At 47.2% G+C, this 133,283-nt stretch overlaps 2 protein-coding genes across 2 annotated transcripts; one reads left to right on the top strand and one right to left on the bottom strand.

Annotated features, from left to right (window-relative positions):
* Positions 1 to 31,945: 31,945 nt before the first annotated feature.
* On the top strand, positions 31,946 to 129,274 carry LOC142258985 (uncharacterized). The gene is made up of 18 exons (XM_075331526.1): positions 31,946 to 32,374; positions 32,458 to 32,555; positions 42,843 to 42,992; positions 43,685 to 43,864; positions 43,946 to 44,069; positions 44,153 to 44,266; positions 48,548 to 49,969; positions 54,919 to 55,548; positions 55,954 to 56,215; positions 65,464 to 65,519; positions 73,540 to 73,562; positions 74,900 to 74,917; positions 93,671 to 93,778; positions 102,064 to 102,285; positions 102,367 to 102,490; positions 102,574 to 102,671; positions 102,869 to 102,959; positions 127,400 to 129,274. The coding sequence occupies exons 1-18, from the start codon at positions 32,242 to 32,244 to the stop codon at positions 128,431 to 128,433; spliced, it is 4,887 nt and encodes a 1,628-aa protein (XP_075187641.1). The 5' UTR covers positions 31,946 to 32,241; the 3' UTR covers positions 128,434 to 129,274.
* LOC142258980 (uncharacterized) lies at positions 72,283 to 82,409 on the bottom strand. Its single transcript, XM_075331522.1, is given in 6 exon segments — positions 72,283 to 75,082; positions 78,536 to 78,626; positions 81,756 to 81,853; positions 81,937 to 82,060; positions 82,142 to 82,372; positions 82,374 to 82,409. Coding segments are annotated over 6 exon segments (2,049 nt in total). The 3' UTR covers positions 72,283 to 73,613.
* Positions 129,275 to 133,283: the final 4,009 nt, after the last annotated feature.

Genomic DNA, 133,283 nt, shown 5'->3' with positions numbered 1-133,283 from the left:
CTAGTAGAGTGAGCCTGTACAGGGGAAGGCAGAGGATCTTGCTTCACTGTATATGCCATGGAAATAGCATCTCTCATCTATCGGGCTAAAGTATGCTTCGTCACCTGGCGACCTCGCCTGGAACCCTGAAAGGCAATAAACAAAGCCCTATCCTGTCTCCAAGGGGCTGTCCTAGCGATATAGGTGAGAACGGTTTTCCTGACGTCTAGGGTGTGAAAACGACTTTCTTCCGGTGTGGCAGGGGCCGGAAAGAAGGAAGGGAGGATGATCTCTTGACTGCGGTGAAACTGGGACGCCACCTTAGGTAAATAAGCCGGGTCTGTCTTGAGAACGATCCGATCCGGAAATATTCTAAGGAAGGGAGGATCTACAGACAGGGCCTGAAGGTCGCTAACACGCCGGGCAGAAGTAAGGGCGACAAAGAGGCAGGTCTTTAGGGATAGGAATTTATCGGACGCTGAGGAGAGGGGCTCGAAGGCTGCAAGGGTCAGGGCATCCAGAACCAGAGTAAGATCCCAGGGAGGTGTGCTGGTTATATGGACTGGCCGGTTGCGGTCACATGCTTTAATGAAACGTATGACCCACCGATAACCTGCAATATTGGAATTGTAGAGGGCGCCCAGGGCAGAAACATGAACCTTGAGGGTACTGACCGAGAGACCCATATCTCGTCCAGACTGGAGAAACTCCACAATAGAGGAGATCGGGACCACAGCAGGCGAGGAACCAGGAAAGGAGGCAAGGAAGAGTTTCCATATCCGACCATACTGTCGGGTGTTACCCGGTTTTCTACTCTGCAGCAGGGTAACGATAAGACAGCTGGAAAAAACGTGGGATGCTAGTAACACCCTTTCAAATTCCATGCAGTCTAGTGGAGTCCCTTGACATGGGGATGAAGGAAAGGACCCTGCGACAGGAGGTCTGGCCGGGACGGGAGAACCCAGGGGTCTGTGACGACATGTGACTCAGGAAGGAGAACCAGGGACGTCTGGGCCAGAAGGGAGTTATAAGGATTATCCGAGCCCGTTCCTCCCTGATCTTCCGGAGGACCGCAGGCAGGAGAATCAGAGGAGGAAAGGCATAGGCTAGACTGTACTGCCAAGGGACCTGAAGGGCATCGAGGACCGTCGGCCGATCTGTCCTGTTCAGGGACCCAAATTGTTTCAACTGCCTGTTGTCTCTGGTAGCAAATAAGTCTATAACCAGTAGGCCCCAGCACTGGACTATCTGAGTGAAAACCTCCAGATGTAAAACCCATTCCCCTTGACGGGAGAGTGTGACGGCTGAGAAAGTCTGCCTTCACATTGTCCACCCCCCGGATGTGCACGGCAGAGAGGGACAAAATGCGTTTCGGCGAGTTCCAGGACTTGAACCGCCGTCTTCATGAGGGAACATGACCGCGTCCCCCCCTGGTGGTTGATGTAGGCGACCACTGTCCGATTGTCCGTACAGAGCCGTACATCGGTGCCCCTGAGGAGGGGAAGGAAGGACATCAGGGCTCGACTGACCGCCATGAGTTCTTTCAGGTTGGAGGAGGCTTTCGTCTCCTGACCGGACCAGAGATCTTGGGCCATAGAGTCCCTCAGGTGAGCCCCCCACCCCCAGGGGCTGGCGTTGGTCGTGATGAGACTGGTGGGGTGAACATGCCACTCCTTCCCACAGGTCAGGTTCGTATCTGACAGCCACTAGTTGAGGGAAGCACGGGTGGCGTTTGTCAAGGTCAGAGGACAATCGAGCGACCCGTGATGGGACCTCGCAGCCGCCAGGACCTCCTACTGTAGTTGTCTGGTGTGAAGCTGGGCCCACTGTACAGTGGGGATACAGGAAGTCAGTGACCCTAGCAGAGACATGGCAGTCCGGAGAGAAAGTGAGCTGTGACTTTGCACGTGACGTATGACCATCTGAATCTTCGCCACTTTGTCTGGCGGAAGAAAACAACACTGTCGTTGGGAATCCAGGAGCATGCCTAGGAAAGACTGAAAGGTGGAAGGCGTGAGTCTAGACTTCTGCAGATACAATAGCCACCCAAGACGTCCCAGGTTCGATACAGCATGACTGAGGCGGAGTGAACATTGCGCTGCCGTGCTACCCACAACCAGGAGGTCATCTAAATATGGGACGATGAAGGTCTGGTGTTCACGAAGGTGAGCCGTGACCTCAGCCATGATCTTGGTGAAAACACGCGTGGTGAGGGAAACGCCGAAGGGCATGGCCGTGAATTGAAAATGGTGAACGGAGTTGTGAATCACAAGTGCCACACGGAGGTATTGCTGATAATGTCGGTGGACCAGGATGTGGTAATACGCATCTTTCAGATCGAGGACCGCCATGTAACAATCGGGAAAGAGCAGTTTCATAGTGGACAGGAGGGATTCCATTTTGAACGGCCGGTATTTCAGGAAGTGGTTTAGTTTCTTCAGATTAATAATGGTCCTGAAGGACCCATCCGGTTTGGGGACCAAGGAAAGGGGGGAGTAGAACCCTTGGCCTCTCTGATGTAACAGAACTGGCATCAGGACCTGCTTATCCACGAGAGTGAGAACTTCTGACACCAATGCGTGATGTTGTGCCGCCGATCTCCTGGTGGGTGTAACGCAAAAAAATGGAGGAGGGAGGGACGTGAATTCCAGTCAGAGACCCTGCGAGAGCAGGTCCAGAATAAAAGAGCTAGAAGTGATGGACTGCCATACATCCCCGAAAAAACGGAGTCTGCCTCCAACTGGAAAAACCTCATTACTGTTTGGGGTACTTCCGACGGAAGGAAGGGTTGCCAAACAGGGCTCCCTTGGACCCCGAAGCGGGATTGTCAGACCTGTCCCTGCGGTCTGGCCTGGTGGGCTAGAAGCGGCGTTTTGTAAAATGGGTGCCAAGAGGGAGGAGGAAACGCGTTAGGGGACCCTTTTTTACTATTTCCAGCCTTGGTGAGGATGTCATCCAGCTGGGGCTCAAACAGGAACTCACCCTGACAGGGAAGTGCACACAGCCTAGATTTTGAGGAAGTGTCCCCCTTCCACGATTTTAGCCAGAGGGCTCTCCGGGCCGCATTAAAGGACCCTGCTGACCGGGCTGCCAGACGGACAGAATCGGCTGACGCGTCCGCCAGGTAATTACCCGCATCCTTGAGCAGAGGAAGAGATTAAATGATTTTATCCCGAGAGGTACCGGACTTAAGCTGTTTCTCCAGGTGGTCTAGCCAGACTGAAAGGGACCTGGCTGTGCATGTGGCAGAAATGGCCAGTTTCAGTGCCCCTGCAGAGGCTTCCCAGGTTTTCTGCAGGAAGGCATCTGATTTGCGGTCCAGAGGATCTCTCAGGAATTCCGCATCCTCAAAGGGGAGTGCAGACTTCTTTGAAGATTTCGCCATGGCTACATCCACCTTCGGTACTTTGCACCATTGTGAGAGGTCCTCGTCATCAAAGGGATATTGCCGTTTTGAAGAAGATGGAAGGAACCCATGGTGATCTTGCTTCTGCCATTCCTTACGCACAAGGGATTTAAGGGCCTCATTCATAGGGAAGGATTTCCGCTTCTTCTGAGTGAGACCAGCGAACAGGGTATGATCCGCAGACTTGGGGGTTTTCTCTTCTGCTATTCCCATGGTCGAGCGAACGGCTTTTACTAAGCCGTCCATTCTGTCCAAGGAAAAGCATGCTTTCCCCGCCTCGTCAGAAGAAGACGACGAAGAAGAAGCTGAAGAGGAGTCACTGTGGCAACAGTCCGACTCAGACAACAGGGGAGAATCAGGCTGTTGACGAGCTTTCTTGTGCTTCTTAGACCCCTGAAGGGACTTAAGAGAGGCCTGAATCTCCGAGCGGAACAGTTCCCATAGATCCGGAGGGGGGGTAGTTGAAGCCGGAGCTTCCCCTCGAATAGCCTGGATGCAGGGCCCACAAAGGCGTTGTTTGTAATCTTTTGAGAGGGGACAGGCGCACAGGGGGCATTCTTTATTATTCAATTTAGCAGCGCATTTCCAAGGGGCCTAGAACAGAACCGGAAGGGAACATCAGTATGGGGGGACATTCACGTAGTTCACTCACCCATACCAGGAAAAGAAGGATACCGGCTTTGGAGGTGGAGACGAGGGCTTCGTCAGGCGACCCTTAGAGGATGCAGAGTCGGTGCGGTCCTCCTTCCTCTTGCGAGCTGCAGAACCTCTGTAGTCGCTGGAGTCCTTGTGTCCAGTATCCCTGGACAGAGAAGGGTCCCGGGATGGAGAGGTGTGGGGGCTTCCCATTATGGAGAGGGCTGGAGCACGCTCCTGCAGGCTCTGCTCTACGTTTTGTAGTGTCCATGCTCCAGTCACCTCCTCCTCCTCTCCTCCCCGGAAGGGCTCCTGTGCACTTCCGGGTACCGCAGCGGGGACGAGCTCTGATGCGGAAGGCCCCTGACATGCCCCCTCCTACGCGCACACGCCATGCGACCCGGAAGTCGCAGGCACATGGCACAGAGAGGGCCTCCGGCCCCACCACGCGCAGCGGCTCCTGCCAGAGCCCGCATTCTCAGTCAGGAGGGAGGGGTCCACGGGCTTCTCCAGGGCACGTTCCCCGGTCCGTTACCCCCGGCAGTGTTCCTCTGCACTTCCGGGTCACTGCAGTGCAGAGCGTGCGCTGATGCGGCAGGCCCCGGACACGCCCCCCCGCGTGCACACACCATGCAACCCGGAAGAAGCAGGCACATGGCACAGGGAGAGCCTCCGGCCCCACCGCGTACAGCATACTCACCAGCGCTTTCCTGCAGGCGTCATTTCCCTGGCGGCAAGCCGGACCAAGGGAAAGAGGACGAGTTGCACCAGGAGGATGGAGTCCACGAGGGGAGCTCCACCGACCATGCTTCTGGATCCTGAGCTCCGCTGTTCTCCCGGAACCCGCACGGACGCTACTGGACCCAGGTACTGTAGGTTCCGATCCGTTCAGGACAGGAAACCAACTGATGGGGGAGGGGGACCGCCCCTTTTTATCTGTAGGTTTCCTGTCCTGAAGGGGGCGGATCCCTCTCTCTCGTGGGTGCTGTCGTGGCGAAAGGAAAAAATGGTTTTGTAAATTTTGTTGAAAAAATGGGAAATTGCTGATGAACTTTGAACCCTTTTAACTTCCTAACCCCAAAAAAATTTGTTTCAAACATTGCGCTGAAGTAAAGTAACATGTGGAAAATGTAAACTATTAACTATTATTCGAGATAATTATTAACTATTTTGTGTGACATAACTCTCTGGTTTAAGGGCATAAAAATTAAAAGTTTGAAAATTGCTAAATTTTCGTAAAATTTTCAATTTTTTTCACAAATAAACACAAAATATATCATCACCAATTTATAATTGTCTTGAACTACAATATGTCACAAAAAACAGTCTCAGAATCACCGGGATCTGCTGAAGCATTCCAGAGTTATAACCTGTGAAAGTAACACTGGTCAGAATTGCAAAAAATGGCCTGGGGATTAAGTACAAAATTGGCTTCGTCCTTAAGAGGTTAATGCAATATCTACATAGGTGTATAGAGGACCATTTCCAACAACCACTACTCCAGTGTTCTAATGGTACATTGTGTTTGCTAACTGTGTTAGAAGGCTAATTGACGTTTAGAAATCCCTTGAAACCCTTGTGCAAGTATGTTAGCACAGCTGAAAACAGTTTTGCTGATTAGAGAAGCTATAAAACTGACCTTTCTTTGAGCTAGTTGAGAATCTGTGTTTCAATAATTTTTATTATTCGCTAGGCAAAGTAAAGTATGGAACAATAGTTGTGAGAATTTCTGAATAAGAATTTGTTAATCCATATAGTATAACATTTGAACTAAGCATGAAGATTAACAATACCTTGGAGGGGGGAGGAAAGATAGGGTGGAAAAATTAAGGAAAAGGTTTTTTATTTGGGGAACAAGGGAACAGGGAAGGAGAAGTGGGAAGGAGAAAGGATAAGGAAGAACAATCACCTACTAATTACAGTGCATAGGTTTCTCAAATAAGTATCTAATTAATATTGGTGATTTAACCTTATTATAAATAACAGGAAATAACTGTAAACTAATCTAGGTATAATATTGAAAGAAAAGAGAGAAAGAAATAGAACAAAAAAAGAGAGAAGAAGGAAATAAAAAAAAGAACACAAGGGGAGGGGGGGAGGAATGGATGTATGTAAGGGGTGGGAGGGAGGTATGTCTGGAGAGGAGGTAGAGCTGGTACATAATCAATATTTTCTAGGGATTATTGCTTTTTATAAAGAGAATCCAGCTATTCCACCTTCTATGGTATGAAGGGAACAAGTTATTGATTATCGCATGCCGTTTTTCATAATCATGATGGATAGATACCAGATAAATTACATCAGAGATGTTGGGAACATGTTCTGTTTTCCATTTGGACAAAATAAGTTCCTTAGTTGTTAGAAAGATGTGAATCACAACTGAGATATGAGAGGAGTTTATATCTTGTAGGTCTAGTGATAACAAAGCCATAAGAGGTAAGAGTTTTGTTTTAGAGTGTGTGATCTCATTTATTAGTTTTGAAACTTCTTCCCAGAGAGATTTAACCTTCGGGCATTCCCATAGGATATGGAGTAGGGTGCATTTTTTATTACAATTCCGCCAACACAAAGCTGATTGTCCTGCATTTATTCTGTTTAGTTTAGAGGGAGTAAAGTACCATTTTGTTAGTACTTTATAATAGGATTCATGCAAGACAGCAGAGAAGTTTGAGGAGTATGTAATTTTTAGGCTTGACTGACAGTTTTCTACTGAGAAACTCTTTTGGAGGTCTTTTCCCCACGACAACATATAGCTTTGGGTAACTGGTTCCATATCATCATTTATGGCATCATACAGTGCTGGCCAAAAGTATTGGCATCCCTGCAATTCTGTCAGATAATACTCAGTTTCTTCTTTAAAATGATTGCAATCACAAATTCTTTGGTATTATTATCTTCATTTCATTTGTCTTCAATGAAAAGAAAAAAAAATTGTCATAAAGCCAAATTGGATATAATTCCACACCAAACATAAAAAGGGGGTGGACAAAAGTATTGGCACTGTTTGAAAAATCATGTGATGCTTCTCTAATTTGTGTAATTAACAGCACCTGTAACTTACCTGTGGCACCTAACAGGTGTTGGCAATAACTAAATCACACTTGCAGCCAGTTGACATGGATTAAAGTTGACTCAACCTCTGTCCTGTGTCCTTGTGTGTACCACATTGAACATGGAGAAAAGAAAGAAGACCAAAGATCTGTTTGAGGACTTGAGAATCCAAATTGTGAGGAAGCATGAGCAATTTCAAGGCTACAAGTCCATCTCCAAAGACCTGACAGTTCTTGTGTCTACGGTGCGCAGTGTCATCAAGAAGTTTAAAGCCCATGGCACTGTGGCTAACCTCCCTAGATGTGGAAGGAAAAGAAAAATTGACGAGAGATTTCAACACAAGATTGTGCGGATGGTGGATAAAGAACCTCGACTAACATCCAAACAAGTTCAAGCTGCCCTGCAGTCCGAGGGTAAAACCGTGTCAACCCGTACTATCCGTCGGCGTCTGAATGAAAAAAGACTGTATGGTAGGATACCCAGGAAGACCCCACTTCTTACCCTGAGACATAAAAAAGCCAGGCTGGAGTTTGCCAAAACTTACCTGAGAAAGCCTAAAACGTTTTGGAAGAATGTTCTCTGGTCAGATGAGACAAAAGTAGAGCTTTTTGGGAAAAGCCATCAACATAGAGTTTACAGGAAAAAAAAGAGGCATTCAAAGAAAAGAACACGGTCCCTACAGTCAAACATGGCGGAGGTTCCCTGATGTTTTGGGGTTGCTTTGCTGCCTCTGGCAATGGACTGCTTGACCGTGTGCATGGTATTATGAAGTCTGAGGACTACCAACAAATTTTGCAGCATAATGTAGGGCCCAGTGTGTGAAAGCTAGGTCTTCCTCAGAGTTCATGGGTCTTCCAGCAGGACAATAACCCAAAACACACTTCAAAAAGCACTAGAAAATGGTTTGATAGAAAGCATTGGAGACCACTAAAGTGGCCAGCAATGAGTCCAGACCTGAATATCATAGAACACCTGTGGAGAGATCTCAAAATGGCAGGTTGGAGAAGGCACCCTTCAAATCTCAGGGACCTGGAGCAGTTTGCCAAAAAGAATGGTCTAAAATTCCAGCAGAGCATTGTAAGAAACTCATTGATGGTTACTGGAAGCGGTTATTCGCAGTTATGTTGGCTAAAGGTTGTGCAACCAAGTATTAAGCTAAGGGTGCTGTCACGCTCCCCGGGTCCTCGGCTCCCCTCCCCGGGTCCTCAGCTCCGCTCCCCGGCTCACCTGCCACGCTCCCCTCGTCCCAGCCTCCGGTGCCCGTCCTCCATAGGTCCTCTGGTCGCCGATCCCGGCGTCCGACATCTTCCCAGGCCCTGGCCGGCTCTCCTGCGTCCTCCTCGCAGCCTCCTTCCCTGGCTTCTGGCACCCGGGCCGCGCGCATGCGCATTAGGGCACGCGCGCGGTCACTGACCCTTTCTTAAAGGGCCAGCGTCCAGTAACAGGAAATGAGGTTAGTCAGGTTCAGGGTATAAAGGGGGTCCTTGTCCAAGGGGGCGGGGCCTGATCTTCGTGTTCCCTGAGCTAGGAGTCAGGTCTCCTGGTGTTTATGTGCCTGTACTCACCTATCTCTCTTTGTAGAGCCGTACCTGCCTCGCCATCCAGTCTGCCGTATCCCGAACCCCGCACGCTGTCCGTCTGCCATCCGACAGCACCTGCCATCTCGGATCCCTGCGGTGACCCGTCATCTTGCTCCAGAGGTTCCGGACTCCGCCTGATATCATCTCGGCCTCCGAACCTGAGCTACGTCACCAAGACTACCTTCTGTGACTCCGTGGTCCCAGGGACTCCTCCGCTGTCTTCACTTGCACAGACTATCCTGCTGCCCTTCAGTGCTTCAGCTGCCGGACTCCCTACCTCCATCTTAGAGTTCGGTCCAGTGGATCCACCTCCTGGGTCTGCCCGACCGCCCGGCCGTGACAGTAAGATCAGGCCATGGATCCCGCTGCTGCACTAATGGCCCTGCAAGAGGAACTCCAACGCCAGCGTGAAGTCCAGACCCGCATGCTGCAATTCATGACCTCCGTGGACACCCGCCTGTACACATTACAAGCATCAATGACGCCTGCGGCACCCAGGTCCCCCGCCAGGCAAGCCATGGCTCCCGTACCAGTGGCAGCCTCTTCAGATGCTTCCCGACTCCGTTTGGCGTCACCTCCTCGGTATGCTGGAGATCCCAAGACCTGCAGGGGCTTCATAAACCAATGTTCCCTTCACTTCACGCAGCTGCCACATCTGTTCGCCTCCGACCAAGCCAAGGTCGCCTTTATAATGTCCCACCTAGAGGGCGAGGCGCTGGCGTGGATGAACCCCTTGTGGGAGAAGGAGGACCCCATGACCAAGGATCTCCAACAGTTCCTACAGGCCTTCCGCAGTACCTTTGACGAGCCAGGACGCGCCTCTGCCTCTGCTTCATCACTCCTCCGCCTACGTCAAGGGACACTGTCGGTGGGTCAATACGCCATCCGTTTCCGCACTTTGGCTTCAGAACTCGGGTGGAATAATGAGGCCCTAACAGCCGCCTTCTGGGAAGGACTCTCGAGTCGCATCAAGGATGAGTTGGCGGGTCGGGACGTGCCCTCCACCCTAGATGCACTGATCGCCCTAGCAACTCGTGTGGACATACGTTTTCAGGAGCGCTCCAAAGAGCTATCTCGGGAGAGACGCCCGGTACGGCATTCTCCTCCTCCGCAGAAGTCCTCCGTTCCTCAGTCATCAACAGCTGGGATTCCCGTCCACGAGCCCATGCAGATCGACCGAGTGCGGCAGTCTGAACGACGTCGAGCAGAGCGGCTCGCCCAGGGCCTCTGCTTTTACTGTGGTGAGGACACCCACCTGCTACGCTCCTGTCCAGAGAGGCCGGGAAACTCCAAAGCCTAGGGTTGGTAGGAGAGGCCACCCTAGGTGCTGGGACCCTCTCTGACCCAGTTACATGGACAGTGCAAGTGACCACGGGAGAGACGCGGTTCACGGCTGATGCCTACCTCGATTCCGGGGCAGCAGGCAATTTCATCCAGCAGGCCACGGTGGATAAGTACCGGGTGCCTGTCATGCCACTCGACAAACCCCTAGTGATTGCCTCGGTGGATGGGAGGCCTCTCTCTGATACCATCTCCTTGATCACCAGGCCTGTCGAACTACGCATCGGTGCTCTTCACACCGAGAACATCGCTCTCTACGTTCTCCCACACATGTCCCACCAGATCCTGTTGGGACTCCCATGGTTGCGGACACATGAACCATCGGTTAGCTGGGGTACTGGCGAAGTCACCCGTTGGGGCTCTTCGTGTCATGAGAGGTGCCTAAAGTCCATACCACCCCTCCGACGACCTCCGGTTCCTGAGACCCTAACGGGGCTGCCTTCGGCCTATTGGTCCTTTGCCGATGTCTTTGACAAAAAGGAATCCGAGGTACTGCCGCCACATCGTCCATACGATTGTGCCATTGACCTGCTTCCAGGGACAACCCCACCTAGAGGACGGATATATCCATTATCTCCAGCCGAAACCAGGGCCATGTCAGATTACATCTCAGAGAGCCTAGCAAGAGGGTTCATTCGGAGATCCTCCTCTCCTGCTGGAGCAGGTTTCTTCTTTGTCAAGAAGAAAGAGGGAGACTTACGCCCATGCATAGACTACCGGGGTCTCAATCAAATCACCGTGAAAAACAAATACCCCCTGCCGCTCATTCCCGAATTATTTGACCGGCTTAGAGGAGCTCGTGTGTTCACCAAGCTGGATCTTCGGGGTGCTTACAATCTGGTACGCATCCGCTCCGGTGACGAATGGAAAACCGCGTTTAATACGCGCGATGGACATTATGAGTACTGCGTGATGCCCTTCGGTCTGTGTAACGCTCCTGCCGTCTTCCAAGAACTGGTGAACGACGTGTTTCGGGACCTTCTCTACATCTGTGTGGTTGTTTATCTAGATGACATCCTTGTCTTCTCTCCGGACCTCCAAACCCACAGAGAAAACGTACAGCTGGTCTTACAAAGACTGAGAGAGAATCGCCTGTACGCAAAGTATGAGAAGTGTGTCTTTGAGCAGTCTTCCCTCCCCTTTCTGGGGTACATCATCTCTGATACTGGACTGCAGATGGACCCCAAGAAGGTCTCCGCCATCATCAACTGGCCTCCGCCTTCTGGACTGAAGGCAATCCAACGCTTCCTGGGATTCGCCAACTACTACCGCCAGTTTATCCCGCACTTCTCTGCCTTGACCGCTCCTCTCTCCGCTTTGACCAAAAAGGAGGCTAATCCTAAGGACTGGTCACCTGCGGCAGACGCCGCATTTTGTTCTTTGAAGCGAGCATTCGCCTCCGCCCCTGTACTCCACCGACCGGAGTTAAACCGCCAGTTCACCTTGGAGGTGGATGCCTCCTCCTCAGGAGCCGGAGCAGTGCTCATGCAAAAATCCTCCTCCGGGAAGATGGTGACCTGCGGTTTCTTCTCTAAGAGCTTCTCAGCACCCGAACGTAATTACACCATCGGTGACCGAGAACTACTGGCGGTCAAACTGGCTCTGGAGGAGTGGCGCTACCTCCTGGAAGGAGCGGTGTACCCCGTGATTATCTACACGGACCACAAAAACCTGGAATACCTGCGGTCCGCTCAGCGACTGAACCCACGGCAAGCCAGGTGGTCCTTATTCTTTGCCAGGTTTGACTTCCAGCTCCACTTCCGACCAGCGGACAAGAATGTACGCGCTGATGCCTTGTCTAGGTCTCTCATGCCCATGGAACAGGAGGAAGAGACTATCCAGCCTATCATCTCTCCTAGCAAGATTGTTCCGGTGGCTCCTGTCACTCTGGCCCAGATACCACCTGGGAAGACCTATGTCTCGGAGACCGACAGGCTAACGGTCTTACACTGGGGTCATACCTCAAAAACAGCCGGCCATGCAGGCCAGAAGAGAACATGGGGTGCGATTGTACGCCATTACTGGTGGCCATCTCTTCGCACGGACGTCGCCGCCTTTGTCTCTGCCTGCTCCTCTTGTGCCAGAAACAAGACGCCCAAACACCTCCCACATGGCCGCCTTCTGCCTCTACCGATACCTTCGATTCCGTGGCAACACATAGCAATGGACTTTATTACGGACTTGCCATTGTCATCCGGGCACACAGTCATATGGGTCGTGGTGGACCGGTTCTCAAAAATGGCCCATTTCATTCCTATGGCTGGACTGCCTTCTGCTCAGGAACTCGCGGACGCTTTTATACAACACATCTTCCGCTTGCATGGCTTTCCATTACACATCGTATCAGACAGAGGAACTCAGTTCACCTCCCGCTTCTGGAGGGCTCTCTGTAACCATCTGGGAGTGACTCTGGACTTTTCATCTGCATACCATCCTCAGTCTAATGGCCAAGTAGAGAGGGTCAATCAAATCTTGACCTCATTTCTACGTCACTATGTTAACGCCCATCACGACGACTGGTCCGCTCTTCTACCTTGGGCTGAATTCTCCCACAACCACCACATCAGTGAGTCGTCCTCCAGCTCTCCCTTCCATGTTGTCTACGGACTTCAGCCTTCCATCCCATTGCCTGTATCCCCCTCTTCGGATGTCCCTGCTGCAGATACAGTAGCCCGTGACTTTGCCACCATTTGGGACTCTGTCAAGGTGTCTCTAGGACGTGCTTCCCTGCGGATGAAGAGACACGCAGACAAGAAACGCCTGGATCCTCCGTGTTTCTCTCCTGGAGACCTCGTCTGGCTTTCTTCCCAGTACGTCCGCCTGAAGATACCTTCATACAAGCTGGGTCCTCGCTACATTGGGCCGTTTAAAGTCCTCACCAGGATCAATGAGGTCTCCTACAAGCTGCAGCTCCCGGCCACGATGAGGATACCCAACTCGTTCCACGTCTCCCTGCTCAAGCCGGTGGTCCTTGGTCCCTTCTCCGCTGCTGCCAGTCCAGCTCCTCCACCTATTGCCGATGATGACATCTATGCGGTAAGGGATATCGTGGCCATGAAGACCGTACGAGGTCGGCAGTTCTTCCTGGTGGACTGGGCAGGGTATGGTCCTGAGGATAGGTCCTGGGAGCCCAGGGAGAACGTAGGCACTCCTCTTATCCGTGCCTTCATGTCCCGGTTGCGGGGAGGGGGGCGTGGGGGGGGGGGGTACTGTCACGCTCCCCGGGTCCTCGGCTCCCCTCCCCGGGTCCTCAGCTCCGCTCCCCGGCTCACCTGCCACGCTCCCCTCGTCCCAGCCTCCGGTGCCCGTCCTCCATAGGTCCTCTGGTCGCCGATCCCGGCGTCCGACATCTTCCCAGGCCCTGGCCGGCTCTCCTGCGTCCTCCTCGCAGCCTCCTTCCCTGGCTTCTGGCACCCGGGCCGCGCGCATGCGCATTAGGGCACGCGCGCGGTCACTGACCCTTTCTTAAAGGGCCAGCGTCCAGTAACAGGAAATGAGGTTAGTCAGGTTCAGGGTATAAAGGGGGTCCTTGTCCAAGGGGGCGGGGCCTGATCTTCGTGTTCCCTGAGCTAGGAGTCAGGTCTCCTGGTGTTTATGTGCCTGTACTCACCTATCTCTCTTTGTAGAGCCGTACCTGCCTCGCCATCCAGTCTGCCGTATCCCGAACCCCGCACGCTGTCCGTCTGCCATCCGACAGCACCTGCCATCTCGGATCCCTGCGGTGACCCGTCATCTTGCTCCAGAGGTTCCGGACTCCGCCTGATATCATCTCGGCCTCCGAACCTGAGCTACGTCACCAAGACTACCTTCTGTGACTCCGTGGTCCCAGGGACTCCTCCGCTGTCTTCACTTGCACGGACTATCCTGCTGCCCTTCAGTGCTTCAGCTGCCGGACTCCCTACCTCCATCTTAGAGTTCGGTCCAGTGGATCCACCTCCTGGGTCTGCCCGACCGCCCGGCCGCGACAGGTGCCAATACTTTTGTATGGCCCATTTTTGGAGTTTTTTGTGAAATGATCAATGATTTGATTTTTGTTTCATTCTCTTTTGTGTTTTTTCATTGCAAGCAAAATAAATGAAGATAATACCAAAGAATTTGTGATTGCAATCATTTTCAAGAAGAAACTGAGTATTATCTGACAGAATTGCAGGGGTGCCAATGCTTTTGGCCAGCATTGTAAATGTTTTTAGTTTTCCAGATGGTGTTCTTGTTGGTATTGCAGATAAGAAGGCATACGGTTTCAGGGATAGAGATATTGTTGGCTAAAAATTTGTGAAGGGAAGTTCTTAGGGAAATGAGTAGCGTAAAATCCGAGTCATTAATTTTATGTCTTATCTTTAAATCTAAGAAAGGGATGTAATCGTGCCCAGTATGTATATCACCTATACATCTGAGGCCTAAGTCATGCCAATTGGAGGGAATGTTTTCTTTACTAATATGTGCGACACAAAGCTTCTCATAGCCAGATCAGACACCCCATACTTTGCACTGACGAGGGGCAAGCACCCCGAAACACCGTGTCTGCAAATTGGGATTATGATCTGGCATATATATCCTAAGTTATATTGAAAGGATTGTTAAAAATCCACATTTAACTTTTAGGATCGCTACTTCCAATAGGTGGCGCTGCGCTAGAGTTTGTCTCCTGTCCTGGAGAGAAAATTTGAAATATGTGGAGTAATTTTAGTGGATAATTTTTAATTTGTTGGAATGTCGGGGTTTTTGTTTTTTTTCTGCACACATTTTTCCATTCCAATATGGTAGAAGCCAAAGTGGAGGACTTAGGTAGGGGTAGTTTAGGATTGAGAATATAAAGTAAAATGAGTGATTTGAGGGAAGAATAATTGTTTGCTGCAAGTTCAAGATCTACCCAAGGTAAATAATGGTTGTTCTGTAGCCAATTAAGGCTCTGTTTAATGATAGTAGTCTTGTAAGAGCATTCTAAATTCGGCAGACTATACCCTCCACTCGTTTTTCGCTTCATTAGGATGGATTTGGAGACTAGGCCTCTTGTGATCCCAGACAAAGCCATTTAGAATGTTTTGGAGTTTGTTTCGATATAGCGGGGATATAGTGAGCTGAATAGCTCTAAAAAATAGAGAATCTTAGGTAGAATGATCATTTTATAGGATAGTAATCTGCCAAGCCATGTAATATCCTTTTTGAACAGGGAGGCTGTTTCTTTACTTGTAGTTTCTAGGAGGTTTTCCATATTTAACTTCACTAAAGTATGCAGGTTGTTTGTTATTTTAATTCCCAGATATATTATTGAGTTCTCTGCCCAGGAAAAAGATGACAATTTTTTTATGGTTTGGATGGTTAAGTGATCAAGGAAAAATAGGAGAATTTTTGATTTATCCATGTTTAGTTTGTAATAGGGAGCAATGGAGAATTCATGGAGTATAGATTGAGTGTTTTGGATGGAGTTTACAGGATCAGACAATGAGAGAATTACATCATCCGCAAAAAGGCCTATCTTATGGTGATAATTCTTTGTTTTAATGCCCTGAATGTCCGAATTTTCTCTGATTAAAACCGCCATGGGTTCGATGGCTAATACAAAAAGAAGCGGTGACAAGGGGCAACCCTGCCTTGTACCATTTGTAATTCCAAATGGTTGTGATAAGTGATTATTTGCGAATACCCTGGCTGAGGGACATGTATAGAGGGCCATGATGGATTTTATAATTTGGTTTGTGAAGCTGAATCTAGATAGGGTGGATTCAAGGTATTGCCAGCTTACCCTATCAAAGGCCTTTTCCGCATTGAGTGCAATCAGTAAAAAGGGTTTTTCTTAGTATTAATATGTGAGATGAGGTTTAACACTCTCCTAACACCATCTGAGGTTTGACGTCCTTCGATGAAGCCCATCTCATCAAAATTGATAAGTTTTGGAAGGATTGCTTTAAGCCTAGTGGCAATTGCTTTAGCATAATTTTTTATGTCAGTATTTATGAGTGATATAGGTCTATAGTTCTTGACCAGATCAGTATCTTTTGTTTTAGGGATTACTATGATAACCGCTTCAAGCATCTTTTTCGGGAAGGAACCCATCAGAGATGCGTTAATGAAGACCTCAACCAGATGAGGTGTCAAGATTGAGGAAAAAGCCTTATAATATTCACCACTGAAGCCATCTGGGCCTGGGGTTTTTCCATTTTTTAGACCAGAAATAATTTTTAATATCTCTGGTTCTCAAAAGGGTACGCTTAGTGTTTCCAATTGGTAATGGGACAATTGCAGGAGGTTGACTTTGTTTAAAAATCCTTTAATTATGGCTTCAGTGGGTTGAGGGGTCAGAGGATCATTTTTCAAATTATAAATGTTTGTGTAAAACTCGGCAAATGAGTCAACTATGTCTCTCTGGTGTATGGCTAGGGAACCATCTGTCTTTTTTATTTGGTGAATACGTTTTTTGATTCTCATTTGTTTGATTCTTTTGGCCATGAGGGAGGTAGGTTTATTAATTAGGGAGTAGAAATTAGCATTCATGTTGTTGGTGAATTGTTCATACTCTTTAAGAATGTGGGCTTTTAAATCTAATCTAAGTCATAGGATTTCCTTATTGAGTTCAGGGGATGGAGTTGGTAATTGTTGTTGTATTATTTCTTTTCCTCTAATGTCTGAATGTATCTTTTCAAGTTTTTTCTTTTGTAGTTTTTTATGGGTCACTGCTGCATTATGTGCATTCCAAAGAATAAACGGTGAGATATCTTCAGTGATATTTTCCTTAAAATAGATTTCAATTGTCTTTTGGAATTGTTTTTATATTTATGGGAGTTGATTAAATAGGAATTATTTTTCCATAAGGGTCTGCTCTGAGTTGGGAAGCCTAATGCCAATTCGCAGAGGATAGGGCAATGGTCTGACAATGTTCGTTGGTTTATTTCGATCTTTTTAAATTTCGATATTGATAGTGAATTGGTTAGTGCCAGATTGATACGTGAATAGGTGTGGTAGATGTCTGAATAGTAAGAATATTCCTGTGAGGAGGTATTTATTCATCTAAATATGTCAAAATATTCCTGATTATTCAGCCATTGTTTCAGGGTATGTCTATAAGTTCTAATAGGAGCCGTTGTGTCCAGGAATTTGTCAGGAATCAAATTGAAATTCCCCAGGATGATTAGGTCTCCACTTTCATTTTCATGGATATCACGACATACCATGTTTAGAAATCCAATCTGGCCCCAATTGGGGGCATGCAGATTAACGATTGTACAAGGACAATTGTTTATAAGGCATGATATGATGATATAGCGCCCTTTGTTGTCCTTTGTTTCTGATACTAGTTCAATAGACATCGAGTTTCTAAACATTATAATCACACCAGCTTTTTTCCTTTCATTGAGAGCGCTAAAAATATGGGGAACGTTTTTGTGATGATTTTTACTAGCCAATTTGGTTTCCTGTAGGCAAACAACATCTGCATTGAAGTTTCTTACCTCTCTCCAGAGTTGGAACCTCCTTCCAGGTGAGTTCAGACCTCTCACATTGTATGATAAGAATTTGACGGACATATTGATTGATTGATTAATAAAAGGGTCACGGGCGAGTATTTAAACGTTTAGTAGAAGAAGGAAATTTTTGAAGGCAAAATAAAGTAGAGGGAGAGAGTGGGGGTTAGGATGGGATGTAAAGAAGAAGAAAGAGAGAAAAGAGAGAGAGGAGAACCCCTCCCCCCCCCAAAAAAAAACCTTACTAATTTCCTTATTATTAATTCTAACTAATTCCTAATTAATTAATCAACAAACTAAGTAACTAATAAACTAACTAAGATATTATAGGTTAAACTTTAAAGCAATCTGTACCAGTGAATACAAGTTATTAAACACTATATTACTAGTATTCAAATGTATAGCAGAAAAAATAAAGAGATAATCTGAAACCAAATTAAACAAAATATAAATGTTATACTGAAAGAAAACGGTTAGTTCTCCTGGAGGAATTATTGTCCCAGGTTACCAACTTGGGAAACAATGTATTCTTCCTTTTGACGCAAAAGTTCGGGAAAGTTCCTGACGTGGTCCTCCGTATCTAGCTGAAGATTCCGAAGAGTACAGCAGAAGTCAATTGTTGGTCCAACTCTCATCCTGAATAAGTAATGTAAGGCAATGAAAAAGTTTTAAAGTCTGTAAGTAATTTATCCTGAAACGGCAAAAAAACTTTTAGTTGGTATTTATAATCCAATGGAGACATAGTTGTGCCATTATCTTGGGTGAAGTCTGATGACATAAATTCATGTTTTAGTTTTTGAGTCCTGTCCCAGATCAAGATTTCTATTTAATAAAGAAACATATCTTAAGCCATCCTCCGGAGTTGCCAGGGGAATCAATTTATCTTTGTTCCATACCAATAATTTGGTGGGGAAGCCCCAACGGTAATTGATCCCCCAGTCTTGTAGTTGTTTTATCGTTTGTGAAAAAGTCTTCCTTGCTGAAACAGTCTCTTTTGAAAGGTCTATGAAGACCTTGATGTTTTTATATGGGTCCGGTAATGTTCTATTATTTCTCATGATTTCAAGAGGAGTTCTTTGGTGCCATAGAAGTGGAACTTTAGAATGGTATCTCTCGGTAAATCTGTTGTCAGGTTTCTGGGATGTGGTAGTCGATGTGTCCGATCTATGGTAATGTCAAGATCTGTTAGAGAAGGCAATGCCTTTGTGAGAATATTTTTGACAAAAATAGCAAAAAGGGGTGTATGACAAAAGAGTGACTGAATAGGATGCTGGTCTTTTCTCTCCGAGCGCTCGATCTGGATTAAGGTCTGAAGAGGCCTAATCCAGAGGACCTCACTGGTGATCCCATAAGCTGACTTGTGACAAAACAGAACAGCTACAACAGCACTAATATATATATTATGAGTGCAAGCCAAAAAATACATACTATACAAAGGATAAGGCTGCACATCAAACATAGATAATGGTATAATGCCTCAAGCATATGGAAAAATATTGGAATATACAATGAAAAATGCTACTTGCTAATTTGAACATGTGAATAATGAATTGCATACTTGCCATGAATATTAGGAAAAAGGAGATATTTAGCAATCGCATTGATCAATGTAACTGAGCCCCAAGACCTCGTCAAGGTATATCTCTATATTGGGGTCCCTAGCTCTGTGACCCTAACTGTGTGTCATCTCATTGCAATTAAAAACTGCTATGGGTGGAGAGGGGTAACTAAGGACTTTCTTATATAGGAGATGGAAAAAACATGGCCGAAAGGGGCGGAGCTGTGTTCACATTCAGAAAAAAAACTACATATAACTGAATAGGATAACTGAAGTGAGCACTAATATATATATTATGAGTGCAAGCCAAAAAATACATACTATACAAAGGATAAGGCTGCACATCAAACATAGATAATGGTATAATGCCTCAAGCATATGGAAAAATATTGGAATATACAATGAAAAATGCTACTTGCTAAGGACTTTCTTATATAGGAGATGGAAAAAACATCCATTTCCATCTCCTATATAAGAAAGTCCTTAGTTACCCCTCTCCACCCATAGCAGTTTTTAATTGCAATGAGATGACACACAGTTAGGGTCACAGAGCTAGGGACCCCAATATAGAGATACCTTGACGAGGTCTTGGGGCTCAGTTACATTGATCAATGCGATTGCTAAATATCTCCTTTTTCCCAATATTCATGGCAAGTATGCAATTCATTATTCACATGTTCAAATTAGCAAGTAGCATTTTTCATTGTATATTCCAATATTTTTCCATATGCTTGAGGCATTATACCATTATCTAAGTTTGATGTGCAGCCTTATCCTTGTATAGTATGTATTTTTTGGCTTGCACTCATAATATATATATATTAGTGCTCACTTCAGTTATCCTATTCAGTTATATGTAGCTTTTTTTCTGAATGTGAACACAGCTCCGCCCCTTTCGGCCATGTTTTTTTCCATCTCCTATATAAGAAAGTCCTTAGTTACCCCTCTCCACCCACAGCAGTTTTTAATTGCAATGAGATGACACACAGTTAGGGTCACAGAGCTAGGGACCCCAATATAGAGATATACCTTGACGAGGTTTTGGGGCTCAGTTACATTGATCAATGCGATTGCTAAATATCTCCTTTTTCCTAATATTCATGGCAGATATGCAATTCATTATTCACATGTTCAAATTAGCAAGTAGCATTTTTCATTGTATATTCCAATATTTTTCCATATGCTTGAGGCATTATACCATTATCTATGTTTGATGTGCAGCCTTATCCTTTGTAAAGTATGACAAAAGAGGACTAGACACCGCGGCACATTTCGTTTGGCGTCTGTCTTTTCTGGACATCTGTGTCCATATGGGGAAATCTATTTTCTGATGGTCAGTTTCTCTGATACTGACGGGACGCGGAGCATCTTTTGTGAAGACTCCCCTGATGATTAATATATATGAAACGTGTTGGGAGGATGCGATTTCTACAACCATTCATTACACCGGTTCCTGAGTTGTATCTGGTATTTCCTATGTCCACTTGATGGTCACCAGTTTTTTTGCTCTGGACCTGTATGGTATTGATATGCCCATTGAGTCACGGTAAGACCATTCCTTTTCTTAAACGGGATCCATTATTGCTATGGAAGGGTGGTAAAAATCACATTTTATGCAGTGAGTCATCACTTATTAATGAACACATTATTAAAAGTTATGTTTTAAGTGTCTAGTCCTCTTTAGATCCAGGAAAGGGTTAAGGAGTAAGGGATGGGGGGTTTTTACCTAAGGAATGTGGTGGTGGGGGTGAGCGAGCAGGAGGAGAGATGGGGGCAGGGGCCATATAAGAAATAGGTCCCATGTTAAGGTGTCATTCCTTTGTCCTGGACTTAAAGACTGAACAAGCAGTATGGATGTCTTGCTGAAGAGCGTTCAGGCCGTGGCTTTGACATGTAGGCCCGAATGGATTCAGGCCCAGCTAGACGAATTGCTAAAGAGTGCCCGGGATACAGCATCTGTCCCTTCTGAACTTTCTGAACATCAAACTCTAAGAAGATCAAGACCTCCTGAGAGACTAACTTCTGAAATGGCCAATAGGACTCACAATAGGATCATAAGTCCTTCCGTTACTTCTAGGAAAAGAGCAAAGCGCAGCACGGCCTCTGATCCATCTTACAAACCAGGAAGGAAACTACAGTACAAGAATAACAAAGGACAGAGAAAAGAGCCCGACCATCTAACCAGAGAGACACCAAGAAGTGCAAGGAGAAAGTCCAGCTCTGCTGAGGTGCCAGCCAGAGAAGCAGCCACACAAGCTACAACTGACGTGACCACAGCCCACCATGAATCCTTAGAACTTCCTCAACAAACTTTGCATCATTCTAGAGGACATCATACGGCCTCACCCCAGGAAATAAACCAACACGGGGGGATGGGCTTAGGACACACAACATTTCCGGATCCGGGTTCTCATTACACGAGGAGTGGTAGGAATCCAAAAGACAACTGCGCAAAAGTACTTTAACCAGACAAAGACTTCTTCGGCCGGCTCAGGATATGAGTCCGGCAAGAAATCTACAGCTACAAGACTCAGAAGAGATTCCAGACAATGACTATGACACAGATAACGACTGCCCACTAGAGGGCAGCAGCACGCAGCACTTCAATAATGGAGGGGCTGTAGAGACTATAACTAATACGTCACGAACGGCTGGTCAACCTAGGACGCAGCCAGGTATTGGTGAGAACACTTTTTCTTGTCCTATATCTAGTGTAACAACACCTGTAATGAGTCCAGTGGGCGCAGTTGGGGGTACAGTTCCCGGCAATGTAGGATGGGATCTTAATTCAGTAGTACAGCAATTAGTGTCCGGGGTTAAGGAGGCTTTGAGTCAGTCTAGCTTACCCATAACTTCTTCTCCTATTGCTGCATGGTGCGGGAATGGTCCCCGGACACCGGAGGTGGTAAGTCAGTCGTGTGCTGATCCAGACACACAGGAGGACGCAGTCATTTCACAAGGGGTTACATTATCTGATGCAGCAAAAGGAGAATTATATGTATGTTTGGAGGGTCCTCTAGGAATTCATTTGAAACAGGAGGTTAGGGAGAAGATTTGGGCCGACGAATATGTGGAAATATTTTCATTATTGCCCCTTAGGGCTATGTCGGCAGATCATCAGCAAGCGGATTGTCGGCAGCAAACAGAAAAGGTTGCTGCTGGCAGTTCAATGATAGCCAGTGCAGATTCGGAAACACATGCAGGTACAAACATGAATGCACCTTCTGTAGTGGAAACCATAGCCTATCAAAATGCTTTAAACGAAATAAAACCCCAACAGCAGAGATTAACCAAAAAAGGGGAAACCCCAATTAGACTCGGGGAGATGGTGGGCTATCTAAGCAGGTACCCAGATAGAAAAGCAGCACAATTGCTGGGGGAGGGCTTCTCAGAAGGTTTTAAGATCCCATCTACTTCAGGCCCATTAACCTGTTCTCGTAACCTTGCTTCAGCTTATACATATTCTCACATTGTCTCCACAAAACTAAACAAAGAAATTGACCTGGGCCGCATGGCAGGCCCATTCCCCAAATGCCAATAGAAAACTTAAGGGTCTCTCCATTGGGGGTGGTCCCAAAGAAGGAACCCAATAAGTTTAGGCTGATCCATCATCTGTCCTTCCCTCATGGAAGCTCAGTTAATGATGGAATCGATCAGGAACTTTGCACAGTCTCGTATACTTCATTTGATACAGCGATTGCATGGGTTCAGAAGTACGGCAGAGGAGCTTTAATGGCAAAAACAGACATTGAAGCTGCCTTTAGACTCTTACCAGTCCATCCAGAAAGCTTCCATCTCTTGGGTTGTCAGTGGCAGGTTTTATGTAGACTTGTGTTTACCGATGGGCTGCTCCATCTCATGCTCCTTGTTTGAATCATTTAGCACATTTTTGGAGTGGGTAGTAAAGAAGGAAGCCGGCGTGCGTTCTGTCCTGCATTATCTAGATGATTTCCTATGTATTGGTCCACCAAAGTCATTTGTTTGTGCTTCATTATTGGCAGCGATTCAGTCGGTTTTTAAGTGTTTTGGAGTACCGTTAGCATCAGATAAAACAGAAGGCCCGTCTACACTTATCAAGTTTTTAGGAATTTTGATTGACAGTGAAGCAATGGAGTGCAGATTACCGGATGACAAGGTCAGTGATCTGCTGGAGGCAGTCAGAGAAGCTAGATCTCACCGTAAGATCAGATTAAAGGATCTACAATCGCTGTTAGGAAAAATGAACTTTGCGTGTCGCATTATTCCAATGGGTAGAGTTTTTTGTAGGCGCCTAGCTGCAGCTACCTCAGGCATAACCTTTCCACATCACTTTGTGCGGCTGGCTAGAACATTAAAGGACGATCATGGCGATATGGGAACAGTTCTTAATGGAGTTAATGGGAGGTCATTGTGGATCAGACAACCGGTTTCAAATTTTGATCTAGACATCCACACTGATGCAGCGGGGTCAACTGGTTTTGGTGCATATTGTTCTGGACAGTGGTGTGCAGATAGGTGGCCAGAGAGTTGGAGAAACAATGGGTTAACACGAAACTTAGTACTCCTTGAATTGTTCCCCATAGTGGTTGCTTGTGAAATTTGGTGCAATATTTTCCAAAACCGAAAAGTGAGATTTCATTGTGATAACTTGGGAGTTGTAGAAGTCATCAACAAACAATCAGCGTCTTCCCTGCCTGTTGTTACGTTGCTGCGTCATCTAGTGCTGCGCTGTTTAAAGTCAAATTGTCAGATTACAGCTGTGCATGTCCCCGGTGTTTGCAATTCTGTGGCTGATGCTCTGTCTCGTTTTCAGTGGGACAGATTCCGTTCGTTAGCCCCGATGGCAGAGGTACAAGGCAAGAAGTGTCCGGATTTTCTGTGGTCACGGCCAGTGACACCGCATACGCTCTGATAGAACGGTCTGTGGGTGTAAGCACATGGCAGAGGTACCAGTCAGCATGGAGGGAATGGGAAGACTTGTGTGCTCTAGTGGGACATGATGCCAGTGACACTGCATATGCTCTGATAGAACGGTCTGTGGGTGTAAGCACATGGCAGAGGTACCAGTCAGCATGGAGGGAATGGGAAGACTTGTGTGCTCTAGTGGCACATGATGCCAGGTTACATGACAATGTTTCCTTGTTGTTATTTTACATTAGCAGGGCCTTTGTGGACGGTACTTCATTGTCCACTATTGATAGTAAAATGTCTGGATTAGCCTTTTGGTTTAAGTTGCACGACTTCACTGATTACACAAAGCAATTTTTAGTTAAGCAGGCCCTAAAGGGTTACAGGAAAAGTTGTAAGAAGACCAGAGATAAACGGCGTCCGATTTCTTTCCAGTTATTGCAGCAGATGCTGAGTGTACTAGGCCGAGTCTGGAGCAGTCCGTTTGAAGTGTTTCTCTTTAGTTGTGCATTCACACTGGCCTTTTTTTGGCGCTTTTGAGAATCAGCGAGTTGGTGTCGAGTAGCTCCACCAGAAGTGGGGGTCTACAAGACGAAGACGTGCATCAGTACACAGACAGATTAGAATGTTTTCTGGCAAAGTCAAAAACTGATCAACAGGGTAGAGGAAAATGGATCACATTGTTTCCTTTAAGCAATTCATGAGGATTGTAAGTCATTGTCACAATTTCAATTCACAGCAGTTCTTAAAAAATGCCTGACAATATTGGGAGAGTCTCCAAATGCATTCACTTCACACTCATTTAGGATAGGAGCAGCCACAGAAGCTGCTAGATGGGGCTTAGAGCCTGACATAGTTAAAAAAATCGGGAGATGGGAATCGAGCAGATTTAAGAGTTACATTAGATTACATTTATTATAAATGGCGTACATGTATATATATGTGTACATTGTGGTAACCTTATAGTAGTTGTGTCTTCATTTAGACAATTGTGTGATAATTGTGTTTTTGTCTTTTGTTTTAGCTGAACAGCAATGCCTGGTTTGGATCATGGGACATTCAATTGTTTTTTGGGGGGCCTTACGTGCAGCAGTCAGGCCTAATGGCAAACAGTTGGGGTTGCCCAGTTCCTTGGCACGGGTGACATGGATAGGAAAGAGGGGAATGCAGTGGCATCAGCTGTTAAAAGAAATCCAGTATCATGTGGAGTTCTACCGCCCCCCGGACGTCTTACTTATCCATTTAGGTGGTAATGATTTAGCAATAAGAACATCAAGACATTTAGTTAGGAACATAAAGCTTGATATGTTGAATTTATGGAGGTCTTACCCAGAAACAGTGGTGGTCTGGTCGGATATAGTAGCTAGACAAATGTGGAGAACAGCGCGATCAGTGGCTCGCATCAATAATACAAGGATAAAGGTTAATAAAAAAATAACAAAATTTGTGTTGGAAAACGGAGGGGTGGCCATACGTCACCAGATGCTGGAAAATACAAAGGAACATTTTTGGAGAGATGATAAGGTACATCTTAATGACATTGGCATTGATATATGGATGTTGGGAATACAAGAAGGAGTAGAACGAGCCATTAAGTTGTGGAGGAACTCACTCTTGTAAGGTGTCACAAGAGCGAGTCTTGGCGGGATGTGGTTGTTTAAACCCCCTCTTTGTTGGTTGGAGAATTATGTTTTTAATGGGGTCCCTGGGCCAGAGCTCAGCGGACAGTGGAATATGGGTCCCTGGGGAGGAGCTCAGTGGACAGTGGAATAGATGGGTCCCTGGGGAGGAGCTCAGCGGACACAAGGAAAATGATCAAGGGGTATACCCAGAATCCCCCTTGAGCTAGGTGTACACGGCGGAGGGGGATATGGGGCTGGGATTTATAACAACCACATCTCTGGGCCGATAATCTTGTTTTTTCTTGTTGATGTTTTTTCTTATTAAAAATAAAGGGCTGCTGTGGCCAAAATTTTAATCCATGTCACGCAGTGTGTGGTGTCTTATTTATTAGGTTTCCAGGAGCGCAATTCACTAGTCCATCAGTCATGCCTGATGAAGAGACCTGAGTAGTCTCGAAAGCTTGCAATTATTACCATCTTTTCAGTTAGCCATTAAAAGGTATCAACCACTGAGGACTCTCTGTTCTTTTAAACAATTTTTTTATCTCTACTGGCTAACACGGTACAAAGATATATTTTACTAGTCCTCTTTTGTCATACACCCCTTCTTGCTATTTTTGACTATTACTCCTGTTGGGGTCTATTGGGTCTATTAGGTATTATTGCTACTTTGAGAATATTTTTGACATATTTTTCCAAGTCTCTAGCAGGTACGGATTCTGTGATGCCTCTTAGCTTCACATTGTTCCTGCGATTTATGTCCTCAAGATCCGCTAATTTTCTCTTTAAAGCAGTTGGTCTTGTTGATCATTATGTTCTCTAACAAGGGTGATGGTTGTTTCTTCAATTTTAATAATCTTCCTCTCATTGGTCTCCATTTTTTTGTTCAAGGAGTCAAAATTTTCCTGGATTTTTATCATTTGCTTTTCAAAGACCTCATTAATATTTAGATTTATGCTTTTGACGAGGTTATTTAGAAACAATTCCAAATCAAATTTGTTGGAGCTTTGCCAATTTTCCTTAACCATGAGAACTTTCGGATCGATGGATGGCATATCAGCAACAGTATGATCAAATCTAGGTCTGTGTCTATCTGGACTTGAGAGATCTGAATCCTCACTGACTCCATCAATAGGACTTGAAGGGGTGGATTGAAATATATCTCGATTATCCTGTTTGTTTAGACTTTTACGTTTATTGGTGCCTTGACTTGTGTCCATATCAGAAAATTCCGGCAGGCCATCCTGTCCATAGTTAAATGGGTTTAAAATTGCAGGTTTGATATATGATGTTTCCTTACTGTCGCTAAGGTATGAATTGTCGTGGAAGCCTGACAGCTTTGGTGGTGAGAGTCTAAGCATTGTTTTGCAGGTATTTCACTTGTATTGTGCTTAGCGAAAGCGACATCTTTTGCCAAAACAGCTTTGTCAGTTTTGAGGGTTAGTTTGTTGGTTTCAGTTTTCCCCACTTTATTTCCTTGTAATTTGTCTTTATTTTGGTTTATCCGGCTGGATGAGTTGGAGGTTGATGTATTATATATTTATATCTGGCGCCTTTCTCCATGTTGTGGGTATATATGATTTATAACAGGGTACTGACTACTTAAGCTAGCAATATGCTCCGTATGTGTTTATAACAACGTCGCCAAGTCAGTGGCAGCTTGCAGCGCCTCTTCTTAATAACCGGGTGTGCTGTTTAGTAGTTAATAAAGTAGCAAACAGGCTAGGAAGACCCAGGTCTTAAGCTGGGTTCACACTAAAAGACAGCGACAACGACGTCGCTGTTACGTCACCATTTTCTGTGATGTAGCAGCGACCTTGTAAGTCGCTGTTATGATCGCTGCTTAGCTGTCAAACACAGCGACGAAGCAGCGATCATAACGTCGCTGTGCTACATGTGCAGAGAGCAGGGAGCCGCGCTTAGCGCTGGCTCCTTGCTCTCCTAGGTACAGTACACATCGGGTTAATTAACCCGATGTGTACTGCAGCTACATGTCACAGTGCAGAGAGCAGGGAGCCGCGCACACTGCTTAGCGCTGGCTCCTTGCTCTCCTTGCTACAGTATACATCGGGTTAATTACCCGATGTGTACTGCAGCCACATGTGCACAGAGCAGGAGTCGGCACTGGCAGCAAGGGCGGAGGCTGGTAACGAAGGTAAATATCGGGTAACCAGGGAAAGGCCTTCCCTTGGTTACCCGATGTTTACGCTGGTTACAGCTTACCGCAGCTGCCAGACGCCGGCTCCTGCTCCTTCTCGCTTCATTTCGTCGCTCTCTCGCTGTCACACACAGCGATGTGTGTGTCACAGCGGGAGAGTGACGACCAAAAAATGAAGCTGGACATTCAGCAACGACCGGCGACCTCACAGCAGGGGCCAGGTCGTTGCTGGATGTCACACACAGCGACAGCGACGTCGCTGCAACGTCACAGAAAATGGTGACGTAGCAGCGACGTCGTTGTCGTTGTCGCTGTGTGTGACACCAGCTTTAGGACAGGATTTCTAGGAGGTTCGGTGACGTATCCAATATATTTTTAGACAGGCACAGTGCACTTAAAAGTCTTTGTTATGCCTGTAATGCTCTGTGCCCACGTGTGCGTATTGCATGCAGTTCGCTGCATTCTGCACTGCAGCGTAACTGCATGCGTCCTGCGTCCCCAGCACAATCTATGAAAATTGTGCATAATCCATGCGCACGTAACATTTTAGAATGCAGCGATTTGCATGCTACAAAATCGCTGGGTTCTAAAAAGCAACATGTCACTTCTTTTGTGCGCTTTGGATGCAGCCCCTGCTCTGTCTATGGTGGGGGCTACATCAAGAGTGCATGAAATCAGCTTTTCATTACGCAGTGTTTCTGCAGCAATTTGAAGCGCACATGTGCTGTTCAAATCGCTACAGAAATTTCTGCAGGGACAACGCAACGTGGGCACATAGCCTTAATGGGACCAGTGAGTCTTGTTTGTTACTATGACAACAGTAATTGAGCGCTCCTTTTCCTTATCTCTCTTAGGAGAGGAGACAATGGTTAACTGTTAAAACATAAATGAGTTTGGTGAACGCTTTCTTTGTTCAGTAGATTAGTAGGGTGAGCAGTGTGCTTGGCTGCTTTGATCCAACAGCTAGTTATCAGTTTCCTTGAAGTTTAGATAAGATGCAGGCAGCTAGATGTCCGCAGAGCAGAAGCTCCTGCCTGCTGCCGTTAATGGCGTACTTGATAATAGTAATGTATATCGCTGACTAAAGGCCCCGTCACACTAAGCAGCATCGCTAGCAACATCGCTGCTAACGAACAACTTTTATGACGTAGCAGCGATGTTGCTAGTGATGTTGCTGTGTGTGACATCCAGCAACAACCTGGCCCCTGCTGTGAGGTTGTTGGTTGTTGCTGAATGGCCTGGGCCATTTTTTAGTTGTTGCTCTCCCGCTGTGAAGCACAGATCGCTGTGTGTGACAGCGAGACAGCAACAACTAAATGTGCAGGCAGCAGGAGCCGGCTTCTGTGGACGCTGGTAACCACAGTAAACATCGGGTAACCAAGAAGCCCTGTCCTTGGTTACCCGATATTTACCTTCGTTACCAGCCTCCGCCGCTCTCACTGTCAGTGCCGGCTCCTGCTCCTTGCACGTGTAGCAGAGTACACATCAGGTAATTAACCCGATGTGTGCTGTAACTAGTGCCCTTAGTTACCAAGCGCAGCATCTTCCACGCGGCGCTGGGGGCTGGTCACTGGTTGCTGGTGAGCTCACCAGCAACTTGTGTAGCGACGCTCCAGCGATCCCTGCCAGGTCAGGTTGCTGGTGGGATCGCTGGAGCGTCGCAGTGTGACATCTCACCAGCAACCTCCTTGCAACTTACCAGCGATCCCTATCAGGTTGGATCGTTGTTGGGATCGCTGGTAAGATGTTTAGTGTGACTGGGCCTTAAGAAACACAGTGTCTCTGAACGGGCCAGTAAGGAGGTAGACTTTTATTTAATGAGTGTAACAGCGGCAACTGCAGCTCCAGGACTCAAATCCAGACTGGGGGGGCTTACATCAGAGGCAGTATCAGCTGATCCATCCGGACAAATCGCTGTACAGATCCCTGTATATAGGAGATCATGGTGATAGCTGAATTGGGTGGAAGAGGCTCTCCTATATTAATTTAAGAGTTACTGGAGACCGGGTCGGATAATGGACATAGCGAGGAGATGGGTGATATGGCCCGGGGCCCTGCAGTGGGAACGCAGGAGATTCACTCACATACCGCCAGGTTCAGCCCTGAATATTTCCGGTGTGCCAGCATCAAAATCAACGGGAATGGTCTCAAAATGTTCCTTAGGTCTTCTAATTTCTTGTCATCAGGTTGGTAAATGAATCCATCAGCATTATATTTATTAAAAATCCATAGCTTGTAGGATGACAGTTTGACCTCGGTTAAGCTGCATCTCACATCATCAGCGTCGCCACGACCCCCTCTACATTATGCTTTAAATCTTGTTGCCAGTATTTGATAAGTCGATTGTCTCGCCGGTATTTGAAATACGGTGGGCGATTCTCTGACGTATCTGTATATATATAGGTTTTTTCCTCTGTAGTAGACTGTTGATTTTTCCTTAATGTCTTGATGAAGGAGACAGAGTTCTCTGAAATGTATCGACCTGAATAAAGAGATGAAATAATCAACATCCGATTTTCTGGTGATAGTGCGGCATACACCCGATCTCTCCCCCGTTATGTCTGAATTTGTTTCCAGAGCTGCGGCTGTCGCCATCTTTTATGTGCGTTTAGCAGTTGTAACTGGCACAACCCTTATAGGTGAATGAAATTACTTTGGCTTATCTGTTACTTTACCTGGTAAGACCCTGTCCTGCGCTTCTATCTAACAGGATTTCCTACGTACACTGTGAGGTTCAGGCACAGATTGAGTGAGTCGCGTGATGAGCGGTGAATGACCTCACCTGAGGTGAAGTTACCTTCGGTCACAAGTGAAGGACCGTGGGAACCTCCAGCTGTGGCCGCGGCTAACCTGAGTGATGTCACCACTGATCACTGCTCAGTCTCTGCCTGAACCTCATAGAAGGCGGTCATGTGCCATGATCACGCGCTGTAACTACATGTAGCAGAGCTTGAATCATTATCGGACCTCGTGTGGATTATATCGAACCTGCATGGGTGTTTTGGGGACTAAAAAAGTGGTAAAAGAGGGTAACCGCTACATACACATTTTTTACACATGGCTCCGCTACAGACACATCATGCACACACGGCTCCACTACATACACGTCATGCACACATGGCTCCGTTACATACACAGCTCCGCTACGTGAACATCGTACTCACGGCACTGTTCCGAACACATCGTACACATGCGGCTCTGCTTCATATACGTCATACACACATTTTCAGCTACTTGTGATACAAGATCGATCAGGTCCAAACGTTTTTCTTCTAAAGTCGCTCAACAAATCTTCTCCTCACCTGAACTTATCAATAAAGAATTCAATTTAGCAAAGATTGAAATGAGTGTGAAGGGGTCACATACATACGCAACGGGGGTCACATACATACGCAACGGGGGTCACATACATACGCAACAATGGTTTACTATAACCGTCTACTGGCACCACGCCTCATCGAGTGGGTGCACGCCAATATAGGACTACACTACACTGAGGAGCTGATCATGTGACCCTGACTCCTCCCCTCCATGTGACATCATCACAGGTCCTGTAAGCACAGAGCAGCCATATATCTAGTGTGCGGCTCTGCAGGAGGAGGTGTGTGGAGATTCCCCATTACTGGGTTCAGGTGGTATTAACCCTTTCAGCTCTGAGACTTTCTTGGAGTTTTTCTCTCGCTGATTTCTATGAATCGTGAGGTTTTTGTTTTTTTTCCTCTGATAGATACAAACGCCCCAACTATGAGAGGCCGGAAGTGAGGAAACCCGTCTGCCCTCAGTTCCGTTCTGCCCTCAGTCCTCGGCCCCTTTCTGCCCTCAGTCCTCGGCCCCTTTCTGCCCTCAGTCCTCGGCCCCTTTCTGCCCTCAGTCCTCGGCCCCTTTCTGCCCTCGGTCCTCGGCCCCTTTCTGCCCCCACACAGTATAATGTTCCCCCAGAATGTTCTCATTATATGTTCCCCTTATTTTCTCCAGTAATTGTATTATTACAGCGGATTCTCTATGATGTTACATCGTCATCTTCTCCCCATTCAGGTCCCTACAATATCGGATCCTCTCAGTGGAGATCTTCTATAGAAGAGAATTCTCCTGATTGCCCCATGAAGGATGGATATGGACAGGGACAAGATGGCGGAGAGGATATTACACCTCACCCTAGAGATCCTCTTCCGGCTTACTGGAGAGGTGAGAGATTCTGATGACGTCACATTACATCATTCTTATCTATGGGAATAACAGATGGACAGAACTGGAGAGGTGAGGACTCTGGAAATGTCTGGAGTGAGATTTATTACTGTGTCTCTCCATAACCAGGATTACACAGTAGTGAAGAAGACCTCTAGTGAGCGCTGTCAGGCCCCTGTGTCTGAGGGATGGGGAAGACCCCTGAGCCCAATCACGGGGCCTCCACCTCACCCCCCGATACATGAGGACATCAATGACCAGAAGATCCTAGAACTCACCTACAAGATGATTGAGCTGCTGACTGGAGAGGTGACACTGCTGGGAATGCTGGGACATTATACAGTAACGCTATGAAGGGATCGGGGGTGACGGTATCATTGTATGTGTCAGGTTCCTATAAGGTGTCAGGACGTCACCGTCTATTTCTCCATGGAGGAGTGGGAGTATTTAGAAGGACACAAAGATCTGTACAAGGACGTCATGATGGAGGATCCCCAGCCCCTCACATCACCAGGTAATAGACAGGACTAAATACACACGGCCTATAATTATCTGTATGTAAGGAATTAATTCAGTCCCTGTATGTGTCTCCTCCAGTTCTATCCAGTAAGAGGACAACACCAGAGAGATGTCCGCGTCCTCTTCTCCCACAGGACTGTAAACAAGAAGATCCCGATGTTCCTCAGGATCATCAGGTAGATGGAGAGAAGGGGCCATGAAATCTCCCTATGATGTGTAGACGGCTGTGAAGGTCTTGTGCTCAGTCTTGTTTTAAGGTGGTGTCACACACAGCGACAACGACAACGACGTCGCTGCTACGTCACCATTTTCTGTGACGTTGCAGCGACGTCCCGTCGCTGTCGCTGTGTGTGACATCCAGCAACGAGCTGGCCCCTGCTGTGAGGTCGCCGCTCGTTGCTGAATGTCCAGCTTCATTTTTTGGTCGTCGCTCTCCCGCTGTGACGCACAGATCGCTGTGTGTGACAGCGAGAGAGCGACGAAATGAAGCGAGCAGGGAGCAGGAGCCGGCGTCTGGCAGCTGCGGTAAGCTGTAACCAAGGTAAACATCGGGTAACCAAGGTGGTTACCCGATATTTACCTTCGTTACCAGCCTCCGCCGCTCTCACGCTGCCAGCGCCGGCTCCTGCTCTCTGCACATGTAGCTGCAGTACACATCGTGTAATTAACCCGATGTGTACTGTAGCTAGGAGAGCAGGGAGCCAGCGCTCAGTGTGCGCGGCTCCCTGCTCTCTGCACATGTTGCAGCACAGCGACGCGTGTCGTTATGATCGCTGCTTCGGCTACTGTGTTTGACAGCTAAGCAGCGATCATAACAGCGACTTACAAGGTCGCTGCTACGTCACAGAAAATGGTGACGTAACAGCGACGTCGTTGTCGCTGTCGTTTAGTGTGACCCCAGCTTTATCCTCCAGTATTATATGTGTTATACTTGTGTAATGAGAGGGGTGGAGATGGCAGGATTAGGAGAGATAAGAGCTCTGATGATTCCTTTTAGGGTACCTTCACACTTAACGATGAAGCAGCGATCCGACCAGCGATCTGACCTGGTCAGGATCGCTGCTGCATCGCTACATGGTCGCTGGTGAGCTGTCAAACAGGCAGAACTCACCAGCGACCACTGAACAGCCCCCAGCCAGCAGCGACGTGCAAGCGACGCTGCGCTTGCACGGAGCCGCCGACTGGAAGCTGCGGAGACTGGTAACTAAGGTAAACATCGGGTATGGTTACCCGATGTTTACATTAGTTACCAGCGCACACCGCTTAGCTGTGTGTGCAGGGAGCAGGGAGCCGCGCACACTGAGCGCTGGCTCCTTGCTCTCCTAGCTACAGTACACATCGGGTTAATTAACCCGATGTGTAATGCAGCTACATGTGCAGAGAGCAAGGAGCCGCGCACACTGCTTAGCGCTGGCTCCTTGCTCTCCTAGCTGCTGTACACATCGGGTTAATTAACCCGATGTGTACAGCAGCTACATGAGCCGGAGCCGGCAGCACAGGCAGCGTGAGAGCTGCGGAGGCTGGTAACTAAGGTAAATATCGGGTAACCACCTTGGTTACCCGATGTTTATCTTGGATACAGCTTACCTCAGCTGTCAGATGCCGGCTCCTGCTCCCTGCTCGCTTCATTTGTCGCTCTCTCGCTGTCACACACAGCGATCTGTGTGTCACAGTGGGAGAGCGCCTTTGAAGAAAACGAACCAGGGCTGTGTGTAACGAGCAGCGATCTCGCAGCAGGGGCCAGATCGCTGCTCAGTGTCACACACAGCGAGATCGCTAATGAGTTCACTGCTGCGTCACAAAAAGCGTGACTCAGCAGCGATCTCGGCAGCGAGCTCGCTGTGTGTGAAGCACCCCTTAGTTCTCGTTTACACTACTGTATTTTCAGTGCTGTCCATAAAATAACACAACGTCTCGTCCTCAGACCATTGTTATTGGATGTGGCAGTGCAGATGGGGATTTTTCTCTCACTGACAGAATCTGAGTGTGAAAATAATCCCAGCATCCTCTAGAGCAGTCATGGCGAACCTGTCACAGGCCGAGTGCCCAAACTGTAGCCCTAAACCCAATTTTTTTCCCGAAGTGCCAACCAATCCTATTATGTAAATAATTGATTTTAATCTTACCTTTGCAGTCTTCTCTTTAGTAGGGGGCATCACGCTCATGCTTACCACACATTGAAGCTGAGCCCTTTCCAGACACAGCAGTTGGATTGATCTTTCTGGAAAAAATTGCCGCATATCAGACAGAGATTTTAGCATGGAATGCAATCAGATGTCACCCTGTAATGCACATCTACATTTCAAAGTCTGAACATTTTGAAATCCCATAAAGACGTACGAGTGGCTCCCCTCCCCATCATTGTGTAGTTAGGTCCCACTTCCTGGGCCACTTCTTGGTAAACATGTTCCCCATCCTGATATATATTTCCTACATTCTGGTATATTTGTCCCCATTATGGCCCCCGTCCTGGTAAATATACCTCATCCTGGTAAATGTCCCCCATTCTGGCATGTTCCCACATGCTGGTAAATGTACACCATCCTGACATATTGCCCATCCATGTAAATGTTCCCCCATCCCGGCATGTACCCCATTCCTGGTAAATGTCCTTCATCCTGGTAAATGTTCCCAATCCTGGTTAATGTACCCCCATCCAGGTAAATGCCCCCCTTCCTAGCATGTACCCCCATCCTGGTAAATGTCCACCTTCCTGGTAAATATTCCCCATCTTAACATGTTCCCCATCCTGGTAAATTTACCCTATCATGGCATGTTTCCTCCATCTTGGCATGTATGTTTTCCTCCATCCTGGCATGCATGTTTTCCCCATTCTGGCATGTATGTTTTCCCCATCCTGGCATGCATGTTTTCCTCATCCTGGCATGCATGTTTCCTCCATCCTGGCATGCATGTTTCCTCCATCCTGGCATGCATGTTTCCTCCATCCTGGCATGCATGTTTTCCCCATCCTGGCATGCATGTTTTCCCCATCCTGGTATGCATGTTTCCCCCTCCATGCTGGCATGTGTGTTTCCTCCCCCATGCTGGCATGTGTGTTCTCCTCCCCCCCCCCCACCCTGCTGGCATGTGTGCCCCCCCCCCGTGCCGGCATGTGTGTTCTCCTCCCCCCCCCTGCTGACATGTGTGTTCTCCTCCCCCCCCCCGCTGGAATGTGTGTTCACCTTTCCCCCTTGTGGCATGTGTGTTCTCCCCCCCTTCTGCTGGCATGTGTGTTCTCTTCCCCCCATGCTGGCATGTGTGTTCCTCCCCCCCCCCCCCTGCTGGCATGTGTGTTCTCCTCCTCACCCCCCTGCTGGCATGTGTGTTCTCTTCCCCCCCCATGCTGGCATGTGTGTTCTCTTCCCCCCATGCTGGCATGTGTGTTCCCCCCCCCCCCCTGCTGGCATGTGTGTTCTCCTCCTCCCCCCCCCCCCGCTGGCATGTGTGTCCTTTTCCCCCCCATACTGGCATGTGTGTTTTCCCCCCCCCCCCACTGCTGGCATGTGTGTTCTCCTCCCCCTCTCCCCCTCCCCGCTGGCATGTATGTTCTCTTCCCCCCCCCCCCCATGCTGGCATGTGTGTTTACCCCCCCCCCCCCCCTGCTGGCGTGTGTGTTCTCCCCCCCCCCCCTCCCTGCTGTGGCATGTGTGTTCTCTTCCCCCCCATGCTGGCATGTGTGCTCTCCTCCTCCCCCCCGCTGGCATGTGTGTTCCCTTCCCCCCCATGCTGGCATGTGTGTTCTCTTCCCCCCCCCCATGCTGGCATGTGCGTTCTCCTCCTCCCCCCACCCCCTCCCTGCTGACATTTGTGTTCTCCCCCCCCTGCTGGCATGTGTGTTCTCCTCCCCCCCTCCCCCGCTGGCATGTGTGTTCTCTTCCCCCCCCATGCTGGCATGTGTGTTTCCCCCCCCCCCCCTTCCTGCTGGCATGTGTGTTCTTCTCCTCCTCCCCCCCCATCCCATGCTGGCACTGGCCCCCTCATCCCCACCTTGGCACAGCCGCACACAAGTTATGATAAATTTAAAAAAAAAAACGGAAAAACACACAACTCACCTTCCGCTGCGCGCCGCTGGGTCTCAGTTCCCACGTTGCCAGAAGACGTGATTACGGCTGCACCGCTAACTGACGCTCCTCCATCTCCTAGGCAACACACCTGCACCCGGGGGAGGAGGAGTGTCAGAGCGAGGAGAAATGTCTCCTCCGCTCCAACACAGTTTTGATCTGCCGGCGCGACTGCACCAGCAGATCAAACCGGCAGGATCAGGCGTCAGCACGCGTGCCAGCAGAATGGGCTCTGCGTGCCCCTGGTGGCACGCGTGCCATAGGTTCGCCATCACTGCTCTAGTGCCTTCCGTAAATCGGATGAGACTCGTCCATTCAGGTCTGTGTCTGCACAAACCATCAGATTCCCACCAGCTCCACCATACAGCAGACATTGTGTTACGGATACATTGCAGTTCTGTAATGGAGGAAGCTGTAAATGGTCTTGTAAATTATTAATAGCGGCTGTAAATACTGGATTGTATATGGATGACAAATGAGAAAAGACTTGTCCTAGTTTTCTGGATGAAGCTGTGATGATTTTTTTCATCCGGCCGTGTGATGCCGGTGTGTCGCCCACCTGTAGCGGTCGCCCCAGGGACATCGCTCCACCTTCTGGGACGCCACAGGGGCTTCTCCTGGCTGCCGCTGGCAACAGGTATGTCAGGTTTATTTACATGGAAGTCGTGACGCCACTCACGGTTTGCGGTCAGGGTTATGGGTGACCGCCACTGCAGGTTTAACGAGCGTCTGGGGCTGATGGAATCTGCAGTCAGGTGGTGTGGCCTCCCGTGAGTGAGGCTGGCCCCAGGGGCTTGAGTGTGTGTGGAACAACAGGTCGCAGAATAACTCAGTCGCAGTCCAAGATGTCTTTCAACTTGTTTACTCACTTTCAGGTGTTGTTGTGAGGTAACCTGGGCGATGCTGAGATGAACAAGGTGGAACCAGGTGTTTCCGCAGGCTGGTCTAAGGCTAACCATTAACTCGCCTTCCTAGCACTTCTTGTTTTGGATAGCACCTGACTTGAAGTACCGTGGGATTCATCCAGGGAAGTCGCAACTGCCTTTTCTCCCCTTTCTGGCCCGTTTGCTGGCAGCGTGGACCAAGGAAGATGGCTCCAGGCTCGATCCTCCTTATGGGCCCCCTCGTTGCTGCTGATGCTCGGACTCTGTTTGGTTGGTGCGGGACTTCTTGTCCCCTCACCGGCAGGTTTAGCAGACCACTAAATGGATGTCTGGCTCTAGGGACCTGTTCCCCATGCGTGCCTAGCCACCAGAAGTCTCCATACACGACCAGCTGACTTCCTCAGCGACTTTCTGTCCAACTTGCTGGTGACCGTTCTCCCCCGCTAACGGCTACTCCACATGCAGGGTCTGACTAGCGTCTCGTGTGTCTGCTTGCCACCACACTCACTATCAGACTGGCTCTACTCCTCTCACTTTTCCTGACAGCCGCTGCAACCTAGCTTCCAGCTCCTCCCCTACATCACTAGCTGAGATGTGGAGGAACGCCCCCTCTTGGGTCTGCCAGAGGGTCCCCTCTAGTGTGTGGGAGACCTGGTTGCTATGTGTCTGTGCGTACACACCCTATTTCAGCCTTTGGAATCACCTGGAAGCACTGACCCAGCATGTGTGCAGTGCCGCCACACCGGCATTAGAGGCGGTTACATCCCGGGAAGAGACAGGATTTATCTAGAAAGTGTAAAATCTTTCCCTTCCCTGAATATTTCTATCTCCGGTCATATCCCGTCTGCCAGTATAACGGGTTCCGCACCACAAAACTTACATCCAACTCATCGATTGTGGTGTTTTCTGAGTCACTTTTTTTGTCTTCCCTTTATTATTTTTTAGATTCAAATTCTTCAAAATGGTGCAAGAAAAACTATTCACACCCGGTGAACTTTTCCACATTTTTTCACATTAGAGCCACAAAATTTTTTATTGGGTTTTTATGTGATAACAACACAAAGTAGCAAACATTTGTGAAGTATAAAAGAAATTATACATGAATTTCTAAATATGTTAAGAAATTTAACTCTGCAAATTGTGATGTGCATTAGTATTCAGCCCCCTGAGGGAATACTTTGCAGGACCTCCTTTAACTATAATTACTGCTGCCAGTCTCTTGAGGGACGTGTCTACCAGCTTTGCACATCTAGAGGTGACATTTTGTCCCTTCTACTTTATAAAACAGCTCTATCTCAGGTAAATTGGATGAAGGCGTCTGTGAAGCAATTTTCAATTCTTATTCTTTTGCTTTTAAAAATATTCATTATTCCATAAGACCAAATTTGTGGAGTTTATGACTTAAGGGCACTTTACACGCTGCGATACCGGTACCAATATCGCTAGCGAGCGTACCTGCCCCCGTTAGTTGTGCGTCACGGGCAAATCGCTGCCCGTGGCGCACAACATAGCTAGGAAAAGTCACACTATACTTACCTGCCTAGCGACGTCGCTGTGGCTGGCGAACCACCTCCTTTCTAAGGGTGCGGTTTGTTCGGCGTCACAGCGACATCACTAAGTGTCCGCCCAATAGAAGCGGAGGGGCGGAGATGAGTGCGACGAACATCCTGCCCACCTCCTTCCTTCCTCATTGCTGGCGGCCGCAGGTGCGATGTTGTTCCTCGTTCCTGCAGTGTCACACATAGCGATGTGTGCTGCCGCAGGAGTAACGAACAACATCGTACCTGCAGCAGCAACGATATTAGAGATTAGAACGACGTGTCGACGATCAACGATATGGTGAGTATTTTTGATTGTTAGCGGTCGTTCGTACGTTTTACACGCAACGACGTTGCTAATGAGGCCAGATGTGCATCACGAATTCTGTGACCCCAACGACATCTCGTTAGCGATGTCGTTTTGTGTAAAGTGGCCTTTATAGTTGTCCTGTGGACAGATTCTCCCCCTGAGCTCTGGATCTCTGCTGCTTTTCATTTGACCACAGGCCTCTTGGCTGCTTCTCTATAATTAGTGCTCTCCTTGCTTGGGATGTCAGTTTAGGTAGACGGCCATATCTTTGCCGTTTTGCAGTTGTGCTTTATGTGACAACCAAGCATCTGGAGATTTGTGTGAGGGGTGAACTGTTCTTAATTAGGCCACAAATATTGTGCCTTTGATTGGCAAAGTAAGAGAAGTTGGCCATTGTTTCATGTCAGACTGACCAGAGCCCTATTGTCTGTTAAATAATGATTGCCTCAGCCTCTTTGACTACATAAATCACAGGAAAATTATGAAGTCAGATTGAACTGAATCAATGAGAGAACGGCCATCTCCCATCAATCCTATAAGACACAATAACCTGAAATGAAAACTGAGGGTATAACAAGAGCTTTGCTCCTGTCACCACATTCATTTTGCAGGACATCAGCCTAAGATCCACATTTTCAGCTGGAGGATCACAGATGTGCTTCACTGCTCATTGGTGAGCCCACAATTGTGCCTGGAGAACCCAGGTTGGGATCATTCAGTTGACTGGCTTCATATCTGTCTGTGCTCAGTCATCTTTCTAAGCTTGCCGCTATCTCCTCTCAGTGGGTGCTCGTTAAAACCAGGGTTCTGCTGACTGGGATAGTTGGCCCAGGAAGCCCCGAAGTCACAAAGATTCTAATCCCTCGCGAGCCAACAGATGGGTGAGACTCTGTCGCTTGTAGCACCTTGTGTTCTTTCTGGAAATGTACGATAAGTGTTTGCCTGTTGGTGAACAAATAAAATCTTACCAAGGTGTGGTTCCCTCACCCTGTGTTGTCTGAGTAGTGTCCTGCCCACTAGGAAGGAGTGTGGGAGTTCAGTGGGATGAGCCCTGGTCTGAGCGGTCTTTCTGAAGACAGCCAGGCCAGCAGACGACCGTACCCAATGACCCTCATGTCTCCATACCATACTCCTGCCATTTTTGGATGATGGATTGAATAGTGCTTAGTGAGATGTTCAGAGCTTTGGCTATTTTTTTTTATAGCCAAACCCTGCTTTACTTTTCTCCACAACTTTATCCCTGACCTTTCTGGTGGGTTCCTTGGTTTTCAAAATGCTGTTTGATCCCTAATGTTCTCAAACAAAACTTGTGAAATCTTCACAAAACAGCTGTAGTTATACTGAGAAGAAATGATACAGGTGACACAATTTACTAATTATGTGACTTCGGGAGGCAATTGGTCACTCAGGGGCATCATACTACAAGGGGCTTAATACAGATACACGTCACAATATTCAGATTTATATTTTTAAATATTTAGAAAACCATCATCTCCGTTACACTCCACAAATACTTGTTACTTAATGCTGGTATATCACATAAAATCACAAAAAAAGGCATTTACATTTGTGGGTATGATGCTAAAATAAGTGGAAACGTTCCGGGGGTGTGAATACCTTTTATAAGGGGCAAAATTCCTTCATGACTAAAAATATTAGACTAGTTCCCTGGATCAGTGTCCCATCACAAAATCTAGTACTGATAACCTGCAATAATATACGTTTTAATGAAGGCATCCAAGCCCGCCTTGAATTTTTGTAGTCTATCAACATTTATCACATAATGTGTCACCATATTGTCACTGCTCTTACAGTAGAGAATCCCCATCTGTGATTATGATTGAACCTCCTTGTCATCATTGCAGGCCTCAGTTGTAAAAAGCTCATTAGAAATATCTCAGTAATGCCCCTGATATACTTGTAGATTGTAATAAAATCGCCCCGTAGCCTTTGTGTTTCCAAAATGAATAACCCCAGGCTTGCTAACCTGTCCTCCTATTGCAGACCTTCCATTCCTTTAATGGTTGCTCTTCTCTGCACCCGCTCTAGTTCAGTTATGTCCTCCTCATTCACTGGAGCCCGAAATTGTGCAGAATATTGTAAGTGTGGCCGCACTAGTGACTTGTATAGAGGCAAAACTGTTCTTGTCCGGAGCATCTGTGCTTCGTTCACTGCATCCTATTATATTATCTGCCTTGGCAGCAGCTTCCTGGCACTGGTTGGTTTTCTCGTCCACCCACACACCCACGTCTTTTTCAGTGTCATTATTATGCAGTAATTTTGCAAATGTTTAAAAATAAAAGCAAGTTTAAAAATCAGCCAAAAAAATCTGGAAAGCTAAAAACCTGCAAACATACAAAAAAAATAAAAAAACAAAAAACCAAAACAAGCAAACCAATGAATATTATAAAATAGTCACATGCAATATGTGACGCCCTGCACTAGCCAGGTAGTCACAGATAGGCCCTTGCATAACACCTGTCCCCTAAAAAGGTGTCATCAGCCAACCTTAAAACCCTAGTCACCTCTCTCAGGGCTTGATGGACACACAAGGAGGTGTGCCCAGGCGGTTGGACACGCCCACCGAGGAATTCAGAGAGCCTGAGGCAGGAAAACAGAGCAGTTTAGTTTTGGAGTTCAGTCAGTTTAGTCCTGAAGTTCAAGTCTAGAGGCAGGCTTGTGTGTCAGGTCTGCAACTCACTGACAGGGTAGGAGCCCTGGTACCTCTTGGCTAGGAGGCAGACAGTGGCCTCAGCCTGCAGGAGCCGGGAAGACGGCTCGGTGGAACCGTAAGGGACCGGGACAGCGTAGTGGCCCGCCAGTACTGAACCGGGGAAACGACTGGAAACCGGAGCACAAAGGGGGGTACTCAGAGCCTGAAACGAGGTCCAGAAACTACTGGACTAAGTTAATTAACTGACTGAGGTCTGGACTTTACGTCCTTTCCGACCCAAGTCCCGACTGAAAACAACAGCCCACCGAGGGGGGATAGAAAGCCACTGCTCAGGCATAGAGATCCCACGGGCCAGCTACAGAACACTGTGCAGGAGAAAGGCAGAGACCACCAACCGGGTGGGGGACCAGACGCAGCCGGCACCGACCACCATCATCTTGGTTTAACAGAGACTTGTGTGTGTCAATCACCGTGAGTACAACAGTCCCCTCGGGCCGTGCACCACCCCACACCAACACCTGCCTCCCCAACAGGTCCCGGGGCCATCACCCCTACCCACGGAGGCGTTAACACCTTGCTGCGCAACATCTCCCCCGGGTGCCCAGTAAACAGCAGCGGTGGTGCCCATCTTCACCACAACCCGTGGGTGGCGTCACCAACTTAACCAAACCACGGCCCCGGCCGTAAACCTACGTCCCCTCCAAAGCGCCAGTCCCCTTTCAGAGCGAAGTGACCCGGGGTCCGGAGGCGCTCGAGCCACCCACCGACGAGCCCGGATCCGAGCGTCTCGGCTGCAGCCGAGCGCGGGGAAGTACACATACATGACAAGTAAAAGCCGCTTCTTAATATTATTGGATCAAAAATCTTCATTTCGGTTCCTGCAGCCCCAAAACCATGAATTGTCTTCTCCTTCATGCTATATAAAGTCTCCAGTAATTATATGACTGTACAGGATTCTTTATGATGTCACATCGTCATCTTCTCCCCATTCAGGTCCCTACAATATCGGATCCTCTCAGTGGAGATCTTCTATATAAGAAAATTCTCCTGATTGCCCCATCAAGGATGGATATGGACAGGGACAAGATGGCGGAGAGGATATTACACCTCACCCTAGAGATCCTCTTCCGGCTTACTGGAAAGGTGAGAGATTCTGATGACGTCACATTACATCATTCTTATCTATGGGAATAAAGGCGGCGTGACACGCTACGATATGTCTGCCGATATGTCGTCGGGGTCACGGATTCTGTGACGCATATCCGGCATCGTTAGAGATATCGTAGCGTGTGACAGCTACGAACGAGTGTTAACGAGCAAAAATACTCACCTTATCGTTGCTCGTTGACACATCGTTCATTTTCATAATGTCGTTCCTCCTTCTGTGCGCCGGTTGTTCATCGTTCCCAGGACAGCACACATCGCTCCGTGTGTCACCGCGGGAACGATGAACTGCAGCTTACCTGTGTCCCGCCGGCAATGAGGAAGGAAGCAGGTGGGCGGAATGTTACGTCCCGCTCATCTCCGCCCATTCGCTTCTATTGGGCGGCCGCTGTGTGACGTCGCTGTGACGCCGAACGTCCCTCACCCTTCAGGAAGAGAATGTTCGCCGCCCACAGCGAGGTCGTGGAGGAGGTAAGTACATGTGACGGGAGTTAACGACTTTGTGCGCCACGGGCAACAAATTGCCTGTGACGCACAAACGATGGGGGCGGGTGCGATCGCACGATATATCGTCCCGTGTAAAGCAACCTTTACAGATGGACAGAACTGTAGAGGTGAGGACTCTGGAAATGTCTGTAGTGAGATTTATTACTGTGTCTCTCCATAACCAGGATTACACAGTAGTGAAGAAGACCTCTAGTGAGTGCTGTCAGGCCCCTGAGTCTCAGGGATGGGGAAGACCCTTGAGCCCAATCATGGGGCCTCCACCTCACCCCCCGATACATGAGGACATCAATGACCAGAAGATCCTAGAACTCACCTACAAGATGATTGAGCTGCTGACTGGAGAGGTGACACCGCTGGGAATGCTGGGACATTATACAGTAACGCTATGAAGGGATCGGGGGTGACGGTATCATTCTATGTGTCAGGTTCCTATAAGGTGTCAGGACGTCACCGTCTATTTCTCCATGGAGGAGTGGGAGTATTTAGAAGGACACAAAGATCTGTACAAGGACGTCATGATGGAGGTTCCCCAGCCCCTCACATCACCAGGTAATAGACAGGACTAAATACACACGGCCTATAATTATCTATATGTAAAGAATGAATTCAGTCCCTGTATGTGTCTCCTCCAGTTCTATCCAGTAAGAGGACAACACCAGAGAGATGTCCCCGTCCTCTTCTCCCACAGGACTGTAAACAAGAAGCTCCCGATGTTCCTCAGGAAGTGTTTCCTCCAGCTCTATCCAGTAAGAGATATCTACTCATGTACTTTCTGCACTAATTTTGTGTTTACATTTTTAGACTTTCTGCTCTGGGTTTTTTCAGCTGTATTTTCTTTGCTTCTGCTTCTTCTGTTATTTGTTTCTAGTCCCTTCTCTATACTGTTCTGATGGCAACTCAAAGACCTGCAGAGGGTTCATAAATACCCTGTTTCCCTTAAAATAAGCCCTAGTTACAGGCAGGTCCAGCGTTCGGAGGAGTCAAACTGTGCAATTTCTCAGGAACTCCACTTTCTTACGGACCTCATCAGTTGCATTCGGAAGTTGATTGTTTAAGGACCTTTGCTGAAGTCATATGACATGATGTAACCAAAGGTCTCTTAATTGCAGGAATCTAAAAGAACTGAACAGGACACAGGCTGGCATACAGGACTGGCATTGGGGAAAGAGAGTGCAAACTGGACAATTTAACAGGGCCCCCATTCTCCTAGTGGCGCCAGTGTTTATATATCGATTATAGGACTGCTTAAGAACCTTTTTGACATCAAAAAAGTTACAGACGCACACTGAAATACCAAATTTTTAAAACTTCCAAAAAATATCTAATAAAATTATTGCTGTAGAGAATGTGAACTACTGGCAAACTACCCTGGAAAGATTGGAGACACCTATAGAAGGACATTTGACACCTAGACCTTGATTCTTCAAAGCAATTATGCCAGAATTCTGTCAGAAATCACTTTTCAATCAATTTTTTTGTGCAGCAGAGTTGTGAAAAAACATTGTGCGACTAAATCATCATGGCGCGTTGTGCTGACATCACTCGCATGTCCTTCAGCTCCCAGCAGTACAAGCAGACATGGCCTCGCCATCGCGAAGAAGCTGACTATCAAGCACGTGACTGTGATCGGAGGAGGCCTAATGGGTGTCAGGATAGCGCAGGTAGCTGCAGCAAACGGAAACACTTGTTTTAGTGGACCAGACTGATGACATCTTGAAAAAGTCTGCAAAAAGTATTGAAGACAGCTTGAAAAGGGTCACTAAGAAGATGTTTGTGGACATGCCTGAGGCTGCTTCACAGTTCATCAGCAAAACCCTCTCAAATTCAGCACAAGCACAGACCCAGCGGCCGTGGTGCACAGCAATGATCTGGTGGTGGAAGCCATAATAGAAAACTTGGAAGTGGAAAAATGCACTAATCAAGACACTGGACAAATTTACACCAGAACACACCATATTTGCCAGCAACACATTCTTAGTGGCAATAACTGACATAGCCAACTCCACAACTAGGCAGGATCAGTTCGGAGGGCTGCATTTCTTTAATCCAGTACCAATGATGAAGCTGGTGGAGGTCATTAAAACACAAATGACTAGCCAAACGACTTCTGACTCTCTCATGGACTTCAGTAAAACCGTAGGAAAGACGCCTGTGTCATGTAAGGACACCCCAGGATTCATTGTTAACCGTCTTCTGGTACCATACCTAATGGAATTCATGAATCTTCATGAAAGAGGTCATGCATCTAAAGCCTGCTTTACACGTTATGATTAAGCATACGATATCGTATGCGATCGTAACCGCCCCCATCGTATGTGCGGCACGTTCAATTTGTTGAACGCGTCGCACAAACAATTTTTTTTCCCATCACACACACTTACCCTTCCATACGACCTCGATGTGGGCGGCAAACGTCCACTTCCTGAAGTGGGATGGATGCTCGGTGTCATATCGATGTCACGCGGCAGCCGGCCAATAGAAGCGGAGGGGCAGAGATGAGCGGGACGTAAACATCCCGCCCACCTCCTTCCTTCCGCATTGCCGGCAGGAGCTGCGGGACGCAGGTAAGATCTGTTCATCGTTCCCGGGATGTCACACACAGCGATGTGTGCTGCCTCGGGATCATTGAACAACCTCACGTTCAATTTTTAGGAATTGAACGACGTGCATGCGATGAACGTTTTACCATTCAATCGCAATCGCACGGAGGTATCACACGCTACATTGTACCTTACGATGCCGGATGTGCGTCACTTACGACGTGACCCCGCAGACACATCCTAAAATATATTGTAGCGTGTAAAGCCCGCTTAAGGAAGACATGGATATTGCAATGAAATTGGAAGCCCGTTACCAATGGGTCCTTTTGAGCTTTTGGTTTAAGTTGGTCTTGATATTAGTAAATACATGATTGATGGTTGGTACCAGATAGAACCTGAAAACCCCTTTTTTGTCTCCAGTGAATTGCACAATAAGCTTGGAAAGAAGACCGGAGAAGGATTTTATAAAGACAGATGGTTGGCCTGGCTGCACTGCAGAGCTATTTTGTTATAGTCTCTTTTTTGCTTTGATTACGCTGACCGTTGTTGCTTTTACATTGCACGGTTTTCTCAGCACTTATTAATACTCTAGTGCCTTAAGTCATGAGTCTCTATTTCATCAACATCCTTTTGTACCGCTGATTCCAAACATTGATACGTCATAGCCATTCTACAGTCAATAATAAATGAATGTACAAAAAATAAATTGTGCAACTTTTGGAGGGTTCACGCCAATTTTAACCAGCTTTGCCAAAATGGGCAGAGCTTGGCCAGAAGAAGGGTGTGATGCCACCGCTTCTCTAATTCATAACAAACTGCGATGTTCCCTATACCAGAAATCTCACACCAGTCTCTGACATCAATTTTCATTGTACATCGCTGGTCTTGATGAATTGGAGCCCTAATATTTATCTGCACAGACAGCAAGACCCTGCTACCTACTTTGGTTACAAAGCCTAAGGATAGGCCATCAATGTTAGTCCCGGACAAGCCCATTAAGTATTTGGCATCTGTCTCTATTTTATTTTCGTCTTCGAAAAAAACCTTTTTGAAATTGTCTATGTTGTGGATCAATGTCACAACGAGATGCTTGCAGGCATCGCCAACTGTCATTGCAGCATCAGGATCTGTGGAAATTACAGATTCTGGCACTCTGCTTGCTAACATCTCTGATGTCTGTGAGCAGGGCAGGGAGATGCAGGCGTCGAACCACATAATTAGTAAGACTAGCAAGAGTTATACTCTGCTGAGCTCCTTGTTAATGTCTTTGATCACATGCTGTAGTGGAGTCAGTATCATTTGCTCCCCTTCTGTATATGCTGGCTGGACTATTCCATTAATGCCAGCTATAGTTTACCTAAACAGGTGTGGTGAGGTGTTGTGATACAAACTAGTGGTTGTTGTGCATTATTGCTGTGAGCAGTTGTGGTATTAACCTTTGTTGTCTTTTTGTTTCTGCCTTCCCGCTCTTACTTTTCTCCTTGGTCTCTCACTGTTTGTTTATTTCTGTGAGTTTGCAGTGTGTCTGAATTTTGGTTTTCCTGTCAGTCTTAATCTGTATTTACATCATACTCCTGCCCCTTCCTTCCACGTTCAGGGGTAATCCAGAGGTTAGGGATAGTTTAAAGTCTCCTAGCATGAGGGAAAGTATAGCAGCCCCCTGTCCCTCATTATTCTACAGTCTACATTTAATCAGATTATTTACTGTAGCACATTCCAGAGAACTGGTGCTAGGAATGGGAGATCCGAATTAACAAAGATGTAACTCTTAGGGGCACTTTGCACGCTGCGACATTGCAGGCCAATGCTGCGATGCCGAGCGCGATAGTCCCCGCCCCCGTCGCAGCGGCGATATCCTTGTGATAACTGCCGTAGCGAACATTATCGCTACAGCAGCTTCACATGGACTCACCTGTCCTGCGACCGTCGCTCTGGCCGGCGACCCGCCTCCTTATTAAGGTCGTATGGCGTCACTGCGACGTCACACGGCAGGCGGCCAATAGGAGCGAAGGGGCGGAGATGAGCGAGATGTAAACATCCCGCCCACCTCCTTCCTTCCGCATATCCTACGGAAGCCGCAGTGACGCCGGTAGCAGTTGTTCTTCGCTCCTGCGGCTTCACACACAGCGATGTGTGCTGCCGCAGGAACGAGGAACAACATCGGACCGTCGCGTCAGCGTAATTATGGATTACGCCGACACTGCACCGATGATACGATTACGACGCTTTTGCGCTCGTTAATCGTATCATCGAGCCTTTACACACTACGATGTCGCATGCGATGCCGGAAGTACGTCATTTTCAATTTGACCCCACCGACATCGCACCTGCGATGTCGTAGTGTGCAAAGCCCGCCTTAGATCTCGAAATTGGAAAACAGATTCAGAATAATTTGTTTCCTAACTTAATTTCTTATGTTATAGTTTAAAATAATAAATCTACTTTCAAAATTATATCATAAAAAATAATAATTGTGTTTATTTTTAGCCGATGACTATATCAGGATTTCAGATGGAAATCTAATATCTTCAGAATTTAACACAGATGATGAAAGTGTCACACATGATACATATGAAGAGCATGCTGCTGTCCCAGATATACCTCCAGTCCTTCCTTGGAAAGCGCTATCATCTGATCTTTTCAAACAAGTCCAAAATTCCAATTTATCACAGAATTGTAAGCAAAATAAAAGTTACAGAAGGCATGTGGAACGTGAAAAGGCTCCTACAAGGCAGAAGCCATTTTCATGTTCAGAGTGTGGGAAATGTTTTATTCGGAAATCAGACCTTGTTAGACATCAGAAAATTCACACAGGGGAGAAGCCATTTTCATGTTCAGAATGTGGGAAATGTTTTAGCCAGAAAATAACCCTTGTTACACATCAGAAACTTCACACAGGTGAGAAGCCATTTTCATGTTCAGAATGTGGGAAATGTTTTAATTGGAAATCACAACTTCTTGAGCATCAAAGTTGTCACACCGGGGAGAAGCCATTTTCATGTTCAGAGTGTGGGAAATGTTTTAATAGGAAATCAGGTCTTGTTTGGCATCAAAGATCTCTCACAGGGGAGAAACCATTTTCATGTTCAGAGTGTGGGAAATGTTTTATTCAGAAATCAGACCTTGTTAGACATCAAAAAAATCACACAGGGGAGAAGCCATTTTTATGTTCAGAGTGTGGGAAATGTTTCATTCAGAAATCACACCTTGTTAGTCATCAGAAACATCACACAGGGGAGAAGCCATTTTTATGTTCAGAGTGTGGGAAATGTTTTATTCAGAAATCACACCTTGTTAGTCATCAGAAACATCACACAGGGGAGAAGCCATTTTCATGTTCAGAATGTGGGAAATGTTTTAATTGGAAATCACAACTTCTTAAGCATCAAAGATGTCACACCGAGGAGAAGCCATTTTCATGTTCAGAGTGTGGGAAATGTTTTATTTGTAAATCAGACCTTGTTAGACATCAAAAAAATCACACAGGGGAGAAGCCATTTTTATGTTCAGAGTGTAGGAAATGTTTTATTTGTAAATCAGACCTTGTTAGACATCAAAAAAATCACACAGGGGAGAAGCCATTTTTATGTTCAGAGTGTGGGAAATGTTTTATTCACAAAATAAGCTTTATTAAACATCAGAAAATTCACACAGGGGAGAAGCCATTTTCATGTTCAGAGTGTGGGAAATGTTTTATTCAGAAATCACACCTCGTTAGACATCAAAAAAGTCACACAGGGGAGAAGCCATTTTCATGTTCAGAGTGTGGGAAATGTTTTATTCAGAAATCACACCTTGTTGTTCATCAAAGATCTCACACAGGGGAGAAGCCATTTTCATGCCCAGAATGTGGTAAATGTTTTACTAAGAAATCAGGTCTTGTTTACCATCAAAAATATCACACAAAATAAACCATTGTGTATAATTGAAATGTATAACTGGTAAATCAAGTCTTTGCGACCATCAGAAAACCAACAGACTGGAGCAGCCATTCTTGCTTTCAGAATTTGGCAAATGTTTTTTTCATTAATCAGGTCCTGTTGTCAGATGAGTCACACAAGAGAAGCCATCATAATGTACCATAATTCAAAGGGTTTATCCAAAACTCGGCTACAATTGATCAAGTAAGAATTGGTGAGGGAAAGAAAAATTTTCTCTCTTTTTAAACTTATATTTTTCGGACCATAAGACACACCTAGGTTTTGAAGGAGAAAAATAGGGAAAAAGATTGAAGGAAAAATGTGGTCATGACACACTGTTATGGGAGAATCTGCTGCTGACACTGTTACAGGGGTAATATCCCCTAGTTTCTAGTGCAATGTGTTTGATGACTTTCCCTTTAAATAGTGCTTATCACAAATCTGTGGCTGCCTTTATTATTTACTTAAACAGTGAAGAGCCGCAGATTAGTGAATTTTTTTAAGTATAATCCAGTACCAAAACTTTTGGAAGTGTCCCTAATGTCCCCGAAAAGGAACTTCCAGGTTGTGAGATCCCACAACCCTCAGTGATCACTGATAGCGTGAGCTCTACGACCCCAGCTGCGGCATCCTTCTTAAGCAGTTCAGTAAAACCTTAAAAAAGTAAGTGACCGCGCTGGATTAGTTGAGAGAGCAATTTCTCATGCTTAGAGCAGCTGCATAGATTTGTGGGATCCCGCTCTGCACACTGAGATCCCACAAAATGAAAATTCGAGCTCCACTTGGCTAGTAAGTTGGGTATTTCGAGAGCCTTTATGAACATTTGAGAAAGGTTTTGATACTAGATTATATTTAGATAATTCACTAATCTCAATTTACGCACTGCTTTATTTACTAAAAGCGCAGCCCCAGATTGGAGATAGGAACTCTGAAGTACAGTCATATGAAAAAGTTTGGGCACCCCTATTAATGTTAACCTTTTTCTTTATAAAAATTTGGGTTTTTGCAACAGCTATTTTTAGTTTCATATATCTAATAACTGATGGACTGAGTAATATTTCTGGATTGAAATTAGGTTTATTGTACTAACAGAAAATATGCAATCCGAATTTAAACAAAATTTGACCGGTGCAAAAGTATGGGCACCCTTATCAATTTCTTGTTTAGAACACTCCTAACTACTTTTTACTGACTTACTAAAGCACTAAATTGGTTTTGTAACCTCATTGAGCTTTGAACTTCATAGGCAGGTGTATCCAATCATGAGAAAAGATATTTAAGGTGGCCACTTGCAAGTTGTTCTCCTATTTGAATCTCCTATGAAGAGTGGCATCATGGGCTCCTCAAAAAAACTCTCAAATGATCTGAAAACAAAGATTATTCAACATAGTTGTTCAGGGGAAGGATACAAAAAGTTGTCTCAGAGATTTAAACTGTCAGTTTCCACTGTGAGGAACATAGTAAGGAAATGGAAGAACACAGGTACAGTTCTTGTTAAGCCCAGAAGTGGCAGGCCAAGAAAAATATCAGAAAGGCTGAGAAGAAGAATGGTGAGAACAGTCAAGGACAATCCACAGATCACCTCCAAAGACCTGCAGCATCATCTTGCTGCAGATGGTGTCAATGTGCATCTGTCAACAATATAGCGCACTTTGCACAAGGAGAAGCTGTATGGGAGAGTGATGCAGAAGAAGCCATTTCTGCAAGCACGGCATAAACAGAGTCGCCTGAGGTATGCAAAAGCACATTTGGACAAGCCAGTTACATTTTGGAAGAAGGTCCTGTGGACTGATGAAACAAAGATTGAGTTGTTTGGTCATACAAAAAGGCGTTATGCATAGAGGCAAAAAAACACGGCATTCCAAGAAAAGCACTTGCTACCCACAGTAAAATTTGGTGGAGGTTCCATCATGCTTTGGGGCTGTGTGGCCAATGCCGGCCCCCTGGGAATCTTGTTAAAGTTGAGGGTCACATGGATTCAACTCAGTATCAGCAGATTCTTGACGATAATGTGCAAGAATCAGTGAAGAAGTTGAAGTTACGCAGGGGATGGATATTTCAGCAAGACAATGATCCAAAACACCGCTCCAAATCTGCTCAGGCATTCATGCAGAGGAACAATTACAATGTTCTGGAATGACCATCCCAGTCCCCAGACCTGAATATCATTGAAAATCTGTGGGATGATGTGAAGCGGCTGTCCATGCTCGGCGACCATCAAACTTAACTGAACTGGAATTGTTTTGTAAACAGTAATGGTCAAATATACTTTCATCCAGGATCCAGAAACTCATTAACAGCTACAGGAAGCGACTAGAGGCTGTGATTTTTGCAAAAGGAGGATCTAAAAAACATTAATGTCACTTTTATGTTGAGGTGCCCATACTTTTGCACCGGTCAAATTTTGCTTAAATGCGGAATGCACATTTTCTGTTAGTACAATAAACCTCATTTCAATCCAGAAATATTACTCAGTCCATCATTTATTAGATATATGAAACTGAAATAGCTGCTGCAAAAATCCAAGTTGTTATAAAGAAAAATGGTTAACATTAATAGGGGTGCCCAAACTTTTTCATATGACTGTATATCACATTGTATATAATTGCATTTCAAAACTTGTATATTCTTCATGCCTGTCTTTCTCTATTGTTTAGATGTGATGATTTTTCCTCAGAAGCTCTGGAGTTGAAGCAGAGCTGTAGGCATTTCACACAAAAATAGTGAGGGGATGTCACGGCCGGCTGACAATCCAGTGGCAGAAGTGTTGAAAAATCCCAGAAATTTGCAGCACTTGTTATCTGACAGTTCTCTGTTTCTGCAGCACTAGACTCCATGACTCTGGGAAACTGTCAGTTTTTCCTCTGTTGTCAGCCTCTGACTTCCTTTATAAACTTCACCCTGGGGTGCTTTGGGTGAAGTTTATAGTTATTCCTGGCTGTGGCTTGTAGAGGTCGTCTCCTCCTGTTGTTCCAGAGACTTCTGTGGTAGCTGATCCTCAGTCCTAAGATGAGTGTTTGACTGTTGCTATGTACCTGGGCTCAGGTGGTAGCAATTGTATTTCATCTGTATTGTTTCCATTTGTCTCCTTTAGCGTTAGTGGTGTTGACGAAGAGCTCATACGTACCATCCTTACTTAGGCCCAGATCAGGGTTTGCCTAGTATGAGGTATTCCTGCTCGGTGACAGGTGCAGAACCTATATAAAGTTGCTAAGGACAGTGCGGGTGAGCTGTATTGTCAGCGGTCACCACTTCCCCCTTTCCCTAGTGATAAGGGCATTCTTTTCCCCTTCCCTTTGTATTGTAATATACGGCTCGCATAGCTTCTATCCCCAGCAGGGACAGGGGAGAATTGAATCACACTATGCATCCTAGATATGTGGAAGTTTTTAAGAATGCTCTGGTCCCAGTTTATCAAAGCTTTTATGCCAAAAAAAGGCACAAAAGCTTTGAAAAGTCACAAAAATTTGGATCAGTTCATAGTTGTGCCAAATTCTGGTGGCTTTTGCCATTTTCACTCCAAAACTGGCAGGGTTTGGGTGGGACGGGGGCGTGATACCACAGCTCCTTAAATTCATGACGATCTGTGGTGTTCCCTATGCCAGAAATTTCACTCCAGTCCCTGACGGGAGTAATAGTTCTTGCATGGCACAAGGAGGCCCATGCCACTCATCAAACACTCCAGATTCATGAAGAGGCATGCACCACTTCATGAATCAGGCGTGGGCCCCGCATAAATTGGGCTCTTTATGTTATAAAAATGATCCCTTTACAAAGGATAATTATTGTAATTTAAAAACTAAAGTATTTTATCTGATATCCAATGGATTATTTGTTTGTGGGGCTACCCACAAATAGAGATAAGCAATTGGTGTTTTTGATCACTGTGTGTATTCCACTTTATTTTAAACAAACCCAATTAAAGGCTAAGTTTTAATATTCACATGTCGCTATTTCTGCAGATTTAATACATGTTGGAATCCTTTCCTGATACCTAACGGTTGTGAATAAGTGCTTTTTTCTAGCTTTGATCATACTGACATGGCCAGTTTCTTGTCTGGAGAACTCAACACTGACCAGTGGCTTGAGGATGCAAAGGGGGTCTTCTCGCATAAAGGCACTATCCCTAAAAAATACACACCTACTCTAAACGGCGCCTTCAGAGATCTCACCAAGGTGTATAAGGACCAGATAGTCTCCTGGTGGGAGGTACAGAGTTTAGAAAATTATATTAGAGAAGGGATAGTGCCTAGAGGTCTGAGGATTACCCTCAATCCGGGGAATAGGTTTAGAGCCTCTGAATTTATAAAAAAAAATGGCAAAGGGAGGCAACTGACTGTGATCTCAGATTGATGAAACTCCTTGAGGAAGAGAGACAGATTCTATCAGGTTTGAATGATAACTTGAAAGAACAGATTTCCTTGGTCAAAAAATACTCTGGTGAAACCGATTTCCCCAAAAAAAGAGACCAATTTACAGAATACCATCGAGTACTTCCAATATTTGATCAAAGACCGCAAGCACAAACGGTACATGCGAGACATCCAGGACTTTCGTGACAATAAGGCATACCTCTTCTTGACTAATAAGACACTCCAGCCTCAGCAACATATAGACATCTCCTCCACTGACACTGAGGCATCTGATGGTGAACAAGGGAACGGGGGATACAATTATCGCAGTAGAAACAGGAATAGAGGGAGAGGTCGTGGACAGAGGGGAAGAGGCAGATCTCAGCCTGTGCAAAATTCCACTTTTTTTGACAACTTTTACTCCCTGAGGAGCCGAACAGGTGTAACGAGGGGCCAGGAACAAGCGTAGGACCGAAGGTCATAAATCTGTCATCCCGGCCTCTGAGTGGGCTCGAGATGGCAGTACTTGAGAAAGGACTTTCCTTCGTCCCCACAAGGGATTTCGACCTTTTCTCTTGCATAAAAGATTTAAACCTATTCGCGCAAAAGCTCAAGTGGAAGAAATTCTTTCACACAAAAGACAACAAATTAAGTGAGGAGCTAGGTATCCCCCCGGACATGTTACCTGATGTTAGACTTTTGGAGGGTCTATCTGAAATGAATCCAAATCTCTCTGGACAAGGTCCCTTTTCAACATTCAAAAAGACAAGCACCAAGATGCCTCCGGTGCAGAACGATATGTCAACGATAGACATATTCGTTAATCTGGTATCCAGAGATCTAAAAGAAATAAGTGAGCACAAAATCTTCACACACTACAACTGTACCATGGAGGATATCGTGGCAATACGGGCATTGGAGCAGGACCGCCACATTGTCATAAAACCCTCTGATAAGGGTGGCAATGTGGTGGTCCTCGATCCGGCACAATATCTTACGATGTGCCACGATCTACTTATGGATAGAGAAGGGTATGCTATATTAAGAGGTAATCCAACAGAGTCTTTGATGTCAGACTTGAAAAGACTGTTGGATAAAGGTCTTGTCGATAAGGTGATTGACAAGAAGGAGCATGAATTCTTGATACCGGAACACCCCATCATGGCAACGTTCTATGGCCTGCCCAAGGTCCATAAAGGACTCAGTCCATTGAAGGGTATGCCAATCGTTTCTGGTATTGGCGGAATATGCCAGAATCTAGGCTCATATGTGGACGTGGTCTTGAGTCCTTTCGTCGAATCACTCCCCTCATACACAAGGGATACTACCGACCTCCTCCTGAAAGTGGAGGGCATCTCAGTTGAGGAGGGTAGTATCCTAGTGAGTATCGACGTAGAGGCATTTTATTCCTCAATCCCTCACCATATGGGACTTAGGGCAGTTGAACATTACCTCTCTATGAGAGGTTGCCAATACCATCTCCATAATACGTTCGTATTACAAGCATTGGAATTCTGCCTGAAGAACAACGTCTTCACCTTTAATGGGAAGTTTTACCACCAGCTCAGGGGCACAGCGATGGGGAGCCCTTGTGCTCCCTCGTACGCTAACTTGCTCCTAGGCTGGTGGGAGGAGACTATTGTCTTCTCCGAGGAGGGTGATGACGGACGAATGTCTGACCGGATCGACATATGGCGCGGCACCCGGGTCGAGCTGGAGAAGTTCGTCAACAAACTGAATAACAACGAGATAGGCCTTCGTTTCACCTATGAGGCTGATCCCGTTTCACTACCATTCTTAGACGTCCTCATCAATAAAACGAAAGAAGGTACCCTGAACACGTCCACATATAGAAAGCCAACCTCCACCAACTCCCTTCTGAGGTGGGACAGCAACCACCCAGCTCCCGTCAGGAGAGGAATCCCTAAGGGGCAATACTACAGAGTCTGTGTGCGTGCCTCTGGATAAGTGCCTCATAAGTGTCAGAAATATACCAGAAATGAAATGTAATTCTATGGCCTAACTCTCCATGGTCCCCATTCATCTCTGATTCTGACAATCCATCTGTCTCATTCACAGGTATGACCGTCCAGTTGTTCTATGCATCTGAATTTCCTGACTTGACTTTAATCTCCTCACCTGCATACACATTTAAAGTCCCTTTGCTTTTGGTATGACCGTCCAGTTGTTCTATGCATCTGAATTTCCTGACTTGACTTTAATCTCCTCACCTGCATACACATTTAAAGTCCCTTTGCTTTTGGTATGACCGTCCAGTTGTTCTATGCATCTGAATTTCCTGACTTGACTTTAATCTCCTCACCTGCATACACATTTAAAGTCCCTTTGCTTTTGGTATGCTAACCTGCTGTTTTACTGTTGTATAATTAGTTAAATCCTGTCTGTTTTTTTTTTTTTTCTCTTCTTTGAGTGCTTCCTACCTGTTTGTAATTCTTTCATGTGCCTCACCCCTGCTGGTCAGCTGATGTTCATCTGGGTCAATGAGACATGTATATAAGTACTGCACTAGGTCTATGACCGTGGTCTGTGTGCGTGCCTCTGGATAAGTGCCTCATAAGTGTCAGAAATATACCAGAAATGAACCAGACATGACCAGAAGGTAAACTTCATCTCTTTCTAACCAAGTTTTCCACTAACACAACTTACCTGTTAAATCATATACTTACCACACTACCCCCACCATGTTCACCTATGCCCTCACAGTCTTTGCCCCTCTCCTCCTCACTCTCCTTCACTATCCGCACACCCCAGCTCCCTCTAAACAAATATTCATCTCCCCCTCCCTCCTGCCTTCTCATCTGTCCTCATCTGCTGACCTACTCCTGAACCTCAGATCGCTCCTAATATCGCGCAGACCATGCCGTCCACTCTCCTTCTCCCACCTGCTCTCCCTTTCTCTACTCCTTCTCACTGCTGGTGACATAGCCCCCAATCCTGGCCCCCCGTGGATGGTACACCCCTCTTTATCACCCACCCACCACTCTCCACATAATAGTAACTACCGCAATCTATCCAACATAAAAACTATTCCCCTCTCACCCACTCTGCCGCCCCCTCTCTCAGGAGCGCTCTGGAATGCCCGTTCAGTGTGTAATAAACTGCACATCATTCATGATCTCTTTACCTCCAGCAATCTATCCTTTCTAGGCATCACCGAAACATGGCTGACACCATCCAACTCTGCCTCCCCAGCTGCACTATGCTACGGTGGCCTGCACTTCTCCCACACTCCTCGCCCTGGCAATAGACAAGGTGGAGGAGTGGGCCTCCTTCTTTCTAACAACTACAACTTCACCACAATCCCACCTCTACCCTCCCTCGACCTGCCTTCCTTTGAAGTGCACTCTGTCCGAATCTATTCTCCCTCCAACCTCCAAGTGGCTGTCATATACAGACCCCCGGGCGCCACCACTGCCTTCCTCGACCACTTCTCTGCCTGGCTTCTACACTTTCTCTCTGCTGACATTCCCACCATCATCATGGGTGACTTCAACATCCCCACTGACACTCGCCAACAAGCTGCTTCCAAACTCCTCTCCCTTGCTTCGTCTTTTGGCTTAACTCAGTGGTCCACCTCTGCCACCCACAAAGATGGAAACACACTAGACCTCATCTTCACCCGCCTCTGTCCCCTTTCTGACTTCACAACTTCCCCCCTCCCCCTATCTGACCACCATCTTCTGACCTTTTCAGCCCTGTCCTCCTCACCTACCCCCCCTGTCCAGCATCTAGCACATCCCCGCAGAAACCTTGCACACCTCAACATGCACACCCTCGCCGACTCTATCCTCCCACTGTCCTCCATATCGTCCCTCCACGACACAGACAGCGCCACCACTTTCTACAACACCACCCTCACATCAGCCATTGATTCAGTCGCTCCCCTTGTGCATGGCAGAGTGAGACGAATCAATAGACAGCCCTGGCACAACAGCCTCACTAAAAAACTTAGGCAAAGGTCTAGGGCTGCAGAGCGGCGGTGGAAGAAAACGCACTCCCAGGAAGACTTCACCACATTCAAAAATGCAATTCACACATTTCGTTCAGTCCTCACCTCCACTAAACACGATTACTTCAGAAACCTCATATCCTCTCTAACACACAACCCCAAACAGTTATTCAACACTTTCAACTCCCTCCTTCGCCCACCACTGCCCCCTCCAACCTCCCTCATTTCTGCAGAAGACTTTGCCACCTATTTCCAAGAAAAAATCGACCTAATAAGGCAAGTCTTCTCTGCTCAGCCACCACAACCCCTTCATGTAGCTGACCACTGCCCCTCCCCCATAAACTTCCTCCCCACCATCACCGAAGGAGAGCTTGCACGTCTGCTCTCAAAAGCGCACCTCACCACCTGCGCACTTGACCCCATGCCATCCCACCTCCTTCCCAACCTCACCACCATCCTTATTCCAGCTTTAACCCATCTCTTCAACCTATCTTTAACGACTGGAACCTTCCCCTCTGCCTTTAAACATGCAACAGTCACACCTATCCTAAAGAAACCTTCCCTCGATCCAACCTCTACTACCAGCTACCGCCCCATATCACTACTCCCACTTGCCTCAAAACTCCTGGAACAGCATGTCCATGCTGAACTTTCCTCCCACCTCTCCTCTAACGCTCTCTTTGACAACCTACAGTCCGGCTTCCGTCCACATCACTCCACCGAAACTGCCCTGACTAAAATCACAAATGACTTGCTTACTGCCAAAGCGAACAAGCACTTCTCTATACTCCTACTCCTAGACCTGTCCTCAGCCTTCGATACCGTTGACCACTCCCTCCTATTACAGACCCTCTCTTCCCTTGGTGTCAGAGATCTTGCCCTCTCTTGGATCTCTTCATACCTCTCAAATCGCACTTTTAGTGTCTCCCACTCCCACACAACCTCTTCATCCCACCATCTCTCTGTTGGCGTCCCTCAAGGCTCTGTCCTAGGACCCCTACTTTTCTCTATCTACACATTTGGCCTGGGACAACTCATAAAGTCCCATGGCTTCCAATACCACCTATATGCCGACGACACCCAGATCTACCTCTCTGGCCCAGATGCCACATCTCTGCTGTCCAAAATCCCGAAATGTCTATCTGCTATATCCTCCTTCTTCTCCTCTCGCTTCCTAAAGCTCAATGTGGCCAAAACTGAACTAATCATCTTTCCTCCGTCTCACCTACACTCTCCACCTAATCTATCTATTACAATAAATAACACCACGCTCTCGCCAGTACCCAAAGTTCGCTGCCTCGGAGTGACCTTTGACTCTGCCTTATCCTTCATACCACACATCCAATCCCTCACCACCTCCTGCCGTCTTCAACTCAAAAATATTTCCAGAATCCGCCCTTTCCTCAATTTGCAATCAACTAAAATGCTAGTGCATGCCCTCATAATCTCCCGCCTCGACTACTGTAACATCCTCCTCTGTGGCCTCCCTGCCAACACGCTTGCCCCTCTCCAGTCCATCCTTAACTCTGCTGCCCGACTTATCCACCTCTCTCCTCAATACCACCCCGCTTCTCCTCTCTGCATGTCCCTCCACTGGCTTCCAATCTTCCACCGTATCCAATTCAAACTTCTAACACTGACCTACAAAGCTGTGCATAATCTTTCCCCTCCGTACATCTCCGAACTACTCTCCCACTACACTCCAACACGTCACCTCCGGTCCTCCCAAGATCTCCTCCTCTCCTCCTCTCTCATTCGCTCCTCACACAACCGACTCCAAGACTTCTCCCGAGCATCCCCAGTCTCCTGGAACTCGCTGCCTCAACACGTCAGACTATCCCCTACCCTTGCAAACTTCAAACGGAACCTGAAAACGCACCTGTTCCGAAATGCCTACAATCTACAATGAACTCGCTGCCGCCCGACCACCGTGCGGAGCTGCCGCCCGACCACCGTGCGGAGCTGCCGCCCGACCACCGTGCGGAGCTGCCGCCCGACCACCGTGCGGAGCTGCCGCCCGACCACCGTGCGGAGCTGCCGCCCGACCACCGTGCGGAGCTGCCGCCCGACCACCGTGCGGAGCTGCCGCCTGACCTACACCCCACCTATTGTCTCCTCCCCATAATCCTATAGAATGTAAGCCCGCAAGGGTAGGGCCCTCTTCCCTCTGTACTAGTCTGTCTACTGTAACTTGTATACGTATTTTGTATGTAACCCCCTTCTCATGTACAGCACCATGGAATTAATGGTGCTCTATAAATAAATAATAATAATAATAATAATAATAATAATAATTCGTCGTAATTGCTCCAACGATGCTTCCTTCATGACACAAGCAAACGATCTTAAGAAGCGATTCCTAGATCGAGGCTATCCCAATAGAATTTTGAGTCAGGCCTTTAAGGAGGCAAAATCTAAGACTAGATCTGACCTGCTAAAACCTTCCAAAAAGGAGGGGGGTGACCCTGTGACAAGATGCACCAATGGTGCTGGTCTTGTTAGGGACACCCTAAGAAGACACTGGTCAATATTGACCATGGACAATGATCTTGAAACATCAGTGGGCCCCTACCCCCAGGTCACCTATCACAAGGAAAGATCCCTGGGGGATAGGCTGGTCCACAGCCATTTTTTGGCACCAAAACAGGAAAACCTGGCTTAAATCCAATCTAAAGGGATGCCATAAATGTGGTGATTGTGTATCATGTTCCTCTGTCTCACCTGGCAAAACCTTTACCTCGAATGTCACTCAGGAATCATTTGTCATGCATGACTTCATTAACTGCCGTACAAAGGGCGTTATTTATAAGGCAACCTGTACATGCGGACTCAAATATGTCGGAAAGACAAGAAGGGAGTTCCGCAGGCGTATTGGTGACAACATGGGAGACATTGAACATGACAGAGATACATCCTTGGCACGTCATGTCAATGTCTCCCATGGTGGGAGAAAAAACGCCATTAAATTTATCGGCATAGAAAAAATTGAGAAACCAATTAGAGGGGGAGACTGGGACCAGTTGATCTAACAAAAGGAAGCAAGATGGATCTTCCGTCTGAGCACAGTCTCTCCCTCTGGTTTGAATTAACAACTCAACTATGGATGCTTTATTTAAAAATATTGGTCTCATGTACAACTTCTTGCTTACTGATCATTGTTGTTCCTTTGGTCATGAATATGGCATATGTTAACTAGATTCCCCTATCGGGGTGTGTATCACCCTGTTACCTTGTTGGGATGTTATGTCTAAATAATTGACTGCATTGGTAAGACAGTCAATTTCCTATATACTTCATATAGAAGAGCCTGGTGATCTCATTCCGATGACTCCCCCCCCCTCCCTCCTCCTTTCTGTATATTCTTTTGAGGTATTCAACAAGTTCAATACCCATATGCCTTATATGCTTATATGTATATACACGATTGCACGCAAATGTATGTGTGAATAAAGTTTGTTGAGCGCCTTCCCACCATGATGACGACGCCGTGGATTCGTTTAATGCGCTCCCACCCCTTGCTCACCACGTGACCGTTCATGTGACCGGTAGACCAGGAAATCCTGCGTCTCACCGGCCGGTCACTATCGGACGGCGTGCGTTCCATCTGGGCATCTGTGCCGACATCCGCGCCTAGGGAGAGAAGCAGGACAATGTGTGGACGCTGGTTTGGGTATTACATTGGGGTTTGCTCTTCGCCCTCACTGTCTGTAAGTTCACCACAGCTTGTACCTTGTTAAGGTAGGATATCAGCAGAGGAAAAAATCCAGCATCATGGAGATTTTGTAGAAATAAAACTTAATTTTATTGTAGCAGAATAAAAACATGCAGACTGTGCAGTGGGCACAGAGGCACAGGTGAAAAAATGTGGGTTATCCAACGCGTTTCGACCAGAGAGTCTTATTCATGGCATGTGATTTACCCCAAACTGATTCAGTATTTAAAAGGTACATATTACACGTCATGGGATGGACTTAGTGCTCAATTAAAACTAAAACCGCGCAGGTGTGCATTCCCAGTGGACAGATGCACCAATAACACGTAGTGGGGATAAAAACATGTATGTAGAAAACCACAATATGAAGAATGAATAAATAAGATTGAGAAAAATATCACAAAAACATTGGATTTGTATGTAAAAATGTTGAATCCATAATGAGAGAACTACAAAACAGCTTTCAATACTATTATAAATCATTTCCATATAAGTCATACAGCAATAAATTTGGAATGATTATTGGAAGCTGAAAATAACAGAGGGCAAACATGAGAGAGATGTCTATTAGTCCTGTATAAAACAGTTGTCAAGTACACAGTTAATTTTATATTAGTACATAAAATATATCTGAATGTTAGATAGTGAATTCCTGCACAGGAGGCAAAAAAAACCAATCAACACAGCATATATACCGCAAATGCCATAGTAAATCTAGGGAATATATATATATGGACCACGTATTTAACGTATGATGTGGGCAGTTATATTAATTGCAACACACCGTATGTTATATACCTGATCGAATGCACTAAGTGCAGTATTCAATACGTAGGCCTCATGGGGAACCCCCTAAAAAAACGAATCAGACGACATCTGTCGGATACTTTAAATGCAAATGCACTTAATATTTCAGCAGTTTCTCGGCACTTTGTTAGTGTTCATGATAGATGCACTGATTCCTTTGCGTTTATGGGCATTGAAAAAGTCACCAATCCCGTTAGAGGGGGAGACCACAGAAGAAAACTCCTCAATAGAAAATCCTTTTGGATATTCAGGCTTGGGACCAGGGTGCCGAATGGTCTGAATACCCGACAGGACTTAATTTTGCAGTACACCTAATAACAACGATCTGTGGTCTCTCCCTTAACGCATAATGGTCCATATATATATTCCCTAGATTTACTATGGCATTTGCGGTATATATGCTGTGTTTTGGGGTTTTTTTTGCCTCCTGTGCAGGAATTCACTATCTAACATTCAGATATATTTTATGTACTAATATAAAATTAACTGTGTACTTGACAACTGCTTTATACAAGACTAATAGACATCTCTCTCATGTTTGCCCTCTGTTATTTTCAGCTTCCAATAATCATTCCAAATTTATTGCTGTATGACTTATATGGAAATGATTTATAATAGTATTGAAAGCTGTTTTGTAGTTCTCTCATTATGGATTCACCATCTTTAAATACAAATCCAACGTTTTTGTGATATTTTTCTCAATCTTATTTATTCACTCTTCATATTGTGGTTTTCTACATACATGTTTTTAACCCCACTACGTGTTATTGGTGCATCTGTCCACTGGGAATGCACACCTGCAAAGTTTTAGTTTTAATTGAGCACTAAGTCCATCCCATGACGTGTAATGTGTACCTTTTAAATACTGAATCAGTTTGGGGTAAATCACATGCCATGAATAAGACTCTCTGGTCGAAACGCGTTGGATAACCCACATTTTTTCACCTGTGCCTCTGTGCCCACTGCACGGTCTGCATGTTTTTATTCTGCTACAATAAAATCAAGTTTTATTTCTACAAAATCTCCATGATGCTGGATTTTTTCCTCTGCTGATATCCATTGCCGCCCGGGCCAGGGCATTTCCTTGCATCAATGCAGAATCCAGGAGTGAAGAGGGGTGAGCTGACAACCTTTTTTATTCTTATTGTTAAGGTAGGACTCCCAGTCCCCACTGTATATTATGACATCATCAAGATAGGCTGAAGCATATGGAGTGTGGGCTTGTCGCGGGCGGGGGGGTGCGCTACTCGACCGCGCTCGTGGCTCGGGTCCGGCTGCTGCTGCTGCATGGTGGCTCGAGCGGTTGGCCGGATCCGGGGACTCGAGCAGCGCTCCTCGCCCGTGAGTGAAAGGGGTGGTTTGGTTTGGGGATGTAGTCCGTGACCCCACCCACGGTTTGTGGTGATAATGAGGCACCACCGCTGCTCTGGACGGGGATCCCGGGAGCGATGACAGGGAGCAGCTGAGATGTATCTCTCCCCTCCGTGGGTAGGGGGATTTGGTGGTCCCGGGGCCCGGTAATGTGGACTGAAAGGTGGATGGCAGGAGTTGGGAAGGTGCATGGTCGCGGGGACAGAGCGGTGTCAGGCGGCACAGTGGTACTCACTCAGCCAGTAACGTACACGGAGTCTCTGGTGAAGCAAACGGCTGGATGGACGGGTCCCACAGGCGGCTGCGGTGATCACTCCCGGTAGGTTGGCGGTAACTGTCTCTCCCTGCACCTTTGATGTGTTGTTGGCCCCGATAGCTTCCCACCGGTAGCCCGCTCCCCAGTGGTGTGTTGCCGGAGGTGCCCCTTTTGCCTGCAGGCTCTGTCCCTGGGAACTCTAGCTCTGGCGGTAGCTGTATTTCCCTTCACGGTTGAGCGGTTGCCTTCAGTCGGGTCTTTGCTGCTGAGGAACCCCGGAGGTTCTCGTCGCTGACGGATTTGACCGGTTTAACGGCGACTCCAAGCCCGGTCGGGGTCCGTAGGCCCTGCCGAGTGGTGCTGGCGTTTCTTCGCTCCCCGATCCGGTACCGGCGGGCCACCGCCCGACCCCGGTCCTTACGGTTGTGCGGCAATCGGCCTTTCCTGCAGACGGTCACCACCGTCTGCCAACCTTGCTCGCAAGTGCCCGGGCCACGTACCCGGACACGGTCAGTCAGCTCCTCTCCTTTCACTCTCCCTCACTCGACTCCACTCCACTCAACTCGACTCAACTGCACCTTTTCCGCCTCTAGGACTGTGAACTCCTCGGTGGGTGGAGCCAACCGCCTGGCTCCACCCCACCTGGTGTGGACATCAGCCCCTGGAGGGAGGCAACAAGGATTTGTATGTGCAGCTGAAGTGCCTAACCGGGGTCTGGGGTGTGTTGTTGCAGTACCTGTGACGTCCTGGCTTGTCCAGGGCGCCACATTCCCCCTTGGTTAAACGCAGACCGTCCGCGGGCTGCCCGTCCATCACCGGTTTTATTTTCACAACTGAAAAAGATAAAAACATTTGAACATCGCCAGGGCCCTGGGGATAATGCTCAGCCGAGAGATGTCCTATGCAGACTACACTATTATACTGATAAAGAAGCCATACTGCGAAATGCATGGACCCACGGGACTGTCACATATGAAGGGTCTGAAGTTAAGCTTTTTCCTGATGTTTCTTCTAGAACCCTCTACATGAGACGCCAACTTATGCCTTTACTGCAAAAAATCAAGGAAAAAGGTGCGTCATACAGATGGGGACACCCATTTCACCTTATAGTCCGGCATAATGGGGTCCAATACCTGCTGAAACGCCCGGAGGAGGTGGAGGGTCTTTTCCAGTTCCTTGAAACCCCTGCAGTAGCAATCCCTAACTGGCTACATCTGGACCGATCCGATGGATTACCCCAAAGACAAAGAGGAAATAGGCGTGGATTTGCAAGACCCCAGAGGAGCTCCAAGGATTCCAGGCCAATGGGAGAATTCTCCCGGGACGAGCCAGACTGATGACGCGAGATCAGAGGTGGTTCCTTATTCAGAGGTGGGAGGTGCGGGTCGAGGAGGAAGATCTGGGAGTCCCTGTAGGATTATTGGACTTGAGACGGACACTATTATGATGGGTCACTGATGTGGGTTATATCTGTGTCTTTCTCCTCACTGACGGGGGGGGGGGTCTGTTTCCCCTCTCCACCCCCCCCTTTTTTTTCCCCTCTCTCTCTCTTCTCCTCTTCTTCCTTTTTGGGGAGTCACAGGGTCCCTTAATACTGTGTTACTGTGTTGATAGTTTGACATACAAGTTTAAGAATTGTGCCTCTCACCGTCCGGTCTCAGATCGGGGGGTGAGATGTGAGTTTTTAGCCTAGTAGGATAATGTCATTAATGCCTATAGCTTGCTCAGCTGTCACCCTTGGTTTTCCACGCACCCCAAGGGTGGTTCTCCTGATTGGAGGTCACCAGGTCTCCAAATTTCGTGAGACTGTAAAATTTTATAGTGTGTTATTTACTGGTCGTTCTTTTAGGCCAGCTGGTTTGTTTACTTTCCCTTCTTGTCGAATACTTTCTGTATCCCTTTTCTAACTCACTTCCTCAGCTCATTTCATCCTTTTCTACTGCTCTTTTCTACCTACCCGATTTTCGCTCTAAAAGACTGTGCCGTCTCTCTTTTTTTCGGCACTCTTAACCCCTTTTATCCACCTAGTCCCTAACCTTTTTTCCCGTATCCCGTTCTCCTTGGTAGGGGGTTAATAAGGGTTTTAGGCTCAACATGCATAATTCAGGGGTCTCGGAGGTGAAATGTGGTACGTTAAATGTAAAAGGCTTACATAGTCCGGGTAAGAGGTCAATCCTGTCAAACACGTTAAAAAAAGCTGGGGTCCAAATTGCTTTTCTGCAAGAAACGCATTTGAGCAAAGGCAAATTGTTCAAATTGACTTCACGTTGGTTCCCGGAGGCATACCATAGCTTCTCATCTGACTCGAAGTCCTGAGGAACTAGCGTCCTCATCTCGCGCTCAATCCCTTGGGAGTTCATGGACTCTCGCAGTGATGACACAGGTAGACTATTGATGGTGAAGGGAAGGATCGCCACACAAATCTATACGCTGGTATCCATATACCTCCCTAATGTAGGGCAAATTGATGCCCTGTCGGGCTTTTTGGAAAGGATAGAAGACTTTTCGGAGGGGACACTCATCTTAGGGGGGATCTTAATATCGCTCTGAACCCGGCTCAGGACACCTCATCAGGGGCTTCAGTACATCCCAGGTCAGCTCTCCGCAAGCTGTGGTGCATATTACATGAGCAGCAGCTTGTGGACACATGGAGGCTACTGCACCCGTCTGACAAGGATTACTCATTCTACTCAAATGCACATGAAGTATATTCTAGACTGGACTACTTTTTTGTACAACATAAAGATCTTGAGAGGATCGCACAAGCTCAGATAGATAGCATAACTTTCTCTGACCACGCACTCTGTACGGTGTCCGTGGTATTGCAGTCTCCGATCCCACAGCAGTGGCAGTGGAAAATGAACACTTCTCTGTTGGAGGACCCCGAAAGCCTGCAAATAGTACAGAATTCCCTGACAGAATATTTTACAGTAAACGGGACTGGAGACACTACTCCAACAACGGTCTGGGAGGCTCATAAGTGTGTCATCAGAGGGGTTTTCATACAGCAGGGGCAAGACGAAAGAGGGAAAGGGAAATGGAGGTTACCAGGTTACTAACACAACTCAGAGACTTGGAGACACGGCATAAGCAGATGCCCTTGGCGGAGTTGGGGGGTACCCTATTCAAAGTTCGGGACGAATTACGGAAATTACTGAATAGTAAGGCAAAAGGGGTTCTTAATATATGCCGTAGACATTTTTATGAACACAGGAACAAGTGTAGTAAGATGTTAGCAAGAGCACTCAGGCAGCAGCAGGCGACAACTTTTATACCAAAAATATCTCCTGCACATCCTGAGACGTTCCAAAAATGTTATGAATCATTATATAACTTAGAAACAAATAATCCCCAAACACCAAAATCATCCCTAAAAAGGAAAATCTTAGAATATATCAGAGAAGCAAAAATGCCGAGGTTGGAGGACTCTGAGATAGCAGCACTGGAAACTCCAATATTAATTCAAGAACTAGTTGATGCAATTGGGTCGTCCAAAACAGGAAAGGCACCTGGGCCAGATGGTTTCCCCCTTGTATATTATAAAAAACTTAAAGAAATATTATCCCCGCACCTACTGTCAGCATTCAACTCCAGGGCGTCAGGAACCCCGAACTCTAATGCATACTCGTTGAGAGCGCACATTACAGTCATACCTAAATCAGGGAAAAATCCAACACAATGTGCGCGCTACCGCCCGATCTCCTTGTTAAATGTGGACACAAAGCTATTTGCTAAAATTCTAGCAAATAGGCTGGCACCTCTACTTTCACAAATAATTCATCCAGACCAGACGGGCTTTATGGTGGGTCGTGAGGCACGGGATAATACAGTTAAGGCCATTAATTTAATACATAAAGCCAAAACTGGGGGCACACCATCCATGCTGCTGTCAACAGACGCCGAGAAGGCGTTCGATAGAGTGGGATGGACTTTCATGGAGGCCACGCTCGGGTGTCTGGGGTTGAGACACGAAATGATGGGTCGGATTATGTCTTTGTACTCGGTACCCTCGGTTAGGGTCCGAGTGAATGGGATCCTGTCGGACCCATTTAAAATATCTAATGTCACCCGTCAAGGTTGCCCGCTATCACCCTTAATCTTCATCCTGACGCTTGAGCCCTTCCTCAGACACGTACGAGCCAACCCAGATATTGCAGGTATAGGAGTGCTTCAAGACACGCATAAAGTAGTGGCATACGCTGATGACCAGAATCCTGTATTTGTTACAGGCGCTCCCAGTTACAATACCTTCGGGATTTTTCAAATCCCTAGAATCAATTCAGTCCTCGTTCGTCTGGGCAGGTAAATCGGCACGTATAAAAAGAGCCATCTTGCACAGGACCAAAGGTGGGGGGGGGAATGGGCTGCCAGACTTGAGAAGATATCATTTGGCGGGACATCTTACTAGAAAGATTGATTGGTGCCGGAATGGGTCTCAGAAGAAGTGGATACAAATTGAGCAGTCCTTCTCCCCAATACCCCTTAATAAATTGCCGTAGGTGCTCTCGGAGGTCCCTGCCGGATTGAAAAGAACATCCAACCATCGGCCCAACCGTGACATATTGCAACATCGGGAGAGTACAGTCAGAAATGATTCCCAGGAACTCCAGCCTAATGCCTATCTTGAGCCATCCCGCCTTTGAACCTGGTAGGGTGGATCCGATCTTCCGGATGTGGATTAGAGGCGGGGTGGATCGAGTGGAGGAGTTTGGAGACTGCGGATCCTGGCCTTCGGCAGCTAGTTTGGCAGTTAGACAAGATCCTACCCCGCTTGGCCAGTGGAGATGCCTACAATTGGCGCACTTTTTCAGTAGTCTTCCCACCAGGTCCTACTTTCAGCGACCTAAGACACAGTTTGAACAATTATGTATGGGATCAAGCATAATACGTCACTCACTGTCGGCGGTATGTTCGCTTTTATCTTCACTTTCTGATCAACAACTACCCCCCTTCGCTACACAGTGGGAAAGGGATTTGGGAATTCAGTTGACACCAGCACAATGGGAAAGGATCTTCAGATTGGCCCACACGTCTTCCATTATTTCCAGGTTCCAGGAGGCTGGCTACAAACGTTTATCTAGATGGTACAGAGTTCCCTCCAAGCTACATGTCATGTTTCCGTCAATAGACCCTATATGTTGGAGGTGTGGTAAGGCAGAGGGCAACATTCTACATGTGTTCTGGGGGTGTGAAATGATCCAGCCCTTCTGGAAGGGAGTGTCCGACACTATCTGACGGGTTACTGACAAGGATGAGGAATTGGGGCCAGCGGAGGCCCTGTTGCATCACTGCGGGATTCCCGAAAAAAGATATAAGGATTCCCTGAGAAAATTCCTCATTACGGCAGCGAGAGTATGCATACCAGAAAAATGGAGGAGTACGTCATCTCCCACATTAGTTCAATGGATCAACAAGGTCAATGACCTCATGCTCATGGAGGATTTAACCTCATCATTGCACGATTCATATGAGAAATTCTGGGCTACGTGGCGGGAATGGCTGGATTTCCAGCATTCCGAGGACTATGATGTTCTAGTGGGGGGCGCAATGGGCACTGAGGGAACCGCAGAAGGCAACACATAGCCGCACCCCCTACCTCCCTCCCCACCCCATACCTTCCCCCCCACCCCCTTCACCTCCCCCACTCCCCTCCACCCCCCACTTTTTCCCTGGTATTCATTCCTCTCTATTCTTTCTAACTAGCTTGCTCCTTCTTCCTCTGCTCTCTTTCCCTTCCTCTTACTAAGCACTCTTGCTGATTACTTATGGTTATTTGTTTAATATTTACTTATTTATGAAACAGTTCAGTGGAACCCGAAGTCTTGGACGCCTAAGTGAGGGTATTTGCGGGAATACTGCCTGATAATATATGAATATGTAAATTTTGCTTTATACCCAATCCGAGGCATATGGAATGTATTTGCAAAAAGGCCGATATGGTCCTAACAAATGTACTTAGTTATGATGCTGGTTCCCTTTGAAAAATTTAAAAAATTTGGAAAATAAAGAATTTAAAAAAAAAAAAAAAAAAAGAGGAGACTTTGTGCAGCAGGCCTTCATGGTAAAATCGCTGCTAGGAATCCACTGCTAAGGACAGGCAACAAGCAGAAGAGACTTGTTTGGGCTAAAGAACACAAGGAATGGACATTAGACCAGTGGAAATCTGTGCTTTGGTCTGATGAGTCCAAATTTGAGATCTTTGGATCCAACCACCGTGTCTTTGTAGAAAAGGTGAATGGATGGACTCTACATGCCTGGTTCCCACCTTGCAGCATGGAGGAGGAGGTGTGATGGTGTGGGGTTGCTTTGCTGCTGACACTGTTGGGGATTTATTCAAAATTGAAAGCATACTGAACCAGCATAGCTGCCACAGCATCTTGCAGCGGTGTGCTATTCCATCCAGTTTGCGTTTAGTTGGACCATAATTTAGTTTTCAACAGGACAATGACCCCAAACACACCTCCAGGCTGTGCAAGGGCTACTTGACTAAGAAGGAGAGTGATGGGGTGCTACGCCAGATGACCTGGTCTCCACAGTCACCAGACCTGAACCCAATCGAGATAGTTTGGGGTGAGCTGGACCACAGAGTGAAGGCAAAAGGGCCAACAAGTGCTAAGCATCTCTGGGAACTCCTTCAAGACTGTTGGAAAACCATTTCCGATGACTACCTCTTGAAGCCCATCAAGAGAATACCAAGAGTGTGCAAAGTAGTACTGAAAGCAAAAGGGGGCTACTTTGAAGAACCTAGAATATAAGACATATTTTCAGTTGTTTCACACTTTTCTTAAGTATTTCATTCCACATGTTTTAATTCACAGTTTTGATGCCTTCAATGCGAATCTACAATTTTTAAAGTCATGAAAATAAAGAAAACTCTTTGAATGAGGAGGTGTGTCCAAACATTTGGTCTGTACTGTATATATAATTAAATATTGTAAATGCAAACACAGACCACCTCCCCGAGAAGGGGATGCCACCTTGCTCCCCGCTCTATCAGCCCCGGGCGTCCCATCACCAGGAAGCGGCGGTGCCACCATCCCTCACCGCAACCCACGGGTGGCGTCACAGACACAACAACTCCCCTGTAAATACCCCCTCTCGGGTCCGGTCACCACTCGAGCTGTAGCAGAAACCCGGATCCGAACAGGCCCCCGAGAGAGAGAAGCGGCAGCGGCCCCCGCCCTCAACACTTGTCTGATCTAGAAGTCATTGTATAAAGAGCTATAGAGGCAGCACTATTCTTCTGTATAACATATGTGATGTTGCTGTAGCCCTAATATTTCTGTACATGACGTCTCTGTATAGATAATCATGGATTATTTTAGACACTCAATCACAGCAGATGTTCCCACAAAGAAGGAATGGGTCGTAGATGGAAATAGTAATGTGTAATATGAGCATGGTTATTATTGTAGTATAGAGAAGTTACAGACATTGGTCAGACATGAAGATTGTGCTCTGAAAGTAACTGTAATGAATGGCAGATCGCTGAGATTGGGAGTGAGGAAGAAGAGGGAGGAGGAATGTTGGGTATTTTTGGGGGGACGGTGCAATACTCTTGTCAATATAATGAATATTTAAATATCTAACAATGGGAAAAGTTAGCTGCACATGGAATATTGCTTTTTATTTGATTTTTAGAAAATAGACGTCTATTAGTAACTGTATATATTATAATTCTAATGTAACGTCTAACTTGCTTTCCTTTCTTCTTTACTTACTTGCCTTTACTGTCACGGTCTCTTTTTTGTTTTCTAGTTCAATTTTTTCAAATTTATATTTTCTCCACATGTAAATTTTTTTTACAATATATATTTTATTTCAATTTTTCACATAACAACAATCAATACAAATCACAATCGGCGTAACACTACGATAATATTAACAACCACCACTAAGCAAAATAAAGAAAAAGAAGAAAAAAAAAAAAGGAGGATGGGGAAGAACACCAATCCGGTCTATTCTATATGTAGGAATCAATAACAAAAACATATATAGAGATCAAAGCCCCATAGGATAAATAGCACATGAAGGAAATACCCCAATTTTTCTGAATTTCTTTTCTCCTCTCTATATTATGGACAAGGGCAAATTCATAATGAGTATTAATTTTCCTGACAAGCTCCTCAACCGAGGGAACTGAAGGGAGTTTCCACTTTATAGCCTGACATCGTCTGGCCGAGGTAAGTATATCAGCAATAACAGGTTTCACATTTTCAGGGAAGTTATCGAGTCCTATATTCAGGATTGCCAGTGGATCAGCCATAATTACACGAAGACCAGTTACAGATGAAATTAGAACAAACACCTGCTCCCAAAATACCATAACTTTAGGCCAGGACCACCATTCATTCCCCAACGTGCCTTTCTGAAGACAACCTTTCCAACAGAAAGGGGAATAATCCGGGATCATGTGAGCCAATTTGCCTGGAAACAGATACCACTATAAATGTATTTCATTTGTTCTAGGTGAATTATACAAGCTGATATCCTATAAGTCCATTCCGAGGCGGCCCACCATTGTTGAGGGAAGAATGTAAAAGATAACTTTTGCTCCCATTTTATCATGTATGACAACTTCACATCTTCCAACGAGGAGTTTAGAAAACTATATAAAATTGAGACCCCTTTAATATTATATTTCCCTTTTTGATAAAGTCTATGTAGAGAGAGAGGAGGTGAATTGTACCCAAAGTCAGATCTAGCATTAAGGAGATGTCTCACTTGGAGCTATTAATAAAGACAGTTTCTATGTAATCGAAATTTCTCAACCATCTACAAAAAGGACTTTAACTAAGAATCTCTATAAATAGCCACCGATTTAGAAATGCCACACCCTTCCCAATCAGCAAGGCTTAAATAAGGGGTAAGGGTTTCTAAGGATCTAATAGAAATATCAAATAAAATAAAAGAGAGATCCCCTTCACCCCACCTCCTCAACCAATACAAAAGAGAGAAGATGGTAGGGTGGTCAAAAATTGCATTAGATGGTTTAATGTCTACTTCCAAAAGGCTTCTAGTATCCCATGTGAATATTTTATTAGTGGTCAACAAATTATAATTTTTAAGTATAACATTTCTCACCTTCTAGGTCAGATAATTATTTTTACCATTGTAAGATTTGTGATGTTTAAAAATAATCCATTTGTGTGTCTAATATTTCCCTCATTCTGTACATGTCAAGGGTTTTTCCCCTGTGTGAATTCTTTGGTGTTTTGCAAGATTTGATTTTCGGTTAAAACATCTCTCACATTCTGAACATGAAAAAGGTTTCTCCCCTGTGTGAATTATCTGATGTCTAACAACACATGATTGATCTGTAAAACATTTCCCACATTCTGAACATGAAAAAGGCTTCTTCCCTGTGTGAGTTCTCTGATGTGTAACATGATGTGATTTTCGGTTAAAACATCTCCCACATTCTGAACATGAAAAAGGTTTCTCCCCTGTGTGAGTTCTCTGATGTTTAACAAGACATGATTGATTTGCAAAACATTTCCCACATTCTGAACATGAAAAAGGCTTCTCCCCTGTGTGAATTGTCTGGTGTGTAACAAGATTTTTTTTTTGGTTAAAACATCTCCCACATTCTGAACATGAAAAAGGCTTCTCCCCTGTGTGAGTTATCTGATGTGTAACAAGATGTGATTTTCGGTTAAAACATCTCTCACATTCTGAACATGAATAAGGTTTCTCCCCTGTGTGAGTTCTCTGATGTTTAACAAGATATGATTGAGCTGCAAAACATTTCCCACATTCTGAACATGAAAAAGGCTTCTCCCCTGTGTGAGTTCTCTGGTGTGTAACAACACATGATTGATCGGAAAAACATTTCCCACAATCTGAACATGAAAAAGGCTTCTCTCCTGTGTGAGTTCTCTGATGTCTAACAACACATGATTGATTGGAAAAACATTTCCCACAATCTGAACATGAAAAAGGCTTCTCCCCTGTGTGAATTGTCTGGTGTGTAACAAGATGTGATTTTTGGTTAAAACATCTCCCACATTCTGAACATGAAAAAGGCTTCTCCTCTTTGTGAGTTCTCTGATGTGTAACAAGACTTGATTTTTGGTTAAAGCATTTTCCACATTCTGCACATGAATATGGCTTCTCCCCCGTGTGAGTTCTCTGATGTAAAACAAGATATGATTTTTTGCTAAAGCATTTCTCACATTCTGAACATGTGAAAGGCTTCTCCCCCGTGTGAGTTCTCTGATGTTCAACAAGATGTGATTTTTTGTTAAAGCATTTCTCACATTCTGAACATGAAATTGGCATCTCCCCTGTGTGACCTTTCTCGTAACTAACAGATTCTGAAGAAAATCTTTTCTGCCCTGGGTGAATTTTTTTATTAATTTTTTGATTTTCTGAAGTTGAAAATGGCTTCTTTGCTGCAAGAGCACTTCGATTTTTAATGCTGCTTTTGTGACATTTATTTTTCTTAATAGTCTGTGATGAATCAGAAGGTAGGACTTGTTTAAGAGAATCAGATGATAGATCTTTGCTTTGAAGAGATGATGGTATATCTGGAACAGAGGCATTCACTTCAGTTAAAGTTTGTGTGATATCAAGGTTATCTGTTTTAAAAATCGAAGATGTCAGTTGTGCCTCAAATCTCCTGGTACAGTCCTCTGCCAAGAATAAAAATTATTTTCAGTAATATATATAAACTAGCTGTAGTACCCGCGGTTGCCCAGGAAAGTTTCTCTGTGTCTGCGTGTGTCTTTCTCTATGTCTGTGTGTGTCTCTGTATGTCTGTTTCTGTGTGTGTGTGTCTGAGTGTGTCTCTCTGTCTCTGGGCGTGTGTCTCTATCAGTCTCTGGGTGTGTCTCTGTGTGTGTGTGTGTCTGTGGGTGTGTCTCGGTGTCTGTGGGTGTGTCTCGGTCTGTCTCTGTATCTCTGTGTGTCTCTGTATCTCTGTCTCTCTGTCTGTCTGTCTCTGTGTGTGAGTCTTTGTGTCTCTGTCTGTTTTTGTCTCTGGCTCTGTGTGTCTCTGTCTCTCTCTCTCTCTCTGTGTCTCTGTATCAGTCTCTGTGTCTCTGTATCAGTCTCTATGTGTCTGTGTCTCAGTTTCTGTGTGTCTCTGTCTGTCTCTGTGTTTGTGTGTCTCTGTGTATGTGTCTGTGCGAGTCTCTGCCAATATCATATTACCTCACACATAAGCTGCTTATACTAATCATTATCTCACACAAACTGTCTTATACTAAGAATGTCCTTCGTTGCCTATAGCAACCAATCACAGCTCCTATTAATGACCTGCAGCTCTGAGCTCCATTGACTTTAATGTAAGAAGGGTTTGTTTGGCCAATAACTGTAAAGCGTGGTGTTAAATTTTCCTCTCAAAATATAGTCTATGACGTTCCCTGAATCAAATTAGGTGGCTGTGCAAAATTTTGTGATTGTAAATGCAACGGTGCGGATTCGTTTAGCGGACATACACACAAACATACACTAGGCTTTATATATTAAAGATATAATTTATAAAATAGCTAGTAACGCTGTAACCAGCATCTCCGCACTGTCCAGCACCCTTTCCTTGGTGCAGGTCTCCCTGGAGTGAGTTTAGTTCATGCTCATATATTCTTAAAGGGCCAGCGTGCACCTAACCCATAAGTTCCTCACAACCTATGGCTGAGGGGCAATAGGTATTTAAGTAATCCTCCCCCTATGGGAGGTGCCTGGGCAACGTGGTCAATCCTTAGAGACGCGTTGCTAGTTGTCAGTTACCATGCCACCTGCTGAGTCTTATGCTGTGTATGTTAACACGTGTCTGTTTTCTAGTATCCACTGTACATGCTGTATCTATCTATACCCGCTGTGCCTGCCATATCCGCTACACCTGCTTACACCAGCTGTCCTGTCTGCACCCAACCACATCAGTGACTCTAAGTCTCCAATCACCGATCCCTGCGGTCCGCTATCACAGTGCAAAGACTCCCTGGCATATCATCTGGCAGCTACCTCCCAGCACAAGCCTATCCTCACCATCAGAGGCTGAACATGGGAACACATAGTGAACATGGTAAATAAAAAACAAAGTGTAATTGCACTTTTTTGCAATTTCACTGCACTTGGGAATTTTTTTCCCATTTTTCAGTACATTATATGATAAAATGAATAGTACAATTTAAAAGTACAACTCATCCCGCAAAAAATATAATCCCTGATATGCCTATGTTGACTGAAAAATAAAAAGGTTATGCTTCTTGGAAGAAAAGGAGGGAAAAAGGAAAAATATGTGAAGATGGGGTGAAGAGGTTAAATTTTGGAAATGATGTGGGTGGGCTGCCCGGCCTCCATGTACCCACTGTGGGATAATCCTAACCTCCCTCATCTGTTACAGTTACCCTGTGCCCAACGTTCGATAAAAACGCCCCTATCAGCACATTCATCAGAAGGGAGAGAAGGAAGATCCATCAATAAGATGCCGAGATTCTAGGAAGATGGATTCATTGCTCTCAGTGGGAGAAACAATAAGAATCTTGTAGTTATGATACTTATTAATGGAGAACAAAAATATAATAAATGATGTTACAAAGCAAGCTTTTCAGACTACTGAGGTCTCTTCATCACCTACAAGATTATTATTCTGTTTCTCCCACTGAGAGCAATCAATCTATATTCACCTGGTGAACACGGCACCAAACTAAGAATCTAGGACGTCACCAGCATCATTACCCTCCGCTTTCTCTTAGGGGTCCACCATACAGATTAGATTTTTCTTGCCATGATTTTATAATGTGACGCCCTGGACTAGCCAGGTAGTCACAGGTAGACCCCCGCATTACACCTGTTCCCCAATAAGGTAACACCAGCCAAACCATAAACCCTAGTCACCTCCCGCAGAGCTTTATGGACAAACCAGGGAGGCGGAGCCAGGCGGTTGACCATTCCCACCGAGGAGTCCAGAGGGCCTGAGGCAGGAAAATAGAGTGAGTTCAAGTTGAGTTCAGTTGTGAGTGGAGTGAGGAGTGAAGAAGTCTGACAGGTGCCGGGGTTGGAGCCCGGGCACCTTTGGCTAGGAGGCAGATGGTGGCCTAGCCTGCAGGAGCTGGGAAGACGGCTCGGTGGAACCGTGGTGGGCGGGGACAGGGTAGTGGCCCGCCGGTATCGACCCGGGGAACCGACTCGGAAACCGGAGCACAAAGGGGGTTACTCAAATCCTGAAACGAGGTCCAGAAGCCACTGGACTGAGTTAATCAACTGATTGCGGTCTGCACCTTAGGTCCTTTCCAACCCAAGTCCCGACTGAAGACAACAGCCCACCGAGGGGGATAGAAAGTCACCGCACAGGCAGAGAGATCCCACGGGCCAGGGTCTGTGGGCAAACGGGCTCCTCCGACATATACAAAGCCGGGGAGCGGACTCCCGTTGCTGAAGCATACACTACATGGTGCAGGAGAAAGGCAAAGACCACCAAACTGGGTGGGGGACGAGACGCAGCCGGCTGCGGGCACCGACCACCATCAACTTTGTTCATCAGAGACTTGTGTGTGTCAATAACAGTGACTACAACAGTGCCATCCGGCCGCGCACCGCCCAGCTACTCTCCCCCAACGAGTCCCGGGGCCATCATCCCTGCCCACGGAGGGGTTAACATCTTGCTGCATAACCATCTCCCCTGGGTGCCCCGTAACTGCAGTGGTGGTGTCCACCTTCACCACAACCCGTGGGTGGCGTCACGAACTTAAACACGGCTCCGGCCGTGCACCTACCTACCTCCCCCTAAGTAGCGCCAGCACACTTTCAGAGCGAAGTGACCCCCGGGTCCGGAGGCGCTTGAGCCACCCACCAACGAGCCCGGATCCGAGCGGCTCGGCTGCAGCCGAGCGCGGGGCGGTACACTAATTTCAGGGGATAGGGTGGATCCTACCTGTAAGATCTGGCTGATACAAGTCTCACTCCAACAGAAGGTCGTCCAATGCTCAAAATAATGGGGGCAGTTTTGGGTGGAGGAACATGTGGTGGTCTAGCAGCAGAATGGTGACCATTTGATATAGCCAGACTACAACCCTGATAAAGCAGCCACAGCCGGTGACTGAGAAGAATCTGTGACTTCTCTGCATTTAGTGGTCACTACTCACCTAGGCGGTTATCTGTAGGAATCTCCTCTTTACTCCGCTCATCACCCCTCACATATGTCTCTGTAGTATTAATATGGGGAAGATCTTCACCCTGAAACAAATATTGTAAAAGTCACAGACAGATGGAGAAGTCCCATCTATGATCATCTCTAATCCTGCCATCTCCACCGCTCTCATTACACAAGTATCTATATATATAATTGCCTTATTCTGTCTGTCTTGCTCCAAAATAACATCATTACAGTGACAACCGGCGCATTGGCCGCTCACCTCACCTCCCCGCACACATTGGCCGCTCGGCTAAGCCCTGCCCCCCGCACACATTGGCCGCTTGCCTCAGCCCTGCCCTCAGCACACATTGACCGCTTGCCTCAGCCCCGCCCCCCGCACACATTGGCCGCTCGCCTCAGCTCAAGGGTGGGATTCAGCTGGTTCTGTCTGGTTCGGGCAAACCGGTTGTTAAAATAACAACCAGTGCGCCGAACCGGCAACAATCAGCGTCGGCGATCCAGTTCCCTGTATTCATTTGTATCGACGTCTTTAAGATGCCGATACAAATGAATCCCCGTACCTCCGTGCAAGCCACACTTCCAGGTTCAGTGGAGCCAGTTTTCTCTCTGACCCGGCGTCCGGCGGCGTGATGACACTGCAGAGGTCACGGGAGCATGGTGAGATTACCTCACCATATTGCCGCCTGTCAGTGTGCAGAGTGCCGCGGAGGAAGACGGAAAAGAGGCTGCCGGCACTTGGAGCAAGTAAGCGCTCTGTGAGCCGAAGATGCGACTATGCAGGGCAGGAGGAGGCCACATGGACGCTGCAGGCCAGGAGGAGGCCACATGGACCCTGCAGGCCAGGAGGAGGCCACATGGACCCTGCAGGCCAGGAGGAGGCCACATGGACCCTGCAGGCCAGGAGGAGGCCACATGGACCCTGCAGGCCAGGAGGAGGCCACATGGACCCTGCAGGCCAGGAGGAGGCCACATGGACCCTGCAGGCCAGGAGGAGGCCACATGGACCCTGCAGGCCAGGAGGAGGCCACATGGACCCTGCAGGGCAGGAGGAGGCCACATGGACCCTGCAGGCCAGGAGGAGGCCACATGGACCCTGCAGGCCAGGAGGAGGCCACATGGACCCTGCAGGGCAGGAGGAGGCCACATGGACCCTGCAGGCCAGGAGGAGGCCACATGGACCCTGCAGGCCAGAAGGAGGCCACATGGACCCTGCAGGCCAGGAAGAGGCCACATGGACCTTGCAGGCCAGGAAGAGGCCACATGGACCCTGCAGGACAGGAAGAGGCCACATGGACCCTGCAGGACAGGAAGAGGCCACATGGACCCTGCAGGACAGGAAGAGGCCACATGGACCCTGCAGGCCAGGAGGAGGCCACATGGACCCTGCAGGCCAGGAGGAGGCCACATGGACGCTGCAGGGGAGAGGAGGCCACATGGACGCTGCAGGGGAGAGGAGGCCACATGGACGCTGCAGGGGAGAGGAGGCCACATGGACGCTGCAGGGGAGAGGAGGCCACATGGACGCTGCAGGGGAGAGGAGGCCACATGGACGCTGCAGGGGAGAGGAGGCCACATGGACGCTGCAGGGGAGAGGAGGCCACATGGACGCTGCAGGGGAGAGGAGGCCACAAGGACGCTGCAGGGGAGAGGAGGCCACATGGAGCCCCCCCGAATACATTGGCCGCTCGGCTCAGCCCCCCTCACGCATTGGCTGCTCGGCTCAGCCCCCCGCATACATTGGGCACCTATACACCTCCCCCCCAGGACTACTCCACCTATTATAATCCTCTCTCCCAGAACTCCTCCTCATATTATACTCCTCTCCCCCCAGGTCTGCTCCTCCTATTATACTCCTCTCCCCCCAGGTCTACTCCTCATATTATACTCCTCTCTCCCCAGGACTACTCCTCCTATTATACTCCTCTCCCCCCAGGACTACTCCTCCTATTATACTCCTCTCTCCCCTGGACTACTCCTCCTATTATACTCCTCTCCCCTCACCTCCAGGACTCCTCCTCCTATTATACTCCTCTCACCCAGGACTACTCCTCCTATTATAATCCTCTATCCCCAGGTCTACTCCTCATATTATACTCCTCACCTCCAGGACTACTCCTCCTATTATACTCCTCTCACCCAGGACTACTCCTCCTATTATACTCCTCTCCCCTCACCTCCAGGACTACTCCTCCTATTATACTCCTCTCCTTCCAGGACTACTCCTCCTATTATAATCCTCTATCCCCAGGACTACTCCTCCTATTATACTCCTCACCTCCAGGACTACTCCTCCTATTATACTCCTCTCTCCCCAGGACTACTCCTCCTATTATACTCCTCTCTCCCCAGGACTACTCCTCCTATTATACTCCTCACCTCCAGGACTACTCCTCCTGTATTATACTCCTCTCCCCTCACCTCCAGGACTACTCCTCCTGTATTATACTCCTCTCCCCTCACCTCCAGGACTACTCCTCCTGTATTATACTCCTCTCCCCTCACCTCCAGGACTACTCCTCCTATTATCCTCCTCTCCCCCCAGGACTACTCCTATTATACTCCTCCTATTATACTCCTCCTATTATACTCCTCTCTGAGGGGTGCGCAGCATGGGGGATGGAGCACGATGGGGGGGTGCGCAGCATGAGGGATGGAGCGCGATGGGGGTCCACACCTACCCCAAAACACACCACACCCACACACAGAGAACGCCGCACATACACAACATCCAACACATAAAACACCACGCACACATAAACACCGCGACACACAAAGACAAATATACACACACACTGCGCAATACATACACAATGCACAAAACATACCTCACCCCAAAACACACATGCACCCCACAAACACCCACACACAAACCGCGCAACACACACAGCGCTCCACAAACAACGCAACACACAAACACCGCTCTCACACACCCCCACACCCAGGCAACACCCAGAACATTTACAGCGCCCTACACAAACACTTGGCAACTACACTCAACATCTATATATATATATATATATATATATATATATATATAACAAAAATCATATATTAACTCCACAATAAATTCTAGAATACCCGATGCGTTAGAATCGGGCCACCATCTAGTAACACATATAATACTGGAGGATAAAACAAGACTGAGCACAAGACCTTCACAGCCGTCTACACATCATAGGGAGATTTCATGGCACCTTCTCTCCATCTACCTGATGATCCTGAGGAACATCGGGGTCTTCTTGTTTACAGTCCTGTGGGAGAAGAGGACGGGGACATCTCTCTGGTGTTGTCCTCTTACTGGATAGACCTGGAGGAGACACATACAGGGACTGAATTCATTCCTTACATACAGATAATTATAGGCCGTGTGTATTTACTCCTGTCTATTACCTGGTGATGTGAGGGGCTGGGGAACCGCCATCATGACGTCCTTGTACAGATCTTTGTGTCCTTCTAAATACTCCCACTCCTCCATGGAGAAATAGACGGTGACGTCCTGACACCTTATAGGAACCTGACACATACAATGATACCGTCACCCCCGATCCCTTCATAGCGTTACTGTATAATGTCCCAGCATTCCCAGCAGTGTCACCTCTCCAGTCAGCAGCTCAATCATCTTGTAGGTGAGTTCTAGGATCTTCTGGTCATTGATGTCCTCATGTATCGGGGGGTGAGGTGGAGGCCCCGTGATTGGACTCAGGGGTCTTCCCCATCCCTCAGACACAGGGGCCTGACAGCGCTCACTAGAGGTCTTCTTCACTACTGTGTAATCCTGGTTATGGAGAGACACAGTAATAAATCTCACTCCAGACATTTCCAGAGTCCTCACCTCTCCAGTTCTGTCCATCTGTTATTCCCATAGATAAGAATGATGTAATGTGACGTCATCAGAATCTCTCACCTCTCCAGTAAGCCGGAAGAGGATCTCTAGGGTGAGGTGTAATATCCTCTCCGCCATCTTGTCCCTGTCCATATCCATCCTTCACGGGGCAATCAGGAGAATTCTCTTCTATAGAAGGTCTCCACTGAGAGGATCCGATATTGTAGGGACCTGAATGGGGAGAAGATGACGATGTAACATCATAGAGAATCCGCTGTAATAATATAATTACTGGAGATAATAAGGGGAAACATATAATGAGAACATTCTGGGGGAACATTATATTTTGTGGGGGCAGAAAGGGGCCGAGGACTGAGGGCAGAAAGGGGCCGAGGACTGAGGGCAGAAAGGGGCCGAGGACTGAGGGCAGAAAGGGGCCGAGGGCAAAAAGGGGCGAGGACTGAGGGCAGACGGGTTTCCTCACTTCCGGCCTCTCATAGTTGGGGCGTCTGTATCTATCAGAGGAAAAGGAACAAAAACCTCACGATTCATAGAAATCAGTGAGAGAAAAACACCAAGAAAGTCTCAGAGCTGAAGGGGTTAATGCCGCCTGCCCCAGTAATGGGGAATCTCCACACACCTCCACCTGCAGAGCCGCACACTAGATATATAATACCCTGCACCTACCTCCACCTGCAGAGCCGCACACTAGATATATAATAACCTGCACCTACCTCCACCTGCAGAGCCGCACACTAGATATATAATACCCTGCACCTACCTCCACCTGCAGAGCCGCACACTAGATATATAATACCCTGCACCTACCTCCTCCTGCAGAGCCGCACACTAGATATATAATACCCTGCACCTACCTCCACCTGCAGAGCCGCACACTAGATATATAATACCCTGCACCTACCTCCACCTGCAGAGCCGCACACTAGATATATAATACCCTGCACCTACCTCCACCTGCAGAGCCGCACACTAGATATATATTACCCTGCACCTACCTCCACCTGCAGAGCCGCACACTAGATATATAATACCCTGCACCTACCTCCACCTGCAGAGCCGCACACTAGATATATAATACCCTGCACCTACCTCCACCTGCAGAGCCGCACACTAGATATATAATACCCTGCACCTACCTCCACCTGCAGAGCCGCACACTAGATATATAATACCCTGCACCTACCTCCACCTGCAGAGCCGCACACTAGATATATAATACCCTGCACCTACCTCCACCTGCAGAGCCGCACACTAGATATATATTACCCTGCACCTACCTCCACCTGCAGAGCCGCACACTAGATATATAATACCCTGCACCTACCTCCACCTGCAGAGCCGCACACTAGATATATAATACCCTGCACCTACCTCCACCTGCAGAGCCGCACACTAGATATATAATACCCTGCACCTACCTCCACCTGCAGAGCCGCACACTAGATATATAATACCCTGCACCTACCTCCTCCTGCAGAGCCGCACACTAGATATATAATACCCTGCACCTACCTCCACCTGCAGAGCCGCACACTAGATATATAATAACCTGCACCTACCTCCACCTGCAGAGCCGCACACTAGATATATAATACCCTGCACCTACCTCCACCTGCAGAGCCGCACACTAGATATATAATACCCTGCACCTACCTCCACCTGCAGAGCCGCACACTAGATATATAATAACCTGCACCTACCTCCACCTGCAGAGCCGCACACTAGATATATAATACCCTGCACCTACCTCCACCTGCAGAGCCGCACACTAGATATATAATACCCTGCACCTACCTCCACCTGCAGAGCCGCACACTAGATATATAATACCCTGCACCTACCTCCACCTGCAGAGCCGCACACTAGATATATAATAACCTGCACCTACCTCCACCTGCAGAGCCGCACACTAGATATATAATACCCTGCACCTACCTCCACCTGCAGAGCCGCACACTAGATATATAATACCCTGCACCTACCTCCACCTGCAGAGCCGCACACTAGATATATAATACCCTGCACCTACCTCCACCTGCAGAGCCGCACACTAGATATATAATACCCTGCACCTACCTCCACCTGCAGAGCCGCACACTAGATATATAATACCCTGCACCTACCTCCTCCTGCAGAGCCGCACACTAGATATATAATACCCTGCACCTACCTCCACCTGCAGAGCCGCACACTAGATATATAATACCCTGCACCTACCTCCACCTGCAGAGCCGCACACTAGATATATAATACCCTGCACCTACCTCCACCTGCAGAGCCGCACACTAGATATATAATACCCTGCACCTACCTCCTCCTGCAGAGCCGCACACTAGATATATAATACCCTGCACCTACCTCCACCTGCAGAGCCGCACACTAGATATATAATACCCTGCACCTACCTCCACCTGCAGAGCCGCACACTAGATATATAATACCCTGCACCTACCTCCTCCTGCAGAGCCGCACACTAGATATATAATACCCTGCACCTACCTCCACCTGCAGAGCCGCACACTAGATATATAATACCCTGCACCTACCTCCACCTGCAGAGCCGCACACTAGATATATAATACCCTGCACCTACCTCCACCTGCAGAGCCGCACACTAGATATATAATACCCTGCACCTACCTCCACCTGCAGAGCCGCACACTAGATATATAATACCCTGCACCTACCTCCACCTGCAGAGCCGCACACTAGATATATAATACCCTGCACCTGCCTCCACCTGCAGAGCCGCACACTAGATATATAATACCCTGCACCTGCCTCCACCTGCAGAGCCGCACACTAGATATATAATACCCTGCACCTGCCTCCACCTGCAGAGCCGCACACTAGATATATAATACCCTGCACCTGCCTCCACCTGCAGAGCCGCACACTAGATATATAATACCCTGCACCTACCTCCACCTGCAGAGCCGCACACTAGATATATAATACCCTGCACCTACCTCCTCCTGCAGAGCCGCACACTAGATATATAATACCCTGCACCTACCTCCACCTGCAGAGCCGCACACTAGATATATAATACCCTGCACCTACCTCCTCCTGCAGAGCCGCACACTAGATATATAATACCCTGCACCTACCTCCACCTGCAGAGCCGCACACTAGATATATAATACCCTGCACCTACCTCCACCTGCAGAGCCGCACACTAGATATATAATACCCTGCACCTACCTCCACCTGCAGAGCCGCACACAGATATATAATACCCTGCACCTACCTCCACCTGCAGAGCCGCACACTAGATATATAATACCCTGCACCTACCTCCACCTGCAGAGCCGCACACTAGATATATAATACCCTGCACCTACCTCCACCTGCAGAGCCGCACACTAGATATATAATACCCTGCACCTACCTCCACCTGCAGAGCCGCACACTAGATATATAATACCCTGCACCTACCTCCACCTGCAGAGCCGCACACTAGATATATAATACCCTGCACCTACCTCCACCTGCAGAGCCGCACACTAGATATATAATACCCTGCACCTACCTCCACCTGCAGAGCCGCACACTAGATATATAATACCCTGCACCTACCTCCTCCTGCAGAGCCGCACACTAGATATATAATACCCTGCACCTACCTCCTCCTGCAGAGCCGCACACTAGATATATAATACCCTGCACCTACCTCCACCTGCAGAGCCGCACACTAGATATATAATGCCCTGCACCTACCTCCACCTGCAGAGCCGCACACTAGATATATAATGCCCTGCACCTACCTCCACCTGCAGAGCCGCACACTAGATATATAATACCCTGCACCTACCTCCTCCTGCAGAGCCGCACACTAGATATATAATACCCTGCACCTACCTCCTCCTGCAGAGCCGCACACTAGATATATAATACCCTGCACCTACCTCCACCTGCAGAGCCGCACACTAGATATATAATGCCCTGCACCTACCTCCACCTGCAGAGCCGCACACTAGATATATAATGCCCTGCACCTACCTCCACCTGCAGAGCCGGACACTAGATATATAATACCCTGCACCTACCTCCACCTGCAGAGCCGCACACTAGATATATAATACCCTGCACCTACCTCCACCTGCAGAGCCGCACACTAGATATATAATACCCTGCACCTACCTCCACCTGCAGAGCCGCACACTAGATATATAATACCCTGCACCTACCTCCACCTGCAGAGCCGCACACTAGATATATAATACCCTGCACCTACCTCCACCTGCAGAGCCGCACACTAGATATATAATACCCTGCACCTACCTCCACCTGCAGAGCCGCACACTAGATATATAATACCCTGCACCTACCTCCACCTGCAGAGCCGCACACTAGATATATAATACCCTGCACCTACCTCCTCCTGCAGAGCCGCACACTAGATATATAATACCCTGCACCTACCTCCACCTGCAGAGCCGCACACTAGATATATAATACCCTGCACCTACCTCCACCTGCAGAGCCGCACACTAGATATATAATACCCTGCACCTACCTCCACCTGCAGAGCCGCACACTAGATATATAATACCCTGCACCTACCTCCACCTGCAGAGCCGCACACTAGATATATAATACCCTGCACCTACCTCCACCTGCAGAGCCGCACACTAGATATATAATACCATGCACCTACCTCCTCCTGCAGAGCCGGACACTAGATATATAATACCCTGCACCTACCTCCACCTGCAGAGCCGCACACTAGATATATAATACCCTGCACCTACCTCCACCTGCAGAGCCGCACACTAGATATATAATACCCTGCACCTACCTCCACCTGCAGAGCCGCACACTAGATATATAATACCCTGCACCTACCTCCACCTGCAGAGCCGCACACTAGATATATAATACCCTGCACCTACCTCCACCTGCAGAGCCGCACACTAGATATATAATACCCTGCACCTACCTCCACCTGCAGAGCCGCACACTAGATATATAATACCCTGCACCTACCTCCACCTGCAGAGCCGCACACTAGATATATAATACCCTGCACCTACCTCCACCTGCAGAGCCGCACACTAGATATATAATACCCTGCACCTACCTCCACCTGCAGAGCCGCACACTAGATATATAATACCCTGCACCTACCTCCACCTGCAGAGCCGCACACTAGATATATAATACCCTGCACCTACCTCCACCTGCAGAGCCGCACACTAGATATATAATACCCTGCACCTACCTCCACCTGCAGAGCCGCACACTAGAGATATAATACCCTGCACCTACCTCCACCTGCAGAGCCGCACACTAGATATATAATACCCTGCACCTACCTCCACCTGCAGAGCCGCACACTAGATATATAATACCCTGCACCTACCTCCACCTGCAGAGCCGCACACTAGATATATAATACCCTGCACCTACCTCCACCTGCAGAGCCGCACACTAGATATATAATACCCTGCACCTACCTCCACCTGCAGAGCCGCACACTAGATATATAATACCCTGCACCTACCTCCACCTGCAGAGCCGCACACTAGATATATAATACCCTGCACCTACCTCCACCTGCAGAGCCGCACACTAGATATATGGCCGCTCTGTGCTTACAGGACCTGTGATGATGTCACATGGAGGGGAGGAGTCAGGGGTCACATGATCAGCTCCTCAGTGTAGTCCTATATTGGCGTGCAAACAGTGAGGTGAGGTGTCAGTGGACGGTTTTAGTAAACCATTGTTGCGTATGTATGTGACCCCTGTTGCGTATGTATGTGACCCCTTCACACTCTTATTTCAATCTTTGCTAAATTGAATTCTTTATTGATAAGTTGAGGTGAGGAGAAGATTTCTTGAACAACTTTAAAATAAAGATGTTTAGATCTGATCGCTCTTGATCACAAGTCACTGAATATGTGTGTATGACGTATATGGAGCAGAGCCGCATGTGTACGATGTGTACGGAACAGTGCCATGTGTGTACGACGTCTACGTAGCAGAGCTGTGTATGTATGATATCTATGTAGCAGAGTCGTGGGTGCACAATGTGTATGTAGCGTTTACCCTCTTTTACCAGTTTATTAATCCCCAAAACACCCGTGCAGGTCCAACATAATTCACACGAGGTCCCACAACGATTAAAGCTCTGCTACATGTAAAGTCACAGTGAGCGATTATGGCACATGATCACCTGCTATGAGGCTCAGACAGAGCCTGATCAGCGATCAGTGGTGACGTTAATTAGGTTAGTTGCGACCACAGGTGGAGGTTCCTATAGTCCTCCACTTGTGACCGCAGGTAACTTGACCTCAGGTGACTTCAGTGACCTCACCTGAGTTCATTCACCGCTCATCATGCGACTCACTCAGTCTGTGCCTGACCATCACAGTGTACGTAGGAAATACAGTGGATAAAAGCGCAGAACAGGGTCTTACCAGGTAAGGTAACAGATAAGCCAAGGTAATTTAAACCCAGAACTGCTTTTTATGAATCCAGTAATTTGCATGATTTCACGACAAATTTCATTACCACATACAGTAATGACAATGTTTTTATTAGAAACGTTTTGGAAAAACATTGGAACATGTTATTAAAAGATCCTATTTTAAACGATGTTATGCCTACTCATCTGGGTATCAGTTTTAGAAGGGCCACTACCTTGAGAAATATTGTAGCCCCCAGCAGGTTGAGAAGTTCCAGCCAATCTAGGATAGTTAGGGGGTCAAAGCCGATGCTTCCTTCTGTGTGTCCTCTCTAGTGGTCTTCCCTCCACCCCAGCTTCTGAACGGGTCATCGGTGGTTGCTGCACTCCTCGCGAACCCTGGGATTCCCCTTATTCCTAAGAACCTGGGTTGAATCTCCACCTCCAGACCATGGGCCCCTTTCTATTCTGTCATTTTTTCCTGACGTCTCTTCCTGATGCCTTCTCGACCCCCTTCCTGGGTGCTGACCTGGCGCTCACTGAATTCTGTGTGAGATGGCTTCTTTACTTCCCTTGAAGGTGCCCCGCCTCCTGGGTTGCTGAACCAGTGGGCAGGAGGTCCCATACCTCATGATGGCCACCCCCGGCACCTACCCTTGCCCAGTCCCAGTGAAAGAGCTCCCATGTCATGTGTTGGATGTCTTATGGTGGTTTACCGGTGATGACCTCCTCCATATCCAAGATGAATACTGCACCCTAGATGAGGTGCAGTACCCTGTGGCGCCTGAAGCTACAAGGTACAATGAACTCTGTGTTGCAAGCAGGCTCATATTGATACTTTGCAAAAAACTGTTTATTCTGTAAGTCAATCCAACATCCAACATAAGAGGAAATTCTTCTGCTCTTCCTCTGTTCGGAAGATTTTCTGATAAAGGGCCCTCTCAGATGCCAGTCTTATTTTATTGTATACCTGATAGAATGCGAGTGTAATAAACAATATGTGGGCAGGACCTCTCAAACACTCCATGCGAGTGTAATAAACAGTATGTGGGCAGGACCTCTTAAACACTCCATGCGAGTGTAATAAACAATATGTGGGCAGGACCTCTCAAACACTCCATGCGAGTGTAATAAACAGTATGTGGGCAGGACCTCTCAAACACTCCATGCGAGTGTAATAAACAGTATGTGGGCAGGACCTCTTAAACACTCCACAACAGACTTCATTCCCACAGGCGGAATATTAAAACAGTTTTTTTACTACACAGTCTCTCTAGGCATTGTACGATAGTTCATAATCAAAATATGGCTTAAGGGTGACCCCATCGATCAGATCCCTCTTAATACCCCTAATAGAGTGGAGGTATTAAGTACAAAAGAAACATTCTGGATATACAAATTAAACACTTTGAAGCCTATAGGTTTTAATGAGGTGACATATTTGTTTTATTAATATTATTTTACTGATCTATTTTTACTCAATTTAATAGATTTCTTGGTTTTATATTATTTATTTATATTATATTAATTTTAATTTATCTTAATTCAGGTCTCGACTTTTAAATATGTTTCATTTTAATAATGTTTATATTTATACATTTATATAACTATAAATTGTATATGATTGATGTTAATGATTCATGTTTCTAATTGAGGGATGGGGTGCGTGATTATGGGGTCCTGTGTGTGGTTATTCCGGCACTGTCCTTCGCACTGTAGTCATGCGGGAGGGCTTCTCGTTTGAAGCTTGTGAACTTTCCGTAATCTGCGCAGACGCAGTGAGGAAATTCCTATTGTCTGAACTCTTTTAACCCCCACGCATGCGCGGTGTGGTTCTCTCCCATGGACCTGAACTCCTGTTACCCCTCACGCATGCGCACTCCTGCTTTGCTCTGGCACTCGCTTTCTGAACCTTCACAGCTAGAATCATTATACTGAGGAATATAAATATATGGTGCACATCAACACTCCCCACCAATAACCAATATTCTTTAATTCAATTAAAATTCATTATTTCAACATTCCTTTTTGTTTTTAAAACTGAAGAAATGTTCATTAATTACATTCCTCCATGGATTTTTCTTCATTGCTTCCTGAGCGGCTTCATCTGTATTTGCACAACATGAAAACCCGCAGGCGGACCGCCACCTCCAGGGGTTCTAACTGGGTCTGTTTAGGGCCCTTATACAAAAAGAAATTTTTTAAATGTTCACCCATATTGCTTTTTTTGCTTATATGTACTCCTTCTAGTACGTTAACCTCATATGTACGATTGCCGCACGTGATCTCTGCACACACACTGTATATTATGTCTGCACTACTATATGAATCCTCTCAACACTGCTTACCCATAAGGGCTTTCCTGCTTGTGGTCTCTGAACATTCGCACTGCATATGAATTTTTGCACAACCCGTCACTATACACACGCAATTCTTTATTTTTCTTCAGTTTTTTCTTTTTTCCCTTTGATAAATAATACACGATTGTGAGATTCAAAGTTTTTAATTTTTTTTTTTTACTCTCTCTGTAATATCATCAATTTAGTTTTTTAAAACAACCCTCCCCCCCTTTTTTAACACAAAATATACCATAACCTTTCTTATCTTCCCATCATTTATCATGATCCCCTATATAGGGCTGTGGATAGAGCCTCCAGCCAGTGTATTACTACGATCCCCTGTAAATCCCACAGTTCTAGACTCTAAGCATTCTGTTATATTTTCCTCCTTCCCTCTGTACTAGTCTGTCTATTGTAACTTGTATATGTATTCTGTATGTAACCCCCTTCTCATGTACAGCACCATGGAATCAATGGTGCGCTATAAATAAATCATAATAATAATAATATTTTCAAGAAATATTTCTGCATTATTCTTTTGCTCTTTTTGCTTTTTGTTTTGTAATTTCTATATTGTTGCGATATTTGTTAAACTTCCAAGACTTTTAAAGTCGTCCGTTTATACATTATGCCTTAAATCTTGTTGCCATTATCTGATTAGTCGATTGTCCCGCCAGTATTTGAAATACAGTGGGCGGTCCTCTGACGTATCTGTATGTATATCTACCGTATATATATATATATATATATATATATAGGTTCTTTCCTCTGTAGTAGACTGTTGATTTTTCCTTGTAGTCCTGATGAAGGAGACAGAGTTCTCAGAAATGCGTCGACCTGAATAAAAGCATAAAGAGATGAAATAATCAACATCTGATTTTCTGGTGATAGCGCGGCATACACCCGATATCTCCCTCATTACATCTGAATTCACTTTATCAATTATGTGCGTTTAGGAGTTGTGACTGGTACAACCCTTATAGGTGAATGAAATGACCTTGGCTTATCTGTTACCTTACCTGGTAAGACCCTATTCTGTGCTTCTATACACAGTATTTCTTATGTACACTGTGAGTTTCAGGCAGAGTCTGAGTGAGTCACGTGATGAGCTGTGAATGAACTCAGGTGAGGTCACTGAAGTCACCTGAGGTTAAGTTACCTGCGGTCACAAGTGGAGGACCGTGGGAACCTCCATCTGTGGCCACGGCTAACCTGAGTGACGTCATCACTGATTGCTGCTCAGTCTCTGCCTGAACTTCACAGCGGGCGGTCATGTGCCATGATCACATGCTATGACTACATGTAACTTAAGCCGAATAATGTCAACAAGGGGTATATGTAGTGTGTCCACAGTAGACTATCACTATAATAATACTGATAACCCCATATGTATAAGGCTATTATAATTGTACAAAAACCCAATTCACATAGAATAGCCACGAAAAATAGTAAAAATACACATATGCCTAAGGCGAATTTGTTCAAGTGACATAGACTTCGAATCACAGGCATGTGAATTAAAAAGAAGATTTAAAAATCGTGGATATAAACAAATGGCAAGGCTAGAGCTTCGAATCGGCATGAATTATTATACAGCTCCAAAAAACAGATGGGAGCTGAAAAGGTCAGACTTGTTATGGATTACCACTCACAGTGGCATGCAATGCACCAATGCATTGGTAAGTATTGGTCCATGCTATTTACCGACCCAATTATTAAACAATATGTTTTACCATCTATGAGCATAACAGCAAGTTGTGGTCGGAATATTGGGGATGTACTAACATCTAGTCATTATATACCCACCTTAAATAAACTTTTTCCTTCTATTCCGGGACCAAAATGGGGTTGTAAACCTTGCGGTAAATGTGTGGCATGTCCCAATATGGAGACGGGCACTGAATTTGCCAATTCTGCTGGCACCAAGATGTATAAGATTACCCACTGCATCACTTGTACAACAAAGGCTGTGACTTATTATGCCACATGCCCTTGTTCCCTTATTTATGTGGGATTGACAACAAGAGAGTTAAAGGTACGGATTTGAGAGCACGTCCGGGATATCAATGCTGCTAAAACTGAAACGGATATTAATACCCTAAAGATGAGACCTAGACATTTTTTAGAATTCCACAATGGTGATTCTTCTTTACTCAAGGGAAAAGGCATTGATCATATCATTACAGGCATACGTGATGGGAATGTGATGAGACTGGCCCAACAAGAATGCACATGGATATAGACTTTGGACACTGTGTATCCTAAAGGTCTAAACAAAACACTTAGTTTTGGACCATTTCTTCATTCAAACCAATAATAATTGATTTAATTTCCCCATTTCTTTTTCTTGATATATATTTATATTTATATTATGTATATATAATACAACAATAGGGTCCTGATGTGTCGCCTTGACCACTGGTTTTAATCTGTTTGATTTGTCTTTTAATCTTTCATCATATTTTTATTGTTGTCGGAATTGCCTTATTAATTTTTGTATAATTATTAATACTATTAATATATATCTTTTAGTATATGAACATGGGGATGCGTTTTATCTCGGGGCTAATTTGGGACTTCTGGATGCAGATGAATACAGATGAAATTAAAATGAAGAGATATGAAGATAAAGACAAGAAAGTGACGAGACACATATGGTCTTGTTCATTAGGACTTATTTAATGTTCACTTTTTATATATTTTTTATGCATGGGGGTGGGTGTGGGTAATATGATATATTCAACAATGGTAATGTTTAATATATTATTATATTTCTTTTCACATCATATTCACATCACTATCACATTATCTTTATATACTACACGTTTCCATTTTGCAACATACACTTTTTATCTAGGTTTTTAGGATCATTTTTATTTAGTTTGTAGATACATCAATTTGTATATGCATAGTATTCATTGCATATATATTTTTCATCACTTTTATACACATATTGCATTCATCTTACAGTCATTTTGTTTTTTTATTTTTTACTTATTCTTCACTTATTCTTCTCTCATTTTTTAATTTTTATTTACTTTTCATGTGTGTATAGCTCACATTTTTTAAGGGGATTTTTTGATTTTTATAGTATTATCTATTCATTTATTTTCCTATTATATATGTTTCCTTATGTCCTCCCTTCATATGGATACATATTTGTGGTACATTTGATAACATCATACCCCTAATCCCATTCTACATACTTATGGCTCATGTTATTCTCAGTTGTATACTTTAATCTTCTTTATATATATGTCCGGAATGGAGCGCATGCGCAGATTGGGAGAGCGGACGTCATGCTTGGAGGCGTCTCATACTCGGCACGGATTGGGTCATGTGATCGGCATCGCGTCACGTGTTTATCACGTGGCTCTGTGCCTTCCGTGTCACCTGCTCTCCTTCCAGGTGACGTCTCTGATCAGTGACGTCTTGCTGTCCTGGAGTCTGAAACGCATGCGCCATGTAATTGTTCCGGCGGGAATTTTTTCCCCATTTGATTAGATACGGGTGCTTTAAATAGCACCGACTTTTGCTGTTTCGGCCCCATTCATTCTCCTCTGACGAAGGTACGCCGAAATGCGCGTAGGGTGGGTCTGGGATTGGCGTCGGCACAGCTGATACAGTCATGGCCTCAGGTAAATACCTTGATTGATCTAATGAACCACAAATATTATCTTAGATTTTTGTCATTTGATCTCTGCAATCTTGCACATGTATTATATATGAGATACTATGGAATACTATGTATAATTAAATTGCTGCTACTTTTTAACAATTACTATTTATTAATTAGCTATTTTCACTAGTGCACTTTATTTAATGAATTGGTGTTATTAGTATATATAGTGGGTTTTGGTTTTTTTTTCCCAAGCTGCTAGTTTTACATTGTTTGCACATTGTTGCTATTATAAATGATATTTTGTACTTTATATTTTAGTAAGTTGTAGCTGCTAGTTTGATTGTATTGATATCCATTATTTAATTGATATTACTATATTACCAAGTGATGGCCCATATTCTTGTTGCACCTAAAAAATTAATTTGATACATATTTAAAATCTTAATTGACTGTTTTGGTGCTTTATCGCTGTGTCTTGATCCATTTCCTTTGTTGTTATTTTTCCTTGCAGCTTTTATGTCTTTTGTGATGAACTAATAAAATGGTGTATTTTTACTATTTTTCGTGGCTATTCTATGTGAATTGGGATTTTATGACTACATGTAGCAGAGCTTGAATCATTGTGGGACCTTGTGTGGATTATGTCGGAAGTGCATGAACGTTTTGGGGATTAATAAAGTGGTAAAAGAGGATATCCGCTACACACACATCATGCACACACAGCTCCGCTACATACACATTGTGTACACATGGCTCTGCTACATACATGTTGTGCACACACAGCTGTTACATACACAGCTCCACTACGTAGACATCGTACACACATAGCGCTGTCCCGTACACATCGTACACATGCGGCTCTGCTCCATATACGTCGTACACACATTTTCAGCGACTTGTGATCAAAACCGATCAGGTCCAAACGTTTTACTACTAAAGTCGCTCAATAAATCTTCTCCTCACCTGAACTTATCAATAAAGAATTCAATTTAGCAAAAATTGAAATGAGTGTGAAGGAGTCAACAGGGGTCACATACATACGCAACAGGGGTCACATACATATGCAACAGGGGTCACATACATACGCAACAGGGGTCACATACATACGCAACAGTGGTTTACTATAATCGTCCACTGACACCGCGCCTCATCCAGTGTGTGCACACCAATATAGGACTACACTGAGGAGCTGATCATGTGACCCCTGACTCCTCCCCTCCATGTGACATCATCACAGGTCCTGTAAGCACAGAGCAGCCATATATCTAGTGTGCGGCTCTGCAGGTGGAGGTAGGTGCAGGGTATTATATATCTAGTGTGCGGCTCTGCAGGTGGAGGTATGTGCAGGGTATTATATATCTAGTGTGCGGCTCTGCAGGTGGAGGTAGGTGCAGGGTATTATATATCTAGTGTGCGGCTCTGCAGGTGGAGGTAGGTGCAGGGTATTATATATCTAGTGTGCGGCTCTGCAGGTGGAGGTAGGTGCAGGGTATTATATATCTAGTGTGCGGCTCTGCAGGTGGAGGTAGGTGCAGGGTATTATATATCTAGTGTGCGGCTCTGCAGGTGGAGGTAGGTGCAGGGTATTATATATCTAGTGTGCGGCTCTGCAGGTGGAGGTAGGTGCAGGGTATTATATATCTAGTGTGCGGCTCTGCAGGTGGAGGTAGGTGCAGGGTATTATATATCTAGTGTGCGGCTCTGCAGGTGGAGGTAGGTGCAGGGTATTATATATCTAGTGTGCGGCTCTGCAGGTGGAGGTAGGTGCAGGGTATTATATATCTAGTGTGCGGCTCTGCAGGTGGAGGTAGGTGCGGGGTATTATATATCTAGTGTGCGGCTCTGCAGGTGGAGGTAGGTGCAGGGTATTATATATCTAGTGTGCGGCTCTGCAGGTGGAGGTAGGTGCGGGGTATTATATATCTAGTGTGCGGCTCTGCAGGTGGAGGTAGGTGCGGGGTATTATATATCTAGTGTGCGGCTCTGCAGGTGGAGGTAGGTGCAGGGTATTATATATCTAGTGTGCGGCTCTGCAGGTGGAGGTAGGTGCAGGGTATTATATATCTAGTGTGCGGCTCTGCAGGTGGAGGTAGGTGCAGGGTATTATATATCTAGTGTACGGCTCTGCAGGTGGAGGTAGGTGCAGGGTATTATATATCTAGTGTGCGGCTCTGCAGGTGGAGGTAGGTGCAGGGTATTATATATCTAGTGTGCGGCTCTGCAGGTGGAGGTAGGTGCAGGGTATTATATATCTAGTGTGCGGCTCTGCAGGAGGAGGTAGGTGCAGGGTATTATATATCTAGTGTGCGGCTCTGCAGGTGGAGGTAGGTGCAGGGTATTATATATCTAGTGTGCGGCTCTGCAGGTGGAGGTAGGTGCAGGGTATTATATATCTAGTGTGCGGCTCTGCAGGTGGAGGTAGGTGCAGGGTATTATATATCTAGTGTGCGGCTCTGCAGGTGGAGGTAGGTGCAGGGTATTATATATCTAGTGTGCGGCTCTGCAGGTGGAGGTAGGTGCAGGGTATTATATATCTAGTGTGCGGCTCTGCAGGTGGAGGTAGGTGCAGGGTATTATATATCTAGTGTGCGGCTCTGCAGGTGGAGGTAGGTGCAGGGTATTATATATCTAGTGTGCGGCTCTGCAGGTGGAGGTAGGTGCGGGGTATTATATATCTAGTGTGCGGCTCTGCAGGTGGAGGTAGGTGCGGGGTATTATATATCTAGTGTGCGGCTCTGCAGGTGGAGGTAGGTGCGGGGTATTATATATCTAGTGTGCGGCTCTGCAGGTGGAGGTAGGTGCGGGGTATTATATATCTAGTGTGCGGCTCTGCAGGTGGAGGTAGGTGCAGGGTATTATATATCTAGTGTGCGGCTCTGCAGGTGGAGGTAGGTGCAGGGTATTATATATCTAGTGTGCGGCTCTGCAGGTGGAGGTAGGTGCAGGGTATTATATATCTAGTGTGCGGCTCTGCAGGTGGAGGTAGGTGCAGGGTATTATATATCTAGTGTGCGGCTCTGCAGGTGGAGGTAGGTGCAGGTTATTATATATCTAGTGTGCGGCTCTGCAGGTGGAGGTAGGTGCAGGGTATTATATATCTAGTGTGCGGCTCTGCAGGTGGAGGTAGGTGCAGGGTATTATATATCTAGTGTGCGGCTCTGCAGGTGGAGGTAGGTGCAGGGTATTATATATCTAGTGTACGGCTCTGCAGGTGGAGGTAGGTGCAGGGTATTATATATCTAGTGTGCGGCTCTGCAGGTGGAGGTAGGTGCAGGGTATTATATATCTAGTGTGCGGCTCTGCAGGTGGAGGTAGGTGCAGGGTATTATATATCTAGTGTGCGGCTCTGCAGGTGGAGGTAGGTGCAGGGTATTATATATCTAGTGTGCGGCTCTGCAGGTGGAGGTAGGTGCAGGGTATTATATATCTAGTGTGCGGCTCTGCAGGTGGAGGTAGGTGCAGGGTATTATATATCTAGTGTGCGGCTCTGCAGGTGGAGGTAGGTGCAGGGTATTATATATCTAGTGTGCGGCTCTGCAGGTGGAGGTAGGTGCAGGGTATTATATATCTAGTGTGCGGCTCTGCAGGTGGAGGTAGGTGCAGGGTATTATATATCTAGTGTGCGGCTCTGCAGGTGGAGGTAGGTGCAGGTTATTATATATCTAGTGTGCGGCTCTGCAGGTGGAGGTAGGTGCAGGGTATTATATATCTAGTGTGCGGCTCTGCAGGTGGAGGTAGGTGCAGGGTATTATATATCTAGTGTGCGGCTCTGCAGGAGGAGGTAGGTGCAGGGTATTATATATCTAGTGTGCGGCTCTGCAGGTGGAGGTAGGTGCAGGGTATTATATATCTAGTGTGCGGCTCTGCAGGTGGAGGTAGGTGCAGGGTATTATATATCTAGTGTGCGGCTCTGCAGGTGGAGGTAGGTGCAGGGTATTATATATCTAGTGTGCGGCTCTGCAGGTGGAGGTAGGTGCAGGGTATTATATATCTAGTGTGCGGCTCTGCAGGTGGAGGTAGGTGCAGGGTATTATATATCTAGTGTGCGGCTCTGCAGGTGGAGGTAGGTGCAGGGTATTATATATCTAGTGTGCGGCTCTGCAGGTGGAGGTAGGTGCAGGGTATTATATATCTAGTGTGCGGCTCTGCAGGTGGAGGTAGGTGCAGGGTATTATATATCTAGTGTGCGGCTCTGCAGGTGGAGGTAGGTGCGGGGTATTATATATCTAGTGTGCGGCTCTGCAGGTGGAGGTAGGTGCGGGGTATTATATATCTAGTGTGCGGCTCTGCAGGTGGAGGTAGGTGCGGGGTATTATATATCTAGTGTGCGGCTCTGCAGGTGGAGGTAGGTGCGGGGTATTATATATCTAGTGTGCGGCTCTGCAGGTGGAGGTAGGTGCAGGGTATTATATATCTAGTGTGCGGCTCTGCAGGTGGAGGTAGGTGCAGGGTATTATATATCTAGTGTGCGGCTCTGCAGGTGGAGGTAGGTGCAGGGTATTATATATCTAGTGTGCGGCTCTGCAGGTGGAGGTAGGTGCAGGTTATTATATATCTAGTGTGCGGCTCTGCAGGTGGAGGTAGGTGCAGGGTATTATATATCTAGTGTGCGGCTCTGCAGGTGGAGGTAGGTGCAGGGTATTATATATCTAGTGTGCGGCTCTGCAGGTGGAGGTAGGTGCAGGGTATTATATATCTAGTGTACGGCTCTGCAGGTGGAGGTAGGTGCAGGGTATTATATATCTAGTGTGCGGCTCTGCAGGTGGAGGTAGGTGCAGGGTATTATATATCTAGTGTGCGGCTCTGCAGGTGGAGGTAGGTGCAGGGTATTATATATCTAGTGTGCGGCTCTGCAGGTGGAGGTAGGTGCAGGGTATTATATATCTAGTGTGCGGCTCTGCAGGTGGAGGTAGGTGCAGGGTATTATATATCTAGTGTGCGGCTCTGCAGGTGGAGGTAGGTGCAGGGTATTATATATCTAGTGTGCGGCTCTGCAGGTGGAGGTAGGTGCAGGGTATTATATATCTAGTGTGCGGCTCTGCAGGTGGAGGTAGGTGCAGGGTATTATATATCTAGTGTGCGGCTCTGCAGGTGGAGGTAGGTGCAGGGTATTATATATCTAGTGTGCGGCTCTGCAGGTGGAGGTAGGTGCAGGGTATTATATATCTAGTGTGCGGCTCTGCAGGAGGAGGTAGGTGCAGGGTATTATATATCTAGTGTGCGGCTCTGCAGGTGGAGGTAGGTGCAGGGTATTATATATCTAGTGTGCGGCTCTGCAGGTGGAGGTAGGTGCAGGTTATTATATATCTAGTGTGCGGCTCTGCAGGTGGAGGTAGGTGCAGGGTATTATATATCTAGTGTGCGGCTCTGCAGGTGGAGGTAGGTGCAGGGTATTATATATCTAGTGTGCGGCTCTGCAGGTGGAGGTAGGTGCAGGGTATTATATATCTAGTGTGCGGCTCTGCAGGAGGAGGTAGGTGCAGGTTATTATATATCTAGTGTGCGGCTCTGCAGGAGGAGGTAGGTGCAGGGTATTATATATCTAGTGTGCGGCTCTGCAGGTGGAGGTAGGTGCAGGGTATTATATATCTAGTGTGCGGCTCTGCAGGTGGAGGTAGGTGCAGGGTATTATATATCTAGTGTACGGCTCTGCAGGTGGAGGTAGGTGCAGGGTATTATATATCTAGTGTGCGGCTCTGCAGGTGGAGGTAGGTGCAGGGTATTATATATCTAGTGTGCGGCTCTGCAGGTGGAGGTAGGTGCAGGGTATTATATATCTAGTGTGCGGCTCTGCAGGTGGAGGTAGGTGCAGGGTATTATATATCTAGTGTGCAGCTCTGCAGGTGGAGGTAAGTGCAGGGTATTATATATCTAGTGTGCGGCTCTGCAGGTGGAGGTAGGTGCAGGGTATTATATATCTAGTGTGTGGCTCTGCAGGTGGAGGTAGGTGCAGGGTATTATATATCTAGTGTGCGGCTCTGCAGGTGGAGGTAGGTGCAGGGTATTATATATCTAGTGTGCGGCTCTGCAGGAGGAGGTAGGTGCAGGGTATTATATATCTAGTGTGCGGCTCTGCAGGTGGAGGTAGGTGCAGGGTATTATATATCTAGTGTGCGGCTCTGCAGGTGGAGGCAGGTGCAGGGTATTATATATCTAGTGCGCGGCTCTGCAGGTGGAGGTAGGTGCAGGTTATTATATATCTAGTGTGCGGCTCTGCAGGTGGAGGTAGGTGCAGGGTATTATATATCTAGTGTGCGGCTCTGCAGGTGGAGGTAGGTGCAGGGTATTATATATCTAGTGTGCGGCTCTGCAGGAGGAGGTAGGTACAGGGTATTATATATCTAGTGTGCGGCTCTGCAGGTGGAGGTAGGTGCAGGGTATTATATATCTAGTGTGCGGCTCTGCAGGTGGAGGTAGGTGCAGGGTATTATATATCTAGTGTGCGGCTCTGCAGGTGGAGGTAGGTGCAGGGTATTATATATCTAGTGTGCGGCTCTGCAGGTGGAGGTAGGTGCAGGGTATTATATATCTAGTGTGCGGCTCTGCAGGTGGAGGTAGGTGCAGGTTATTATATATCTAGTGTGCGGCTCTGCAGGTGGAGGTGTGTGGAGATTCCCCATTACTGGGGCAGGTGGCATTAACCCCTTCAGCTCTGAGACTTTCTTGGTGTTTTTCTCTCGCTGATTTCTATGAATCGTGAGGTTTTTGTTCCTTTTCCTCTGATAGATACAGACGCCCCAACTATGAGAGGCCGGAAGTGAGGAAACCCGTCTGCCCTCAGTCCTCGGCCCTTTTCTGCCCTCGGTCCTCGTCACCTTTCTGCCCTCGGTCCTCGGCCCCTTTCTGCCCTCGGTCCTCGGCCCCTTTCTGCCCTCGGTCCTCGGCCCCTTTCTGCCCTCGGTCCTCGGCCCCTTTCTGCCCTCGGTCCTCGGCCCCTTTCTGCCCTCACACAGTATAATGTTTCCCCAGAATGTTCTCATTATATGTTTCCCCTTTTTCTCTCCAGTAATTGTATTATTATAGCGGATTCTTTATGATGTTACATCGTCATCTTCTCCCCATTCAGGTCCCTACAATATCGGATCCTCTCAGTGGAGATCTTCTATAGAAGAGAATTCTCCTGATTGCCCCGTGAAGGATGGATATGGACAGGGACAAGATGGCGGAGAGGATATTACACCTCACCCTAGAGATCCTCTTCCGGCTTACTGGAGAGGTGAGAGATTCTGATGACGTCACATTACATCATTCTTATCTATGGGAATAACAGATGGACAGAACTGGAGAGGTGAGGACTCTGGAAATGTCTGGAGTGAGATTTATTACTGTGTCTCTCCATAACCAGGATTACACAGTAGTGAAGAAGACCTCTAGTGAGCGCTGTCAGGCCCCTGTGTCTGAGGGATGGGGAAGACCCCTGAGCCCAATCACGGGGCCTCCACCTCACCCTCCGATACATGAGGACATCAATGACCAGAAGATCCTAGAACTCACCTACAAGATGATTGAGCTGCTGACTGGAGAGGTGAAACTGCTGGGAATGCTGGGACATTATACAGTAACGCTATGAAGGGATCGGGGGTGACGGTATCATTGTATGTGTCAGGTTCCTATAAGGCGTCAGGACGTCACCGTCTATTTCTCCATGGAGGAGTGGGAGTATTTAGAAGGACACAAAGATCTGTACAAGGACGTCATGATGGAGGTTCCCCAGCCCCTCACATCACCAGGTAATAGACAGGACTAAATACACATGGCCTATAATTATCTGTATGTAAGGAATGAATTCAGCCCCTGTATGTGTCTCCTCCAGGTCTATCCAGTAACCGGACAACACCAGAGAGATGTCCCCGTCCTCTTCTCCCCCAGGACTGTAAACAAGAAGGCCCCGATGTTCCTCAGGATCATCAGGTAGATGGAGAGAAGGGGCCATGAAATGTCCCTATGATGTGTAGACGGCTGTGAAGGTCTTGTGCTCAGTCTTGTTTTATCCTCCAGTATTATATGTGTTATACTTGTGTAATGAGAGCGGTGGAGATGGCAGGATTAGAGCTGATCATAGATGGGACTTCTCCATCTGTCTGTGACTTTTACAATATTTGTTTCAGGGTGAAGATCTGCCCCATATTAATACTACAGAGACATATGTGAGGGGTGATGAGCGGAGTAAAGAGGAGATTCCTACAGATAACCGCCCAGGTGAGTAGTGACCACTAAATGCAGAGAAGTCACAGATTCTTCTCAGTCACCGGCTGTGGCTGCTTTATCAGGGTTGTAGTCCGGTCATATCAAATGGTCACCATTCTGCTGCTAGACCACCACATGCTCCTCCACCCAAAACTATCCCCATTATTTTGGGCATTGGACGCCCTTCTGTTGGAGTGAGATGTGTATCAGCCAGATCTTACAGGTAGGATCCATCCTATCTCCTGAAATTAGAAGATGTTGACCCTTAGCTGCCCAGATCTCTAATCTGCAAAGCCAAATGACAGCGTACGTAGAATGTGTAGACAACTTTGAAAATCATGGGAAGAAGAATCTAATCTGTATGGTGGACCCCTAAGAGAAAGCGGAGGGTGATGATGCTGGTGACGTCCTAGATTCTTAGTTTGGTGCCGTGTTCTCCAGGTGAATAAAGATTGATTGCTCTCAGTGGGAGAAACAAAATAATAATCTTGTAGTTGATGAGGAGACCTCAGTAGTCTGGAAAGCTTGCTTTGTAACATCATTTATTTAATTTTTTATTAGCCATTAAAAGGCATCATGAGTAGGGATGAGCGAGCCTGAACTGTAAAGTTTAAGGTCCGTATCAGACACCTTGTGCCCAGTGCTGAACCCCGAACACGGACTTTTTACTGTACGTTCGGTTCCTACTCGGGTTTGTCAGCCAATTAAAGCTTGTTGAAATGTAGCAGAGTAGCCAATCAGCAAGATTTTAGGCTGTAGGCACTATCGCAACCATACTAATTATTGGTATGGCTGTGATTGGCTGGTGCACTCCATTACGCGACATGTATAACGGCCAGATCACAGGCCGCACTTCCATTTTGCCTTCAGTAGGATAGGGAGCGCACGCTGTTGTAATGAGGGACAGTGATAGGTGCAGTTACTAAAACAACAAATACATTGTAGGGATAGGACGCTGTAGGAGTGAGGGACAGTGATAAGTGCATGTAATTCAACATCAAATACAGCGCTGTATCACATAGTTCGGTGCAGCGCTCCAAAGCAGCTGTATACAGGCTTTGTTATAATCATTCTCTGTATACAGGCTGTGTAATAATCTGAACTTGTTATTCTCATTCTTTGGGACACAAACTTCTAATAGTGGACATGGCCATGGTGGTGGTGCTGGTCGTGGTGCTGCTGGTGGTGGTACTGCTGGTATTGTAGCTCCTTCAGGGTGAGGACCTAGTATATGTGTGCCTAATACGCTCCAAACTGAAACACCTTCCTCTGGTGCACACAGGCCGCAGGCTGGTCTTCATCATTTCTTAGTCGCAAGTACTGCTGCACGAATGGTGAGGCCAGAGCATGAGGCATTATTAGATTATATGGCTACCAATGCCTCTAGTTCCTTTGCATTGTCTTCCACCCAGTCCACAACTGAAAGCTCAGAGTCGTCTTCTAAGATCCATATTCATCTTCCTTCCACCTCAACCAATTCAAAATCAGCCAAGCAGTGAGAGCCACAAGTCATGCAGCAATCACTTATGCTTTTTGATGAATCTGCTGGCTGGGGTCCTGTGGCCTATCCACCAGGCCCTGCCCTAGAGATGGAAGAGACCGAGTGCACGGACAATCAATCACTTGTTGTGTAAGAGGATGAGTCTGTGGGAAGGCTGGTGGACACTGTCTGCGGATCGCCGCACCACAGCTCAGAGGATGATGAAACACAGGTGCCAACTGCTGCGACTTTCGTCAGTTTGCCGACTGAGAAGGAGGGCAGGGCTGAGGAGTGGGTGGAAGGTGACACAATGGATGACGACGAGGTGCTTGACCCCACCTGTAGCAAAGGCCATGATAGTGATGTGCACAATTCCGAAGAAAAACTGTTCAGGAAGATGAAACAGCAGCACAGCAAAAGAAGGAGCATGGGGCAAAAGCTCTGTGGATGGCCCATAGCCAGGACATTTGCTGCTACCACCCGTTGCGCCAGTGAAACCCTCCAAGCAAAGCCAGCTCAAAAGAGTACCCTGGCATGGCATTTCTTCTGGAAATGCACTGATGACAAGAGAGTAGTGGTTTGCAAAATGTGCCATCAGAGCCTGAAGAGACGGGAAAAATCTCAACCTGAGCACTACCTGCATGATGCATTAACTGACTTCAAAGCACGAGATGCAGATACTTGGATCAGTAAGCACAGGCAGGGATGGTATCTCTCTTAAATGCACACTGGGTAAACGTAGTGGCGGCTTGGCATGAGGCGCCAGATGTTCATGTCCTACCAGCAGCTGGGATCGTTGGACATTTATCGGTCAGTGTTGCTTCCTCCTCCTACTCTGTTTCCTCCACCTCCTTCTCATCCGGTCAGAGTAAGACCTGCAAGACCAACTTCAGTTCAGCCAGGGGTAAACAACAGCAGGCGATTCTTAAGCTCATGTGCCTGGGGGATAAACCTCACACCACACAGGAGCTGTGAACGTTCATAAAAGAACAAACAGATGAGTGGCTGGTGACTGTGGACCTACAGCCCAGCCTGGTGGTGTGCGTCAGTGGCCAAAATCTCGTCGCAGTTCTAGGCCTAGGTGGCTTGATACACATCCCTTGCCGGGAGTATGTGCTGAATTTTGTGATTTAGATGTGACGCCCCTGAATCTATCAGGGTGTCACAGGGAGCTGCACTCCTTTCTCTTCTGGTGCAGAGCTCACCCGCCCATGGTTCTGGGATCCTAACTGTTGGTATTGCTTCCATCATCATTCAAATCCTAACCACACCTCACACCACACCCTGTCAGGCACACCAGTGGGTGGTCTAGCTGAAACAGGGCCACCCGCCTAGGGGTCAAGCAGACTGGAAGGAGGAGGAAGTCAGAGTTTAGAGTCAGACTAGTAGTAGCTCCCAAAGAGTGAGGAGCTGGGAGTTGGAGCTCCCTGTGGGACTTTTGGTTAGGTCGCGGACAGTGGTGGCAGGGTATTGGAGGAGGGTGCCCAGACTTAGTTTTGGAGAAAAATGGCCAGTAACCGGACGGGTACTGAGCACGGCGGGGTACTGGACCCTAGATCAGGGAGTAACTTCACGCAACCTGATAATTAACCTGTGTAGGATAGTCTCTTTATGAACTTCCCCAAGAGCTCAGCGATCGAAGGCAGTAACACAACGAGGGGGATAGGGCTTTCCAGCTTATGCAGCCTGCAAATATCCCAAGTGTCAGCCATCGAGAGCACAGTTCCTCTATTTACTTGTAGGGAGCAGGACCCCGACCGCTTCAGGCCGAGGGGTCACTCAGAAACAGCTAAACACATGTGCATGGAGGCAGGATCCAGACCACTAGCAATACCAATGGGGACGGTTTCCCGGACGTGCTTCCCCAAACTGGCAGCGGAACCCAGAGACTTGGTTTACTCCTGTGTCAGAGTCTACTTAACGGTCGCACCAACATCCACACGGCCTGAGTGAGTACACTGCTTTCCCTGTGCCCGGCCTGCCCGTACAGCCTGCACCATCCTATCCACCATTCACCTCCATCCAGAGTCCCGGGGCCTCCCCGACCCGTGGAGGGAACGTCATCTGTCTGCCCCACTCCATCTTCCCCAGGTACTCCCAACACTGGCAGCAGCGGTACTCCCCTTACCGCGAACCACAGGTGGCGTCACAAACACTTATCCCCTGTAAATAACCCCCCTTTGATTATCGAGTGGCCGCAAGCCCCCGGGTCCGGAGACCCTTGAGCCACAGCAACCCCGGATCCGAGCAGTCCGACTGCTGCAGGGGTGGTACATAGAACTTCCTCAAAAATTACCCTAATATGTCAGAGCTTCTGCTGAAAGTCTGGGCAGTATGTGCACACTTTCGGCGTTCTCAGCCTGAAGCTGTTCACCTGTCTATAGTGCAGAGTCACTTCGGCCTTCCCACTCCCCGCCTCATATGCGACTTACCAACAAGGTGGGATGCCACCCTGCATATGGTGGAGAGACTGCGAGCAGCAGCAGGCAATAGTGAAGTTTCAGCTGCAGGACGCATGGCAGAATCGCTTTGTGAACCAATACCACTTCACTACCAATGAGTGTGTCTCCATGTAGGACCTGTGTGCCGTTTTTGCGCTGGTTTGAATGCTTGGAAAAGAATGGCTGTCTCCACTTCTCATCAGGGTCTGTAGCTTTATGCTTTTAACAAAATTCTACTTGTCGCCAGTGTGTAGCCAGGTCTGTAGGGTGCTTTACACGCTGCGACATCGTTAACGATATATCGTCGGGGTCACGGTGTTTGTGACGCACATCCGGCGTCGTTAGCGACATTGCATCGTGTGACAGCTAGCAGCGATGATCAACGATCGCAAAAACGGCAAAAATTGTTGACACGTCACTCCTAATCATAATGTCGTTGGTGTTTCATTCCGCAGGTTGTTCGTCGTTCCTGCGGCACCACACATCACTATGTGTGACACCGCAGGAACGACGAACATCATCCTACCTGCGTCCACCGGAAAGGAGGAAGGAAGGAGGTGGGTGGCATGTTCCGGCCGCTCATCTCCTCCCCTCCTCTTCTATTGGGCGGCCGTTTAGTGACGCCACTGTGACATTGCTGTGACGCCGAACGCACCTCCCCCTTGAAGGAGGGATTGTTCGGCGGCCACAGTGACGTCGCTGAACAGGTATGTGCGTGTGATGCTGCTGTAGCGATATTGTTCGCTACGCCAGCGATCACCGCATGTCACACGAACGACGGGGGCGGGTGCTATTGCTCGCGACATCGCTAGCAATCGCTAGCGATGTCTCAGCATGTAAAGCACCCTTTAGGCTTCAGTTTAAAAAAGAAAAAACATGAGTAGTCCCTGTGCACCAGGTATTGCGGCTTAATCTATATATATAATTGCCTTATTCTGTCTGTCTGTCTTGCTCCAAAATTGTGTCTCGTGACAGTGTCACCGTAAGTGTCATAAAAGTGACAACTGTCGGATTGGCCGCCGGGCTCGGCCTGCCCCCCCCCCCCCACAGATTGGCCGTTCACCTCGGCCTGGCCCCGCCCCCCGCATGGATTAGCCGCTCTGGGCTCGGCCTGGCTTTGCCCCCCCACGTATTGGCTGCTCGCCTCGGCCTGGCCCCGCCCCCCACATGGATTAGCCGCTCGCCCCGGACCTCCGCACGCATCGCCCGCTCCAGCGTACAACGGCTCCCGGTACACATGTGCAGGGAGCCGGCATACACTGCGGTCAATAATGAAGTGTCATGCAGCGGTGAAAGAGTTAAAGACACGGCAAGACACTTCATTATAGGCAGCGGGCACCCCCAGAAGAGAGAAGACAGAAGAAAGAAGACCCCGCAGTCATACTCACCAGACGCCGACCGGGAGCAGGTGAGCGCATCAAGGTCCTGCAGCGGCGGAACACACACATGTAATGATGTGCCAGGGGCGCCTCCGGCCTTGTAGTCGTGGTCGTAGTTTTCAGGCTTACCCCTGGCTCCACCACTACCTCAAGGTCGGGAACTGACTTGGTGGGGCAGAGTGTGGTGGTGTAATCGTCGGTCGTTGTACAAACAGTCTTCAGGCAGGATGTGGTGAAAACAAAAGACATCTTTTATTACACTCGCCTTCACAATCCGGCTGCTTGCAGAAAACACTTCTTGGAGCTGGGGGACAACCTGCCCTAACGTACCCTCGCGTGGGGATGTGCCCTGGTTAATCCGCTTCGCCGGGCTCCCACTTCGGTTACACACACACACCGGACCCACACCGGTTGCTTCACTCTCTGAGGTTCCGTTCACTCCCGTTCTCTCCGGCGCCCCCTATGGATTCAGCTCCCACACTCTGCCCCTTGGTGTTCACTCTCTCACGTCCCGGATCCAACTGTCTCTCTCACACACACACATACACTTCTCTTTCCTCCCCCTGATTTCTGCCGGCTCCTCCTTCCACTGTGGTGCCAGCCGTCCCACCCGGCCACTAGGGGGTGCCCTAACACAATACAAATAAAACACTTTTATTAGGCTGGTTTCACACTACGTCTTTTTAACATGCGTCAGCAACGTTTTTTTGCTGCAAAAGCGGATCCTGCTTTTACAGCAAAAAACGCATGCAAACGCATGTTTACTTTGCAGGATCCTGTCACTGGATGTTTAGGGGCGGGCATTGGAGTCATGTGATCGGGAGTGAGGGGAACTAGACTGGGAGCCGGCTTCTGACAGCTGCAGACGCTGGTAACCAAGGTAAACATCGGCCTTGGATACCCGATATTTATCTTGGTTAGGAGTGTCTGCAGCTGCTAGGAGCAGGGCTGTCTGTACACGTTACCAACGTAAACATCGGGTAACTAAGAGAAGTGGTTACCCGATATTTACCTTGGTTACGAGTGTCCGCAGCTCTCAGGTGGGAGAGAGAGGGAGGGGAGGAAGGGGGAAAGACAGAGAGAGAGAGGGAGGGTGAGGGAGGGAGGAGGAGAGAGAGACAGATCACGCGAGACTGGTTCTGGGCATGCTCAGTAGAGCAAGCAGGATCCTGCCTATCAGCACGCCAGCGTTCACATGAGTTTGTGTGCTGTTTAGTCAGGATCCGGTGACTTGCAGTATTTTGACGCAGCTCAAAAACGCTACAAGTAGCGTTTTTGAAAGATGTTAAAAAACTGCAAGTCGCTGGATCCTCACTATAACGCACGCAAACGCAGGTGAACGCATGTTAACGCGAGTCCATTGCAAATGCATTGAAATGAAAACGCATTTGCACTGGATCCGCTTTTCCGCTAAAAAAACGTTCAGGACGGATGTTAAATAAACGTAGTGTGAAACCAGCCTTAATGACATTTCCGGTTAACTAAGCTTCCCTTTGCAGGGGGTCTGCTCACACACACACACATAAGAACAGACACACACACACACACACACACATAAGAACAGACACACACACATCAGATCACACTCACTCACTGTCACACACACCTCACACACATATCAGATCGCATCCACACACAACAACATCCAGTGATATCGCTTACTTCTCGGCGGCGATACTGTGCGTGCAGTGACCTTCCAGGACCTGCCGGAGGATCACATGGCCGGAAGCATGTGGTATCTCCGGATGTTGTGAGTGTGTGAGCGCGTATGTGCGATATCGTCAGTGTGTGTGTGCGTGTATGAGATCGGGTGTGTGCGTTTATCCGATCGGGTGTGTGCGTGTGTTCTGATGTGTGAGTGTATGCGATCGGATCTGTGAGTGTCGGCAGAGGAGCACGGCGTGCAGCATAGCTGCTGGGACCGCCCACCGGAGGGCACAGGGAGAAGTGGGGTGTGAGTGTATGCGATCAGATGTGTGCGTGTATACTGTCTGATGTGTGACTGTGGAGCACGATGGGGAGTGCGCAGCATGGGGGATGGAACACGATGGTGGGTGCGCAGCATGGGGGATGGAGCACGATGGGGGGATGCGCAGCATGGGGGATGGAGCCCGATGGGGAGTGCGCAGCATGGGGGATGGAGCACGATGGGGGGTGCGCAGCATGGGGGATGGAGCACGATGGGTGCACAGCATGGGAGATGGAGCACGATGGGGGGTGCGCAGCATGGGGAATGGAGCACGATGGGGGGTGCGCAGCATGAGGGATGGAGCACGATGGGGGATGGAGCACGATGGGGGGTGCGCAGCATGGGGGATGGAGCACGATGGGGGGTGCGCAGCATGGGGGATGGAGCACGATGGGGGTGCACACCTCCCCCAAAACACACACACAGCGCCACACGCGCACCGCACAACACACCACACACACACTGGGAACCACAAACACCGCCCTACACAGACAACGCCGCACACACACAACACCCAACACACAAACACCGCGGCATACACAAATATACGCACATACCGCGCAACACACACACTGCACAAAACATACCTCCCCAAAACACACACACGCACTCCACACCCACACAAACCACGCAACACACACATCTCCACACACACAGAACGCTGTAGACACACAGCCAGGGCCGTATTTGCCATTAGGCACTTGAGGGCACGTGCCTGGGGCGGCGCCTTCCAGGGGGGCGGCGCCCAAACCAAAATTTAAAAAAAAAAAAATATTTTTTTTTTTAAATCTTCCTCCCTCCTCCAAACTCTTTATTAAATCCGGCGCCTTTTTGGAGGAGGGAGGGGGCGCCGCAGTCATTTATAACACGCGACTATAAATGAAACTGTGAGCGTGCCGGCACTTCCGGGGTCAGAGGAGCTGTAAATCAGCTCCCCGCCCCGACGTGCTGCCGTGCGCTCACTGTGCAGAGGTCACAGCAGCGTGAGGCAGCGCCGCGCAGAGGAGGACGGGAAATGGAGCCGCCGCCGAGGAAGATGAGATGATGATCCTGCCACCGCCACCACCACCGCGGAGAACGGGAGATGCCGCCTGGAGCAGGTAAGCGCTTTACAGCCGAAGACAGCGCCGAACAAGCAACCCGGGGGGGAGAGGGGGGATGCCGGAGGATGTGGGGGCGCAACATGGAGGATGGGGGGATGGAACATGATATGGGGGCGCAACATGGAGGATGGGGGGATGGAACATGATATAGGGGCGCAACATGGAGGATGGGGGGATGGAACATGATATGGGGGCGCAACATGGAGAATGGGGGGATGGAACATGATATGGGGGCGCAACATGGAGGATGGGGGGATGGAACATGATATGGGGGCGCAACATGGAGGATGGGGGGATGGAACATGATATGGGGGCGCAACATGGAGGATGGGGGGATGGAACATGATATGGGGGCGCAACATAGAGGATGGGGGATGGAACATGATATGGGGGCGCAACATGGAGAATGGGGGGATGGAACATGATATGGGGGCGCAACATGGAGAATGGGGGGATGGAACATGATATGGGGGCGCAACATGGAGGATGGGGGGATGGAACATGATATGGGGGCGCAACATGGAGGATGGGGGGATGGAACATGATATGGGGGCGCAACATGGAGGATGGGGGGATGGAACATGATATGGGGGCGCAACATGGAGGATGGGGGGATGGAACATGATATGGGGGCGCAACATGAAGGATGGGGGGATGGAACATGATATGGGGGCGCAACATGGAGGATGGGGGGATGGAACATGATATGGGGGCGCAACATGGAGGATGGGGGGATGGAACATGATATGGGGGCGCAACATGGAGGATGGGGGATGGAACATGATATGGGGGCGCAACATGGAGGATGGGGGGATGCAGCATGATGTGGGGGTGCAACATGGAGGATGGGGGGGATGCAGCATGATGTGGGGGCGCAACATGGAGGATGGGGGGGGATGCAGCATGATGTGGGGGCGCAACATGGAGGATGGGGGGATGAAGCATGATGTGGGGGCGCAACATGGAGGATGGGGGGGATGAAGCATGATGTGGGGGCGCAACATGGAGGATGGGGGGGATGAAGCATGATGTGGGGGCGCAACATGGAGGATGGGGGGATGGGGGGATGCAGCATGATGTGGGGGTGCAACATGGAGGATGGGGGGATGCAGCATGATGTGGGGGCGCAACATGGAGGATGGGGGGGATGCAGCATGATGTGGGGGCGCAACATGGAGGATGGGGGGGATGAAGCATGATGTGGGGGCGCAACATGGAGGATGGGGGGGATGAAGCATGATGTGGGGGCGCAACATGGAGGATGGGGGGGATGAAGCATGATGTGGGGGCGCAACATGGAGGATGGGGGGGATGAAGCATGATGTGGGGGCGCAACATGGAGGATGGGGGGGCGCAGCATGGGGGATGGAGCAGAATGGGAAAATGGGGGGGGAGGCAAAATGAGGGAGGGTGGTGGACAGTATAGCGAATGGGAGTTACAGTATGGAGAATGAGAGGCATGGTATGGTGAATGGGGTAGCACGGGGGGAGGCATGGTATGGTGAATGGGGTAGCACGGGGGGAGGCATGGTATGGTGAATGGGGTAGCACGGGGGGAGGCATGGTATGGAGAATGGGGTAGCACGGGGGGAGGCATGGTATGGTGAATGGGGTAGCACGGGGGGAGGCATGGTATGGTGAATGGGGTAGCACGGGGGGAGGCATGGTATGGTGAATGGGGTAGCACGGGGGGAGGCATGGTATGGTGAATGGGGTAGCACGGGGGGAGGCATGGTATGGTGAATGGGGTAGCACGGGGGGAGGCATGGTATGGTGAATGGGGTAGCACGGGGGGAGGCATGGTATGGTGAATGGGGTAGCACGGGGGGAGGCATGGTATGGTGAATGGGGTAGCACGGGGGGAGGCATGGTATGGAGAATGGGGTAGCACGGGGGGAGGTATGGTATGGAGAATGGGAAAGCATGGGGGGTACTCTGTATGGAAGGGGAACTATGGTGGGCTTGGTATGGAGGGGGCTTGATATGGAGAAGGGGCAGCATGGGGAGCGCTCAGTTAGGTGCCTGGAGGGGCTGGGTATACAGAATGCGAAGCATAAGGCTCATTATAGAGTGGGGACATCATGAGGGGGACAGTGAAGTGTGGGCTGCATGGAGAGGTGGGGACAGTGGAGGTCATAGTTCATAAGTGAGGAAGGTCTGGAGGGTATAATTCAGTGGGGAGGACAGTGGGGGTTTTCATGTGAGGGGGCAGTGTAGTGGAAATGTTATAGGAGAGAATGTGGAGGCCGTATACTGTAAGTGACACGGTGTGGGGTCATTCTTTGTGCTGTGAGCTCAGTGATGGGCAATTATTTATTCTTGGGCACAGATTTGGGCTTACTTAGGGTGGTTATTCTTTAGTGAGAATTATGAGTCTGTCACCAGATTTTTGCCACCTAATTTGAGAGCAGCATAATGTAGGGGCAGAGATCCTGATTCCAGTGTTGTCACTTACTGGGCTGCTTAGTGTAGTTTTGATAACATCACTGTTTAATCAGCAGTAGTTATCATTACAGGACTACTTGGTGTGCTGCAGGTAGTCCAGCATATTCATGAGCTCTGTATAACTGCGAGATCTGCAGCAGAGAAAATGACAGCAAACAGCTCAGTAAGTGACACATTGCTGGAATCAGGGGCTCTGTCTCTACATTATGCTGCTCTCAGAGGGGGGGAAAATATCCTGGTGACAGATTCCCTATACGGGCACCATTGCAGTATGTGCTGCAGCAGACCAAATAAGAGGGGAGTCCTGGGAGACGCAGGACAATGTGTTGCTAAGAGCGATGACATTTTACTTTTACTCCCAAAATGCCAATTAATCTGCAGACACATTTATACAGGGGACGTCGCTCTGGCATGTACAGTTTTACCTTAATATTTTATTATATATATGCAGACTGTTCTGTCCCCCATGGTGCGGCCGATGTCTTGGTGCAGATGTGCACCCTCCTATTTGCATATTAAAGACAGTCCCTCGTCCTTAGGTGAGAGTCAGTGCTGTCTAAAATCACTTAGCATTTCTGCACGTGTCCTGACACTGGAGGAGCAGAGTAGCACTCCAAGTGTCAGTGTGGGTGCGCCTGCAATGTGACTGCAGTGTCCGCGTGGGTGCGCCTGCAATGTGACTACAGTGTCCGCGTGGGTGCGCCTGCAATGTGACTGCAGTGTCCGCGTGGGTGCGCATGCAATGTGACTGCAGTGTCCGCATGCAATGTGACTGCAGTGTCCGCATGCAATGTGACTGCAGTGTCCGCATGCAATGTGACTGCAGTGTCCGCATGCAATGTGACTGCAGTGTCCGCATGCAGTGTGACTGCAGTGTCCGCGTGGGTGCGCCTGCAATGTGACTGCAGTGTCCGCGTGGGTGCGCATGCAATGTGACTGCAGTGTCCGCATGCAATGTGACTGCAGTGTCCGCATGCAATGTGACTGCAGTGTCCGCATGCAATATGACTGCAGTGTCCGCATGCAATGTGACTGCAGTGTCCGCATGCAATGTGACTGCAGTGTCCGCATGCAATGTGACTGCAGTGTCCGCATGCAGTGTGACTGCAGTGTCCGCGTGGGTGCGCCTGCAATGTGACTGCAGTGTCCGCATGCAATGTGACTGCAGTGTCCGCGTGGGTGCGCATGCAATGTGACTGCAGTGTCCGCATGCAATGTGACTGCAGTGTCCGCATGCAATGTGACTGCAGTGTCCGCATGCAGTGTGACTGCAGTGTCCGCGTGGGTGCGCATGCAATGTGACTGCAGTGTCCGCATGCAATGTGACTGCAGTGTCCGCATGCAATGTGACTGCAGTGTCCGCATGCAGTGTGACTGCAGTGTCCGCGTGGGTGCGCATGCAATGTGACTGCAGTGTCCGCATGCAATGTGACTGCAGTGTCCGCATGCAATGTGACTGCAGTGTCCGCATGCAATATGACTGCAGTGTCCGCATGCAATGTGACTGCAGTGTCCGCATGCAATGTGACTGCAGTGTCCGCATGCAATGTGACTGCAGTGTCCGCATGCAATGTGACTGCAGTGTCCGCATGCAATGTGACTGCAGTGTCCGCATGCAATGTGACTGCAGTGTCCGCATGCAGTGTGACTGCAGTGTCCGCGTGGGTGCGCCTGCAATGTGACTGCAGTGTCCGCGTGGGTGCGCATGCAATGTGACTGCAGTGTCCGCATGCAATGTGACTGCAGTGTCCGCATGCAATGTGACTGCAGTGTCCGCATGCAATGTGACTGCAGTGTCCGCATGCAATGTGACTGCAGTGTCCGCATGCAATGTGACTGCAGTGTCCGCATGCAGTGTGACTGCAGTGTCCGCGTGGGTGCGCCTGCAATGTGACTGCAGTGTCCGCGTGGGTGCGCATGCAATGTGACTGCAGTGTCCGCATGCAATGTGACTGCAGTGTCCGCATGCAATGTGACTGCAGTGTCCGCATGCAATATGACTGCAGTGTCCGCATGCAATGTGACTGCAGTGTCCGCATGCAATGTGACTGCAGTGTCCGCATGCAATGTGACTGCAGTGTCCGCGTGGGTGCGCCTGCAATGTGACTACAGTGTCCGCAAGGGTGCGCCTGCAATGTGACTGCAGTGTCCGCGTGGGTACGCATGCAATGTGACTGCAGTGTCCGCATGCAATGTGACTGCAGTGTCCGCATGCAATGTGACTGCAGTGTCCGCATGCAATGTGACTGCAGTGTCCGCGTGGGTGCGCCTGCAATGTGACTGCAGTGGGTGCGCCTGCAATGTGACTGCAGTGTCCGCGTGGGTGCGCCTGCAATGTGACTGCAGTGTCCGCGTGGGTGCGCCTGCAATGTGACTGCAGTGTCCGCGTGGGTGTGCATGCAATGTGACTGCAGTGTCCGCGTGGGTGCGCCTGCAATGTGACTGCAGTGTCCGCGTGGGTGCGCCTGCAATGTGACTGCAGTGTCCGCATGCAGTGTGACTGCAGTGTCCGTGTGGGTGCTCCTGCAGTGTGACTGCCTGTATTTGACTGCCGATTCAATGAGGAAGGTTGTTGAAGTGAGCAGAGAGCAGATCACAGCGCCGTGTTCCCCTCCTCACTGTGCTCCTCCTGTGTTGGATGCACACATGCACTGACGCTTGGCGTGTGCCGCTGTGCTCCTCCTGTGTTGGATGTACACATGCACTGACGCTTGGAGTGTGCCGCTGTGCTCCTCCTCTGTTGTGTGCACACCCGCACTGACGCTTGGCGTGTGCCGTTGTGCTCCTCCTGTGTTGTGTGCACACTCGCACTGACGCTTGGAGTGTGCCGCAGTGTTGGGTGCGGTGCAGTCAGGAGATCTGGTGTTCCGGTGCTCACTCTCACCAATGGATCACTATTAATCAAGACACAGGCCTGGCTAGTATTTTCCTATATTCGGTGGTAATTGTGCACCAGGCTTAGGCCGCGCAGAAATGTCCTCATTTTCATATCAAATGTGGCTTTTTCAGTGAACATTAAAGGGAACCTGTTACACCCTTTTTCAATTTTAAACTGCCCCTAATGTCTTGTTAGTGACGCAACGTAAGTGATGCACATTTTCTGACAAGACGATAAAGCAGTTTAATATTAAAGGTTGTGACCAGTTCCTTTTAAGCTGAACTATATGGGTGGGATTATTTCTCCACAGATCATGTCCCCCATATAAATATTTCCGCAGTCTAGGTGTCATTTTGGGGTGACAGATTCCCTTTCAGTCAACTTAAAAATCATCTCACCTGACGAATGAACGTTTTTTGCTCGTGCATCGGGTGACGGACACTGTTTAGATAAATCAGTTTCCCATCTTTGGCTGCAGTGTGAATGCTGCTTTAAAGGGGTTTTCTCACATTGGGAACTTACCCCCTATCCTTGGGATGGGCAATAACTTTCCAATCGCTGGGGGTCCGACTACCGTGGCCCCGAGTGTTTCCCAGAACCAGAACATGCAGACAGAATGGATTCCGGGAGTAAAATTTCATAGTCCTGTCTCCTGAGCTGTGCACTTAAGAGGTCTTTTGAGCAATTGGTGGGGGTCTCAAGTCCCACCCCATGATGCCCCTTCTCCCTACTGAGCCCACCTCTGCCCTACTAATCTCCTCAGAATTAATGGACCTAAACCTATAAGATCTCGTCCAAAAGTTAAGTCTACTGCCTGGGACTAATCAGTATTGTGGTTCTTATATGGTCCACAGTCTAATGGTGGCTGGTAACAACTACCAGCATCTCCTTACCATTGTTAAGGACATACTGAGAGTTGTACGTTAATGAAATACATAGATGTATATGGGTCTAACCTGACACTGCACTTGATTGCTGTGTGAAGTTGGCAATGTATTCATGTACTGATGGTGGTTTTGGCGATGTATTGTCTTCAGGGTGGGTTTGGTGATGTATTATTGTATTTAGGGTGGTTTTGGTGATATTACTGTATTGACAGTAGTTCTGTTGATGTATTACTGTACTGACTGTAGTTTTGGTTACGTATTCTTATATTTAGTGTGGTTTTAGTTATGTATTACTGTACTGATGGTGGTTCTGGTGATAGTCATGTGGCTGTTGTAATCTTTACCTTATCAGTCTTGATCCTAAAACATAGGGTCAGCGTGCTGGACTAAAAATACAGCTATCTGCATGTCTGTCAGCCGAATAAGTAATAGACTAAAGCCCCCATACACTATAGTCTGATTTTTAGGCCGGCAGCTATCTTGCTCGGCTCTCCCATATACAGGAGCACTCATTCTGCCAATTGTTTCTGTGTTCTTTATTAGAGCCGCTGCTGGACATCTCCGACAGCAGCTTATCATTTAGAGGATAATAGGAGCTACACTCCGTAATTGGACATGCTGGATCCTTATTCCCCTGACAATCAGAATTGAGAGCCCCCATACACATTGGACTGTCAGCAGAACCTGTCGATATTGGCGGGTTTAGACAACTTTAGGTTAATGTGTATGGAGGTCTTAACTACTATCTGAAGGCTCTATCAGGGAATGTGCACACGTCTTGTAGATGTCTGTGAACCCCGGAATTATTCAGACAGAATACACTTCAGGACAGTCATCATTTTATCCTGAAGCAAATATTTTTTTTTTTTTGCTGTGGCTTCTTGGTTGTTTTTTCCAACATCTTTTAGCTACTGGATTTTACTTATTTTTTAAATGAACTAGTAAGCGGCATCCAAGCAGAAGCCGCTATATAATGGCCGGTCACAACTAGTAAGCGGCATCCAAGCAGCAGGCGTTATATAATGGACCGGTCACTGTCAGACGCTTCATGTCTGAGGAAACCTGACGCGCTTAAAAAAAAACTCCAAAGACTGAACATATGGACAGCAAGTCGTTTTACATTGCAGTGTATGAGTTCATTTCTTTAATATTTAGAGTTTGGGTTTTTTGGGCGGGTTATAGGGCGGATCTGTCTGAAAAAAAAAAAAAGCTGTGTGCACATACCCGTAATCTGACTGATCAGAAGGGGGCGCCACCACTGACAGTGCCTAGGGCAGGAAAAACCCCAAATACGGCCCTGCACACAGCGCTCCACAAACAACGCAACACACACAACGCAACACACATACAACACCGCTCTCACCCCCACCCAGACAACGCCCAGAACATTTACAGTGCCCTACACAAACACTGGCAACTACACACAACAACATCGATATATATATAACAAAAAACATACATTAACTACACAATAAATTCTAGACTACCCGATGCGTTAGAATCGGGCCACCTTCTAGTCTGTCATAAACCTGTAACTGCACTGCACCAGGCACGGTGTTGTGAAGCCATGATAAACATCTGTATTACAGCTCTGTGCAATTTTTGCTTGTGAGGGTTAACCGGGTAAACAGGCTGTTTAGGGACATTTTTAATATGGGTTTTCTGGAGGAGGGGGAATCTGGAAATTTTAACCTGTAATACACCTCCAACTGATGACAGCTTGTTGCTGCATCTGCGCAGCGTGGCAAAGTGACTGCCAAGTGACCTCCAAGTTCCCCTAACTGTTACCAGTGCTGATTACTGGGTGGCCACACTCCTGGATACCCGCTACTACATCAAGGTGCCATAGTTACTTCCATCACTGAAGCGTGGCCAAGTCCCCTCTTCATCACGGCCACAGTACCACCAAATTCAAAAATGGAAACAGAGATTTATTCTATGATTCAAAGCTGCCGTATTCAGACAGAACTTCCTGCTGTGAACAATAATTTATTGAAAACAAATGCTTCACATTCCCGGGATAGACACTGATCAGCATGGGTGAGCCGCTTCAAGTCTAAATTACTGGGACTGTCAGTATCAAGTCTACCTGGTGAATGTCCAGCGCAATTCCAAATTCAACTATGGGCTTTTTAAATGCAGCAACTAGACTGTCCACCACTGAGCAGAAAACTGGCTCCTGTGTAGGAACTGCTAAAAGAGACAGCCTCAGAATTGGTGCCCTGCTGAAAGTGCAGAGTTGGCACCTGAGGAGCATGGGCATCTTTTGTCAACAAGTCAGGCACCTGTCACGTCTGGTTTCTGAGCACTCTGTTGGATGCGGTTCCGTGGCCCATCTGTGTTATAATTGGGTGCTGTGTGGTGGATCTCTGGCAATCTTGGTTGTGAGCGTTACCCTGGTAAAGAGGCTGTTTAGGGGCCTTTTTTACAATTCGGTGGTCTGTGGTGGAAACCTGTCAATCTCAGCTCTGTGGGGAACTGGGAATACGGGCTCTGTAAGGTGAACTGGGAATACGGGCTCTGTAAGGTGAACTGGGAATACGGGCTCTGTAAGGGGAACTGGGAATACGGGCTCTGTAAGGGGAACTGGGAATACAGGCTCTGTAAGGAAAACTGGGAATACTGGCTCTGTAAGGTGAACTGGGAATACTGGCTCTGTAAGGTGAACTGGGAATACAGGCTCTGTAAGGTGAACTGGGAATACAGGCTCTGTAAGGTGAACTGGGAATACAGGCTCTGTAAGGTGAACTGGGAATATGGGCTCTGTAAGGTGAACTGGGAATACGGGCTCTGTAAGGTGAACTGGGAATACGGGCTCTGTAAGGTGAACTGGGAATACTGGCTCTGTAATGTGAACTGGGAATACTGGCTCTGTAAGGTGAACTGGAAATACTGGCTCTGTAAGGTGAACTGGGAATACTGGCTCTGTAAGGTGAACTGGGAATACTGGCTCTGTAAGGTGAACTGGAAATACGGGCTCTGTAAGGTGATCTGGAAATACTGGCTCTGTAAGGTGAACTGGGAATACGGGCTCTGTAAGGTGAACTGGGAATACGGGCTCTGTAAGGTGAACTGGGAATACTGGGTCTGTAAGGTGAACTGGGAATACTGGGTCTGTAAGGTGAACTGGGAATACGGGCTCTGTAAGGAGAACTGGGAGTACGGGCTCTGTAAGGTGAACTGGGAATACGGGCTCTGTAAGGTGAACTGGGAATACTGGCTCTGTAAGGTGAACTGGGAATACAGGCTCTGTAAGGTGAACTGGGAATACTGGCTCTGTAAGGTGAACTGGGAATACTGGCTCTGTAAGGTGAACTGGGAATACTGGCTCTGTAAGGTGAACTGGGAATACTGGCTCTGTAAGGTGAACTGGGAATACTGGCTCTGTAAGGAGAACTGGGAATACTGGCTCTGTAAGGTGAACTGGGAATACTGGCTCTGTAAGGTGAACTAGGAATACTGGCTCTGTAAGGTGAACTGGGATTACGGGCTCTGTAAGGGGAACTGGGAATACTGGCTCTGTAAGGTGAACTGGGAATACTGGCTCTGTAAGGTGAACTGGGAATACTGGCTCTGTAAGGTGAACTGGGAATACTGGCTCTGTAAGGTGAACTGGGAATACTGGCTCTGTAAGGTGAACTGGGAATACTGGGTCTGTAAGGTGAACTGGGAATACTGGGTCTGTAAGGTGAACTGGGAATACGGGCTCTGTAAGGAGAACTGGGAGTACGGGCTCTGTAAGGTGAACTGGGAATACTGGCTCTGTAAGGTGAACTGGAAATACTGGCTCTGTAAGGTGAACTGGGAATAGGGGCTCTGTAAGGTGAACTGGGAATATAGGCTCTGTAAGGTGAACTGGGAATATAGGCTCTGTAAGGTGAACTGGGTATACGGGCTCTGTAAGGAGAACTGGGAATACTGGCTCTGTAAGGTGAACTGGGAATACTGGCTCTGTAAGGTGAACTGGGAATACGGGCTCTGTAAGGTGAACTGGGAATACGGGCTCTGTAAGGTGAACTGGGAATACGGGCTCTGTAAGGAGAACTGGGAGTACGGGCTCTGTAAGGTGAACTGGGAATACTGGCTCTGTAAGGTGAACTGGAAATACTGGCTCTGTAAGGTGAACTGGGAATAGGGGCTCTGTAAGGTGAACTGGGAATATAGGCTCTGTAAGGTGAACTGGGAATATAGGCTCTGTAAGGTGAACTGGGTATACGGGCTCTGTAAGGAGAACTGGGAATACTGGCTCTGTAAGGTGAACTGGGAATACTGGCTCTGTAAGGTGAACTGGGAATACGGGCTCTGTAAGGTGAACTGGGAATACGGGCTCTGTAAGGTGAACTGGGAATAGTGGCTCTGTAAGGTGAACTGGGAATACTGGCTCTGTAAGGTGAACTGGGAATACAGGCTCTGTAAGGTGAACTGGGAATACTGGCTCTGTAAGGTGAACTGGGAATACTGGCTCTGTAAGGTGAACCGGGAATACTGGCTCTGTAAGGTGAACCGGGAATACTGGCTCTGTAAGGTGACCTGGGAATACTGGCTCTGTAAGGTGAACCGGGAATACTGGCTCTGTAAGGTGAACTGGGAATACTGGCTCTGTAAGGTGAACTGGGAGTATGGGCTCTGTAAGGTGAACTGGGAGTATGGGCTCTGTAAGGTGAACTGTGAATACGGGCTCTGTAAGGTGAACTGGGAATACGGGCTCTGTAAGGTGAACTGTGAATACGGGCTCTGTAAGGTGACCTGGGAATACTGGCTCTGTAAGGTGACCTGGGAATACTGGTTCTGTAAGGTGAACTGGGAATACGGGCTCTGTAAGGTGAACTGGGAATACGGGCTCTGTAAGGTGAACTGTGAATACGGGCTCTGTAAGGTGAACTGGGAATACGGGCTCTGTAAGGTGAACTGTGAATACGGGCTCTGTAAGGTGAACTGGGAATACTGGCTCTGTAAGGTGAACTGGGAATACTGGCTCTGTAAGGTGAACTGGGAATACGGGCTCTGTAAGGTGAACTGGGAATACGGGCTCTGTAAGGTGAACTGGGAATACGGGCTCTGTAAGGTGAACTGGGAATACGGGCTCTGTAAGGTGAACTGGGAATACTGGCTCTGTAAGGTGAATTGGGAATACTGGCTCTGTAAGGTGAACCGGGAATACTGGCTCTGTAAGGAGAACCGGGAATACTGGCTCTGTAAGGTGAATTGGGAATACTGGCTCTGTAAGGTGAATTGGGAATACAGGCTCTGTAAGGTGAACTGGGAATACTGGCTCTGTAAGGTGACCTGGGAATACGGGCTCTGTAAGGTGAACTGGGAATACAGGCTCTGTAAGGGGAACTGGGAATACAGGCTCTGTAAGGTGAACTGGGAATACTGGCTCTGTAAGGTGAACTGGGAATACTGGCTCTGTAAGGTGAACTGGGAATATGGGCTCTGTAAGGTGAACTGGGAATACTGGGTCTGTAAGGTGAACCGGGAATACGGGCTCTGTAAGGGGAACTGGGAATACGGGCTCTGTAAGGTGAACTGGGAATACTGGCTCTGTAAGGTGAACCGGGAATACGGGCTCTGTAAGGTGAACCGGGAATACGGGCTCTGTAAGGGGAACTGGGAATACGGGCTCTGTAAGGTGAACCGGGAATACGGGCTCTGTAAGGTGTACTGGGAATATGGGCTTTGTAAGGTGTACTGGGAATACTGGCTCTGTAAGGTGTACTGGGAATACTGGCTCTGTAAGGTGAATTGGGAATACTGGCTCTGTAAGGTGAATTGGGAATACTGGCTCTGTAAGGTGAACTGGGAATACGGGCTCTGTAAGGGGAACTGGGAATACTGGCTCTGTAAGGTGAACTGGGAATACGGGCTCTGTAAGGTGAACTGGGAATACGGGCTCTGTAAGGGCCTTTTTTATATTGTTGGTCTGTGGAGAATCTCTCAAATCCATCTCTATGGGGACACTGTTATATTGTTGAGGTTCTGCTTTACTTGCTGTGTAACCATAATTGCTGTGGTGACAGAAGCCCTGTAAGTCACTTACCTATCCACATGTGTTTGCAGGGAAATTGTCCTGCTCTTACCTCCATTTACCTTCCTATTGCAGCTCCGAGCCCTCACCACGACCATTTTACAGCCCAGAACTGCGGCTCCCCATTGACTTGTATGGGGTTCGTTGTTCAGGGTCAAGTTCTGCTGCAAGTGAAGCGATGGCCGAGAGGACCACCGCAGTGCAGAGTAGGTTACAGTATACAAGACGAGGTGCGAACAACAAGGGTGTATTTATTAACAGGCGAGGAAAGATGTGGAGAGGCAGGTTCAGGCACGGGGTACACAGTGGTAAAACGTGATTTAACAACACTTTTGTATTCTCTAGCTGGTCCGCTCAATAGAACGGTGCTCCAGCTATTACAGGTTCAAGAAACACAAAAACAGTCAGGTACAATGCTACTCTGCACGTAACCTCTCTGGCCTCTGCTAAACGGGCCACACGGATGCCGTGCTCTACCTACTGAAGCCTACTTTAGCCCCTAGTATGTGCACAATATTCAACTCACAGTGATGCTGGGGACGTGGATCCAGTCCTGGGGACCCCCCAACAACAGTCTCATCCGGAGGTGCGCACTTCTCCTGGGCCGGGTTAAGGAGATCAAAATCTTCTTCTTGCTTCAGATTCCTCGCTTGTTCCCTGTTATCTGCAAATCTCTCTCTCGATTCAGAAGAAAAACTCCATTCCTCCGAGACACACCGGCTGTGTGTTCCTTCACACGCTTCTACAATCAAAACAGAAACTCCCTTCTCTTCTTACACTGGGGCTGTCCATTAGCACACTTTCTGCAGGGGGAGCAGAACATTCCATTACCCCTCAACATGGGGAGGTTTCTGTCTCTTAAAGTGGCAGCGTGTTTCTTATTGTCCATAGCAGTAGCACCCCCCAATACAAGCACACTTGTTTCTGGGTTGTTGTTTTCTTGGTCCATGGGTTCACTCATCACTAATCATAACTACAAGATTCTTAATGTTTCTCCCACTGAGAGCAATGAATCCATCTTCCTAGAATCTTGGCCTCTTATTGATGGATCTTCCTTCTTTCCCTTCTGATGAATGTGCTGATAGGGGCGTTTATATCCAAAGTTCAGCACAGAGTAACTGTAACATATGAGGGAGGTTAGGATTACCCCACAGTGGTTACATGGAGGCCGGGCAGCCCACCTACATCATTTCCAAAATGTAATTAGAGAAAAAAGGAAAGTAACACATAAAGATCTGATATTTTTACCTTGAAGAGCCTGAAAGATATTTTCTCTGAATTCTACAAATGTCCATTATATAAGAACTTGTACTGGAGCCGTCCATTGTGGAGTCCGAGAGGCAGAAAATAAATGTCTAATATTTCTTCAGGAAACTCATCTGACAGAAGATATTGGCCCCTACAATAGTTTGGATTGCCGAGAGCCCCCGAGCCACATACTGTAATTACTCCAGATGTGTCACCTCTAGTTACTAAATCACTGACGGTGAAGGCTATCGGGGTGGAGGGCGGTCATTTTAGTAGATGTGTTATTGTCTATAGTCACAGTGCTTCTCTATAGTAGCTCTTTTATCTGGCGCCTTCTCTCTGCTGTGATGAGCGTCCTCCTTGTTCGCAGGCCCATATGGATAATGTGTCCTATGTGATCAACACAGGCCAGCATTGCCGTCTTGAGCAGGCGCAGCCGGCTGAGGGCAAATTAAAGTAATGTAATGCGCAGGCCCGAGGAAATTTAAAGACTGCCGACACATACGCACTACAGAAGGGCATATCAAAGTGCGCCTGCACAGGACCGCAATGCCGATCTGTGTGGATGACATAGGACGCGTCATCCACATTGGGCTGGGCAGAAGGTGGACAGCTGTGGACACCAGAGACATCCATCGGACTGGAACCCCTTCAGGTGAGTATTATAAAAGTGTTTTTTACGTTATACAGAGCGGCCTGGGCTCTTACATACAGTATTCTAGAATGCCAAATCAGACAAAAAAATGGAGTAACACATCCACTAAAATATATAATTTATTGAAAAATTCTTATAAAAATCATATATCAAATAACAGTACAAAGGTCAAAATATAAGGAGGAAAATTATAGACAGAAATCCCACTAGTATGGGAGGAGAACCAAGAAAGTCCAATTACATTCAAAAGGAAAGTATCTGACTACAAAGCATCAGTCTCAGGTTGGGATGGGATAGTGTGTGTGTGTGTGTGTGTGTGTGTGTGTGTGTATATATATATATATATTATATATATATATATATATATATATATATATATATAATACACACACATTATGCAGCCCCACGTAGCATCATGCTGCCTCACGTAGCATCATGCAGCCCTATATAGAATTATGCACCCCCACATAGCAATATGCACCCCCCACATAGCATTATGCACTCTCACATAGGACTATACACCCCCCCATAGCATTATGCAACCCCAACCGAACAACCGTGTACTGAATAAATACATACTCCCCTCTCCTTGTTCCCCCGACGCTGCTCCTCATTTGCCCACTGTGTCTGTCCTCTGCACATATCAACACATGACGTCACTGCTGTGCTAAGCTGTCAGAGCACAGACACCGCAGGACAATGAGAGGGAGCGCTGAACTCTGTCTCATCATTGCTGTGGGCAGCCACGGCCGGCCGCCCCCAGCTTGCAGGCTCCATAACAGTAACGTGGCCTGCCTCTATTGGCGGTACGCCATTGGTGATGTCACTGCTGTGCTGAGCTGTCAGAGCACAGACACAGCGGAACAATGATGAGAGGGAGCGCTGCACTCTGTCTCATCATTGCTTTCAACTGTATCAGCATCTGTGATGCTGATATATTTGAAAGTGCGATCCTGGGCGGAGGGCCCAGTGTCAGAACTGACCCACAGGCCCAATACCAGTGATGTGCCCTTCCTATGTTGGCGGACCACCACTGCTGATGGATTAGCAGTTTGGTACATTCTTGGCCTACAAAATATTATTTGATGGCTTAATATTCAAATATACGGGAGGCAAAATTAACAAAGAGGGTTGAACATCATGATCTCCTGGTTACTGAGGTCTACAGTTAGATTGTAAAGTGTTTTTATTTTAGTAAAGAATTAAAATTTGTATAGCTTGCAATTTCTTTAGTTATGTTATGCTTGCAGGTGCGAATGGGAGTGGACCTACTGGGCCGCAGTGCTGGCTCAACCAGGAGGAGCATAACTACTTGACTACCTTGTCTTCACTAGAGGCTGTGATGGTGAGGATAGGCTTGTGCTGGAAGGTAGCCGCTTGGTGCTACTTCAGGGAGTCCCAGTACTGCGACAGCTAGCCTCAGGCGTTGGGGATAGGATACTGACAGTCACTGCAGGTCTGCAGGCACTGCTGGTATAGATAAATGCAGCAGGTATGCCAAGCACAGCAGATAATAGGATGCAGACACCCACAGCATAAGACTCAGGAAATGGATCTGACAACTAGCAACAAGTCTCTAAAGATAGACTATGTTGCCCAGGCACCTACCAAAGGGGGAGGATGCCTTAAATACCTAGTGCCTCTCAGCCATAGGTTGAGAGACACTTGTTGGTTAGGGCATGCTGGTCTTTTAAGATTAGGTGCTCGTGCCCTAAGTGTACTCCCAAAAGTTCTGCATGGTGTGTGCAGGCCCTGGGAGACAGCAGAAGGGATTGAGGTCATGGAAGCCACTAATTAGTGACCGGGAGGGTAAGTGTGGTGGAGTCCCCTCTGGGAAAAGGCTGTAGGATATTGTGAGGAAGCCGGTAAAGGCGTTACAAGCTATTTTATAAATATCCTTAAATTTGAATATATTAAAAAATATTTTTATTCTTGGCAGATAACTGTAACAGGAGATTAGAAGCACAACTGACATCTTCAATTTTAACATCAGAAGACCTTGATATCACACAAGATATAACTGAAGTGAATGCTACTATTCCAGATATACCATCATCCCTTTACAGCAAAGATATATCATCTGATTCTTTTAAACAAGTCTTATCCTCTGATTCATCACAGACTATGAAGAAAAATAAATGTCTCAAAAGAGGCATTAAAAATGGAAGTGTTCTTACAGGAAAGAAGCCATTTTCATCTTCAGAATATCGAAAAATACATAAAAATATTCACACAGGGGAGAGAAGATTTTCTTCAGAGTCTGTTAGTAAGCAGAGAACTCACACAGGAGAGAAGCCTTTTTCATGTTCAGAATGTGGGAAATGTTTTAACCGAAAATCACATCTTGTTACACATCAGAGAATTCACACAGGGGAGAAGCCTTTTTCGTGTTCAGAATGTGAGAAATGTTTTGCAGTGAAATCAAATCTTGCTAAACACCAGAGGACTCACACAGGGGAGAAGCCTTTTTCATGTTCAGAGTGTGGGAAATGTTTTGTAGATCAATCAAGTCTTGTTATGCATCAGAAAACTCACACAGGGCAGAAGCCGTATTCATGTTCAGAATGTGGGAAATGTTTTACCCATAAATCGCATCTTGTTACACATCAGAGAATTCACACAGGGGAGAAGCCTTTTTCATGTTCAGAATGTGGGAAATGTTTTAACCGAAAATCACAACTTGTTACACATCAGAGAATTCACACAGGGGAGAAGCCTTTTTTATGTTCAGAATGTGGGAAATGTTTTGTAGAGAAATCAAATCTTGCAAAACACCAAAGAATTCACACAGGGGAGAAGCCTTTTTCATGTTCAGAATGTGGGAAATGTTTTTCAGAGAAATCAGTTCTTGCTCAACACCAAAGAATTCACACAGGAGAGAAACCCTTTTCATGTTCAGAATGTGGAAAATGTTTTACACACAAATGGAATCTTTTTAAACATAGCAAAACTCACAATTGTAGAACCTATTAGCATACGTAGAAGGTGGGAAATGTTTCACTTAAATTATAATTTGTTGACCACTAAAAGAAATTCACATGGGGAGAAAATCTAGATTTGAGAAACTGAACAAGAAAACACAAAAGAGACAGTAAAAGTAAAGGAAAGAAAGTAAAGAAGAAAGGGAAAGCACACTAGAAGCTACATTAGAATTATAATATATACAGTTACTAATAGACGTCTGTTTTCTAAAAATCAAATAAGCGATATTCCATGTACATGGAACATTTCATTTATTTATTCACTATATGGACAAGAGTATTACTATTGAGGATGAGACTCAAGTGGTCTCTCGGGATCTGACTGCTGTTTCAAATTATATTGTCATATGTTCACTTGGAGAAGTATATAACAGACTACGAGTTAGTTATAACTATCTCCATGACAGATGCCACGGGTTCTGTGTCAGTTTATTGTTCAGAACACTTTATAGTTCTAGATAAGAAAAGGGTGTAGACAAAATATATAGTCCAATCAAGTATCGCAGGTCGGGCTCAGGACGTATAGGAATTTGCATAGTCTCTGCTGGATTGGTCAGTCCATACGTTGAGAAATCTTGGGTGGTGGCCAGGATATAGGAGCCATCTTTAAATCGCATGTGCTTACGTATTGTATTAAGGAACATCATTGCATATATATATATATATACACACATATACAGTCAGGGCCAGAAATATTTGGACAGTGACACAAGTTTTGTTATTTTAGCTGTTTACAAAAACATGTTCAGAAATACAATTATATATATATATATAATATGGGCTGAAAGTGCACACTCCCAGCTGCAATATGAGAGTTTTCACATCCAAATCGGAGAAAGGGTTTAGGAATCATAGCTCTGTAATGCATAGCCTCCTCTTTTTCAAGGGACCAAAAGTAATTGGACAAGAGACTCTAAAGCTGGTGTCACACATAACGACGACGACAACAACGTCGCTGCAACGTCACCATATTCTGTGACGTTGCAGCGACCTCAACAGCGACGTCGCTGTGTGTGACACATAACAACGATCAGACCCCTGCTGCGAAATCGCTGCTCGCTCCTGAATGTTTCAGGTCATTTTTTGATCGCTGTTATCCCGCTGCGCCATGCTGATAAGCGCTGCATCCTTGTGTTTGACACCACAGCAGCGACCATCGCTACGACGCTGAAAACAGTGACGTAGGACTGAAGGCAGGATAAGGGCGTGTTTTTGCGGTCTATTTTGCAACGCCCCTATGACTCCGATTGGTGGTTACAACAGCGTTCCGATTGGGTACCTTGCCGAAGGCGTCACTGTGAATACATCCATTTTTTGTTCTACGAAGTACATTCTCTGTCTGGCGTCGCTACTGTGTCGTGTTTTCTGGATCTTTCATCAGACCTCTTATCAGACCTTGTGATTGAAAAGGTAGGTATGCTTTGAAATTGTTGTATATAGGATAGTACTTTTGTATACGGGAACAGTATTGTACTACTTGAATTCTTGTACTTAGGGAACCAATATTATAATATTTATATTCTTATACACAGGGAGCAGTAGTTATATTCTTGGATATAGTGGGCAATATTATAGTTGTATTCTGGGTCAGTATTATAGTAGTTATATTCTTGGATATAGGGGGCAGTATTATAGTTGTTATATTGTTGTATATAGTGGGCAGTTTTATAGTTGTTATATTGTTGTATATAGGGGGCAGTATTATAGTACTTATATTCTTGTATATAGGGGGCAGTATTATAGTTGTTATATTAATTTATTTACATAGCTGGAAGTATTTTAGCTTTTATATTCCGGTATATAGGAATATACATACATAGTGTTGAAAATTCTCTTATTTCGTTTTATTTTTGCAGTTTGCACATCATGGATGATATGCAGTGTGCTGTTGTAGTTGCTGCAATGCTGGTGGAGGAAGCTCGGCGACAAGATGAGGCACGGATGCTAGAGAGGCGTTCAAAGCGAAAGCGTCGCATGTGGACCAGAGAGTGGCTGCAGAGGAGGTCCAAATTCTCACACATGCAACTTATAAGAGAGCTGCAGGAGAAGGATCCTCATGATTTCCGCAACTATCTGCGGATGTCAGAGGAATCCTTCAAACTGTTACTGGAAAGAGTTACGCCACTCATTCAACGAAAGGATACAAAGATGCGTGCTGCCGTCCCCACAGATGAAAGATTGACAGTCATACTGCGATTCCTGGCCACAGGACGCTCCCTCCAAGACTTGCATTTTTCTGCTGCTGTTTCAAGGTCCCTGCTCAGCGTAATAATTCCTGAGACATGTAATGCAATTGTTCGCAGTCTACGCAGCGATAATCAGTTTCCTAAAACAGTGGAGGCATGGAAAAAAATTGCCAAGGATTTTGAGCAGCTCTGGCAGTTCCCAAACTGTGGTGGGACTTTGGATGGAAAACATGTGCGCATCACGCAACCACGGAACAGCGGATCCTATTTTTACAATTACAAGGGCTATTTCAGCCTCATAATGATGGCCCTTGTTAATGCAAACTATGAATTCATAAATGTCGATGTTGGCATGAACGGCAGGGTTTCTGATGGTGGTGTTTTGGAGCACACAGCATTTGGTGAGCATTTGCAGAACGGTGCCCTGCACTTGCCACCCAACTCTGAGACCACAGGAAACCTTAATTTTGTTTTTGTCGACGATAAAGCCTTCCCACTTCATGCCAATCTTCTAAAACCGTTTCCACAAAACGCTCTTACGCAGGAAAGACGCATTTTCAATTACCGCTTGTCAAGGGCACGTCGGGTAGTAGAAAATGCCTTCGGGATCATGGCCAGCCGCTTCAGACTTTTCCACACTCCGATTAACCTAAAGCTACAATCAATAGACTCTGTTGTTTTGGCCTGTTGCACGCTGCACAACTTCCTTCGTCGTCAAGATGTAAATGCGTACAGTCCGCCTGGTTTCGTGGACTCTGTGGAACCAACAAATGGGGAAGTGGTTCTTGGTGAGTGGCGTGCTAACGCTCCCGCAATCGCAGGCCTTCAACCAGTCATACATGGCAGAAACAAGGATGATGCGAAGGCCTGCCGAGAAAACTGCTGCCAGTATTTTAACGGTCCTGGTGCTGTAAGTTGGCAGCAACAGATGTTATTGAGGCCTACTGAGCATTTTGCTGTCTATACTGTTTTTTTAATAATATATTTTTGTTGTCCGTTTTATTTTAATCTTTCTGAATTTTATAATGATTGCATTTGTTCAATAAAATGTTATATATACTATTATGGTTGATGACTTTTATTACATTGACTGCCATTTGTACCAACAACCATTTAGGTCCTCTGTACCGATACCCCATCGAGTATAATTGCATGTCCGCTCTATTCTCCTTCCCATAATAGATTTGTAAATCAAAATGATACCACTAACACTTTATGCCATTGCTATACCCAGCAAAAAGTCATTGGGCCCCGGGACAACCCTCCCTACCCGCGGAGGGGTTAACATCCAGCTGCCACTACCTCTCCCCTGGGTGCCCAACAACAACAGCGGTGGTGTCCCACCTGCCCCGATGTACAAGAATATAACTACTATAATACTGCAACCTATGCACAAGAATATAAATACTTTAATACTGCCCCCTATGTACAAGAATATAAGTACTATAATATTGCCCCTATGTACAAGAATATAACTATTATAATACTGCCTCCTATGTACAAGAATATAACTACTATAATACTGCCCCTATGTACAAGAATATTACATAACTTTACATTCCATAATTCCATAACACAAAAATCCAATACACAAACATAAATCAAAGATTTAAGTGCTATCTATGCCTTTTGCTATCTGACTCGGTTACAGCCGGGATCGCAGACGGGAACGCTACTGTGACTCTGTGCTAGCTTTATTCAGACCGCTAGTTTCACGAACGGGAACGCTACTGTGACGCGGTTCGAGCGGCTCGTTGACAACGAGACCGCTAGCGGGATCGCTATTGCGACGTTGTTCAGAACGTGACGTGATGACGTTGCTCACGTCGCCTTTGAAGTCTGTTGGGCGGCGTACATGTTCTGTTAATGCTCAGAGGCGGGAACATGGCGGCTAGGAGTCGCAGTTCTCCATGGGGGCCTGTGGAGGTCCGTTATTTAGTAAAAATGATGGTCAAAAAAGACTAATTCTGCGAGGCACAGCATGACCATCCCATGCTTCATAAGCAGGCTGTGCTGAGGCTAATTAGTAGAGGCCTGGCCCGTCGATTTGGGGTGGAGCGATCCACAACCCAAATTAGGAAGAAACTGGCAGACCTGCGCTATAAGTCCAGTGATCTGCTCGCCAGCATCCGAGCAGACATCGAGAGGCGTCATGGTGAGTGCTGTTTAGCGGCTTTGGTCCGGTTCGGTTTTGTTTACCCATGAACAACCCATGGCTTTATAGTTCATGGATCATGAATCTAAACATCGGTGTTACCATTTAGTAAACATGTTAAATCTAATATCCCCAAAAATATATTGTAGGATCACCTTTTATGGCCTAGAGCATACCTGGGCAAGGGGTGGCCCGCGGGCCACATCCGGCCCACCTACTCTCTGTGACCGGCCCGCCTGGCTCCGGGCATCCTTGCTGGCCGGTCACTGATGAGGGCAATCTGACGTGTTGTCCAGAGCTCCAGGCTCCGGGCGGCCTGTGGTCAGATTGCCCTCATCACACGCTGCGTGCCGGCAGGGAACAGAGGACTGATACTGCAGCACCGCACAGTGCAGCAGCGGAAGACAGGAATCTGTCCTCTGTTTCCTGCCGGCACTTTCCCTGTGACACGCACGCGCCCTGATGTCGTCAGTACGGCGCGCGTGTGTGTCATTTGAAAAG

Source organism: Anomaloglossus baeobatrachus, assembly GCF_048569485.1.
Source record: "Anomaloglossus baeobatrachus isolate aAnoBae1 chromosome 5 unlocalized genomic scaffold, aAnoBae1.hap1 SUPER_5_unloc_20, whole genome shotgun sequence".
Classification (NCBI taxonomy): domain Eukaryota; kingdom Metazoa; phylum Chordata; class Amphibia; order Anura; family Aromobatidae; genus Anomaloglossus; species Anomaloglossus baeobatrachus.
This window is presented reverse-complemented; position numbering and strand designations above follow the sequence as displayed.

What these genes read in the sequence shown, in the direction of transcription:
- LOC142258985 (XM_075331526.1), top strand. Translation starts at nt 32,242, where the DNA reads ATGTGTCAGGTTCCTATAAGGTGTCAGGACGTCACCGTCTATTTCTCC. An exon ending in TTGAGCTGCTGACTGGAGAG is followed by an intron (nt 43,865 to 43,945) that starts GTGACACCGCTG and finishes TCTATGTGTCAG; the next exon opens with GTTCCTATAAGGTGTCAGGA. An exon ending in TCCACCAACTCCCTTCTGAG is followed by an intron (nt 56,216 to 65,463) that starts GTGGGACAGCAA and finishes TGTTTCTTCTAG; the next exon opens with AACCCTCTACATGAGACGCC.